At 42.0% G+C, this 111,705-nt stretch overlaps 2 protein-coding genes across 6 annotated transcripts; one reads left to right on the forward strand and one right to left on the reverse strand.

Moving 5' to 3' along the window:
• Window positions 1–1,001: 1,001 nt before the first annotated feature.
• STK4 (serine/threonine kinase 4) lies at window positions 1,002–88,628 on the forward strand. Of its 4 annotated transcripts, none has more exons than XM_077873311.1 (11): window positions 1,002–1,151; window positions 6,424–6,504; window positions 12,116–12,244; window positions 15,047–15,161; window positions 20,623–20,787; window positions 24,684–24,851; window positions 25,747–25,884; window positions 28,734–28,862; window positions 29,632–29,818; window positions 48,800–48,957; window positions 84,646–88,628. In XM_077873311.1, exons 1-11 carry the CDS (start codon window positions 1,117–1,119, stop codon window positions 84,802–84,804), a joined length of 1,464 nt encoding a protein of 487 aa, XP_077729437.1. In that variant the 5' UTR covers window positions 1,002–1,116; the 3' UTR covers window positions 84,805–88,628. The 4 variants fall into 4 exon arrangements, with proteins under 4 accessions (XP_077729437.1, XP_077729438.1, XP_077729439.1 ...); XM_077873312.1 differs by lacking the exon at window positions 1,002–1,151 and adding an exon at window positions 10,825–10,905 and having other exon boundaries at window positions 6,423–6,504; XM_077873313.1 differs by lacking the exon at window positions 1,002–1,151 and adding an exon at window positions 10,825–10,887.
• A 7,194-nt stretch (window positions 88,629–95,822) lies between these two features.
• Window positions 95,823–103,773, reverse strand: KCNS1 (potassium voltage-gated channel modifier subfamily S member 1). 2 transcript variants are annotated; one of them, XR_013365389.1, is made up of 3 exons: window positions 102,748–103,773; window positions 98,518–100,133; window positions 95,823–98,408 (listed from the first exon to the last, which is right to left on the reverse strand). XR_013365389.1 is itself a non-coding variant. In XM_077873310.1 (2 exons), exons 1-2 carry the CDS (start codon window positions 103,771–103,773, stop codon window positions 99,663–99,665), a joined length of 1,497 nt encoding a protein of 498 aa, XP_077729436.1. In that variant the 3' UTR covers window positions 95,823–99,662. The 2 variants fall into 2 exon arrangements, 1 of the variants encoding a protein (XP_077729436.1); XM_077873310.1 differs by having other exon boundaries at window positions 95,823–100,133.
• Window positions 103,774–111,705: the final 7,932 nt, after the last annotated feature.

Here is a 111,705-nt window from a genome sequence, read left to right on the forward strand (position 1 = left end):
CATACATGGGTGGCCCTGAAAAGTGGATGCTCAGGCGTTAATTTCATGGATGACAACCTTCGGGAAAAGCAGGACAATTAAAAACAGTGATGTTTTCTCATGTAACTTACCCCATGGGTAATTGGGTGGAATATGCTTTTGGCAACTGAGGGTTTACAGATTGCCATAGCTGGAACTAGAGCTCTTGAGCGGAGAGGAGACCCTGACCCTCACGCCCCAACAGAGGGTACACATCAATGGTTGTCCAGTTTGGTCAGACTCAGTGCAGGCTTTGCACTGGGTCTGACCTGTATCTAAATCTCCAAATCGGTATTTTTAGGAAGGGACTTTTAAAAAAGAGAGCAATAATAGTATTCACCTCACAGGGTTATTAGGAGTATTAAATGAATTAATTCTAGTAAACCACCGAGAACGTGGTAAGCACTGTGCGTCAAATACATTAAAAAAAAAAAAATTGGGTGCAACGTTACAGGGTTCGTATGAGGATGATTAAATGAGACAGGTAAGCTGGCACCTGGCAAGCACTTAATCACGATTATCTTTAGGTCCGCAAACGGACTCAAAGGTGACAGGCCGTTAAGAAAAGAAGCTGAGCAATTTGCAGCCCGATGTTCCGTGACATCCAGGGGCGGCCCGGCCTCCGTCTGGGACGAGAATGCAACCGGCTGGAGCGGCAGGAACCCACCGATACCTCCAGGAGTCCCTGGAGCAGCGCTTCCCAGGAATCGCGTAGGACTCGGCGGGTTAGGAATCGCCGGCGCTTCGCAGGAAGCCTCAGTATCTCCGAGGAACGAGGGTCGGCCCGAGTCCGAGTGTCCCGGGCGAGCAGAGTCGCCCCAAGGCGCGGCCGCGGACGGAGCCCAGCCCGGGGAAGGACGCTCGGGGTTCCGGGTCCGCGCGCCGCGCGCCACGTGACTCACGCTCCGCACCACGTGGTCCGGGCCAGCGCCCGGCCGCCCCGCCCCCGCCCCGCCCCGCCCCGCCCCGCTCGCGCACCGCGCGCCGCTTCCGGTGGGGGCGGAAAGCGGAAGTGTGGGAGGGTCTGCGGGGCGGGCTCGGGGAGGTCCCGGGGGAGGATGGAGCAGTGAGCGGGTCTGGGCGGCTGCCGGCAGCGCCATGGAGACGGTGCAGCTGAGGAACCCGCCGCGCCGGTGAGGGGCCGGCTGAGAGCAGGGGGTGGGGGACCGGGAAAGGCGGGAACTGGCGGAGGGGAGGCACCGGGTGCGCCCCCGGAGACAGGGACCAGCCGGGCTAGGCGATCCTGGCACCTGCTGAGTGGGAGGGGGTCCAGCAGAGGCGAGCACGCGCCCAGGGTGATAAACGTGGGGCTGGCTGGGGAGAGAGAGCACTTGCTGTGGGCGGGGGGGGGATCCTGGCGGGAGGGGGCACTGCTGAAGGGAGCAGCTGTTGAGGGACGTGGGGACGAGTTAGGGAGAGCACCTGCCGAGGGCGGGGGCGGCTCGGGGGGAGGCCGTCCTAGGACCCATTCATTGGGGTAGGGGCGATGCTGTAGCAGGAGGAGAACCTAGAGGGGTCCAAAGTGTGGGTCAGGTACGAGCAGAGAAAGGCTGGGAGGACTTTCTAAGGGAAGGGGTCCCACTTGCGGGATGCGGTGGGGAGAATCTGTGGAGGGGGAAAGCTTTGCGCCTAAGGCTGAAGGCACACCGAGAAAGGGCGAAGGTGCAGCAAGGGAGGGCTTCGTGCAGGAGAGCATTTAGAGCGTCTTCTGGGTAGGGTCTGCACTCTGGGAGGAGTGTGACATCTTTTATTCCTGATGGCCCGTGCCTTCCTAGTTTTCCTTACATCCTCAGCTTTCCGAACCTGACATTAAGAGGTGGATTAGGAAGTAAGAGGATATTTTCAAGAAGGGCAAATAGAGGCCCAGAAGAGTTGAGATACAGTCCTAGGTGTTTCCTTCTTTGCCGTAGGTCTGGGTCATGACCTGACCAGACTGGGCCCTTTTCAGGCCTCTATTGTTTTGTATCAGCTCCAGATCCCGCTGCTACCTGGAATTGTTTTAAGTCGAGATCAGGGATGTGGCTGGTCCTAGAAAGTGTGAACTCTTGCGTTGTTGGTTTTGGCTGTCTCATTGATTTGCTCTGGGGACACTGGGGTCTGGTGTCACTTTGCCACATCTGGAGAAAAAGAGGGAGAGAGCAGAGATCAGGAGAGTCATGCTTCTTTGCGGTGCAGTGTAGTTAGCTTCTATTTCACAGAGATCTCTGACTTCCTGCAGCAGAATGAGCACTAAACTAGGAAGTGTTCAGTGTGTGGGAGTGTGGGGCAAAGGAGAGGTGCCTGGGCTGCACACTTGGGGTTTAGTTGAAGTACACAAATATTGCAGAAGGCAAATAGCTGGTTGAGATGGACTCATAATTCACCCTACTGTAGCGTGCTGAACGGAAATGATAATGATTCTTACATATACAGCACTTAGCTGGGTGCCGGGGACCGTTCTCAGTGCTTTCCGTGTCTCCTGGTGAACCACACGTAATTGACCTATAAAAATGGTAATTTTGTGTGGTTCACTTCATTATAACTCTTTCAGTCTTCACAACAATCCTACAAGGTGGTTATCTCCAGATCTCTATTTTACAGGTGATAAAACAGAGGCACAGAGAGTTTTAAGTGATTTGTGGAAGATTCCACAGTTAGTTAAGTGGCAGAGCTGGGGTTTTAAACCAGGCGGTCTGGTTCAAAGTCCATGCTCGTAACTGCTCCCTCTGATGCTGCCCTGGAAGTACCCCTGTTCCACAGGGCCCGTGTATGTTAGCAAGTGCCAGAGCACCATAGTGATCCAGCTATAAATGTACACTGGTGATGTTTCTTTCTGAAATGCATTCGGTTTAATTGAAAAGAGAATTAAGAATCTTGAGTTTTGTTTCTATGTTTGCCTTGTGTTATATAATCTTGGGCAAAAGAGTACACGTTTTTGTTTTTGGGCATGCTCATTCCTGGATCTTTTGGATTTTAAGAAATTTATTAAATGAGAAAGAGAAGGGCATTGCAGGGCTGAATTCTTGAATGACTGGTGCTTTCCTGCTCATCATTACTAGTGAAGTACCTAATCTGCAGCAGATTAACTTTATTAGTTGCATTAGATGGCTGTCTCTTTACTGTGTCTTCACATGGTCTTCTTTCTATACCTCTATGCGTCCTTATCTCCTATAAGGACACCAGTCATATTGAATTAGGGCCCACCCATATGACCTATTTTACCTTAATTATCTCTTTAAAGTCCCTGTCTCTAAATAAAGTCACATTCTGAGGTCCTGGGGCTTAGGACTTGAACAGAGGAATTTAGGGAGGGGCACAAATTTTCATTTATTATCATTTTTAAAAAATCATCAATTTATCTTACACATTTGTTGTACCCATAGCAAATTCTGAATGGAAAGTGGGATAGGTATACATAAATAAAATGAACCTTATAAGAGTCCTAAGATGGAGAAAGAGGCTTCAGAGTGAGCCAAACCTGTGAGTAACTACTTCATAAATACCCTTGTTTATGTTTGGAGAGATATGGTGGCTTTTCAGAGATTCAGTTGGCATGTGTTTCCAGCAAGGGATAGCAATCTCAATGCAAGAAATGCTCTTTGTGTTCATGAGCTTGACGTTTGTGTGACTGAATGATGGGAGATTAAAGCTGATGGTTTATGTAGGAGATTAAGATTTTTAAAAGCGAGCTGGAGTTAGATAATGATAGTATGGTGGAGGATGTAGAGTGCAATTCTGGGATGCTTGGCTGGCCATGTGGCCATCTGACTTAGGAGAGGAGCATCTGCTGGTGTTTGGTCCACAGACGATGTGTTGGCCAGGCCTGTTCTTTTATGAGTGAGCAGTGAAACTACCTAGGACCTGGGGAAGTCCCAGCTGAAAGCTGACTCATCAGTGAGGCTGTTTTGTGCTTCTTCCATGAAGACTTATGGTATAAAATATCATTAAGAGTAACTTATCAAAAGATTTTCCATAGAAATCTTAATTATTGATAATCTGGTAATCCTTTTTAGGGGGTAATTCTGTTCTTCGGAAACTGACAAGGATTGCCAATAAAAGTTTGGGGTTCTGATCAGTACCTTCATTGATCCATTTAGGAGATATTTATTAGCCACCTCTGGGTTATTAGGCAGAGAGATAAAGATCTATTAAGCCCTGATCAAAAACAAACAAAAAACTCAAGTAGATTGTTTTAGAGAAGTCTCTGAGCAGGTATATACAGTTTGTCTGTCAGAGGATTATCAGGGGCTTGCAGCTGTTTTTCTTATGCCTGGGGCAGTTTCCTTTGTTATGTTGTGGTCTCAGAGTAATTGAAATAGTGAGTTTTGCTTTTTATAAACCACAAAGTCAACACTTCAAAAGAACACATTTCATCTTCCTTTATATAAGCTGTTTAATTATACTTGAGAAATGAGGTATTGTCCATTGTTTATACAATTATGAATTCAGTACTTCACACACACACACAAAATCTCCCTGGTTCATGCGATGTTCTTTCTGAGGTCTGAGTTCACTTCTGAAGTTTAAGAGGAGTTTCACTTCAGCCCTTTTTGTTTTGAAGCTAGTTTTTATGATGTCATTGGAATTTAATGTTTAGGACCTTTTGATTTTCAAAGGTCACTGTGGTCATTTTGTTAATTTTCAAGTTGTGGCAATTACTGACTTGGAGCATTTCACCATTTCTCTCGTGTGTAATCTTTGACATTTATAGAATCATGCGAGATTGTCCTTCAGGGATCAGTGTTTATGGGTGGATACACTCAGTGTGTTCAGGGATTTCTGTCTTTTCTTCTGGTTTTGTTATTTCCTCCAGGAAGGTACACATTTGTGTGTGTGTGTGTGTGTGTGTGTGTGTATGTGTGTAATTCAAGTCTTTTCTTGTAAAAACTGGTATTGTCCAGCTAGTTTAAACCTTTTCTCTACAAAGAAATTTCCAGTGCTATTACTTCCATAATTTCACCATTTCCTGAGCTCTCTTTTCTTTGTTGTCCTTTGTAGTTTCAGGAAACCATTGTGTAGAAGATATACACATACACACACATAAATATTCCTTGGTAAGCTCCTTTAAGCCCATTAATAAATTTCAGATGTCTCAGAGTTTTAAAAAAATTGTTAATTTATAACTTCTCATGTTTGTTATTTACTATGTCTAGCATAGTCAGAAAAGTCTGAATTATCTGGAAATTATAGGCAGCCATGTATCTTTGATTTTGGGGACTTGTTGGAAGTACACAGCTGCTCATGGGAGAGTCTCTTTCTGAGTCTTTTGAAATTCCTAGCTGCATAGTTCTTTTTCACGTTTGATCATGTCTAAGTGTATACCTTCCACTTTTTGTTTCTGTGATACCAATAGAATCCCTATGTTTTGACCCAATTACCAAAATCTTGCTTAGAGAGAGCAAGAGTCTCTGTCTTCCACTTTCTGTTTCTGTGATACCAATAGAATCCCATTTAAAATTGGCACCATAAAAAAAAAAAAAGAAAAGAAAAAAAAGAATCCCTATGTTTTGACCCAATTACCAAAATCTTGCTTAGAGCAAGAGTCTCTGTCTTCCTTGGCCTCCAGTCTGAGACCATGTTTTATTTTATTTTTATTTTTGTTTTTTTTTTTTTTTAATTTTTATTTATTTATGATAGTCATACAGAGAGAGAGAGAGAGGCAGAGACAGGCAGAGGGAGAAGCAGGCTCCATGCACCGGGAGCCTGACGTGGGACTCGATCCCGGGTCTCCAGGATCGCGCCCTGGGCCAAAGGCAGGCGCCAAACCGCTGCGCCACCCAGGGATCCCTGAGACCATGTTTTAATTCGTAGTTAACCTTACATTAAACATCTCTTCTGAAGAGATAATTATGCTATTTTAATTCATGGAATCTCAAGATTTAAATGGATTTCAAAGGTTCTGTCAAAGCTTGAATCGACTCTGTAGCATTTAAGCCAAATGATGATTCATATTCTGTTTAAGTTCTCCAGTGATGGGGAACTAGGGACTTCTTAAGGCAGTCAAAACCATTTGAGAACAACTTTTGTTAGAAAATTTCTTATATCTGTTGAACTGTAGTATGATGCTTGGTAGTTCTTTACCCTCTCGTCCTGATTATGTTTACCAGAGAGACCCAGGACAGGTGAATACTGCCATAGACAGCCTTTCAGCATCCCTTAAGACTCTTAGCTTGGGGCACCTGTTTGGTTCAGTCGGAAGTGTGTGGGACTCTTGATCTCAGGGTCATGAGTTCAAGCCCCACAATAGGTATAGAGATTACTTAAATAAATAAAGCTTTTAAAAAAGTCTGTTAGCTTGCCTTTGTTGTTGTTTACTAGTAGAAGCTTTATAGAGTAATTCCTAAGATGCTAATTGTAATATAATGCATTTTGTGGTCTAGTTGCTAGCAAGCAAAAAGTATTTTGTTTTTATTTCTTCATTCCCAGGCAGCTGAAAAAGTTGGATGAAGATAGTTTAACTAAACAACCAGAAGAAGTATTTGATGTCTTAGAGAAACTTGGAGAAGGGTAAGTACAGAAAATACAGGTAGACTGGTAGGTCCCAATATTTTTCTTCCTCCAACACCAGAAGGAGCTGAACCTTTCTTATGCCAATAATTCACAAACCTAAGGAGGAGGAATGTTACATATGACACTGCTCTGGGTAGGGGGGGTGGGTAAATGTATATAGCTTGAAATGCCCTCTCCCTTTTTCCTCCAGTTACTATTATAGACAGATTTAGTGATGCCTCTTCAACACCAAGGGCATCTATTGGTTTCTCTTTTATAGAATCCATAATTTACATGATTTTACGTAACAGCATTGACTAGTCTACACTTCATTTAAAATTTTTATTAATCATTTTTATTTGCTGTTCAGAGTTTCTGGTGCATTCGTAATAATTATTGTTTCAATAAAATGGAATTCAGCTTTTTAGTTAATGTAGCTTTGTGAAGTATAGTAAGTAAATCAAGGACTGTCACTACCTTCACAACTTCCAGGAGGTTGACAATTCCAGGTTGGGAACCAGCGGACTACTTGAAATCCAAATTTGTGAATAAGTGTATAAAATACTGCTGAAATGGTATTTAGTAACAGTGGTTTTTTGTGTATTCTTCAGTGATAGTTTCTGCATAAATAAGCAGGTGTGTGTGTGTGTGTGTGTGTCTACATGTTCAGCCTCTCAAGAGTACTTATAGTTCAAGAGAAGACCTGAAATACTTACTTTTTAAAATGTCTATTGTTTAAGTGTTGTGTGTCCTTGGAATCAAGTCTTATATGTCATTAAATTATTTTGGGGTTTAGTGTTATGTATGTCTAATATAGGTCAGCAATGTTAAACCTGATCCTGGATTACATGGCATAGGTTTTGTTTTCATGGATTGCCTCCTTGTAAAAAACATTAGTCATCTTTTTATAAGTTGGAAAAATACTCTTTGGAATGAAGACATCAACCAGAGAAGGGAAGTAAAAGAGGCCACCAGCTGTGCTGTTAGAAGACAAGTACAAAATGAATGCGAAGACTGCAAGCTGACTTGGCATCCTTAAAGGTATGGGAAAGTGATAGACCTTCCACATCTCTTGCCTGTCCTTTTCAGCTGTAGCTTGGTCTCCTTGCTAGTTTCCTCAATGAAGTGAGTCTAATGCCCTTCATCTCACAGTGTTTACAGGTTGAATAAGATAAAGCATGGTAGGCATAATTAAATGGGTAACTAACTTGTTTCTTTTCTTTTTTTTTTTTAACTAGTTTCTTTCGTTTTTGATAGAAGTGTGTTACAGTAGTATGGGCATAAACTCTGAGGTTATACCTGTGTTAAAACCCTTGCTCTACTGTTTATTAGTTACAATAAATGAGTGAGCTTGAGCAAATTACTTAATATTTTGAAGCTTCATAAACCACAGCTAAAAAGCAGAGATATTAGTATACCCGTCATTTGGGTTATGTCCAGCATTACCCAAAATACAAGATAATAGGGGTAAAGTACTGAGTATAGTACCTGTCACATAGTAAGTGCTCAATAAATGGCAGCTATGCTTATTTTGTTGTTAAGTCTACCCACTGAAGCATATTTCAGACTATATCATATCAAATTACAGTTAAATCTTAAATCCTCAGTATATTTAGGCATTCCTAGAGGGAGCCATGTTTGAGTTGATTGGGTTTGGGGAACACCAAAAGAAAACTACAGACAGAAAATATCTCAGTAATATATTCTGATAATATAGGAAGGGGCAACTAAGCTAATTATGATTGTTTTTAATTGTCTTTTAGATCTGTGCGTGGCTTCATCAAGAAACTTGGAATTTCCTTACAAAGATAAAACCAGCAAGAAAATCGAAATAAAGCTTCAGATCTTTCTCCTTGTTTTATCCATAGTGTTCTTTTAAGTGTTACCATAGATGCTTGGATTTCTGTCATCGTGACTGAATGAACCTGAACAAGCTTCATCGAACTAACAGAATCCTGGAGGAAGACCTTAACTCCATTTAACTGTTGAAATACAAACTGCCATGCCATCCTTTAATTGTTCTGGAAAATGAGTAGATTGTGAACACTCACTGACTTGTGCCTTATGAAATGAGCTCTGCCTGATGGACTGTGTTAGAGTCCCTGGAACCCACAGTTGTTCTGTATATGGAGGAAGTCCTGTGGATCTGTGGCAGAGTAGATCCAACACTCCAGACCAGGACAAGTGACCCACCATGCTTGGAAAGTATTTTGAATAAGAACTTAGCACCTTTTTCCTTCTATTATACTTAAAGTTTTACACCTTGACTCATTCAAGTTTTTGTCATAGGATAACAAAAACATCTTGCTCCTCATTTTATAGCTAGTGAGTGGTATTGTTAAGACTTATATCTAATTAATTTGGCTTCAGATACTACATTGTTTCTGTTTTTCCAAATTGATCCTTGCTTTGTATGGCTCATGTAGAACCCCTACTTCCCATGATTTTTGTTCTCTACTGGTCAAAATTCATTGAGTCACTGTAGTTTTTATTATGTAGGGAATCAGGTCTTACAGGACTTGCCTAAAAGCAACAATTACTGAAGCCTTCTAAGTTCTCTTCAGGTTACTGTAAGTGCGATATGTGGAATCATGAATCTTACTTGTTCATATAAGCTATTGGAGTATTCTTTGCTCTCAAGATAGTATAGGAAGGTGTGGGAAGTGTTCTGGTCAGGACTGCTGAGTATGTGCAGAGACCTCTCTTTCCATTTCAAATAGATAAAACTAAGGAGTGAAAATTAAATTTTTAGATAAAAGCACACATGACCAGCTATGGACCAGGGATGGAAAAGCTATGTAATAGTAAGAGGAGAGTAAAGCTTGCCCTGTCCTTGTCAGAAGATGGTAGGTGTGCTTCCTACATGAAGTTGTGGGATGGATGAGGCTCCCCATCTATGAACTAAAGGTGAAATAAATTTGCCTGATCACTGTTAGAAAATCTCATTGGCCTGTGGCCTGGGAAAAAAGTGGAGGTACTGGTTTGACAATAGGAACTGGGCCTTGACTGCATTCAGGTTTGGGATTTAGAGAGGCAAAAATCCCCCAACTCCTAACACAAAACCAACTTCAAGTTGTAGCATCTAGCTAACTGGATGAGAGAACCATGAAACCATCAAGATACATGAAATGCTCGTGGCAGTTAGCACTGTGTAGAGGAAAATCATTTGAGATAAAAGAAAACCCAATCAAGGAATATACTGCTATGGAATAATGAGCAGAACAAATGGGAGAATTCACATCTAAGGAAATAGAAACAATGAAGCAATCTCAGAAGGGATTTAACATGTTTGTTGATGATTTTCAAAAAGATACAAGGAGGGAATAACATCCTTAAGAACACCGGGTGATGAACAGGAGCAGATAGTTACAGGAAAAATTAAAGTTGGGAATCTTGGCAATGATTGAAGTTCTGGAAGCCCAAGAAGTTGGAAAAACAGTGAACTAGACAAGCTGAAAGAATTTGTGAATTGAGAGATAGAAATGAAACTGATCACAAAATGCAGGACAGAGAAATAACTGTTAGAAATCAGGTCAGCATGTATTGAGGAGCTGCAATATAAGTCTAATAGGAATTCTAGAGGAGATAATAGAAGAGATAGGAAATAGATAATGCTGAGAATATCCAGACTTGAAGAAAAACCTGTGCCCTCAAATGGAAGAAGCTTATGAAGTGCCAAATGAATCAACTCCTAGTTATTTTATAGTAAAATTGTAGAATGTTGAAGGATAAGGAGGAAATCTTGAGTGCTACCGGAAGAGAGATTACCTATGAAAGGTGATAATCCGATGATAGCCAACTTCTTAGCAACTAATAGAAACTGGAAAACTGTAGAAAGGGTGCTGAGGGAAAGCTAATGTCCAAGAACTCTATCCAGCAGAACTGATTCCAATGAGAATGTGAAATACGGACATTTTCATACATATAGGACCTAGTGTTATCAAGAATAACTTTATAGAATAACAGAATACCCAACAAGCAATGGCTGACCAAGAAGGGCATTTTATAAGGGCAACTAAGTAATAATAAAGCTGGGGTTGATGAATGATGAACTGGCTTGATAATGGTTTAGCATTTTTGTAATTATCTTAAGATGGCTGCATTAGTTTCACCCATCATGCCTTACAAAATGGTAACCAAAGTAGGAAAGGAAGTGGCAGGTAAAAATGGGCCTTCTTGTGCATTTCTCATCAGGGAAGAAAGCCTCTCACAGAATCCCTTCAGAATTCCCCTCAAATTTCATTGACCAGAGCTAGGTCCTATGCTTACTACTAGTTCAGTCACCAGCAGAAGGAATAGGAATGCTGACTATCTGGACTGCCGTATTTTATCCCCTAGGAACAAGCCTTGGCTGTCCCAGTGAATCAGAATTTTATCTTCATAAGGAAGAAGGGGCAGCAGGCAGGTATTCCATACACGGTCAGTGGTTGCCTTTCTCTGGGAAAAAAAATTATGTAACTTTTAAGGATCATTATACTAGTTTTGCCAACATAAGGGGGTCTGATGGGATGGAAATTTTAAAATGTGTTTTGCATATTTTTTTTTTTTTTAGTTTTATCTTACTTTCACTTTGAAATGTTCTGGAGCATCATTTTGGCAGCTAGAGCTCTCAGCTACTTTAATACATCAGGTGGTGCTGTTCTGTTGTTTTTTCGCCAAGACAGTGTGAAGAAATAGGTGGGTTTGGGAAGAAGGAAAGACTCAATTGTGTTTTCACTGACAGCCATCAAGGTTTCCAGTGAAAATGTAATCAGTGTGGGGTGATGATATTTGACCATAACAACTGTCTTGTAGTTTGAGTTGTCATTTTACAGGTGAGAACATTTAGGTATGAGAAGGTTAATATGTTTGCAAATGATGGCCAATATGTCATGAGGGTAGGGTGCAAATCCTTGGTCTTTCTATTCTAAGTCTCATGTTCTTTTGGGCCCCAAACTGAATGGACAGATAGCTTTGTATTTATTTTGATGATAAGTTCCTAAGGGAAGATGGAATAAAAGGCTTTGTGTGTACTGTGTTCACATGATACTAACATTTGAAGGGACTTATATTTTGAATTAGTTTCCATAATGTTTTAAGTATTATTGCAATTAAGGAGCAAGGATGGAAGGACCTTGTGGTACTGGAGTGAACACAAGAATACATAGATCTCCATTTCTGCATTCTAGTCTGGGTAGATATGGGGAGAACATAAGCTTTGTATTCAGACACATCAGGATTTACATCCTGGCCTGGCCACTTATTTTTCACCTCTGAAATTGGACAAGTCCTGTAACCTCTGAGTCTTTACACATTTTTCTATGAAATAGGGTTAATGACTTCTTCTGTTTATTTTTTGTAAGGATGAATTAGGATGATGCACAGTTTCTAGCAGACATCAGGCAGGCAATGCATGATAGTTACTATAATAGTGATTATTTTAATTGAATACCTTCAGTCAAGATTAAATGTGAAATTAACAGTTTTTTCCCCAAAGTACTTTAGCTATTTCAGTTTTACAGTTATAAATAATATAGGTGTATTAGGCACTTAGGGATATAAATTAGAACCATGAGTTGCCTTTGTTTTACCACTTTTTATCTCTGGACTCGCGTTGCCTTTATAAATGTTCTCTTTCCCCCAATCACAGGTCCTATGGCAGTGTGTACAAAGCTATTCACAAAGAGACTGGTCAGATTGTTGCAATTAAGCAAGTTCCAGTGGAATCAGACCTACAGGAGATAATCAAAGAAATCTCTATCATGCAGCAATGTGACAGGTAAAGGCATGTGGTGTTACTTTGGACAGAACATGGTTTTGGATTAGCTGTGATTATTTGGAGTTTAACACGTACAGATGTATTTACTTAGAGATTTTGCGGAAGAGAAAGTTTAGGTGGAATCACTATGCATGTTCTTTTCAGAAACAAATCTGATAAAAAAAATGTGTGTTTTAGTAGCTAAATTTTTATAGCTTCTGTTTCTGCATAGATTTTTTTTGTTTTGTTTTTGCAGTAAGCTCCCTATTTCAAAACTAGGAAGAGGAGCCAGAGAGGCAGAAGGTGGTGGGGCTGGCTTTTTTTTTTTTTTTTTTTTTTTTCTCCGTCTGATAATGATCTCTTTTACTTCCTATTGAGAAAACATTTCTGTAGAGATAGCTAAGAAGAGATAATCAAAATACTTTTAGCTGTAGAAACATTAGAATATCAGATAGATCCATAAAAAAGAGCATTTTTAAAATGTATTGCTGTTCCTTCACATTTAAAAAAGAATTCTTCAAGCTCAGAGTAGTTAAGAATTTTATTTTTGAGGAACTAAGATTTGTCAAATGCTTTAAGCAGGAAGTCAGGCCACCAGGCAGCCGCAGAAAGGCACGTGATCTCTTCTGAAATTCAGTCACAACATGAATTGGTTGCAGTGATGGAGCTGGCTTCCCACTACTGTTTAAATTTAAGAGATATACAAACTTAGGGGCAATGCCAGCTCTAGAGAGTGGAAAGGAGAATGAGAGTGTCTTGCTCCAGAGGCTGCATCCATCCTCCCAAAGCTCTTGTGGTCAGCAGAAAGCTTAGGATCTCCAATTTGTAAAGTTTCAGCATTGGGGCAGGTGAGGCTGCCTATGAGGAAATTTGCCCAGGAGCCCTTAGATCTCACAGGCTTGTGAATGCAGTTACTTCTCTTCTTCTCCCTCCCTTCCTTTCTTTTATTCTTACACTTTTATGGTTATTCTCTACTAGATGAAATGTATTTCTTGACTGGATGGACCATAGTTTGGTAGAAGTTTTCCTTTCCCACCTCTATGAGATACATACAGTATAGAAGCTCTTTCCAGTTGGCACATTGAACTTTGCCACTCCTTTTTAAAGATTGATTTTGAGAGAAAGAGAGAATATGTGAGAGCTGGAGAGAAGGGCAGGGGGAGAAGGGGAGAGAATCTCAAGCAGACTCCCCATGAGCGCAGAGCCTGACTCAGGGCTTGATCCCACCACCCCAAGATCGTGACCTGAGCCAAAATCCAGAGTCAGATGCTTAACTAAGTCACCCAGGCGCCCCAAGGGACTTTGACTCTTCTGTTAGGTTACACAAGAGCTATGTTTCAAACAGAGTATGCAAATATGTCTAATTAAAGAAGAGTTATTTCGAAGAGCCTACTCTGCTAAGCATGGTAAGGAGTACAGAGAAGTACGGGGCAGAGTTCTTGTTCTCTGGGAGTTTAGAGACAAATTGGGTAGACCAGGCCTATATATGTATGGGAAAATCTAGCCGATGATACAAGATACATAGAAGACATTCCAACAGTAAATAGCTGAGATTACTTCCTTGTAAAGGCAGTAAATACTATAGGAATTTAAGGGAGGGAGAGCAGATGTGGGAACCTGTACCTCAGAGGCTTAACTCATCCATGTCTTCATTAATCGTGTGTATTTCCTGCTGTCCTTGTCATTGGCATGTTTCCCAAGAGTGAGGGACATTTGAAATTCTGAGCATTGATGAAACCGGGTACATTTTAGCATCTTTGGTAATAATGCAACATTATTTAGCCTTGATAACAATCTAATTAAAGCTAGTAGCTCTCAGTGGGCAGATTATTTCATTTTAATAGGATATTTGACTTTTCTCTGAAATCTCATTTGGTATCTCTCTTCAAGCTTGAGACCCAAAATTCCAGGTCTGATACTGATATTTTTTCTTTTTAAATTTTTTTTAAAATATTATTTTTTGAAAGAGAGAGAGATCAAATGGGCACACATGAGCAGTGGGGAGGAGCAGAGGGAGAGGTAGACAAGCAGACTCCCTGCTGAGCAGGGAGCCCGACATGGGGCTTGATCCCAGGGTCCTGAGATCATGACCGGACCAGAAATCAAGAGCTGGATGCTCAATGAACTGAGGCACCTAGGCTCCCCTTGAATATTTTTTCTTTATGATAGACTATAGTGTGATTTTTTTTTCTTATTATAAAATACATGTGACTTTTTGGAAAAATGTAAATAAAAAGAAAAGAAAATTACTTTTCCCTTTGGAGAGAGAATCATTTTAAATACTACTTGGTATATGTATCCTTCCATATCTCTTTTTGGAATTTCACTGTGCTTACTATTATGTAACTCTTTTCTTTTCTTTTCTTTTCTTTTCTTTTCTTTTCTCTTTTTTCTTTTTTGTTTTTTATAAGCAGGCTATCTTATGTCATCAAATATTCTTCTATAATATTTTCCATGGATTTGTGGTTATTCCATTATATGGCTATATCATTATTTTTTAAACTCCCTATTGTTGGACATTTAGATAGTATCTAAGTTTTTATTGTTATAAACAGTACTATGATGATAACTATTTATTTTTGAATAGCTATAGTTCTCTTCCTGGGAGGAACTGTAGACCTAGAAATGCAGGTTAAAGTACCCATACATTTTTTCACTTTGGTTATTTATTATTTAGAAAACGATAATTACTTCATATTTACATTTTTATCAAGAGGGCATCTATTTTAACCTTAAATATGAATAATTGATCTTTTAAGCAGAGAAACTAATTTTCATGTATAGAAGGCTGTTCACTTATTTCTGTTGTCACTCTCTCTTTAGCCCTCACGTAGTCAAATATTATGGCAGTTATTTTAAGAACACAGACTTGTGGATTGTTATGGAGTACTGTGGGGCTGGTTCCGTGTCTGATATCATTCGATTACGGAATAAAACGGTAAGTTTACCTTCTAGAACAATGCAGCTGAGCTAGTCTCTGGCCTTATATTCCTGGGCATTCTCCTACTGCCGTACCAAGAAAGATGACTGTTGAATTTCCTCTTTTCCATGATTCTTTCCCCCTTTATTTCTGGTGCCTCCTAAAAGTGGTGTTTTTGACATCAGCCCAATGCAGTGATATTTAGCATGTTTTGCTTATTTCATAGTGGGAAAGAAAATAGTGACTATCAAACCTTGGTGAAGCAATGAGTTTTAAATGTTTAAATTTAGATTTGGTTTTCTTCTCCTACCCAGCATGATTATAGATTTACAATGTCTGTATTCTATTAATTAGAGAATAATCTCTGTGAAAGATTATTTGCCCTTACTGTGATCACTAGAATAAAAGCTAGGAGTCGAGGGCTTTAATTCAGATTTAGTTGTTTATACAGTAAATATTTCTAGAACATTGTTCTAAACCCTAGGGATACAGTAGTAAAGAAGACAACAACCCTGTTCTTGTGCTTATACATTTTCTAGTAGGGCAACCAAAAAGCCAATTGATGGTAACTAGAAAAGAAATACCAGATAGTGAGAATTTCTTTGAAGGAACAGGACTGGTGGGGAGTGTTCAGTGAGCTACTTGAGAGTGGATGATGGAGAAAGGCCACTCAGGGAGGTGGCATTTAAAGTAAAACTTGAATGACAAGATGGAGCTAGACTTCTAAAAGAACATTCTAGGTAGGGGAATAAGTGCAAAGATCCTGAGGCTAGAACAGGTTTGGCACATAAAGAAGGCTGCTGTGAGGAAAGAGGAGAGGGTTGGGGGAACCTGTAGGAGATGATGTGAGATAGGTGAGCAGACCTGGATCCTGTTGGTATTGTTGGCCACAGTAATGAGTTTGACTTTCATTCCAACTACAACAAGAAGCTGTTGCTGCTGTGGCTTCTGTGTGGACTGTGAATGGATAAAAGTAGAAGCCAGAGACAACTTAGCCTTTAGTTAGTTAGTTAGTTTTGTTTTAATAAGAAAAACAGGAATAATACCTATATTAAGCATTTGCAGAATTGTGAAAATTAAATATGTGAAAGTACTTTGGATATTGTGAGGCACTATATAAATTATAAGGTTAAGAATATTTTAAAACTCAAGTCGTATCCTCAAAAAATTAAAAATAAAACTACCCTAAGATCCAGTAATCATACTACTGGGTATTTTCCCAAAGAATACAAAAACTAATTCGAAGGGATATATGCACCCCTGTGTGTATTGCAGCATTATTTACAGCAGCCAAATCATGAAAGCAGCCCAATGTCCATTGGAAGATGAACGGATAGAGAAGATGTGAGGTGTATCCTTATATGTGTATATATATTTATAAATATCATTCAACCAATCATTCAACCAAATTTCAATCAAAAGAATGAAATTTTGCCATTTGCCACAACATGGATGGATCTAAAGAGTATAGTACTAAACAAACTAAGCCAGTCAGAGAAAGACAAGTGTTGTATGATTTTACTCACATGTGGAATTTAAGAAACAAACAAGCAAACAAACAGAAAAAATAGACAAACCAAAAAATGGACTCTTAACACTAGAGAACGAAACAGATGGTCACCAGAAGGGAGGTGGATGGGGGATGGGTGAAATAGGTGAAGGGGAGTAAGTGCGCACTTATCATGGTGAGCACTGAGTAATATATGGAATTGTTGAATCCCTATGTTACAGACCTGAAACTAATATAACAGTGTATGTTAACTATACTGGAATTCAAATAATAATAATTTACAAAAACAATAAAAATAAAACTCAGTTGTAACTTTGGGTTATCTATATGACCATATCCTTTTCTTAATTTATATTATTCAGAATTAGTAATTTTTTCTAATCAAATAGCAAATTCTTTAGCTAGGAATTATGTCCTACCATAAGATATATTTAAAGAAGTCCCAAATCTTGAGTAATTTATTGAATTAAAAATTGGGCTCCAGAGAGAGCTCAGTTGGTTGAGCATCTGACTCTTAATTACAGCTCAGATCTTGATCTCAGGGTTGTGAGTTCAAGCCCTGCATTGTGCTCCATGCTGAGCATGGAACTTACTTAAAAAAAAATTTGGTTCCAGGCCTTCTGTGCAGCATTAAGTTATTGTTTCAGGTATTTTGAAACCATCCAAAATGAATTTTGATGGTGCATGTTTTAATATTAGTTTATTGTATTTATGTAATTTTAAGCTATTAAGTGCTAATCTTTAATTATTACACATTATTTTGTAAAATGTTTTAATTCTGTTTTGTGCAGTATGACAGTCAATAGCTATGTGTGGTTATTAAGGACTTTAAATGTGGCTAGTCTGAATTGTGATGTGCTATAAGTATAAAATATCAGATTTTGAAGAGTTACTGCAAAAAGAAAAACAAAAACTTTACATTTTTAATATATTGATCACATGTTGAAATGGTAATATTTTGGACAAATTGATTAAAATATATTATTGAAATTAATTTTGGGGTGCCTGGGTGGCTCAGTTGGAGGAGCATGTAACTCTTGATCTTGGGGCTATGAGATTGAGCCCCATGTTGGATTTGGAGATTACTAAAAATTAATTAATTTAAATTAATTTTGCTTTTATTTATTTTTATTTTTTTTAAATTTTGCTTTTTATTTTTTATTATTTATTTATTTATTTTTTTACAGACAATATAGTTTTTTTTTAAAGATTTATTTATTTGTGATAGAGAGAGAGAGAGAGAGGCAGAGACACAGGAGGAGGGAGAAGCAGGCTCCATGCCGGGAGCCCGACATGGGACTTGATCCCGGGACCCCAGGATCACGCCCTGGGCCAAAGGCAGGCTCCAAACCGCTGAGCCCAGGGATCCCTAAATTTTGCTGTTTTTTTTTTTTTTTAAAGATTTTTATTTATTTATTTGAAAGAGCTTGAGCAGAGGGGGGCAGAGATAGAAGCAAACTTCTTACTGAGCAGGAAGCCCAATGCAGGGCTCAATCCCAGGACCTGACCCAATCCTGACTTGAGCCAAAGGCAGACACTCAACTGGCTGAGCCACCTAGGCACCCCAATTTTGCTTGTTTTTCTAATGTGGCTACTAGAAAAGTAAAGGTTGTATTTGTGGTTCACATTATATTAATATTGGGCACTGCTCCCTTAACTGATTTGCTTAACTGGTTAGAATAAGGCGTAATAAGTCACATGAACTTTGTTCTGTTCCACTGCAGAAGGTACTCAAACTCTAGCTTGCAACCTTATCAGTAGTGTTTGCTTGGACTACAATAAGAGCTCTATAGTTTGTTAGCACAAATTACTTGTTTGTGCTTCAGCTTCGTTTTCTATAAAATGGTGATGATAATAGTACCTATTTGATATGATTTTTGTAAAGATTTAACAAAATTACAAAAACAGTGCTTACAATACAATAAATGCTATTTTTAATGTTATTAGCAGAGTGCCTAGCTCATAATTGATGCTTGTTAACTATTTGTTCATTGACTGGTAACATAGTAGTTATTAAGCCGTGTGTATTCTTATATGACTTACATCATCTGATTTCCATGACATTCTTGAAGAAAGGTGATAGTCCTATTTTATAGTTTGGGAAACCGAGGCCAAGAGAAGTTTGATAACTTGCTTAGGTCATACAGCTAGAATGTAGAGCCAAGGGTAAAAACTAGGTCTTTCTCATCCCGATTCCCATGGTTTTTTTTGCACCACAGCCTACTGTCTTCTAAATATGAGTTGTTTGTCAAAAGGGAGACAGTTTGCTGATGGATTTCATTTGGTTAGCACTAGAGTTAGGTCTGCCCCAAATCACCATGGAACTGAGCAGATATTCTGTGTTGATCAGCATTCTTGCTTTCATTTATTCATCATTATTCAAATATTTTTTCAGGACTTGTTATGTCCTGGGTGGCTTTCTTGGTGCTAGGGATACAATAGTAAACAAACCAAAGACATTTTATTTTTTATTTATTTATTTTTAATAAGTCTGAAGACTTACATTTTTTTTTTAAGATTTTATTTATTTATTCATGATAGACCCAGAGAGAGAGAGAGAGGCAGAGGCAGAGACACAGGCAGAGGGAGAAGTAGGCTCCATGAAGGGAGCCTGACATGGGACTTTATCCCTGGTCTCCCGGATCACTCCCTGGGCTGAAGGTGATGCTAAACCGCTGAGCCACCTGGGCTGCCCAAGACTTACATATTTGTAAGGAGGAAGGAAAGAGAACAAGAGAGCAAGGAAGGAAAAGAGAGCAAGAAGGAAAGAGAAGGAAGAGAGAGCAAGAAGGAAAGAGAGCAAGAGAGAGCACAGGTGCACTCATGAGTGGGGGACGGGCAGAGGGAGAGACTCTTCAAGCAGACTCCCTACTGAGCATGGAACCTGATGTGGGGCTCAATTTCATGACCCTGAGATAATGACCTGAGCCGAATCCCAGAGTTAGAAGCCCTTAACCACCTGAGCCCCCCAGGAGCCCCCAAAGACTTTTTAAAATGGGGTTATGTTCCTAATAGGGAAGATATCACATGTAGGTATACAAATGTGTAAATCAGATGAGGATATAATACTGCATTTACCAACAAGGTAGGATCAATGAATAGAGAATGATCTAGGAACGGAGGGAACTGGGGAAGGCCTCTCTGACTTTCTGCATGAAGAGTATTGTGTAGGCAGAAAGAACATGAGATGAAAAGGTCCAGAACTGGAAGTGTGCTTTGAGTGTTTGAGGAACAACAAGGAAGGCTGGAACAGCATGAGCAAGATAGAAAGTAGTAGAGGATGAAGGTAGCTGGGAACTAGATCATGTAAGACTTTGATGAGGACTGGCTTTAATTTTGAGTGGCTCAGGAAGCCATTGGAAAATTTTGAGCATACCTGGCTTTCATTTTGGCTCATTATGGCTCACTGCCATGTGGAAAAGACATTGTCAAGGGTCAAGGGCAGAAGCAGTTAGGAAGACCAGTTAGGAAATTATTTGGATAGTTTAGGCAGGGCATGCTGGTGGCTTGGACCATGGTGATTAGTGATTACAGAGGATATATATGGATATATTTTGAACATAGGGAAGAACCAAAGATGACCTCCAGGTTTTCAGCCAGGGCAATTCAAACTGCCTTTCCCTGAGAAGAATGTGGGAAGAATAAGTAGGTTGGGCGAGTGGTAAGTAGATGAGTAGGGTAACAGTAGAAATAAAAAATTTGATTTTGACATGTTATGCTTACATGATGCTTGTTAGGTATTCAGTTGAAGATGTTGTGGTCAGGTACATGAATCTGATGTTTGGGGAGAGATGGGATAGGAGATGTAACTTTAGTAGGGGTTAATGGAGTGATGGTGTAAGCTGTCAAATGCTGTCACAGGTTGAATACGATCTTATATTCTAGGAAGGGCACTTGGATCTAATTTTTGCCTTTTTTGAATGTAAAATGATATAAACTGATAGAATTTTAATTTTCCATTCTCTTTAGTTAACAGAAGATGAGATAGCTACAATATTACAATCAACACTTAAGGGACTGGAATACCTTCATTTTATGAGAAAAATACATCGGGATATCAAGGCAGGAAATATTTTGCTAAATACAGAAGGACATGCAAAACTTGCAGATTTTGGGGTAGCAGGTCAACTTACAGTAAGTAAAAATGTTACTTCTGGTAACTTTCAGCTCTATCCTGAGAAGGAATTGTTTTCATTTAGTAATTTTTTAAAATAAAATACGCAATTTCATTGTATTCATAAAAAGGTTATAGAAGGTGCCACTAAGTTGCGAAAGAGGTAGTAGGTTATTTTAGGTCCTTTCCTGGCATTTAGGTCCCGTGACTGAACTTTGATAAAAATAAAAGCTGAAACAAGAAATGATAGAGTAGAAGTTTAAATTTACAAAATGAAGAAAAATTCAATCCAAACTGCTTTCCTTGCAGAATAAGATGTAACACCATCTCAACGCGGTAGCAGTTGGCATTTACTTTACTGAAAACACTCTCCTTGTCCGGTTCCAGGATAGTCTTTTGAGTCTCCTCCCACCTCACCAGGGCATGGCATTGAAAAAAACCACGTTTCAAAACAGGAAATGTAGAATTATTTGGTTTTGAAAAATATCTAAGTATATATGATATAGAAGTAGAAAAATAGAAACAGTTCTGGTGGACAGGTAGTACTAAAATTCATAACAATATAATATATCAAACAGTTTTCTTGGGCAGTAGAAAAAATATTTTTTTGTTTGTTTAGAGTTGGTATCAGGTAGAGTTTTTTGGTTTTTGTTTTTAAATCTGCCTAGATTATATTAGGGAGTTTAATAGGTATTGCAATGGCACAAAAATTGCTTTGCTGTTTAAAAAAGAAAATCAGAAACTTATTCCATATTGTAATTTCTGACCTTTCAAAAGATTTTGTTGTTAACACATAAAGTGCTTCTAGGGAACAGTTTATGCTCCCAACTGTAATATATGAATGTGTCCATTTTGGAGGGGCCTGGCTGGCTCAGTTAATAGAGCATGTGACCCTTGATCTCAGGGTCATGAGTTAAAGCCCCATATTGGGTGTGGAGCCTACTTAAATAAATAAAATAATTAATTTAAAAAAAAGGATGTATTCATTTTCTCTCATATTTGCCAATGCTGAATGAGCAATAAGTTGTATTTTTAAATCATTTTTGAAACAATATTTTTACATTTGATTATTGGCCATTTATAATTCTTCTTTTGGAACTTAACTGTTCATCTTAATTTTCCTAATTGTGTTGGACCTTCTAAAAAATCTGCTGAAAAAGGTAAATCAAAACTTAAAAATGTTATATTAAAATTATTAATCCTATGTTATATATGTTGAAACATCTTTTTGTAGTTTGCTAGTTATCTTTTTACTTTCATTATGATTTTTCTTTAAACACCAAAGTTTCCAAATTTTATATAGGGAAATCCACCTCCCTTTCATGTTATGGTTTCTGCCTTTGATGTCACCTTTAAAGTCTTTTTTTGCTCTAACATTATATAGCTGTTCATCTATACTTTCTTTTAGTACTTTCTAGGTTTTGTGCTTTGTATTTAAATTTTCAACCTATTTGAACTTTTTTTGGTGAAAAGTATAAGTTAGGAAATTAAGTATAGAGTTTTACAAATGACTAGCCTGATGCCCAGTTGCTTTTCTGTCCTTTGCTTGGTAATTTGGAGTAACATTTTAATTATATCTTCAAGTTATATATGTGTGTGTTTATGTATATGTATAAATACAGACATACATAGCCATAGTCTGTTCTGAACTTAATATTTTCCCTTGTTATGCTATGCATTAGTATAACTTTGTAATACAGATCAGGCTGGGTTAGTATCCACTCATTAATCTTAGTTTTCAAAAAATTTCTAGGTATCCAAAATACTCTTTTCTAAATGATGAGTATTTCAAGGATATAATCCTCAAAAACAACTTGAGTACCACCATTTGAAAACTGCAAATTTAAGTTTCAGAGCAAAGGAAATGACTAAGCACTAAGGTAGTTCCTGTGCTAGTTTTTTACATAGAATCAACAAAGTGAGATCAATTTAAAAATATCACCTGTCATTTGTTCCTGACTGGCATAGCCTAACTGAAGCCACAGGCATTTCAGAAGGAACAGGAATGATGATGATGGGGACTCCTACTGCATATTTAGTTCTGTTTAAAATCGTCCTCTTCCTAAAATACAGGAGCTCTGGAAAGGTTCTCTTTCATTAAGGCCACACCATTCTGGGGAAGTAGGCAAATAGTTATTTGCCTATGTGTGCTAGATTCATATTTTTTAAGCCTCAAACTAAGACTTTATATATACATTTTATAAAATTGATGTATATAATAAAAAGAAAAATTATATGTATACATAAACACATACACATGATTTTTCTTTTTTAATTTTTTGATAGCACTTTCTGTATCTCCATGTAAACCATCAGAGTGTTGTAGAAATAATGGGATGGAAAGTAAAAGTCCTTTGTGATTCTACCTTCTAGGTGTAACTATTGTTAATAGTTCAGTGTGTATTGAGATTTTTCTTTTGCTAGCCATATAACAACAGTATTTATTATTATTGGTTACTGATTTGTCATATAATGTATGCAACATGATTATATATTATATATAATTTTGCCATCTAATTTTCCTTTTATAATATGTCTTATACATTTTTTCCACGCCTCCTTTTTAAAGAAATATGGTGGATGGGGCGTCTGGGTGTCTCAGTGGGCCTGACTCTTGATTTCAGCTCACGTCATGATCTCAGGGTTTTGGGATTGAGCCAGCACTCAATGCTCAGCAGAGAGCATTCTTCCCTCTGCCCCTGCCACCTCCCCGGCCCCCCCCACTCACATGCACTCTCTCTCTCTCAAATAAATAAATACATCTTTTAAATATATTTATTTGAGAGAGAGAAAGTGAATGAGGGTGGGGGAGGTTGGGAGGGACAGAGAGAGAAGGAAAAAAGCAAATTCCTTGCCAAGTGGGGAGCTGGACCTGGGGTTCAATCCCCGGAGCCTGAGATCATGACCTGAGCCGAAATCAAGACCTGTTCACTTACCACCTGAGCCACTCATGCGCCCTTAAATAAATCTTAAAAAAAAAAATACGAGGGATCCCTGGGTGGTGCAGCGGTTTAGCGCCTGCCTTTGGCCCAGGGCATGATCCTGGAGACCCGGGATCAAATCCCACGTCGGGCTCCTGGTGCATGGAGCCTGCTTCTCCCTCTGCCTGTGTCTCTGCCTTTCTCTCTCTCTCTCTGTGACTATCATAAATAAATAAAAATTAAAAAAAAATACGGTGGATATTTATTGGGTTTCATTTACCCCCTTTTAGATGGTCATTTGGGTTATTTACTTTTTATTTTTCCCACCTCTCCTACAAATATTTTTCTAACACTTGTGTGTATATCTTAGGTACCTGTATATAGGATACATTTCTGGAAAAAGATTCAGATCAAAGGATATGGATATTTAAGTTGACAAATATTGCCAAATTGCCCAGAAAAACTTGTACTGATTTATACTCTAGTAATGCTATTTTAGTGCTTGACTTTCTTTTTTTTTTTTTTTAAGATTTTATTTATTTATTCATGAGAGAGACACTGAGAGAGAGAGAGGCAGAGACACAGGCAGAGGGAGAAACAGGCTCCATGCAGGAAGCCTGACATGGGACTCGATCCCGGGTCTCCAGGATCACACCCTGGGCTGAGGGTGGCACTAAACCGCTGAGCCACCTGGGCTGCCCAGTGCTTGACTTTCTGTACTGTTACCAACACTAGTTATTATTAATCTTTGAAAGTTTTGTCAACTTCATTTTAGTGTTTGTTATTTTTGTGGGTTTTTTAATGTGTGTGTTTTAAGAATTCAAAGTCTTCTATGTTTCTAGGTCATTTGAATTTTTTTTGTGACCTGCTCGATCATGCCTTGAGTATGGTTTTTATATATATTCCAAGTACAAGATGTTTCTTATTGTTCAAAAAGTCTCCTTTCCTCGATAGTTTTAAAGCTTAACGTTAATCTCTACCCTTCTCTGTTTTAGGATACCATGGCCAAACGGAATACAGTGATAGGGACACCATTTTGGATGGCTCCAGAAGTGATTCAGGAAATTGGATACAACTGTGTGGCAGACATCTGGTCATTGGGAATAACTGCCATAGAAATGGCTGAGGGAAAGCCCCCATATGCCGATATCCATCCAATGAGGGTAAGGACACCAGCAGGGTGATTAGCTACTGGTCATCATTAGAAAGTGACTTACTTACTTACTTGGTTTAGATACCTAACAGTAAATGAATGAGTTGTATATAATTGATAACTGTCAGTATAGACTCCACTAGTTGTAATCAATGATCAACTCAAGTACTCATGTGTTCAAAGATAAGTTCCCTCTTTTTTGAGGGGGAGGAGTGGGGAAGGGTGAGAGGATTTACTGGTAGATTTAAAGAATATAAACTGCTTATTATAGAGGTTTTTTTTTTTTTTTTTTTTTTTTTTAAATTCTGGCTCTTCTTTTATTGGAAACTCAGTAAATAGTAGTTTTAATTTTTTAAAATAGTTAGAATTTAACTCCAATGTGGTGTTCCGGTATTTTGGCTTTTTTTTGTTTTTTCAAATACATTAAATTGGCTTGGCCTGGAGGTTAATGAATCCCTTGTAATTTGTGGGACTTCCAGGTTTATGATCTCCTTGCAGTTACTGCTCATATCCTGTGGTGATGATGACCTTTATGGGGGAGGGAACTTTGACAACTGTGGGGCTGAGATTACTGTCAGGATATTGATGCTCTCTCAGCTCTTGCCTTTTCACTTTGAAAGCCAGCGTACAGTGGTTAGCAACAACCAAAAAAACCTTGCTAGATATCGTGAGGTTGAGGCGACAAGAATACATATGAAAGAGGGAGAGAGAGCGAGCTATATCAACTTCTCTAATTGTCATACTTCCCACTTTGAGACACTTAGACTTTTGTTGGTGTTGGATGGGCTTATCAGTGGATAAGAGGAAAATTTTTTTTTTCAATTTCAGAGGTATCTCTAGTCATATTTTTATTAGTACACCACTTTTACCAAGAAAACCAATTTTTTTTTTTTTTTTTTAACTAGGCCATCTTTATGATTCCCACCAACCCTCCCCCTACATTTCGAAAGCCAGAACTATGGTCCGATAACTTCATGGATTTTGTGAAGCAATGCCTTGTAAAGAGCCCTGAGCAGAGAGCCACAGCCACTCAACTCCTACAGGTATGAGTCTCCCCACGATGCTGCCTCCCTCTGTTTCATTCACGTACTGGCCAAAAGATGTCAACTCACCTGCTTGGAGATGGTAAAGAAGTATAAGACATTCTCTGCCTCTGGGGAGCTTTGAATCTAACAGAGTAGGAGAGAATGTTAAATCATTGAACAAGACAGTAGTGCAAGAAAATGGAGGGCTCTGTGGGGGTCAGAGACTGGGAACTGACATTTAGTAAGCACCTGCTGTGTGCTGGGTGCCATATAATCATCATAGAGGCCCTGTGAGGGATGGGTATTATTTCAGTTTCATAGGTGAAAAAAATGGAAGCTTAGAAAGGTTAACTTATTTAAAGTCATTCAGCTGAGAAGCAACAGAGCTGCAACTAGAGCCTAGGTCTTCTAGGTTCCAAAGCAGGAGTGCCCACTAATCTACCCTGTTCTGATGAGGAACTGAGATTAATGGTAGGTGCCCTTGTAGGTCCAGATGAGAGGAGGCCACTTAGGGCTGGCGGTACTGAGACTGCTCTCCTGGAGCAGGTCACCTCGGAGCGTGGGCCTGGAAGGATGGGAACAGTTTGCAGGACAGCTGCTCAGTGATTAGGAGATTGGATTCAGGAATCACACTGCCCAGATTTGAATCCTGGCTCCCTGTTTACTAGCTTTGTGACCTGGGGCAAATAATATAACCTCTCTGTTGCTTTAGTTTTCTTATCTGTAAAATGGAGACAAAGTTTATCTGCCTCTTATATGGTGAAGATTAAGTGGCATAATGTGTATAACTTTGAATGCTGTTTTACCCATATTAAAAGTAGTATGATGTGGATTTGACAAATATCTATGGTTGTTTTGGGCTAGGCCAATGGTTTTCAGCTGTGTCAGACCCAGTATTTCTCCTCTTCCCCCTTTTTTAACCAATATGTATATTTAATACTTCTACTCCTGTTCTGGATTGAAATTCATAAATCATGAAATCTGTTTATGTTCATAATTTAAAAAGAGCTAGTATAATGTATATGATATAATGGAGACATAAAGATTTATAATTAAATATTTGTCAGTATAGCAATAGGCTCTAGCTTGACTGAACCTGCAGATATAATGAGATAGTTATATACCTGGACCTAGAACCATAAGTGAGTTTATTTTATTTTTTTAATGATTTTATTTATTTATTCATGAGAGACACAGAGATAGAGGCAGAGACATAGGCAGAGGGAGAAGCAGGCTCCCTGTGGGGAGCTCTATGCAGGACTGGATCCCAGGCCTCTGGGATCATGACCTGAGCTAAAGGCAGACACTCAACCACTGAGCCACCCAGGCGTCCCCCATAAATGAGTTTAGATTTAGAAGCAGTAAGAACAGAAATCATTCTATTCAAGCTATATAGGACAATGAATGGGTAGATGCTAGCATAAAAATGATGTTAAATAATAACAGACCAGGCTTATTTGTATCTGATAAGAAGAGGGAAATAGTCATAGATTTTTCCAAATGAAGAGAAGAGAGAACAAGGAAATATGATATTCTTCCAAATGAGCTGGCTCTTATTTCTAAGTGTATTGGCACATTCTTTTCCTGCCAGGATGGGGTATTGGTGGTTTTATGGAAATCTTTTTTGCAGCCCCAGCACATGCTGAGGCATTCTCTCAGTTTGAGTACTTACAAACATTTAGAGACCATATCCTCTGGTGGGTGCTGGGCGATAGAGAACGAGTTTCAAAGAGAAACACTGGGGACAACACAGAATAAGTTGAGAAGACAACAGGAAACCCCTCAAAAAGAATTTCCATATGTTGGGAGCCCGGGTGGCTCAGCGGTTTAGCTTAGCGCCACCTTTGTCTCAGGGCATGATCCTGGAGACCCGGGATCGAGTCCCACGTCGGGCTCCCTGCATGGAGCCTGCTTCTACCTCTGCCTCTGTCTCTGCTTCTCTCTCTCTCTCTCTGTGTGTGTCTCTCATGAATAAATAAATGAAATCTCAAAAAAAAAAAAAAAAAAGGAATTTCCATAGGTAACTTTCACAGCATGGATTCCTTGTACAACAAGCAAGATAAGAAAATTGTAAGGTAGTGCTAATATTAATAATATTCAAGCCTTTTTTTTATAAGTGAAATTCCACAGTATCCTTGTGTTTCAAGTATCTTTGCTGATTGATATTTGAGTTTACATCTGTTAGATATTAGTGACCAGTTTTAGTATTTCTGTAGTAACTATGCTTTTGTGTTAAAATCCCTTTTTATCTAACTTTGTCAGAAATGCTGTGTAGTACATTGTATGGAAGGAATAAACGGGATGAATAAATTGTTCACTGATATTTAAACAATGTCTTTATGACATTTAAGCCCCCTCCAAAATCATCCCCTAAATTACCGGACTTTTTGCTTGTCTCTTGAAAAACATTTTTGGTATTATTTACTAAAGTATACATATACTCTGAGACATTTGAAAGGTGTGCACAAAGTGCCCCAGTTCGTTGTTGTGCAGGACTCTTCCACACTTGGAAGGAGTGCTGGTGTCCCTGCTTTTCCTCACACACCATTGGTGTTCTCCAAACATGGTGACAAGCTCCCAACATGTTTAGAAAACTTCCTCTAGGGGGTGGTACCACTCTGTTGAAAATCTCTAGATTTGGCAGACAGAAACAGAGACTTTGCAGCCAGGCTGAAAAAGATGGGCAAAGCCTGAATGTGCAGTCAGAGTGATAGAGTGAGTGTGGTTTCACAGCTATTACCCAAAATAGAGAAAGATGAGATTTGTTGATTAAGCAGCTATTATCCAGTACCTACTGTGTGCTGGGTACTGTGTATGCACTGGTGCCCTATAAACCATTGCCAGTGTTGTCTACTTTCTCTTTTAAGCACCCGTTTGTCAAAAGTGCCAAGGGAGTGTCAATACTGCGGGACTTAATTAACGAGGCCATGGATGTGAAGCTGAAACGCCAGGAAGCCCAGCAGCGGGAGGTGGACCAGGATGATGAAGAGAACTCCGTGAGTGGCAGGCAGTGCTGTGGGCCTCAGGCATGAATGCATGTTATTTTATGATTGCCGGGTCAGTTGAGATGAGTAGGGGCTAACAAGTCCGCCTGGAGCTGAAGACACTTCCTGAATGACTATGTCCTGTCCTGGCCACTGGTAATGTCTTGCTGAGGCTGGCCTTCTTATAGCGCTTCCTAAGACACTTTCAAATTTTACTGTTTTGCCCCATATCATTTTCTCAATTTAATTTATTTTTTTCTTCAATTTTTTTATTCGGAAAAACGAATGCTCGGATCGGAGATTTGTTTTTTTGTGTGCCCTTTTGGAGAATCAAGGATCCATACTAAAATGTAGATTTTACACTCATGGACTCCCTCACAAGCCTGAGATTCCAAGGGTGTGCACCTCAGCTTCTTAGATCTACGTTGTAAACCCCCCTTTTTTTTAGAAAAAAAATTATTTATAATCTCCCCACCCAATGTGGGGCTCAAACTCACTGCCCTGAGATCAAGAGTTGAGGGCTCCTTTGATTGAGCCAGCCGGATGCCCCTCTGTTATAAAACTTTGAAGAGGATATAGGAGGGGGAGAGGGGGAGGATGTTTCTGGCTCTTGCTTGCCTGACTTTGTGGTCTTCTTTGGTTAAGTAGGTTCTAAGACCCTCAGTTCTGTGGGTCTAGAATCCCAATCAGCGTCAAATCCAGAAATGCTTGCCCCGAGATGAATAATAATTCAAAACCTTTCAATCCAGTTAGCCCTGATTTGAGGTTTGTCCTCTCACAGGAGGAGGATGAGATGGACTCTGGCACAATGGTTCGAGCAGCAGGTGATGAGATGGGCACCGTCCGGGTAGCCAGCACCACAAGTGATGGGGCCAGCACTATGATTGAGCACGGGGACACATTGCCATCACAGCTGGGCACCATGGTGATCAACACAGAGGATGAGGAAGAGGAAGGGACCATGAAAAGTAAGGCTCTGGTTAAATATACTCCCTTCTCAGACAACCCCTGCAAATTCCAGAGAAAACAAGCTCTCATGGTCCACATGGACTCAGGCTGGAGTCACTTTCTGATTGTGCAGGGGTGGGTGCAGGAGGGGAGAGCTGGCCTGAGGCATCAGAGGCAAGAAAGCATCAGCAATGAGGAAGGTCTTTCTTTTGAGTTGGAATAGCCACCTCTCATCGAATGTTGTCATTTTCTCCTTTTCTTTGATCTGTGGAGGCAAATATATTTGTATTGTTTTGATACATAGTTCAAAATGGGATGTGATTCTGAGCTATTTACTATTGGTATCTTCAGTCGATTTCTGTTTTCTGTGGATCTAACCCAGGTTTACCAATACTCAGTCTGTAGTCAGGATGACTGTACAGCTTTGAAAATCCTATCAAGTCCCTTCTAGTTGAAATCTTATCCCACTCTCCTTTTTGGCCTGTGGCCTTGTCCTGACACTGGTGCTTGGCTCTCAGGGTGCTGTCTGCCACTCTGCTCCTCTGTTGCTTCCCTTCCCTTAATCTCTGTATCACAGAGGAAAGGAATTGGGGATACAAATGGTACTAATTGAGCTCTGGATGCACATTTTAGTCTGAGCTTTGCATAGGCTTAAGTCATTATGATCTTTTTATAATCTGTCCATCCCCCCCCCTTTTTAAAGTTTAAAAGTCCTTCCTTTAAACAGGGACTGTCAAACTATGGTTCACAGGGCAAATCCAGCCCACTACCTGCTTTTGGCAATAAAGTTTTATTGGAACATAGCCATATCCATTCATTTACATACTGTCTTTGACTGCTTTTGTACCACAGAGGCGGAGTGACCAGTTGTGACAGAGACTGTATGGCCCCCAAAGCCTGAAATGGGGCCATTCACTGCTTTTCTCTGGTTCTTTATAGACAGAAAAAGTTTTGTGACCCCTGCTCTAGACCCTTTGCTTTGTGATTAATTCATTTCATGAATTTTTCTTCAATGCTGTATTCAAGTACTTTGCTAGATGCTGAAAAAACAGTCCTTGCACCCAAGGAATTCGTTGTCTTGTGTGGGGGACAGACCACTAATTAATGACACGTCAGTGTATGAAACAAGTTCTAAAATAGAGCTAATCCAGGGGCTTGGTAAAGCAGAATGAGAGTATTCAGTCTGGATTAGGGATTACTGAAGAATTTCTGAAGGAGAAGGCAGGAAGGTTGGCAGGGAGTAGGGTGGGTGGAGGTGTTCCACAGAGGGAGCAGTGTAACACAGAGTCCTATAGGCAAGAGAAGGGTAGATCAGCACAGGGGAGCCATAGCCCATTTATCGTGACTGGAGCAAGCCAGTCTAGGCTGTGGGCCCCAGGCAGCCCACTCTGCTTTTCACCTTTCAGGTCTATGTGTTTATAATCAAGTCTTTGTTTATGAAGAGAAAAGGTTTTCTATTTTTCTTTTTTCTCTTTTGGGGCCAAGACTCATTATCTGTGTTAGGATTCTGGTCAGAGGGGTACAGGTGGTGAAAGAGTAATAGTGCTGTTGATGGATGTGTAAATTGGTATAACTTTTCTGGAATGTAGTATGCATCAGGAGTTTAAAAAGTTCAGACCTTTGATCCAGTACATTCCACTTCTAGGAATCAGGTCCAAGAAAATAATTGAAGATAGAGAAATTATATTTAAGAATTTTTCCAGATATGTTACTTATAATTGTAAAAAAAAAATTGGATTAATTTAAATGTTTAATAGATGATTGGTCAAATAAATTATGATACATCCATAAGGGGGACTAATTATACAATACAAAAATATTAAAAATCCTGTTTTGGGACAATACTTTGTGAGTTAGGAAAATACTTATGATATGTTGTAAAGTGAGAAAAGAAGGAAGCAGAATTATAGCATTCCCCAGTTTTACAAAAGTAAAAAGATAAATTAACATATGTTAATGTGTACTTAGGAGAAAGACTGTAAAAAAGTATTGCAACAGCTGGGGGTAAATAAATCAGTTATTAAAAGTAAATATAATTGGTAATAGGATCATTAGTATGTTAAATTTTATTTATTTTCTAAAGTTATTAGAAAAGTTATTATTTTCTAAAGTTATTATTTTTAAAGTTAAAGTTATTTTCAGTAAAGAAGTCTGACCAAAAATACTGCTGGTGTCATTGTGTGTCCTATAAACTAGGGCTTCGAACTTTGGATTACTTTAAGAACTTTTTTTTGCCCCCTCCCTCTTTCTTCTTCTCACTTTTTATGGCCTTAAAAATGAATATTTATAAGAGTTTATAAAAACATTGTCACCTTGCTAGTCCCTTTAAATTCTAACCTCATTCAGTGTTCTTAGGTGTGTTTCATCCCCTGCACTTGAGATCAGAACACCCTAGATATACATTTGGTGTTATGTAAATTGTCAAGTGAATGCTATGTACTAAATTTAGCTTGTCTTTTCCTTTCTTCCTTTCCTTTCCTTTCCTTTCCTTTCCTTTCCTTTCCTTTCCTTTCCTTTCCTTTCCTTTCCTTTCCTTTCCTTCTTTCCTTTTTTCTTTTTTCTTTTTTCTTTTTTCTCTCTTCTCTTCTCTTCTTTTTCTTTTTCTTTTTCTTTTTTTTTCTTTTTCTTTTTCTTTTTCTTTCTTTTTCTTTTCTTTTTCTTTTCAGTAGCCAGTGTGATTTGTTAGGAAAGTTTGTTTCATAGTTGGGAGCTGCTGACCTCTAGTCTTTTCACGAACTCTGGTGCTTTATCTTCTTCTACTTGTCTTAAGGGCTTTAATCATACAGATGATTATAATCGCTTATAGTGTAAGGAGGCTGGCCCAATAACATGTGTGGTGCATGCACATGTTACGGAAAATCTGCCCTTTTTTTATTTAAAGAATTAATTTTATTCCAAATGTAATTTTCCAAATGTATTTAAAGTGCTAATTAATTCAGTGGGTTGTTTGTTCAGTTTCTGAGCTTGGATGGCTTAGCATGTCTAATGAGAAACATGCCTCTTTTTTATAGTCATGATGGAAAACTGTTTAAAAACCGCAGCAATCACATCTGAGTGACATTAAATAAACTCAGTTCATCATTAATCTGCTACAGGTCTTTTAATTCAGTTTTTAGGCCACAGGTTTGACAGATTTGCCACTTACTTTGAGATCTTTACCATTTATGGTTTTAGGAGTTAAACTTCTTGTCATGAGAAATTAAAACATACATAATTGCACAAATTAATACCATGAATGACCCCAGTGTCCTGTCACCCAGTTTCAAACCTGATTAATTCACTACCCATCATATTTCAGCCTCCTCAAAGAAAATAAATTCAGTTAATTTAAAGTAAATCTCAGATATCATTCCATTTCTTTAGAATTAGTTTTAAACATTTAAAGGAAAGTATCTGACCAGGCTTGGCTCAGATCTAGCAATTTGTGTTGTTTTGGAGAAGTCACTTTCCTTGTACGGGCCTCCTCGTGCCTTAATCAGTAAAATTAAAGAATTATGAAACTTATGTACTTTCATTGTCCTTTATGGTTCAAATAGTCCACACCTTTATAAAGGTTGTATAACATGACTAATATTGAACTGAAGACATACCACTATAGACAGGTCAAGATGATTGAATGAGATGAAGCACTGGAGGCCTGTTTTTGAGCATGTGCCTGTATGGTTCTTATAATAATAGTAATAATTTACGTAGATACTCTGTTTTCTGATTATTTTCACTTAATAAGGGTATGCATTTTCCATGTCGCTGCAAAGTCCCTGTTTTCATTTTTCATACTTAACTTTTTTTAAATCATTTACCTGTTGCTGGACATTTTGGTTGTTCCTAATTTTTCACTGTTATAAATAACTCTGCAGGGAACATCTTGCATATAAATGTTCCTTCTTTTTAGTATTCCTAGGATAAGTTTTCAGAAGTATTTGAATAGTTTCATGTGTATTTGTCCTATTGTGAGACTGCCATACTGTGTCCTCTGAAGTTTATACCACTTCACATTCCACAAGACTAATAGCAGCTATCAGGACACTTGATTTCTTCCTTTATATCCATTTTTCCTTTTTATTTCCCATGTTTTAAATCTCTGTGCCACTTTCTGGGTGTTTTCTCTAGATTTATTTTCTAACTCTGTCATTCTTTTTTTTAGCCACATCGAATCAGTGGTTTGACCCAGACAAGTTTATTTCCATGGATAAATTTTTTTGCTTCCTAGAAGTTTTGTTTTGTTTTGTTTTTTAGATTTCATGTATTTATGTGGAAGAGAGCAAACATAAGCAGGGGAGGGGCAGAGGGAGAGGAGAGAGAATCCTTAGCAGGCTTCATGCTCAGTTTAGTGCAGAGCTCAATGTGGGGCTCAATCCCACAACCTCGAGATCGTGACCCCAGCCAAAACCAAGAGTTGGACACTTAACTGACTGAGGACCTAGGTCCTTGTATGCCTTGTAGGTATTTTTTAGATCAATCTGTTATCTTGAGTTGTTGGATCTAATTTCTGCTGTTTATTGTGTCTGCTATCTCTTATACTGTGAGATTTTTTTTTATACTTTGTGATTTTTGTTTGTGTGGTTATATTCAGTGGGAAGTATCTTCTTTGGAAGTTTCTAATGTTCCTTGAGTTGCATAGGTATCCCAGCAAGGCCCTAAGGGGTATTTCATTCCAGTGGAATCTTTAGATTATTTCTCATTTCTATAGTGTGCTTGTGATACAGCCAAGGAAATTACCTTCCTAGAAGTTGATTCTTTCCACTCCTCACATGGGCAGAAGCCATTCCTAAGCCATGTCCTTGAGCTTGTGGTTAGAGTTTGTCATGGCTTCTATCTTTGTGCTGGGGGTTGCGTTCTAGCTTCCTTTTTATAGATATGTCTTGGCTCCTGTCAGTATCCTGGTTCCTGTTCCCTCATCAGGTTTAAAACTAGTCTCTATGTTTTAGTTTTCCCAGCGGGCCATTCACTTCAGTGCTGTGTGTTCCTTTGTTGCTTTTTCCATTTGCAGAGTTTCCTATTCTAGTTTTGAGGACCATAATATTTCTGTTTTGTTAAGTCTTGGATTTTTGTGTGTTTAGAGCAGGAGTGGGGACATTTAGTGCTTCAGCTCATTCAGCCATTTTGACCTGTCTATAGTGATGGTATGCCTGTACTTTCCCTACCAGGGAAAACTTTATAGAGAGGTTGTTATTTGCTCATGGTCACATGGCTAGTAAATGCCAGTGCTGATAAGCTGAACAAGTTCAGAGTGTATGCTCCTTTTATTACACGGAACTTCCAGTTTGTTTTGGAAGCCGCCCACCCTTACATTAATGGGCATTAGATCTAATGTGCAACAAAACTCATAATTAAGTCACATATTGGCTTCTGAGGAGATCCCAGAGATATACTTTTTTTTAGAACCAATCATGTATTATATATGATTTGTTTATTATACTCAGGAGACTAGGCATTATAACTGTTAATAATAATCATTAATGATTAGGCCCTTAATATATATCAGGCATTGTGCTTAATCCTTTGTGAACATTTCATATATTAATCATGAACCACCTCCCATTTTATTGCAGCAGAAACAAAATTGCAAAAAGATTAAGTAACTTGCTTGTGATCACATAGTGAGTAATAGGAGAGCCAAGGCTTGAAGCCAGATATGTTTGATTTCAAAGCTTATTATGTTCTATTCCACTTCAGCAGAGCCTCTTTATTAAGTTTTTGAGGCTCATGTTACAGATTATATGTTGGTGAGCCTCAGCCTGCAATAATGTACCCCACCTTGCTGGTTGTTTGGATACTCTACAATTCCCCAGGAGTCCAGAAGAGAAGGACAAATGGTTCTCAAAAGGGTCCTGCTCCGATGATGGGCTTAATGGTGTGTTCCATCTGAGGGAGTTTCAGTTGTGTATATCTGAATATACAATAAAGAATCCAGTTGTAGCTGGGGGAGGGGATCCGAGTGGGAGTGAGATCTGGCCATTTTACAAAGAGACCTCAGGAACATCTGTTAAGAACCGTGAAAAACCATGATAAAATATCAGTATGGGGATTTGGGAAGATTTCTTCTATTTGTGTACATAAGTGTGTTTTTTTTTTTTTTTTTTTTGGTAAAGGCTATAGAAGAACGCTGCTAGAAGATCTGAAGTGACAGGAGAGGTTCTAGGTCCATGTCAGGATTGTTGTGCCTTTTCTGGACCAGTAGAGGGAGCTCTGTGACAGATCATGGTTAGAACGGTGTCCCCATCCACATTCACAAATCCCCTTTCTGTGGTAGGCTTTATTCTCCATCAAGACTGTCGTTTATTTATTTTAAAATCTATTTTAAGTAAGCGCAGCAACACTAGGACAGTGTCTTTATTTGATTTAGGTAGGAAATTGGGTACCTCATACTTGGCAAAATTCAAATAAGACGGAAGTCTGCCAAAATGTCTCAAAATAGTTTAAACTTTTTCTCTCTCTTCCCGGATTTCTCAGTAGACCTTCACCAGAACTGACGCTTTCTTTCTGCAGCACGGCACCATGGATGTAATTTTGCAACCATCATGAGCTAAAATGACTAACCAAGGAATTAAATAAAATGTTAAAACTTAAAATTCTGGTGTGGTGGTGACTTGGGGGATGTTATTTGCATATCAAAGTAAATATTAACAATGGCAGCTTACAGTTTTGTTGCCTCTTTAGTTTTCACTAATCTGTTTCCACACTACCCAGAAGTCCGTCTTACTTCTTTCTTTTGATCCTTATATATTTTTCTTTCTTACCAAGGCCTCCGGTACAGTGTTGAAGGGTAGAGGTGGTAGTGGGCATTCTTGTTTGAAAGGCTTGAGTCCATGACATCAATCTTTCAGTCTCCCAGTGGCCCAAGTTCTGACTCAAGCCTTTCAAATTAGACTCTGTGAAAAGGGAGTGAGTGGGTGGTTTCTGTTTAAAACTAACATATCATTCAGAAACTTCCCATTTTTATTCTAGAGCAATGGCCACATTAATCTCTTGGAAATAGGATTTTAAAGCGAGTGGCATACTTATGTTAAGACAACTCAAGAGCATGGTTTGGGCAAATTCCTGTGATAGTATTATGTGGTGAAAACACTGTGCATTTGTAGTTCCCCAGAAGTTCCTAAGTCTCATGAAGGCCCTAATTGTTGCCATAAGTTTCCTCATGTCAAAACCAAAGCCCAAGCTCTTGTTGAAATGACTTTATTTCAGCACCGTCCATCAGATACTAATTTCGGAGTTGCAGAAGATGGAAATTCTTGACTCAAAGCCTAGTTTCTTTACACTTGCAGTTGTCTAGAGGGGATTGTTTAAACATTGCTTCCCTCGTGTGTTCCCTATCTCATTCTCCCTGGCCCCAATGATAGCATTTTGCAAGGGTGGTAAATAAGACATAAAGTACTGCAGGTATTTTAACATTTATTTTACCACAATAGCCTTACTATACAATTTCTGATCCCCTCAGGGTGTTTAAAACTATTGTTGGACAATATTACGCATCTGTATGTGTTTTTGCCACTTTCTGCAGTGTCTGAGAGTGTTGCATGCATTGGCACCAAAGCTAAAACTTTAAAACGTTTCGTTTTGTTAGAAATGTATCTCTTAATAAAGGTAAGAGAAAGAAAAGGGGACTGTGGAAAGAACATTAATCTTTGGATTCAGTCTTTGCTTTGAAACTTGCTCAGAATCTTACATACTTCATTCTGCCTCAGCAGGTTACTTCCCTCTTCTTTGAGCCTTTTTCCATAGTCTGAAAAAATGCGGCATAAAAGTTCCTACTTCATAGTACTGTTAAGATGATATAAAATAATAAATAAAATACTAAGTCTGTAAATGCTTAAAAATGGTAAGTAATATACATTTATGAGTCTCCTGATGAATGACAGTGGCTTTTTAATTGGACCAAGGCTGCTTTTCTCATCCTCATTCCTTTTCTCTTGCTTGCTATGTTTTTATGTTTCATTCTTGGTATTAATGGTGTTTTGTAAACACCACCTCTTTGCCTGTGCAACTGGCATGAAAATGATTGATCTAAAGGAAGGTTATTTTGTCAGTTTCCGTAATGTTTTAAAAATGTGTGTAGTGAAAGAAAGAGAGTGACTGTGTGTGTGTTTCACATTCCTTGGCAATAAGATACAGGTGCATTGAGAATCTGTTAAATAGCTCAAAATACACGATGGCAGATTTTAAAGAGGCTAGGCTTTGGATTTACCTGAGCCTTCCTTTGTTAAGTTTCAAACTGTTATCTTAATACTGTGGAATTTATTACTGACTCGATTTTTTTTTCTCTCCCCAAAAGATAGTTGTGGTTCACCATGCACTTATCATAAGCTTTCTCCTGGGTGGGATTTGCACTAAAAGAGCAGACTCTTGGTCCTTAGTCTTTTCTCACAATTGCACAAATAAGTCAAGGTCATCCTGAATTGAGACTAAATCCTAATTGTTTGTGCAGTTTTTCTAATTGTGTCCAGATGTTGGGCTCAATTTTATCTTTGGAAACCATTAACATTCTTGATTCTTTTGGGATGAGCCAAAAAGCACAGACACATGGTGCCTGAAAATTCATTTGAAACACCCTGCCAGACCACATATTAGGATATGAAAGTACCAGATCTCAGTGTGACTTGGGTGAAGGGCTCAAGGTCTATATTTTTGGGAAGATAAAGGTGCTCCGTTATAGTTAAATTGGTAAAAGGAGAGCCAAGAATAGCCATGTGGGAAGTGTATTTTCTAAGAGAGAGCAGTAGCATGAAAGTAATGAAGAACAGGGGAAAGTGAGTCCTAAAAGATATGCTTTGGCTCTAATGCCTAAGAGGCAGATAAATCAGTTCTGACTGATTAGGGGAATGTATTTCTCTGGTGCTCTAAGCTGTTCTGACCTGCCTACTCTTGTTCAGCAAAGGAATGGAGATGTATTTTGATCAACTTAAATGGCTCGATATAGAAAAAGTAGGTGCTTCTCTTAAATGTTCATGCTGTAAGAAACATCAACTTGGAATCTATTTATTAACATAAATATCTAATGCCAGCCAAAAAGTATTTATTAGGTAGTCACTTATGTCGTTACTGTGTAATGTACAAAAGCCAAATGAGGCATTGTTGCTGACCAGGAATTTATAGGTTTAAAGGGGAAGGATGACATTTGTCATTGCCATTACCTAATATTTATGGAGAGCCTGCTGTACTGTAACTATTCTTTGTCATTCCTTGTATGCCTGGGACGTTACTCTGCATGATTCAGATTATGATATTTGATGTTGACATAACTTAGTTGAGAATATAGGACCTCTATGTATTGAAGGTGGTATAATACTAGGCCAAATGCTGGGCAAGTGGTACAGACAAGTATTAAAGGTTTTGTGAGAAGGAAAACAAAGGACTTAGATGCGCAGCCTGAGTGAGGCTATTTTAGCAAGTGCAAAGTCAGAAATGTAAATATATATATTGAATATTCATTTTGGCTGAGGTGGGTTTTGACCAGACATTGAAGGACTTTGAATGCCACAGAAAGAAGTTTGAACCTGATTCAGCAGGTAGTAAATAGGGTAATATAAAGATATTTTGATCAGAGAAGTAATAGAACAAGATGATTTTTTAGGAGAGTCAGTGGGATGATGTGGAGTTTGAAAAGGCCAGAAAAGAGAAGACCAGTTAGGAAATGTTTGTAATAACCAAGGTATGGATCATTCTTACTTGTCAACCTTCTGTATCTTTTTAAATGTGCTACCTCTATTGCTCTAGTTAGTAATCTTTTGAAATTTGAATTTAGATCTCTTTGAATAGATATGTGGCAGCTCACTAGACTTAAGGAAGTAAGGACCACTGCCCAGAAGTCACGTTGATTTACATAGAGGCAATTGCCAAAATTAGTTAACTAGGAGAGTTATTCCGGTTGGCCTCCAGGGAATCATATAACTGATGATTCCAGCGGTTCTTAGTGGTTTCAAAGAGCCTTCAGAGGAATATTTATGAGCAGACATAGAAACTTGGATAATAACTTGTGTAATAAAATGAGTTACTACGTGGAAAGCACTTAAGTGCCCAGTAACAAAAACAAAAACAAAAATCACACAAAAACAAAGTTTAATAAAGGTTAGATTAAAAATCAAAACGAACAATCCTCTGATAAGGCATATTATTCCAAGCCAGAAGAAAACATTTGAGGGATTACTCGAAAAAAAAACTTATTTTTTTCCTCACAAATATTTGTATATGAAACAGAAAAAAATGCAGACTCTACTTCTCTAATTTTAAACAAAATTAATTACTATTAAGGTAGAAAAGAGTTATTATTGTGGAAATTAAGGACAGAGTAGTGACCATTATGCTTTACGTATTGTCAGTCTTATAAAAATGAATATGAACATGAAAGGACATAAAGTTCAATGTCAACCGGGTGGTCACTCCAAAGGCAAAGGTGGCTTCAGTCTTTGGTCAAGCTCTGTCCCAGTTAGGACTACCCTGGCATTGTGTCATACCTTGTATGAATCCAAAAATCAAAGTAGATTGTAGAGGACAGGGGTCTTTCTTCTTTTTTAAAAATTGAATTATTGATCTATAACTCACATATCATGTAGTTGATTCTTTTAAAGTATACAGTTCAGTGGATTTTAGTATACTTACTGAGTTGTGCACCCATCACCACAATGTAGTTTTTAAAGATGTATTTTTTTAATTGAGATGCGATTCACAAAAGAGAGCTATAATTTACATATCATAAAAAATCACCATTTTAATGATCCAGTCCTGTGAGGTTTTAGTGTATTAACAAAGTTGTGCAACCATAGCCACTGTTGAATTTCAGACATTTTCTTCATGCCCCCGCCAAAACCCACAATCCTGTTAGCAGTCTCTTCTTATGACCTCCTCTGCCCCTCTTCCCAGGCAGCCATTCATCTGCTTTCTATCTCTATGGGTTTGCCTATTCTGGACATTTTATGTAAATGAACTCCTACAAAATGTGGCCTTTGTGTTTGGCATCTTCCACTTAATGTTTTCAAGGTTGATCCATGTTGTGGCATCTGTCAGCACTTTATTCCTTTTTATGGCTGAATAATCCCATTGTATGGATGATACTCTATATTGTTGATGCTCTGATTTTAGAGAATTCTGGTCATCAGCAGAAGAAACTCCATACTCATTAGCAGTGACTTGACATCCCACCCGTTCACCCCACGGGCCTAGGTGGCTGGCTACTAATCTACTTCCTGTCTCTACAGATTTGCCTGTCCTGAATTCGTGTAGAGTCATGGAATAGTGGTCTTTTGTGAGTGGCTCTTTTCACTTAGCATAATACTTTTTGGGTTCATCCTGTGTTGTAGCCCATGTGAGTACTTCAGTCCTTTTCATTGTGGAATAATATTCTCTTGTATGGTTATACCATATTTTATTTACCCATTCTCCAGCTGATAGACATTGGGTTATTGGGTCCTTCTGTTTTTAGCATTTTCCAAAGAAAAATGAATATGGGAATTAACTCCTGGTCTGTGAGCTTAGACAGATTGTCCATTGAGCTTACCATGTGCTGCTTACAAAGAAAAATGAGTCAGTCATAGTATAGGAATTCATGCACTTCCTGTGTCAGATAAAAGAATCAGAGCAAAGGACAGCTGTTTGGAAAATTAGACTATTCTGCTCTGTCCAGTCCCCCCATAGCTTCAGGTTTTTGGCATTATCAGTCAGCTGAGCGTCTTTATTTCCTGGGATACGTCTGAAAAAATACCCTGGCTCACATTGAAACAGAAAGCCCACCAGCCATCTGAAGCCCTGGGGACAGCATTGCCTTTAATCAGCTTGGACTGATTCTGTTATGCTTCTCAGTACTGACAGGCTATTGTCCAACACACTTGATCATCTAGCTCAGGAGGGCTAAAGAAAAGTTCAAAGATAAGGTTACTGGGAAAATTCCATTCCCCTACTCATTCTACACTCAATGGCAGTTCTGACATGTCAAGAGTTTTCTTTTTTCTTTTTTTTTTAAAGAGTTTTCATTTTGATGTCAGAAAATTTGCAATATAAGATTTGCAGCTCACCAAACCTAAAATCTGATGATCAGGGTTCAGTCCTGTCCTTGTTAATAATGAACTACATAATTTTAGGCAAATTTCTCATCTGTAAGGTGGGAATAATAACACATACCTCTAAAGATTTGAGGATTAAGTGAAATGGTACATCGTCTAGTACTTGGTGCCTAATAAGTGCAGGTCTTCCTCCCTCCTACTTCATTTACATGTTATTCATGAAGTTTGGTTAGGAACATCATGCAAAAGTACCGAGTAAACAGCCTGAAACTTAGAAGGTATTCTATAAACCTTAGTTAAATTTGAACCTGAGTTCTCAAAGAATAGAACTTTTTGTAGATAGAGAGTGGTGTGTGTGTGTGTGTGTGTGGGAGGAGACACAACAGACACCATCTGGTTAGTTTTTACTTTGTAACAAACCACTTCTAATTTAGTGGCCTGGCTGTGCAGCTGTGGTGGTATAGTGGTGAATATAGCTTATTTCCCAAGCTTGATGCCAGCTGCTGTGATGGTGGCCATGGCTGGTTGACTCATGAAGACCTCTGTTGACTGGAGCTCACATGGTATTTGCCATTCAGCGGGCTCAGGTTTATTTACATGGTAGTAGGATGCACAAGCAGGTAGTAGGATGCACAAGCAGGAAGGAGGGGCAGAGGGACAAGCAGACTCCCTGCTGAGCAGGGAGCCAGACGCAGGACTCCATCCCTGGATCATGGAATCATGACCTGAGTCAAAGGCAGACGCCTAATCGACTGGCCACGATTGGGCCATGTTCCAAAAAGGAACATGGGAAAAAGCGGCAGGTGCCCCTTATTTAGAATAATTATCATCTATAAAATCAGAGTGAGAACAGGTGCTGTAATTTAATTACTGTGCCAAAATGTTGGTCACAGTAGGGGTGCTGACTGCTCCATATAAACTTAATCCAAGAAGCCCTCTAACACATAAAGAGTTTTGTGATACAGGCAGCTAATTTCTGGAATCACTCAGGAATCTCAAATACACCTTTTTTTTTTTTAATGTATGCTGATTCTTGCCAGTTGAGTTTTGGCTTCCCCTACCAGCTCATTCATTCATATCTTCAGCTTTAGTTATATAAAACATTTTTATAACCAGCATTTCTAGATAATATCTTTATTATTTATTATTCCCTGCTCCTTCCCTCCCTCCAAAATAACCCCACTAACAACAACAAAACTCAAAGAGTCAGAGACAGTCTTGTCACAAGTATTTTATTAAGTCCCATTTTTTGCTTTGGTCTGGTCTTTGATTTATGCCCATACACATCTCAATTATGGCATATTTGATTTATTTATTTACTAAATATTTTATTTATTTATTTATTTATTTATTTATTTATTTATTTATTTATTTATTTATTTAATTTTTATTTGTTTATGATAGTCACACAGAGAGAGAGAGAGAGAGGCAGAGACACAGGCAGAGGGAGAAGCAGGCTCCATGCACCGGGAGCCCGACGTGGGATTTGATCCCGGGTCTCCAGGATCGCACCCTGGGCCAAAGGCAGGCGCCAAACCGCTGCGCCACCCAGGGATCCCCTAAAGATTTTTTTAAAAGATTTTATTTATTATTCATGAGAGACACACAGAGAGAGGCAGAGACATAGGCAGAGGGAGAAGCAGGCTCCATGCAGGACTCCATCCTGGGTCTCAAGGATCACGCCCTGGGCCGAAGGCAGGCGCTAAACCGCTGAGCCACCCCGGGATCCCCTACTAAAGATTTTATTTACTTATTCAAAAGAGAACATGGGTGAGCGAGGGGAGGAGCAGAGAGACAAGCAGGCTCTGTGCTGAGCATGGAAGTCCAATGTGGGGCTCAATGTAGGCTTGAACCCAGGATCCTGAGATTGTGACCTGAGCTGAAACTAAAAGTCAGACACTCAACTGACTGAGCCATGCAGGCACCCCTGAGCCATATTTTAGATCAGAGGTTATCAAGTGTCATGATCCCTCTGGAGATAAGAACTGTTTTTCAGTGGTTATTGGTAACTGAGCACAAATATGTTTTCATAAGCTACTGCCAACTCATAGAATTGTGAAATTTTCAGAGCTGCAAAGGAACATGAGAAGTATTGATCCAGTGGCCTCTTTTTGTAGATTGGAATCTATGGCTTTCCCAGGATTTTATAGTCAGACCTAAATCTAGATCTTTGAACTCCAGGATAGGGATTTTTTTAGTGCTGTCTCCAAAATCAACTTTAGCCTTACTGTAATCTCATACATGTGGCCATTTAATCACTTGACTATAATTATGTTTTTTATACATGTGTGAATTTTACTTCCAGTTCTGTCTGAATGTGGGATTGGACCAAAGTTATCTTATTACAAAATTCTCTAGGTTTTGGAGCTTTGGTCTTTAATAAACGTCAGGTATAATCAAGTCCCTGGTATTAATATAAATAGATGAAAGCAAAGATGTTTTAGATAGTTTCTTACTTGTAACCCTTCACTTTTGAAAGAGACAAATAATAGTTGGTAATTTACCTTCAAAAGTATTAGAAAGTTTCAGCTGACCTGGGAAGGGCTGTCGTCATCAAATAAGAGAAAAAAAACTCAAATTTAAAGAAAACTTGTGTTTCATTTTCTCTTCTAAACAGTGATAGAAATTCCTATTTTATTTTATTTTTTAAAGATTTATTTATTCATGAGAGACAGAGAGAGAGAGAGAGGCAGAGACACAGTCAGAGGGAGAAGCAGGCTCCTCACAGGGAGCCCGATGTGGGACTCGATCCTGAGATTCCAGGATCACACCCTGAGCTGAAGGCAGGCGCTAAACCGTTGAGCCACCCAGGGATCCACCAGTGATAGAAATTAGACAAATGATTATACTCTAGCCTAACAAACCTAAACATATGGTTTAGAATTAGACCATAGAAAGGCTATTATCTTTAATGTTTCATCCCTGGTGTAGAGACTTGAATTTCTAAGATACACCTGTATTGCAACTGAAAGGAGCAAATGAAGCATCAGAGCAATATAGAGTACAATTACACAATTTTTATCGTTGGATGTGATGCTTTAAAAAAATGATATCTTTGTGGTTTTTGTAACAATCCCACAGGAGAACATATTTTAAATTATCTGTTATTTCTGTCCAGAGTTGCCATTTTTATTGAACTCAATTAAGTCATTTCTCTGTGCATATATAAAGATGAATGGGTAAACAAACATAAAATGATAGAAATAATGAGAAGTTGGTGTGGAATGTGTGTAGCTTACTCTCAAACATTGTGTCTTTTCTAAGAAAGAAGATAATCTGTGTATATTTCTTAAAAAAGAAGATACCCTTTTGTTACGATAATAATAGTTTTCAAGTGGTACAGTCTCTTTTGACAGTACCTCCCTCTCCCAAACCCCTTCACTGTTTGATTATTACTCCTAGCTTAATGAGTAATCTTTTTATTCCGTGAGATCTTTTTGGTGCTGAAAGTGCCCCCACAATTTACCAGTGGGAGCCCCTCAAGGTGGCTTCTATTTCCTGGTGATATGTTCCCATTAGTTTTTGAGTACTTGCTTGCTTTTTATGGCACAAATGTTCCAGGCCCACTCTTAGACTTGGAGTTAGCTATTTCCCTTAAGAAGCTTTAGTTCCTCTGAGTGGGGAATGGGATTTGCAAACCAAGATCTGAGCACCAGGTGTGCTCATTGATAATGAGGTGTTACTGCTTTAAGACTTTAATGAAAGAAGGTTGGAATTTTTTTTCTAAGTATGAGCTCACATTCATACCTCCAGTTCAAATACAACACACCAGGATTCTTTGTACCTTCCCTATTTCATACTTTGATGTTTAGCTCTTGCCACGTCCCCTTTTAGAACTTGTACTGTTTTGCACTCCTAGTTCAGCAATGTATGAGTATGCTTGTGTTCCCACAGCCTTACCAACAGCTTTTGAATTCTTGTCCTTTTGAAATATAAGAAATCACATCTCTAAATGGTTTTGATTTGAGTTTCTCTTACTGTGTGTGAACCTACGCATTTTTTTTCATGTTTAAGGACTAATTGAATAACTTTCTGTGTATATGGTTGAACAACACAGATTTGAACTCTGTGGGCCCATTTATGTGCAGGTTTTTTCAATAAATATAGTATAGTACTGTAAGTGTATTTTCTTTTCCTTATGATTTTTTTTTTGAGAGAGAGATTTACTCATTTATTTGAGAGAGTGAGCAAGTGAGAGAGAGACAGCACGAGCAAGGGGAGAGGGAGAAGCAGACTCCCCACTGAGCAGGAAGCCAGATGCGGGGCTCTATCCCAGGACTCCGGGATCATGATCTGAACCAAAGGCAGGCACTTAACCAACTGGGCCACCCAGGGGCCCCTCCTTATGATTTTCTTAATAACTTTTTCTTTTCTCTAGCTTCCATTATTATAAGAATGCAGCATATAATATTTATACAAAATGTATGTTCATTGACTGTTTATGTTCTCAGTAAGGCTTCAGATCAACAGCAGGCTATTAATAGTTAAGTTTTGGAGGAGTCCAAACTTATACATGATTTTTCAGCTGCATGGGAGTCAGTGCCCTAACCCCTGCTTTGTTCAAGGGTCAACCATACTATCCTTTCAAGGCTTTAGCCCATTTTTCTACCTTTTTTGGGTCTTCTTTTGGTAGATTTTAGGAAATGTGTGTGTGTGTGTGGGGGGGAACTTACCTGCCTCATACCAAGAACAACTCATACATTTTTTTAAAGAGCTTTCTTTAAAAAAATTTATGGTACACGTTGCAAATATTTTCTTCCAGTTCTCCATTTGTCTTTTGTCTTGGCTTATATGTGTACTTACTAATTTTAAAAAATGTATGGGGTTTTCTTCACACAAAAGGTTTTTATTTATCCATGTTTCATTGCATCTGTTTTTTTTTTTTCATAGTCAGAAACCACACCCAGGCCTCAAGTGTATCCATACCAGTTTTCTTGTAGTATTTATAGTTCCCGTCCTTGTAGTAAAAGCTCTCACCCATGTGGAGTTTTCCTGGTTTAAAATGTGAGGTGTAGATCCAATTCAGTCCTTTTCCAAATAACTAGTTATTTGGAAAGCCTTTGGGCTCACTATTTTGCTTCAAGACTTTCTGCTCTGTTCAGCTGGTTGGTCGACATGTCTAGCCACGAGATTCCATATGAAAGAACACTGTATACTGTATGTGGTAACAGTCGGTAGTACCACCACCCTCGTGTGATTCCAGGAGGCTCGCTAAATGCTCTTTCTGTGTAGGACCATGTGTAGGCTTGCTGAGGGTTTTTCTGGTCCAGGGGGAGGGGACTGATCAAGAGGACTTGTCAGCAAATCCCAAACAGCTCTACTTAATACAGGTTTTATTTTGTTGTAGTTCCTTCAGAACTAGATGATAAAATAATACCATAAATTTAACTTAAAAATTAAATCAAACAATCATGAAAAGCATTTAACATCACACCTAGAATAAACAGAACAACACACACTTAGCACATAATTATTGGCTGGTCTTAGCAAACACTGTGTTTAATCACTAATAAGTCAGGAGGCAACAGTGAAATAGGCTTTTGGCAGCATCTGCAAGTGGGCAAATCTGGGATTGGCTGCTTTGAACTTGGCAGTGGTCAAAGTGATATGACAAACGTCTGAGAGGCAGTCAGGGTGCTGGCTTGAAGCTGGACCAGGCAGACATCAGCAGATAAGAGTACGTGGAACAAGAATGTCTGGAGAGAAACATGTGCTGGTCTCTATATTCTAGTTCCCTTTCCATCCACTTGTTAGGGCTTTGAACCTTCTGGTCTTTTTTCCTGGTTATTGGGGAAAAAGGGCGATATAAACCCACATGTTCATGGAAAGCAATGGGAAAAACTTCCATACTTCCCAGTATTAAAATACTAATCAGAAGCAGAAACCACTTGGACATGTGAAGTAGGTATGTTCAGCTAGCTAGGCTGTAAGTCATGCCAGGTAAAACTATTCTTTTTGCCACCACTAACCAGTAACTTCTGTAGTTTGCTCCCTTTGGCAGCTGCTACTAGTAACTGCTGAATCTTTCCTCAGGTATGTTTAGGGTCCAGCCTAAGTACCCCCTACCCATCTTCCCTAACCACCCCAGCTTACAAGATCTCCCCATGAGATCTTGAGATCTACTATGAGAGACAAGTCCTGTTAACATTTTGGTATTTTTCTTTCATTTTTTTTCCTCCTGTGTATATGATTTTATAGAGTTGAGATCATGTTCTGTATATAATATTGTATCCTATCTTCAATTTTTAGCATTATTGTAAGCCATTTGTAAATAGGGTTTTTTTTTTTTACAAAAAAAAAAGATTTTATGTATTTATTCATGAGAGACACACAGAGAGAGGCAGAGACATAGGCAGAGGGAGAAGCAGGCTCCATGCAGGGAGCCCGATGTGGAACTTGATCCCCAGACCTGGATCACACCCTGATCCAAAAGCAGACACTTAACCACTGAGCCACCCAATTGCCCCTGTGAATAGGGTTTTAAAAATTACATAATATTTCCTGGAGTGGATGGAATATGATTTACTTATATTTGCTTTTTTGTGCATATCTTTCTAGTCCAGTTGGATCAAGAGAATCTCAAAGGGAAGTCACTCTACTGTCTTATCCCCCTTCCCTATTCCATTAGCTATAGAAAATGTTATCTACGTAGGTGATAAGTAGCTGTGCTTGCTTTTCTGTTTTCAGTCTAAATATCATGGGAACTTTTTGCTATAGGAGACCCCAAAAGTACTACTTGCAGCTTACTCAGAATTGTTATATCACCCCAGAAAAACGGTGCCTGGGGAAATATTTGCATGTATTTAAGGGGACCCATAAATCTTTTGAAATTCTGTGAGAAGCAGGTGGTGTGAGCATTTTTTCATTTTCCTGTGGTTTTCACTAAATTCTCCTGGAAGTCCTTATCTAGTAAAAAGCCACTGACACAGAGCCTGAAGCCCATCTGTATTCATTAAACTCTGAAATCAAAGATACTATTTTTTGCCTTTTATTGTTCTTGGTTTTCAGGAAGGGATGAGACCATGCAGCCTGCAAAACCATCTTTCCTTGAATATTTTGAACAAAAAGAAAAAGAAAACCAGATCCACAGCTTTGGCCAGAGTGTCCCTGGCCCCCTGAGGAACTCCTCGGATTGGAAAGTACCGCAGGATGGAGACTATGAGTTCGTAAGTAGTGCTCGAAGTGAACTGTTGTGTCTTCTGGGGACGGTTTTTTGCCATATTGCACATCCACTTTTGTCACTTCACCAAAAGTGCCAGAGCGTTTTCTTGTACGGTGCAAGCCTCTGGCCTTCCCGGCAGCAGCCCCCCGGGCTGAGGGCCTCATGGGTTTGAGACTGCATTTTGACCGACGTTTGAGCAGTTCTGGGACTCCTGATTAGTGGCATCTTCTTAGCTTTAAAAATCCTTTGTTAACTTGCCATTTTTCTTTTTGTTGAGTTTGGCATTGTTAACAGTAAAAGAAATGCCGAGTGAGGATGCACTGTTTTGCGTAGTTTATTTGGGATTGTGACTTTAAGAGTGAGACTGGAGAGCAGCTCATGCTGATTTGTAGCATCTTTGCTGTTTTGCTAACCATTATCCTAATTTTAGGCCCTCGGAGAGGATCACTCTGAATTTTGCCTAAGGATGAATATTAAATTGTTCCAAAGTGTCTAATGAAAAACTGGGTGTGTTTTTCCTTCTCTGCAATGGAACATTCTCCCTTAACCACAGACACTTGGTAATGTTCACAGAGATTTAATGAGTAGAAGCAATAAAAAAAATTGGGGGGAAAAGTAAGCTAAGGAGTCTGCATTCCTTTTCTGAATATTTTTAGGAAAGAATGTTCTCTTTAGGGATTTTTTCACTTTTATACTTTCAAATTCTGTCATGGTTCTGTTGTTGTTTATAAAAGACCTGAGATTGGGCATCATAATTGGATTCTGGGAGGCCTTTCTATCTTGGCTTTCCATTCTCCTGTTCACTGGCCTCAAGGTGATGACATCCTTCTTACATAACATAATGTCTACTATTGTACAGTAGCAGGAATGTTGGAGTTGATAGTATTGGTGATAGAGATCGTTTGAGGACCACAATAACTCACTTGAGGCTGTTTGACAGATAAGTCCCTGAAGCCATGTTACAGCCCAGCAGCCTTTGCTTTATCAGGTGTGCATTCATTTGTTACTATCAGCTATTTTTTCACTCCATTATTAGTTTACTCATGAGATTTGAATTATTTTTGCTATTCTGTGATGCCCACAGAGTTGTCTTGAGCGTATTTGTCAGGACTGCTTTTCTCAGTTTTGTGAGTCTCTAGGCAAAGATGAAACAGCTTCTGGATAGCAGATGAAACAGCTTCTGGATAGCAGATATCATCATGATAGAAAGCTGCAGAGTCCTCAGATCTGGATTCCTAGCTGCAGTTTTCTTTCTTTCTTTCTTTCTTTCTTTCTTTCTTTCTTTCTTTCTTTCTTTCTTTCTTTCTTTCTTTCTTTCTTTTTAGATTTTATTTATTTATTTGTTTATTTATTCATTTTTAAATTTTTTTTATTTTCTTGAATTTATTTATTTATTTATTTATTTATTTATTTATTTATTTATGAGAGACACACAGAAAGAGAGAGGCAAGAGACACAAGCAGGCTCCATGTAGGGAGCCCAACATGGGACTCGATCTTGGTCTCCAGGATCACACCCTGGGCTGAAGGTGGTATTAAACCGCTGAGCCACCCGGGCTGCCTCCCGCCCTTTTTTTTTTTTTTTTTTAATGTTATAGAAGCAAATGATCTTGAATGTCCTGTCATTCTAATCATTGTTTTCAGTTCGGTAATTCCGGTGTTAGAAGATTTCACTTCTTTCTGCCATAGTTTCCCTAGACTAGCATCACTGGCAGAGAACGTGTTTCAGCGGGCAAGCTGCTTTTGCAGAGGGGCTTTAGTAGGTCTTTAAGAGAGCATGCTTTTCATTCTGGACAGAGGGAGTGGCCATGAGTACCATGAGTAGGTGAGCCCATTGCCCAGCCTGGATGGTGCCTGGCCCAGGAGGAGGTCCTGAGACCATCCTCTACACCAGAGCTTAGAAGCTAACAGCATGCAGCATGTAGACCTTCTTGTGTGCCCTATACAGTGTTTACAAATCTTTCTATAGCTGCCTGTGTTTAAAAATTGAAAGCTTTTATATAAAATGTTGGCTCTCTGCCTTCTTTTGAAAACTTGGAAGACCCAGCCATAATAAACCTACATGGTTGGAGGACAATTGTCTGGAGCTGAGCAACAGCTGCTCTCTTGAGGTCCAGTTCTTCTCAGTGTTTAGCTTACTTCATTCATTTGTATTAACTGACCTGTCTGGCATTTAGGGTCATTCAACACTGGGATTCTTGCTGTAAATCCTTTGGATGTGTCTATGTTCACATTGGGCCTGAACCAATCCCATCCTGCCATATAAAATTTTATTCTATTTTTACTGTCAAAATATCAACAGAATTAACTTATAATTTCTCTTTTAAGAGAATTGCAAACTAAGCAATGTAGAAAGTGTAGGTGGGGTATAGATGAGCTGCTATTCCAAAAAATACCAAAGATCAAATGAAAACGATTTTTTAAAAGATTTTATTCATTTTTTTGAGACAAGGAGAGAGAGCACAAGCATGAGGAGTGGGAGAAGCAGGCTCTCTGCTGAGCAGAGAGAGCCCACTGTGGGGCTCAATCCCAGGACCCTGGGATCATGATCTGAGTCCAAGCCAGACGCTTAACTGACCGAGCCACCCAGGGGCCCCAGGTGATTTTAATGTGTTCACACGTACTTTGATTACGTGTTTACATTTGTGCTGCTGTCTTCCTTGTCACTCTCCTCCAGCCATGACAGGCTTCATTCTCTCCTGACACATGCCCACCACATCCTGCTTTGGAGCCTTTGTAGGTGCTGCTTCTCTTCATTCAGATCTTTTTTTTTTTTAAGATTTTATTTATTTATTCGTGAGAGACAGAGAGAGAGAGAGAGAAGCAGAGACACAGGCAGAGGGAGAAGCAGGCCCCATGCAGGGAACCTGACGTGGAACTCGATCCCGGATCTCCAGGATCACGCCCCGGGCTGAAGGCAGTGCTAAACCACTGGGCCACCCGGGCTGCCCTCTTCATTCAGATCTTAGCTGAATGTCCCCTCTTCTGTAAGGTCCTCTCTCACACTATCTCTTTACTGTGGCTTTTTTCCCTTTAACTAGCCATTATTACCTGAATAGATAGGTTACCTGACCTAATGTCTATTTTCCTCACCACCATAAGCTCCAGGGCAGCGCGGCCTCATTGTCGTGTTCACCCCTCCTGGCATTCCACCCCCTTAGACTAAAAGATTGCAGTATGTTTCTGGGGGATTCATGAGCCAAGCTGGATTTAAGTTTACAGCCTTTTGTGGCTTTATGAATGCCAAATTCAGGGTCTGAATTCTCCTAGAATTGATATTCATTGCATGCAGTCTGTTTTTAGACTATCAAATACCAACTTTAGCAAATATTGCATTTTCACACATCTTTTATTTATACTTTTATCACAATATATATTAAACGTTAAAGGAAACCTTTGTTAAAGCTTTTCCAACGTGGCAAATAAAGTAATTCAATTTTAGAAATGCAAAAGTACTCAATTTCAGATGAAAAATATGATGGTTTTTGTCAGTATTAAATGCTATCATTCCTGACGAAATGGCTTCCTATTTGCCATTTTGGGTAAAAAGTTCATTTCAAAGTGGCAATTGCCTTCATAGGAAGAAAGGAGAATATCTTTTTCATAATTAAAACCTCTTAAATGTATTAAATTTCATAACTAAATTCTGTTAAATGCCTATTAGGAAATCAGAGAGTCTCTAAGAGATTGCTAAGGGAGACATGTTAGCTAGTCTGACACAAAGCCTTCTACAAGCTCAGTGAAATTATTCTGAGTATTTTTTTCACTCAACAGTTTGGCTCTTTCTTTGCCAAATGTCACTTACAAAAGGACATTTTTCTTTTTTTATGTGTTTCTTTGGTACCTCCAATAGGAGTACGGAAGACACAAAAGGAGAATAAAAAGGAAGCTAAAAAAATCATGCAGTGCTAATAAAATACTAATACATCCTTATCTCTGAATTTCTATAGTACCTAATAGGAAAGAAAGAAGAAACATATCAAAATATGCTATATCCTAAAAATCATTTAGATCAGAATTTCACAAGGTAGAATCACATGTAACGGAGGTTAGAACACAGATTACTCAGTGCTGACCCCAGAGACTCTGATGCAGTGAGTCTGGGGTGGGGCCTGACAGTCTGCATTTCCAACAAGTTTCCAGGTGATGCTGACACTGCTGGTCTGGGGATGACACTTTAAGAAACTGAGGCTGTTCTTTCAAATGCTTGATTTGGGGTAAAGGTAAGAGCTATCCAGCAAGAATTATAGCATTAAAAATCCTTTTCATTTGTGGCTAAAGCCTTAGTCTTCTCTCAAAAATGGACATTTCAGTTAGATTAAAAAAACAAGAGTTCCCACAATTAACAAGGTTGATAAAACAGAATATAGGAACACTTTTCAAGTATTCATGACACTTTGAAAACATATGTGAAATATTTGCAAAATTTGACTATGTTTTAAAGTGCTCAGAAATCTCATACAGAAATCACACAGGCCATGTTCACTGACTAAAACACAAGAAAAGTAGAAATTAACAATAAAGTAGATAAAACCATTTTGTTCCACTTGGAAATTTAAAGAGTATATCTCCAAGTATTTGTTTTTAAGATAAAGTAGAAGTTGTAAACTATTTAGAAATGAATTACAAGTACTGTACAGAATTTAGATCTCTGTAAATTAAACCAATGGGATGCAGCAAAGAAGGTACTGAGAGGGAGATTTATAGCCTTAAATGTATTTTCTTTTTAGAATACAAGAAAGATTGTAAATAAGACAAAATAGGATAAAGATAAACACAGAATTCAGTGAATTAAAAAACAACAAAATTAATTAGTATAATTAAACGTTGGTTCTGGGAAAGGACCTGACATTTGTCAGAGTAATCAAATTGAAAAGGAAGAAGGTCCCAAAAAACTGAGAACAAAGGGAAGGGAGTGTTTCTTAAAGACAAAAGAATATTAGAGTGGTAAGAGAATATTTATGATTTGACATCCCTACACTTGAAAACCTAGATCCATAGATGTTGAAACATTATGCCACTGTTACTTCCTATATGGAAATGTAAAGTATCCAAGGTGTTTTTGAACAAGAACAGTGAGGTTGGTCTTTTACCACCAGATGTGAAAATGTACAAAACCAGAGCAATGAAAGCATGGTGATAATTGGCACAAGAATAGAACACAGATTAGTGTATAGAGAACAGAGTCGAGAAACATACTTGTGTATAATAGGAATTTGTAATAGCAGTAAAATGCAAACTAATACAAACCATGATACCATTTATGTAAATTTTCTAATAACCACAAAACATGCTACATATTTCTGTATATATGCACACACATGCAAATGCAGAAATAAAATACAGTATATGAAATTATTTGGTGAGTCATTACCTTTGAGGAAAACTTCAGTTTTAACTGTTTTTACAGCAAGACTAATGTATTAGTTGCTTAAACTTTAAAAAAAATACAATGTCTTAAAAAATTCTATGAAAAAAATAAAATAAAAATTCTATGTAGATTTTCCTGGTTTTAGTCTAAATAGAGTTAGCCAGAACTTCTGCAGAACTAAATGATCTAGTACTTTCCAATCTTAATAACTGCAAGTATTATTGATTATTAGCTCCTGGTATATTAGCTTTTGGAGTAAGTTACCTATTTATTCAAATGAAGTTCTTTCCAGATTTCTTTTTTTTTTTAATTTCCAGATTTCTTATGACTCATTCTGTAAACAGAATTGATAGTAGCTGGCCTCCACATCAACTCAATCTCTATTCATTGAAATCTTCTGTATATATTTTGTGTAAATAGGCAAGATTGCAGGATCTTGACAGCCAGGACTTGATTTAACTCATCTTTGTGTTCCTAACACCTAACAATTGCCTCGCTTAAAGTTACCACACCAATTTTGATTAAATGCTGACACAGTCTCTGAATTAATTCAACAAATAGTTGAGGCTGAGAAAGTTGATAGTGTAGCAAAAAAGGTAATCAAATAACTTTGATACATTTGTGCTAACAATAGCTTACATTCATTGAGCACTTACTATGTGCCAGGCATTGGACTAAGTCTTTTATATGTATTAGCTCAATCCTTATAACCATCCACGAGACAGATAATGTTGCTGCCATTTTATGGATAAGCAAACTGAGGCCCAAAGGTAGTAAATAATGGAGTATAGTTGTATAGACAGTAAGTAGCACAGCAGGGATTTGAACCAAAGCAGTTTGGTTCCAGAGCCCATCCTCTTAACCACCTTCTCTAGGCTAATCTGGTCAATTGTTTGCAAAGTACATATAAAAATTGCTGTACAAGCCCAGAAGAGGGAGCCAGAATCCCAGCAGGACCTCCAGGGAACATCCAGAAGATTCCTTTGAAGGGTATTTTGAAAGGCAATAGGAATTCTCTAGAGCTAGAGGAGGGAAAGGGACTTCTAGGCAGAGACAGGGCAGCGTGTGTGTGTGTGTGTGTGTGTGTGTGTGCGCGCGCGCGTGCGCATGTAGGCCTTGAAGAATGTGGGATGCCAGGAAGCACTGAGAGATTGTATTCGGGGCCCAGAGAGTGTGTGTATGAGCAGAGAGGCGATAGACTGAAGGCCAGCTCTTCGATAAAATCGTGCCCAGTGTGCCCTTCTTTTTGGGAAGTATTTAGTACCCTTTTAGAGTTTTCCTTAGAGTACTGGAGAAATTAAAAATAGACTCCTAATGCAGCCCAAAGGCTAAGCTAATACCTCTCTGAAGTTGTGTGATAATGGGGCCATCAGGATGTAAAACCATGGAATTGTCAATTCAAAATTAATTTGATAAAAGTAACAGAACCTGAACAAGATTGATTCCCTGCATTTCCTGGGTAGTTAAAGCCATTCAGCTGGCTCTTTGTGGTAGGGAAGGATAAATTTTAGTACTGAGGTTGCCCTGGGAGGGTGACAACTGCCTGTGATTTGATGAAACTTTATCTTAACCCTTCTTTCCTAGATCAGAGCTTCAGATAGGATTGTGAAGTAGAAATTTCTGTGGGTTTTTTATAAAGAAGCTTTATGAAGCTGTCAGGGCACAGTTGATCGCTCATTGTTTAAAAGGTTGTACATTTTACTTTTGATTATATACTTCAGAAATTAGGCATTTGGTGGGAGGTGGGAATTACTACTACTTTATTTGTAATTTTTTAAAAGATTTTATTTATTTATTCATGAGAGACATAGAGAGACAGAGAGAGGCAGAGAAAGGCAGAGGGAGAAACAGGCTCCACTCAGGGAGCCTGACACAGGACTCGATCCCAGGTGTCCAGGATCACACCCCAGGTGGAAGACAGCGCTAAACCGCTGAGCCACCCAGGCTGCCCGGTATTTGTAATTTTTTAAAAAAGATTTTATTTATTCATGAGAGAGACAGAGAGAGAGGCCGAGACACAGACAGAAGGAGAAGCAGGCTCCTTGCAGGGAACCTGATGTGGGACTCGATCCCAGGTCTCCAGGATCACACCCTGGGCCGAAGGTGGCGCTAAACTGCTGAGCCACCCCAGGCTGCCCTGTAATTTAAATCATGATTGATATGGTAGCAGGGATGCTTTGTTTATTCATTTTAAATTAATGATTCATCTTGATGTTTTCTGGGAACCCGAGGATCTACAACTTGAAACTTTATCTGCCATTTTATAGAAACAAAAGAAGTACTCCCCATTTTGTTTTTGAACGTATTGTCCTTTTGTTTTGAAATGAGTTTTAAAAGATTAGTGCACATCCTTAAATTTCCCAGCCTCCTTTGGCAGGATAGAACCAAATGTCTAAAAGTTTGAATTTTATCACTGGCAACAAACACTGTTGTGTCCCATGGAGTGACAAGCCTCACTTTGCTCATTTTTGAGAAAATAGCTTCCAAGCGCCCAAATCCAAGTAACCAATTTGCCATTCTTTCAAGTAAACATGGTGTTTACAGGATAAAAGCAGCTAGTTTAGGTCATAGCTTATTTACATGAGTCCTTTGCTTCAAGACAACCATCATATTTCAGTGCACAGCAGAGTGCTTTACGCCAACTTCCCGTTTCATCACAGAGAATAATAAAAAGGCATATAATCAAAGGTTGAACTTAAATAAAATTAATACTTTTTACTACTTCATCAAGGACATTCTTAAGGAAATTGTTTTTTGGTTGGTGGTTTGTTGGTTTGTTTTTCTACTTGGAGCCTGTGGTCACAAAAAATTTAATAGCTGCTAGTGCCATTTGGTACCCCTTAATTCATACAGAGAGGCTGGCACTTTCACTCACCGTTGCGTTGGTACTGTCCGTGCAAATGCCAACACACTAGGAAAGGCAAATAATGTCTCAATATTAGTAGGAAAATAGTTTGATCTCACAGGTTCCTTAAAAAGGCATGTAGGGTGGGCAGCCCGAGTGGCTCAGCGGTTTAGCACCACCTTCAGCCCAGGCATGATCCTGGGGACCTGGGATTGAGTCCCATGTCAGGCTCCCTGCATGGAGACTGCTTCTTCCTCTGCCTGTGTCTCTCCCCCCACTCTGTGTCTCTCATGAATCAATAAATAAAATCTTTATTTAAAAAAAAAAAGGCATGTAGGGTTTCCCAGGGGTCCGTAGGCCACTGTTGGAGAACAGTTGATCTATAAGCTTGCTCGGAGATTAAAATCAGTTTCTTTTGGCAAGGATATTTCATGGATGTCATGTGTACTTGCATCAGGAGGTCCGGAATACCTGGATGTATGCTCATCTCATTTTTTCTCTTGTATCAGACACTGAGGGCCATTGCTTAGATGCATTATTTTATTCAGCATTGCAAAGCGGTGACATTTGATCATTCCTTTGCCATTTACCAGCTGAAATATTTTTATAGTGAAGCGTTTCATTAATTTTGTAATCTCAGCTATAATTTATATAGGAAAAATAGCAATATGGGTTTAAAATATTTGGTTCATTTCAATCCTTGCAGTTATTATTTTTTTATATTCAGATTGTTCGATATCGATGTGAACCTGATGGTTTGTTCTTTTTTTTTAAGAAGTCTGGTTTAGTGACATATATATACTTCCCAGTAGTTTTTCTCATAGCTTCCTTTCTTTCTAGTATGATGAGATGTCCCAGGCTCATGTTGGACATTTCCTGCTCCACACCTGGAAATAGCACATTTTTAAAGCTTTATTGAGATGGTATTAGCAGAGAACATATGTAAGTTGAAGGTATACAGCATGATGATTTGATACATGTACATATTGTGAAATTACCACAATCAGGTTAGGTAACACATTTATTCCCACAGAGTTACGTGTGTGTGTGTGTGTGTGTGTGTGTGTATGGTGATAAGTTTAAAGATATATTCCCTTAACAGTTTTCAATTCTGTGATACAGTATTGTTAATTATGGTCACCATGCCATACATTAGATCACCAGAACTTATTCATCTTATCACTGGAAGTTTGTACTCTTTGACCAACATCTTTCCTTTTTTCCAGCCCTCCAGCCCTTAGCAATCACCATTCTATTTTTTTTTTTTTTTTTTTTTTTTTTTTTTTTTTGAGTTCATGGACACAGCCATTTTTTGAAGGAACTCTGCTTACTTTTAGTGGGAAATGATAGAGACCACAGTCTGGGTACAAAGTGTGCTCATTGCAGTTAGGTCATTTTCTTCTAGGCCTTCTCAATGGATAAAACCAGAGAGTATGTTTATTATAAACTCGTGAGTTCTTATGCTATTTCTAGTACAAGTACAATACTTGTATTTATAACTACATTGATTCTACATCTGTAATTCATTCCCTCATGCTAAATATCTCACTTCCCAGCAACAACAGCGTAACTGCTTATCTGCTTTATATCCCACAATACACATGCCATCCTCAGAATCACAATACCAACACTTCCACCAACAATAATTACTGAAAACAATTTAATACTTGTATTGCAGTTCTCTTGGTAGCCTTAGGCCATATCCCAGCTGAGATGCACAAATCACTATATGTTAGGGTCATTTGCAATAACTTCTGTGGATGTTGTTATGTCACAGACATAATAAGCAGATAGATTTGTTGTTTTGTTTTCTATTTGTAGATACTACTTCAGTTTATAATTATATAAACTATTCAGTTTCAAAGGTAAATCTACAGAACAGAGTTATTTGGACTTAGCTTCTATTCCTAAACCCTCTACTGTTTCCTCCATTTTTCTTGTTATATTTTGGTTATATATTTACAAATGCATGTATATTTATACTTCTGTTCTTAGATAAGTGGTAGTTCACACACTTTCAGCTACCTTTCTGTTTTCACTTAAGTATATAACCTAGAAGTTACCTTATAGCATTGTATAGAGATAGTCCTCATTCCTTTTCTCCTGATGCTTATATTCTGTTGTGCAGGTGAACCATAGTTTATTCAGCTAGTCCTCTGTCAATAGACATTTAAGTTGTTTGTAGTGATTTTAAAGTTGGTCACTTCATAAACCTATTTGTAAGCAGAGAATGAATCTTTCTGGGGATCCCTGGGTGGCTCAGCAGTTTGGCGCCTGCCTTTGGCCCAGGTCGCGATCCTGGAGTCCCGGGATCGAGTCCCACGTCAGGCTCCCGGCATGGAGCCTGCTTCTCCCTCCTCCTGTGTCTCTGCCTCTCTCTCTCTCTATGTCTATCATAAATAAATAAATAAATCTTTAAAAAAAAAAGAATCTTTCTATAACTGTCACTTTTGTAAGGTGCATGCTTTTCACCTTTCAGTTTTGAGAAGCAGATTACATACTTCAAGCCTTTATAGTTTTTTTCTTTTTTTTGTAGTTAGTTTTTTGTTTTTGTTTTGTTTTCTTATTTTATTAGTAACAAGTAGATTTATTCAGTGGTTTCTCTCTGCCACATTCTGGTGCTGTTTATATAAACTAATTAGACTCTAATGTAGTCATAACACCTATATAATGGAAGGTGAGTAATCAGTCTCCCAGCAAACACTTTTAGATGCTGGAGGTGTCAAAATGTTCTTGGGTTGATATTAACAAGTGTAGAGGTTCCTGGAGGACTGGGTTTCCTAATTGCTGTAATCAAAACCTGAAATTTCTTAAGTATGAATCTCATTACAACCAAAGCCAGATTTGGTTTAGTTCCTTTAATTTTGCTAAAAATTTGAAGTTAGAAAAAGTTCAGGATTATTTATTCTTCATCAGTTAGAAGGTTCCAAAGCCAAAAAAATATTTTGATGTAAATTAATTATTAATCTAGAAAGCTAGAGCTTGAAATTTTCAGCTTGCTTAAGATGAATGTAAATTGTTTTTCTTATTGCTGACTCCACAGCTATGACTTTTTTTTTTTACTTTTTTTTTTTTTTTTTTTAATTTATGATAGTCACAGAGAGAGAGAGAGAGAGAGAGAGAGGCAGAGCAGAGACACAGGCAGAGGGAGAAGCAGGCTCCATGCACCGGGAGCCCGACGTGGGATTCGATCCTGGGTCTCCAGGATCGTGCCCTGGGCCAAAGGCAGGCGCCAAACCGCTGCGCCACCCAGGGATCCCCACAGCTATGACTTTGAATTGTGATCTCATTCACCTAGATGTCTTTGTTCACTCTTCTTCCTTGAGCTTGAGAGATACTTTTCCAGTCATCTTTCTCACCTTCATCTCCCACTTTGTTCTCACACAGACTCTTAACACTTTAGTAATCTATTCCTGGGACATGCAGTGTTGAGAAGACAAGGAAATTTATGCCAATTTTCTCACCCCCATCTGAAGAAAGGATCCCTTTTAGAATTTTGAAAGTCGTATTTGCTCATGTAATCTCGTGCCTTTGGAGGAAAAAACATGATGTGGCATTTTTCTTCTCATTCCCTCTCCCAGCATGAGCACATTTACTTAAAAATCTTGATGCTCCACCACTTAAATGAAATACAGCAGAATCGAGCATCTTTGGTCTCTCATGATGTGTTTACTCCCAGCAGCAGTAATTCTGAATGGCAGGCGCATCTCTTTTTCCCCCGTCTTCACCTTACTGTTGGAGTTGGACGCTGTTGTGACTGAGATTTTGAGGTGACACTGTAGGGCAGAAGAGGTATGGAGAAGAGGATTCAGACAGGAGGAACGGTAGTAATTTATTGAAATGCTCATAAAGGTGTATTGGGTGTATACAGCTCATTGGATGTATTGGTCGTTCTGTACATCCAAGTGTTTAGACAGGAAAATGTTATAATTCACATTTGTTTAGGAGATCTTACAAAGTTGCAGTTGGGCCTGTTTGTGGGAACATCTCTGATGCCTCCGTGAACCTGTACCTACGTGCTTTCTGCTTTGGTTGAGGCAGTAATGGCTGGTAGTGAAGATCACTGCAGTCAGACTTGTAGGGTTCCAGTCTGGACTGCAGCACTTCCTGGGTATAGTTTTGGGCTTGTTTCTTCTCTTCTTTGTGCCTCAGTTCCCTCATCTGCAACATGGAGGTATTACTGGCACCCATCGGATGGATTTTGTGTGCATATGAGAATTAAATGTGGTAATGTACATAAAGTGCCTTCAACGTAAAGCACCTGATAAATGTTAACTTCCTCCTCCTTCCCTACCTTCTCCCTGCCTTTCTTAAAACATTGTCTATAAATGCAGACAGGAGTAAATTGCAGTAGACTCCTTTTCCTCATGACTTGACACTGATTTCTGTTTCAAAACCAGAAATACATTCCCCCAAGAAACGTGCTCCCAAAGAGACCGATGTGAACCTGCCCTTAACTATGACCTCTTGGTCACGGCTGTCATTTTTAGAGCTTCTCATGCTTGCTTGCTGTCCTTTACATCTCTATTCCATATAGTTTTTCTGTGTCCCCACCCCTCACTTCATAAATTGTTAAGGTACTGATAGTTTTCAAATTTCACTGCTCAGACCGCTTCGGTTGCAGCACTCACTTGTTGCCAATAGATGCCACCCTCTGACTTCTCGTGTGTGCGGCCTCTGGTTTGGAGCTCCCTTATGGTACAGAGAGGTGGCCGCTGCAGAAAAATGAGTGATAAAACTAGCTCATCATCCTGGAAGCTGGACATTGTGTGAAGCAAGTAAGGGGAACATTCACACATTCCAGAAGGTGGGTGAATGGCCCTCGCTTCAGCTGGGATGGTGGATGGGTCACTCCTTTGTTGAGTTTTCAGATTTGTGGTCTGTAAAACGCATAATACCACCTGTACTGGTTTTTGCACGGGGTTACAGGAAGGGTCAAATGAAATGGAGTTTGGAGTCATTTGAACCAAGTAGAATTAGAACTGTGGTAGAGGGCAGCCCAGGTGGCTCAGCAGTTTAGTGCTGCCTTCAGCCCAGGGTGTGGTCCTAGAGACCTGGGATCGAGTCCCACGTCAGGTTCCTGTATGGAATGGAGCCTGCTTCTCCCTCTGCCTGTGTCTCTGCCACTCCCCCCATCTCTAATGAATAAATAAATTAAATCTTAAAAAGAACTTTGGTAGAATTCTAGCAGAGAATTAGCAGACTGTTGATGTCTGGGTTCACATTATATTTATTACTGATCTTATTAGTATTTCACTTTTTATTTTATTTAGTAAAAATACATATGTGTGTGTGTGTGTGTGTGTGTGCGCATGTGTGTGCGTGTGAGTGTCTTTGAACAGTAACAAATAATCCAAACACAGGAAAAGACCAAGGGAGTAGGTAAGCCCAGACTTGTGGTCGGCCTTTGTTTGCCGATAACAGGAACATTCTCATCACTTTAGGTCAATATAACATTTAATATAGTTAAAGATGCATTCATACTTTCTCTTTAGTTTGGTGATGCTTACAGTGTTCCTGTGAAGGAGGAAGGTGAGATTTCTTCAGCCTTTCATATTTTGAGGATCTGAAGTCCAGAGACCTTAAAACACAACTTTCCTACTTAATGCCAGAATGAGGTGAGAACCCAGATCCCCAGGTTGCTTCGAATCTGTTAATCCTTGAGTGCTTTCTTACATGAAAAACAAAACAAAACAAGACAAACCATGGGCTCTAGGCACATGCTAGGTAGTTAGTTATTGTTCCAAAGCAGTAAAAGAATCATCTTTCAGATAATGTGTGATGGGGATTATAGTGACAAAGGAAGAATGGTCTCAGCTTCAGTGTGTATTACTGGAATTTTGTGACATTAGAGGAATAGATTTGTGACCGACTCAAATGGTGTTTTTCTTGCTTATTCAGAAATACTGCAGATTGACAAGCTTTGCGTTTCATTAATTATTTATATAAATAATTCTCCTTGTTGGAACAATTTAATTTTTACTTTCTTCTGCTTTTACTATTTACTTTGTAACTATGGGTTGTACAGTAATTATGCTGTAGTTCAGGAAATGTCATGCTAACCAAAAAGGCATTATCATTTTCAGAAAACTTTCAGTTGGACCAACTAGAACCTCTGTGAAAACAAAGGTATCTATTGTGGAGGAGAGGAGTCTTAGTGGCTCTGGCAAACATTCGATATTTTCTCTGAGGGTCATATCTGTGTCATGGCCTGCCTGTCGTCTCATTCAGGCACTTAGTCCCCACTTTCTTCTCTCATATTCTTCATCTATTCAATATTAGTTTTTCTGTAAATTTACTATTTTTTTTAACCTTAGTGGTAGATACTGAATATTTGTAGTCATCTTCATGTTGGTTGCTCATCATCTTTGTCCTCTCATCCTCTTTAACTTATTACTATTATTATTGCTATTGTGATAATAATACTTAACATAAGATCTACCTTCTTGGCAAACATTTGGGTGTAACCTGCAGAGTTGTTAACTACAGGCACAATGCATTAGAGTAGATCCCTAGGACAATCATCCTGTCTGCCTGAGGCTCTGTGCCCTTTGACTAATACCTTATTGTTTCCTCTTTGTCTTGTCATACTTTAAATTTTATTGGCAGGGACACTTGCTCTCTTAAGTTTATAGAATTTGAGGAGAAAATGATGAAAGTAGCAGTTATTGAATGCATGTGGTATGGTCAGTTCTTGTAAACATTCCCCCCTGCCCTTTGCCCCTCACAGAATCCTTGGACAGTTGATTATATTCCCATGCACTTGACAGTGAGGCTCAGAGACTCTAGATGAATAAGTGACAGCATTAGGCATTAGGTTTTTTTTTTAATCCAGATTTTCTGATGACAAGACCATTGTTTTTCTCAGCATAATACAACTTATGTGAGAAGTGTTGTGTATGCGCTGGTGGTGAGCATTTGTCTAACTCAGAGGCTCCATATATTTTCTTTCTCTGACATACCCAGAACTAGCCATGGCACACAGGTGCTCAGAACGTGTTGATTTCATGCTCTTTGAAATCATTGCACATTCTTTGAAAAGGTTTCCAAATCTTTTCATAATGCTTTTTTGCAAAAGCCATTCATCTGTGTGTATAGGAGCATGTTAATTAGCTTATAAATTGGATTGATGTGCAGTCTAAATTTTTTGCTTCTTCAATAAGGTGTTGGTAGAAAATGTTGACAGCAGCTGCAGTGTTGGGAATCCCCTCTGTCAGAGTTGGATAAAGCATGAAAGGCATTTAGCAAAGTGCCTGGCAGTCCTCCTTTATTATTCATATGTTGGTTCCTTTCAGAGCAACAATTTAGATGTAGCTAAAGGGAGCTCTGCATTGAGAATCAGATCTCAGCTCTGACCATAACTAGCTTTGTATCCTTAAGCGAGCCACCTAATCTTTTTGGGGCTCTTGTTTCTTCATCTGCTAAATAAAGGTGAGTTAAAAGTCTTCAAGAGCCTTCAAACTCTCTTTGTTTGCTAGTCTTTAAAATGGAGATAATACATACCTGGCATGGGGGTTATTTGAGCCCTAAAGAGAGAGCCTCTGTAAAGCATATAAAAGATGCTCAGTCTACACAGGGGTTTTCCTTTTAAAATGCAGGGAGATGCCCTGGAGACCAGAGTAAGCATAGGAGCCAGTATTATAGACTGACCAAGAACCAAGTAGACCTGGATTCGGTCCTGGCTTCACTGTTTATGAGATATGTAACCCTAGGCAAGTCACTTAACCTATAAGGGAGATACTAATCATATTTACGTCAGGTTTATTGAGAAGATTAAATTAGAAAGTGCTCTTAAAGTGCTTAGCAGAGTACCTGACACATAGCAGGCATTTAGTAAATCTTATTTACACGTGTAATAGTTACATGGGAGAGATGAACCACCGGGGGGAAAGTTAAGATAATGATGTGGGCTGCCCAAAGCAGAAAGGGGGGAGTCAGGCCCCCAGCTTATTTCATGGTTTTGTTGAGGGTCCTACTGTAGTGGCTCCCATTTCTGGTCAAATGTCTGCTTTGAAGTGTGTATTTCATACCTAAAATGAGCCTAATTCTGTTGTGACTTTCTTAGTCACGTGGTTTAAATATCAAACACACTGATTCAAACAGGCCTTTTGTCTGTTCTCTGATCAGATTGCTTCCCTTCTGTGCCTGCCTGGAAGCTGTAAGACCTGGAAAGTTCCCACATTGATGTTCTTTCTTTTTTTTTCTTTTAAGATTTTATTCATTTATTTGAGAGGGAGAGGGAGAGAGAGCAGCAGAGGGAGAGGAAGAGGCAGACTCCCCACTGAACACAGAGCCCGCCATGGGCTTGATCACAGAACCTTGAGATCATGACTTGAACTGAAGGCAGACATATCACCCAGGTGCCCCAATGTTCTTTTTCAAAACAGTTTTAATCCCAGTGGTGCCATTGTTAATATAAAATAGCTTGCGCGAGGGAGAGAGAGAGAGAGAGAGAGAGAGACGGAATCATTGAAAAAGAGAGACCCACAGAGAGACACAGAGAGCTGTACCTGGGAGCTCACACCTGGGAGTGCTCCTGTTTGAAATGATGGTTTCTGTTGCACATCACATGATGTAGGAGCAGAAGGTGGCCAGCTGCTGGAAGGGGCAAACTCAGATCCCCTTTACTCCACCAGTCCCTTCCATGTGCTCTTTATTTAGGAAAATCCTATTAAATATTTAATACTATTCCAGGATTTTGTAACCTTTAGACATGGATGTATCTTTTTATTAATCTTATCTATATTCTTTTTTGTAACTAAACTTTTTAGATTTGAGATAATTATAGGTTTACATACAGTTATAAGAAATAATATGTAGAGGTCCTTTGTACTCTGAGTTTCCGCACTGATGACATCTTACAGAATTATAGTGCACTACCACAACCAGGATATGGACATTAATACATCAAGATAAAGAACACTTCCATCACCGTAAGGAGCACTCCCGTTGGCTTTGATAGGCACACCCTCCACACCCCATTTCCTAACTCTTGGCAACTAATCTCTTCTCCATTTGATGTGTCTCTTTTGGAGTTTAAAAAATCTTCAGGGAGTGATGTTTCAAATGAAGTCAGGAAATTTGATGTCCTCTTCTGGGGGCTCTCATTCCCCCAGATACTGCAGGACCAAGCACAGAGTCATCCTCACACATTGTGAAGAGATGTACTTATTCCAGATCCCCGTAGATGTTTTCCACTTTTAAAGTGCTGTTGTAATGATAAACTAACCACTCTAGGATTAGTTTAAACTGGTTTCTGGCAGGAGTCCAGACCTTGTGATAAAATGCCATATGCCACCTGTCTCCTTATCTGTGGCAATTCTCTGTGCCTGCTTGGCTGATGAAGGCAGCCGCTACCCAGAGGTTTCCTGCTGCAGGAGTGTCTAGCAGTGGTCCCATGAATTCACATTTTGTGTGAGCATTTTCAGAAACGGTGCTTCAGCTCCTGGGGTGAGAGCATGAGGTGGGGATTTCTGTACCCTTATGGAAGAAGGTACGTGCTGTGCGTGTTCGCCCCATGCGCTCTTACCACCTCTCCTCCCATCTCAGTTTCATTCCCGTGGAAGAGGAAGACCTCACAGAAGGCCTAGTCTTCGCTCCCTGACTGCTGCCTTCCCTTCTCTGCACTCTGGGCATGGGCCTGTTGAACAAGGCTGTGTGACTTGTAGCCCCGAGGGAGCTCAGTATGAGATCGTAGCCGCTGCTGTGTGATAGGGTCCTTCACAGGAAGGGGATCCTCCCCGGCTGCTCCCAGAATAGTCCCTGGCAGCAGTACCCATCCCCTGGCTGTGGATCACACGTCGAGTCCTGGGCAGGTGGGGGGCCTGTGGGAGCGAGAGCCAATTTGGCGGGGGCACATATGTGTTTACAGTTTGAATTAGTGAGATGGGTAGGAGTGTTCCAGTTCACCACAGAACATACCACTTCCTGTTTGCTGTTCCATAACTGGCCTTTTGAGCTTACTTTTATTTCCTGTGCCATCCCCTAAAAACTTTGGCTTTTGTGACCTCTGATTTAACAAGTCCCCAAATCATGGACGTTTAAAGATTTTTTAAATTTTTATTTATTCCTGAGATACACAGAGAAAGAGGCAGAGACATAGGCAGAGGGAGAAGTAGGCTCCCTGCAGGGAGTCAGATGTAGGACTCGATCCCAGGACCCCAGGATCATGCCCTGAGCCAAAGTCAGATGCTTAACCGACTGAGCTACCCAGGTGCCCAAATCATGAACATTTAGGTGGCCTCCAGCTTTTTAATATTAAAAGTTGTTTTAATAAACATCTTTGCCTTATATACATGGCCTTAGAATTAATTCCTGCAAGTAGAATGCTTGGGCCAAACTGTTTATAAATTTTAAATTATGATACATATTGTCAGATTTCCCTGTTGTTTTTGGTGTTTGAAGTGCCAGTTTGTGTTATTTATGTAATTATTAATGGAATTCTTATTTTCTTTTTTAATTTCAAAGTAAGGTTTCAGGCCTTTTAACATACATGGTAAAGATGTTTTCCCAGTTTTTATTTTATTTTATTTTTTCTTTCTCCAAATGTTTATTTAAGTACCGGTTAGTTAACATACAGTGTAATACTAGTTTCAAGTGTCAAATTTAGGGACTCATCACTTCCGTACAGCATCTAGTGTTCATCACAAGTGCCCTCCTTAATCCCTGTCACCTATTTCCCCCATCTCCCACCCACCACCTCCCTAACCCTCAGTTTGTTCTCTATGGTTAAGTCTATTTCTTGGTTTGCCTCTCTTCCCCCCCCCCCGCCCCCCATGTTCATTTGTTTTGTTTCTTAAATTCCACATATGAGTGAAATCATATGGTATTTATCTTACTCTGACTTATTTTGCTTAGTATAGTGTACTTTAGCTCCATCCACATGGCTACAAATGGCAAGATTTCAGGTTTTTTGATGGCTGTGTACTATTCCATTGTATATGTGTGTGTGTGTGTATAGTGTGTGTGTGTCTGTGTATATATACGCACACACATTCCACCTCTTCTTCACTCATCAGTTGATGGACACTTGGGGCTTTTTCCATAACTTGGCTATTGTTGATAATGCTGCTATAAACTTTGGGGTGCATGTAAAAAAAATCTGGATTTTCCCAGTTCTTAAAAACTTCGTGGTATCTAACTCTTCAGATATTTAAATTTTTTGTGTATTTTGATTTAGCAGCTTTTCCTTTGTGGCTTCTGGAATTTTATGCCATGTTTGGAAGTTTCTCACATCCTAAGATTATAAAAATGTTAATCCTTACTTTGTTTTAGAATGTGTACTTTTTTTCTTTTTCACTATTTATTGTCTGGAATCTGTGTGGATGTAAAGGATAAGGTAGCAGTCCACTTTTATGTTTTTCTAATCAGCTAGCCAATTTTCCTAACAACCAACAATTTTTAATATACATGGGGAATTGGGAGTTACCAAATCTTGATGGCTTCTAGTATCTAAAAGTGGCTGTTTTTATAGATAGAAATTTTCCATTTAAAACTCTGAGTTTCAGTTAAAACCTCTAGAAAGGAGCTGTGAACAGACCAAGAATATTGGTCTTGGCATTCACTTTAATGCATCTGAAATAGGCTGATTTTACAGAATTTGATCCAGAGTACTTCTATGTCTTGATGTTCTTTTGCCAAGCAAAATTGATTATTTCTAACCACAAGGGCTTCAGTGTTGGACTGAGAAAAGAGTCAGGGGGTCCTCCTGAACTGGTTGTAGGTTATATAATTTGGCATCAAGTATAATGCTTAAGTTTCTTTCTATTCTCTAGCCTCCAATGGTCAATGCCTCTTGTTGCTGAGGAGTGTTTTGGAGGGAAGGGCAAATTCAGATCCTGTTTTTTCAAGTCCTACTAATTGTATCTTTCAAATGCTTTTTTTTTTTTTTTTCCCCTTGGCAGTTTGATGACTAGATATCAGAAGTCTTTCTTTGGCAGATAGTCCTAGCTTTCTCTTCTTGTACTGTGGAGTTTAGCTGTGGCTTGGATTTGTTGGGCTGGTATATTTCCCCCTACAGTGATGGGTTGCTCTGTCACATAGATTCTCCTTACAGCTTTCATTAGAGGTGCTTTCAGTAGTTTAAAAATTTATTTTACTATCTATCTGGGCAGATTGCTCTTTTGTAATCCTATTCTCCTAAATTATTGTAATTTCTTTTAAAGTAGATTTTATCATTGATGCTTGTTTTTAGGTTCAGATTGCAGGCAGGGAGGCAGATTCTGTGATTGTGGTTGACAGGCAGTATACAGAGTTTTTGAAACCACCAGCGTCATTAGGCACCATATCCCATCTTTTGCACCTGTTATGTCACCCAGCTAACGCTGTTTCCATACCTGTCAAAAATGGATGAAAATCACACCTGTCTCTACTGTGGGACTGTTGTGAATATCATGCGAGATGATGTGCACAAAGCTCTTAGGACAGTACCTGGCCCACAGGAAGCACATGGTAAATGTTATTTTTCATCTTCTTTTGTAGTATTGCTTTGCCCTCTTGAGATGGCGATGCTCTTTTTCCCCCCCTTAGTGTAAAAAGAATACATGCCTATTACAGCAAGTTTAGAAATTAAAGAAAAGCTCAGGAAAGAAAATTTCTCCTGTAGTTCTGTGACCCCTAACAAGAATCAGTTTACATTTTAACAGAGCTGCTTCTGGGTTTTTATACTTGTATATTGTTTTTCACAGCTGAGATTATACTGTATGGTAATATGGCATCTTGCTTTTTTTCTCAACATATCTTAAACTTTTCCACTTATCATTGAAAACATTTATAAAATTATCACTTTTTTATGACACTTTTGATGATAATCTCCCACATTGTATTCTTTTGATTGACTTAATTTTTCTCTTTTTATTTGGCGTTTGATATTTGGAACTTCTTTGATTGGAATTAGGTTGCGTTTAGGTGATTCTGCTTTACAAAGCCCGGTTTCTTGTTGTCAGTGACAGGTTTAGGAGGCTTTGTGTTCGCATTTGTCATTTTGTCTGTTGAGTGTGTGATTTCAGGAAGCATTTGAAACAGGAGACCCTGTCCCCTCAGACTCTTTCCTTTCTGTTTTGGAGTATCTCCATACTTGTTGGCTTTTTAATCTTTTTTTGGTGAGTTTCTTTTCATAATCCTGCACTGGAGGAAAGATAAATGGAGACCATCATTAGTACTGGGGTCTCCAAATCTACAGTGCTGTAGATGGATGGATGGATGCCCCAGAGGTAGCCAGGATAAACACCAGTTGCATGTTAATAGATCTTTACTGGGTAATCATACTGAGCAGTTTCTGGTAAGAAGACTATCCTAAATTGTTCTTGACAAGGTATACTATTTTTCTTTCAAGTTTCTTATTTTTCCTGTAAAGCTGGATTTAAAGTATGTTAAGGCTGAATTCATTTGTACTTGGGAATATAATGAGATCTTGTACTTCTTATTTTCAGAAAACCAGCCAAGAATAGCAGTCTAAAAAAGAAGTATGTATCCAGCATTGCCAGGGAAACCTGCTGTTTAGATATGCTTTCTGAGAAACCACATGGCAAATGAATGTCGTCTTTGTCTCAGGTCACAGCAGCCTGGTTCTGCTGGTGAATCACGCTGGCTGATTTGAGCTTAGTTTTAAAGTCAGTTATTGAAATGGCCCTGAAAGCAAGGTGGTTTGTGACCCCAGGTGGCTGCATAAATGGTATCAGCTGGTGTGAGCTTGACACTGTTTTTCCTTTCTTTTGTTTGGCTTGAGACCGCTTGATTTGTGGCTGCTTGGCAGCTTGGTCCTTTAAAGTTCGTTCTTCATGGCTGCTTGTTCTCTGCTGTTAAAATACAGGAGGATTTTTATCTCAATCACATGGTGAGCAGAGTGCAGACCGTGCATTTTGCAAGTTTGGTAGTGGTAGGATGATCAGTGAAAAGAAAGAATTTAGATTTAGGTGGCTGAGTGGAAGATCAGAAATGGATCCTAAGACCTGCATGTAGTGTCTTGGCACCAAGGTCCTGAGGTCCATTCCCTGTGGCTTCACTAGAAGCACAGGTGTCTTGAAGCCATTGTCTCTCAGTAAGCTGTTCCAGCACTGTCTCAGTCAGAGAATGATGGGTTGTCAGAGCCAAAAGGGTCCTTACAGAGTACGTGTGCCAGCTCCTGCTGCATCTCCAACAAGAGGCACTGTCCAACGTTTTCTTGACCAGGTCTGGTCATTTCTGAGAAGAAGGAATTCCACAGTGGAGAAGTAGTCCACCTCCAAAGCTCTGCTTGAAGATCTGTGTTTTTTTATTTTGCGCCAAAATTTGTCTCGGGATCTTCTACCCATGTGTTTATTTTGATTATTTCTCACAGAGACTTTTACAATCAGTTGGGATTATCGGACTTTTCCATTTTACAGGTAGACAAAGCAAGAATAACCACTTGGTATTATGGTGACTTGAGTCCTTGCCAGTCTTCATGCTAAATCATTGTTACCAAGGCAAGCAAAGAAATCTTGGGTATTCTCTGTATTCAGTTTTGCTTTGATGGTAGCTTTGTGCTTTATTCTCTCTATAATTCAGACCTTGAGGGGAAAAGCATGTGACCAATAGTAGATAGTGGATGATATTCCATTAAGAATATCATCTAAGGTCTGACAGAACCAGATTCAGTTTTGGTCTTTGCCCCTTGCTGACTGTGTAATGTCAAATTATGGAATTCTGCAAACCTCAAATTCCCCAACTATAGAACAGATTAATAATTATAGTTGTAGATTTATTTAAGATCAAATGAGATTATGAGAAGAGTGCTTAATGTAGTGACTAGCTAATAATAGTATTTTTTCAAACACTGGCTTAATTATTGTTACGGTTATTATTACTATTGTCATTGACAACAAAGCCCTTAAATCCTGCATTCCACACCAGGCAGTACCAGCAGGGCTTCTGCTGGCCCCTCTTGACAAGGCATACTATTTGTCCTACCTTTCTTTATGCTTTCTTGGTTCATTGGGAAGACCAGTGTTCTAATTCTAAGGAAGGGAGGTGGGTATGCAAACAATTATCTCTGGCCCCTGGAAGTTTCCCCATTCTTTCCTAGGAGGAAGTTCTGGGAAGTATCTCCGTGGTTGCGTTGGGGTCAGAACCTCAAGTTCTGGGAATGAATGTGTTTGTCCTGCTTGTAGGGCAGCATCTTTGCACAGTAATTCATGGTTGCGTGTATTTGCAAAGATTGTTTCATCTTCTGTGGCTCTTTCATCTCAGTGTACCCGGTGAACAGTTCAGCTCCTCCCACTTTGTCCTTGTGGTCCAGATTTCTTAGTCTGTGGTCTTTATGGTTTTATTCTAGATAAATCTAGTCACTTTTTCCCCCCTAGAAACCCTGATTTCATCTAAGTTTTTTCATTCTTTGGCAAAGTTTTGGATATTAAAATTTGTAGTATCTGTAATTCCAACTTGCTTTTTATTCCCAATATTTGTTTTTTCTTCCTTTTTAAGATTTTATTTATTTATTCATGAGAGACACAGAAAGAAAGAGGCAGAAACATAGGCAGAGGGAGAAAGAAGCAGGCTCGATGCAGGGAGCCCAATGTGGGACTCGATCCCAGGACTCCAGGATCACGCCCTGAGCGGAAGGCAGTCGTGCTTAACCACTGAGCCAGCCATGCGTCCCTCTTCTCCTTTTTTAAAAATTAATTTTAGCAGAGATTTTCTCCTTTTTTGTAGTCATTTGAAAGAACCACCATATTTGGTTTAATTGTCTGTGCTGTTGGGCATTGGCTTTATGTTCTTTATCTTCTTTCTGTGAGTTTATTCTGGATGTTTTTCCTTCTTTAGTTGGACAGTTAAGTTTGTCAGTCGTTAATCATCTGTCTCTTCTAGTATATGCATGTAAGGCTATAAAATTCCCTCTAAGTATTACTTTAAACACGTTCCACAGTTTTTGATATGTAGTTTTTTTTTGTTTTGTAAAGTCAGGATTATTGAGGCTTCATTTACATACCATAAAATTTGCCCCCTTTGTAGTGGACCATTTTATGAGTTTTGATAAATACAATTGTATAGACACCACCATAAAGAAGATCTAGAACATTTACATCACCCTGAAAGTTTCCTCATGCTCGGTTTTTGTCCTGATTGTCTCCTTTCTTACAGTGCCAAATGAATGGAATCACGCAGAATACTGCCTTCTGTGTTTGGGCTGTCAATTTAGCATACTGTTGTGAGGTTCATCTATGTTACTGTATATGGACTGGTTCCTTTTGATTACTGTGGAGTTTTCATTGTGTGGATAAACCACAATTTGTCTATTCCCCAGTAATACAGTTTTCAGTGGGAGCAAGTCGGGAGTATTTTAATTCTGCACTTGGGCTGTTAAATACTCAAAACTATTCTGCATTTGAGGTTGTCTGGGCATTTTTTACATTTAAATTTTTATTTGGGGTTTGGCATTTTGGAAGTTTTTCCATTAGTGGGCAAGCCTGCGCTCATGTGTACTCATTGCCGCCCTTCCCCCTGTAGCAGTCTGGGGCCAGTCAGGCGACAGAAGCCACAAAGTAAGTTAACCAAGGGCAGTTTAATACAAGGAATGATTGCTTATGATGAAAGAGTAATTCTAAGGTCTAGGGAAACTTTGTGTGGTTCCCTAGGGCTCAGGGAGCATGCCCAAGGGAAACTTACGAAGAAAAAGTTTATATATATCTTATTAATCATGGTATATTACCACACACATCATGGTTCTCCCCCTTCATGATCATTCTAGATTGAAATTTTTGGTCAGACCTGAGGTTGGAGGCAGTTTCTTTCTTCATGGTGCTTGCTTATTATAGAAAAATTTAGTATAAAATTTTAGATTAAGTTTCATACCAGAAAACCTTAGTGTTATTTTGTTGTTTTTTAAAAGCTAAGTGTTTTTAACTCTGAGCTTAAATGAGCTAATACTGGGAATATGGTGATCATCCTTTTTGAACCAAAAAACTAGGACACATGGTCTTTACAAAGAGTTTTTTCTGGTTTGTGAATTTATACACATGTGAAAAGTATTACCATGGCGTACATTAAAGCACATTTGATTATCCATTCCCAATTAAATACTTGTTGAAAAGAATAAAGGGCCATCTCAAAATACCAAGAACGTATACATATTAATGCTTTTATAGAATAAGGAATAAAGCCATCTTTTGTAGACAGTCGTAAATCAGAAAAATACAAATTTTTATTTAGTAGTTACGTGGTTTTGCCAGAATTGAAAGTGTCGTGTGTGCACGCGCATGCACACACACACAAACACACACACACACATCCCTACCCCTCTAACCTTATTTATATTTCTGATACTGCAGGGGGTTCAGGTCTCCAAGACTTGATGGCCATTACAGAAGGATTGTGACATGCTTTGCAGATAGAACTAGTCTGCCTTTGTTGTAGAATTCTTTTTTTCTTGAGGGATATTGAGAGAATATTTCTTTTTGGATATTTAGGTTGTAAATCTCTGACACTTCATTACATGGGAGTACTCGGCAGTAGGGCTTACAGAGTTTTATATACTTTCCAGAAATTGAGCACTGTTCACTTACAAGTCTTCCTGCATCAGAAAGCCCAAAATGTAAAAATTCAGGCCTGCAAGTAGCTTCCTCAGAGAGCTTTGGTGCATTCTCAACCATTTTTCCATAAACGTTTTGTTCTTTTGGTGTATTTAAATTGGATCTTTTTTAGTCTGAGATACCTTTTAAGACTGCCTGTATTAAATGAAGTGAGATCAATTTGTATTTTAGCTTTCATTTTGCTTGGGATTCTTTGGGCTTCTTTCATTTGGCAAGATGAGAGAAGAAGGCTTGGCCTTTTTGTTATCTTGGAAATTTCCAGCCCAAGGAAGTATACAGAGGCACAGCTTGCAGGGAGTCTTAGGTGACCAGCTAGCTCTTTTCCTGAATTATTAAGCTACATTAATAATTGGCACAGTTTGTGTTTTAGGTTTTCATACCTTTTGAAAGATTAATATCCTCACAAGAATGATGATAGGTTGGATGTCTCCCATTACTGCTTTCAGATATCAGGAGCATCACATTCTGCTCTGTTCTTATACTCCACCTCCTTTAGACATTTACCATTATTCTAGATTAGGTGTTTAGTAACCTCCTGAAAGTTTTCCTCTCACACTTTAGTTTCCTTCAGTGTGAAATTTATAAACTAATGTAGAGCTGCTCTTAAAATAGAATTTTTCTTAAAGAGTATTATCAACAACAAAGACCAGAGTGAATTTTTATGTCCATTTTCCCTTGTAGCTTTTTATTTATTTATTTATTTATTTATTTATTTATTTATTTATTTATTTATTTATTTATGGCTTTATTTTAATCATGACACTGGATGTGCTATTCATTTTGATTTTGGCATGCATGGGTCAGTTTGGAGTGATTGACATAGCCTTATTTAACAAACTTATATTATACTTTTAGGTTTATTTATTGATTACATATTTCCAAAGCTTCTTGAGGGAACCGAATAAAAAGTCAGTTATAATTTTCAAATAAAGATTAGGGATATGTTTCTTTATTAAATATTTATTGAGAACTCTTTTCTGCTGGCCTGACTCTCTGAAAATATATTAGATGTAGTTTGTGCTCTTAAATAGCTCCCACTTTAGGGAAAGGAAAAGGTAGTTGGGAAGAGGGAAGAGTTAGAGCTTGGACTGGATTGGAAGGTTAAATGGGCATTCCCTTAACTGAAGACAGGATTATATTCAGCGGACACATCGAGGTGTGAAAAAATACAGTGCCTGAAGGAATTCTGAGTAGCTATTAGTAATATGAGATATGAACTCATAAATGTTTTTGTTTACTTAACCTAATTTTATCAATCCTCTGTATTTCAAATGCAATAGATATTTGAAACAAGATTTGCATGTCATTTAAAAATATTCGACAATTCAGACTTTGTCCTAAATTAGAATGAGTGCTCCTTCTTTGCACTATAAATGCATATGTTTTTAAAAAAGGCAAGGCCTTTCTCTCAGAGACTGACCATGAGGATTCTTTCTTGCTTCCTTGACACAAGGTTGGCTAAGGCTTTGCCATTAGACATACTACAGCACATAGCTTAACTCCACCGTTTACTTACTGAGCAAATTCCTGTATTTCTCTAAGTCTCAGTTTCCACATCGCTAAAAGGGGATACTACTACTTATTTTGTGGACTGTTCTGAAAATTACAGAAATAATGCATGTAAAGTGCTGAGTACATAGCACTCAATTAAAGCAGCCCTGATTACTGTTAGCAATCATGAGTCACTTAATAACACCATAGACTGTAGCTTGTTTTCAGGATTTGCCGACCTCACTTTGCTCCACGTCTAGTGTACAGGGATCCTGCTGTATGCTTTCTGCCCCCCGCACACACACACACCTTTACTCACCCCCACCTCTATCATCCCTGCTCCTGCCCCAGCCAGGCCTGGTACATGTGTCTGACACTGAACAGGTACTCCCTACATCTTTATAATTAAATATATAATGGTAGGGAGCAGCAATGCAGTGCCTCTTAAGAGCCATTATTCTTCGGTATTTGAGATATGAAAGCTCCTTATGAGTTCTTGCTGTGGAAAGCCAGAGGCATGATGATAGGGGAGAAAAGCTGGGGTTGGTCAAAACTTACTGTTATAAAACTCTCAGAACAAAAACAACAACAAAAGCAGGAGCATTGTGATTTTCAGGGTAAGTTGTGAAAGTTCATGGCAGAACAGAATTGGAGTAAATCTAAGCATGCAAAAGTACTACCTCAGAAATTAATTTTGTCATGTAAATTGAAGGATGATTTTTGATGAATCACAAAAACATAATATGCAAATATAAACCTTATGAACTTTGTATTATAGTGAAACCCCATTATTAAAAAAAAAACTTTTGCTTTTTGTTCTTTTGTTTATACCATATATTAGAGTGCATCCTGCACACCCACAAACACGCACATGTGCCCTGCACTGCGCCCTGTGGGCGGGAGGCTCCCTGTGCGGCCATCAGGTTGTTTGAAGCTAGTCTCCTGAGCCATGTCAAAGCTTGTGTCATTACATCAGGGGCCTGTGTGGAGTCAGATTTCTTTGTTTTACCCAGGCTTAAGGTCTGCGCTTCATTCCAGTCCTTCTGGTAAATATCTTAAATACATGCAGCCATGTTTTCTTTGGTTGGAATTCTGGTGAACAGTTCCGTGGATTGAGAACGTGGAAGTTCTGATAACAATTCCATGGGTTGATTCCATGAAAGTAATCATAAACTCAAAGTGGGATCGAAATAAGCATTAATACTAGGTTTTTGCATTAGAAAGATTTTACAAGGGGCTGATGCAAGCATGATTTGGCATGACCATAATTTGAATCAGAGGAAATTTCCCACAAGATTCATTTAAACAGCAAGATCTTTTGAAATTGAGTGGCCTAGTACTTACTTCACCTGCAAGAGTTGATATATGATTGTCAGCTTGCTTGCTTCTCTGCTTGGCTACCTTCTCACTCATCTGCTGAGAGATTACCGCATCACCTGAGCATCTGACTAACTCCCCTCTCCCTGGTCTAGAATCCACATGGCTAGATAGAGACAGATTCACATCAGTGGAACTAAAGCAACACCTTAGATGCTTTTGACTGACCTTAGTACATTTTCCCTATTGCACTTTCGCTGACCTTCTAGTGGCTGGTGTTGAAGTTATGGAATGACATTTTGGTGGCATTGTTCAGCTCTCTCAAGCTTCCCCGTCGTCTTGCTAAATTCCAAAGGTGTGTTCTTTCCTCATTCTGGGCGACTATAAAAACATCACCTGTGACAGGGCATCAGCCTGACTCACCTGTCTAGAATGGATGATGTGTTTGAGAGACTGGTTGTAATAATGGATGCAGAATTATGAATGCGCAAGTATAGTGTGTACAGATTTGAGGCTTGTCCTTAAAAGCTTTGTCAAGTCTCTCTGATGGTTTTTGGGGGACATTGCATAACGCTACTAGTGCAATAGACTTCTGAGGTGAGTTTCTAGCAACAGAGGAGCAGAACTTTGAACCCTGTACCTTGGCTATGGGCCAGACCCGTTTGTTCATTGTGGGCCTTGTGTTTAGTGCATCTTGACTCCGCTCATGCATGATAGGCTAATTGTCACTCTAATGCCCATGAGTTACTTCTTGTAATGAAACTTCAGCTGGATCTTCCCACTTGTTCTCCAGGCTGCTTGAACTTAATGTAATTCGGAATTTCAGAGTTATCGTGGCTATTTGAGAAGAAACCAGTTCCCATTAGCCTTCTGTACTCATATATTCATAATGCTGGGAATCCATAATGCTGGGAATCTGAGGATTGTGCTGTGGTCTGGCCCAGAGGAAACAAGCCAGATTCATCTGATTTTGGGTTTCTCACACAGAGTTCACCAGAGGCCCCTCTGTATTTGTGGTATGTGTCCTATACCATATTGTGAGCCCATCAGGCTCAGTTCCTACAGCAGCAGCTGTATTACTTAAACATTATATTAACATTTATGTTACTTAAACATTTTCCCAAAAAGAATTTAAGGTGGTAGCTCCCACTGAACCACGTTCATTTTGGTGTGCACCAGACACTATGTTATAGACTTTACCAGCACCTCTGGATGTCACAACTTCCCCTGTTGGATAAATCCTGTTGTCCTCCATTGAAAAATGAGGAAAGTGAGGCACATATTAGGTGACTTGCCCAAGGGAAGAGCCCCCAAGAGCAGAGCTACAGTGGGACCCAGGTCCATGTGACTCAGAGCCAGCGCTCTTGCCTAAAACCTTGCTGCTTCTCCAACATATACTGCCTTTTACATTCATGTTGCCCAGTGGAGCTCCTGGCCCAGGCAAGTGGCTGGGAAAGTTGGTTGATTCCATCTGAATACTGTTTGGTAGCCTTGAATTGGGTCACTGCCCCTCAGCTGCAGTGCCTGGCACATAGTAGGCCCTTGTGCAGGTTTACTTGAGGAAAGACAACAAAGTAGACAGTACCATCCCCATTTTACAGATGAGGAAACCTGATCACAGAGAGGTCAGGTGACTTGCCTGAAGTCACCATTATTGCCCGCAGTGGCACTTTTGAATGCGAGGGCCATCTGATATATGTAATACCAGCCAAATTCGTGATTCTTCCCATCTTCCTGTGTTTATCACTAACACAGGCCTGTTTCCAGAAACCCTTGGGGATGGGGGTTACAGTCTTTTCCAGTTCCTTGCTGTATCACTTTGGGCAAGTTACTTTCTCACTCTTATCATTGTTTACTTCACTTGTAAAGGGAGGACAGGAATAATATCTACCTTCCAGATGAGTTGATTTTTGCAGACACCTGCTTCACTCAGTGCCAGACGCATGGCACACACGCCAGTAATGAACGTCTTGCCTCCGTGTCTAAGTATAGCATCTCATAGTGAGACAGCATTGTATCCGGCTGAAGTTCAGGCTGAAAAAGTGCCCACTTTCCAGAGACCACAGCCTTGCAGAGAAATCTCACCTGCACTGCACATACATTGTTGCCTTTGCTTGCTCAGACATTGGACAGACATCAGACAGGGCGAAAGGTAACAGTGAGTGGAGTCGAGGCGAGGCGTGTGTTAGATAGTAGTGAATGCCTACAGCCACACAGCACCTGTACTGTCAGATTCAGAGCCCATCCTTGTCCATATACTCAAGACTGATGTGTTGATTAGCATCCAAGTGGTTGGAGGATTCTAAATAACCATGGTTAAGAGGCTTATTTTAGTTTCTCCTCCCTTCTGTGACCTCTCCCGGGAAGAGAGCAAAAAAATCCCTGTGCTTGGTCTGTTCTCTTCAGCATAACCCAACTTCATTAAGGATTAGCCTGTGACTCTGGTCTTGGCATGTTGTCTCATCCAGAAGGATCATGTCTTCTTTTGATCATCTCATTCTTTCCAGAGCAATAGTTCTTTTTTATTGGAATAAAAAATTAAAATGGACATGCCCGTCAGAGATGACTAAGCCATGGTTGGCGACTTGCTTCTTATCATCCAGTATCAAACACAGAAGTGGGAATCAAGGGAGCAGAGACTTCCTTCAATTTCAAAAGAATGTTGAGAGGAATAGAAGCCCTCTGAGGGCAGAACTCACTCCCTGTTCCACCCTGGGTCCCCACAGCACCTTGCCTGGAGCCCTGTTGCATATGGTGGCGCTCGGGAAGCTAGAAGTATCAGTGGCTTCCATTGTTATTTGACTGGAAACAAAGGGCAATTTATTCATTCCTTCAACCAGTATGATTTGCAGTATAGTGAACAAGACCAAGTAACCTCCCTCATAGAACTTTCGTCCCAGTAAAAGACACAAGTAAAAGAAGGAAATAAATGAGGGGCTGAGATAGAGAACTCGACGTGTCAGGGAGGCAACCTTTTGAGGGAAGATGCTCAGGGAAGGCTTGCTCAATTCTCTGAGGAGTTGCCCTCTGAGCTAAGGCCTAAAACATAAGGAAGAAAGGGGGACGAGCCATCCAGGCAGAGGATCAGTAACTGTGTAGCCCTTGAGACCAGAAAAAGTGTGGCTTGTCTGAGAATTTGAAGTTAACGGTGGCTAGAAAGTGTGAGCAGAGGGGAGAGTGGTGGGTGATGACGTCCAAGGGGACAGTGGGGCTAGAGATGGGGGGCCTTTGTAGCCCTGGTGTGCTATTGGATACCTGTAGTGCTGGTGTGCACTTTGATTCCAAGTGCAACAGGAAACATGAGGGGGGGGGAGTGATCTAGTTAATTTCTGTATTTTTACTTATGCTTGTGGCTATGAAATGCAGGTGGCCTGGATTGAGTTAGATAGAGATGAGATTGAAGGACGGGATATGGGCAGGGACCGCTGAGGGGAGGGAAGGGTCAGGGATGATTTTGTGCACCTGGCAGGAGGGTGCTATCACTCCCAAGATGGGGAAGACCGGGTTTAGGGGTGAGGGTGGGCTGGGACTTGAGAGTTTTGTTTTGGTTGGATTAAGGTGCCGGATTTCCCTGAGCCGATCTGGGACTGAAATATAAAGTAGGATCTGCCCTGGATGTGGGAACCTGGAGTTGCGAGGAGAATGCTGGTCTAGAGATGTCCCTATGGGTGTCACAGTATAGAGAGGATGTGTAAATGCTAGGGGACTGTCCTGCAGCTGCTGTCAGCAGCTCGAGCTCCACTGGGGGAGTGTTTGCTCCTCTAAGATGCTGGCTGCAGCAGAACTGGAGAACCACAGTTACTCTACTGTGAGATACCCACCTGAAATTTATTTATGCCACCAAGGACCAGGAAGGTGAGATGCTACTTTTGGCGCCACAAAACCATTCTGTGAGCTTGTTTTCAGAAAAATCCATATCTGGGGTGTGACTGAGGCATTAGCGGTGACTGGCTGGCTGTGTTTTAATGGGTCAGGTGTAACTTAAGCCCAAGGCCTGAGGGCAAGGAAATCAGTGTGAAGGTGGTGGAGAGCAAGCAAGGGTGCCTGGTGCCTCCAGATTAGATCAAGGGCAGAAGGACTGCAGAGAAATTGGAAACCTAGAAGCCTTGACCGGAGACAGGCAGCAATTACTTTGTGAGGGTTTTGCTGTGAGAAAAACAAGAACGAGGATGTAGAAGCAGTCTCATCAGACTTGAGGAATGACACGAAACACTCGAGTAGCTTGAATGATGGTGATTGAGTCGCTCACAACTGTGAACTTTAAACCGGTGATGCTGGTGCTCATGATCTGTGGGTCCTCCAGAGAGAAACACTGAGTCTAACAAGACTTGAGGTCATCTCGGCAGCCTTCTCTTCCAAGTGGGGAAACAGAGGCCTAGGGGGCAGGGTGGTTTGTCTGAAGCCAGGACCACTTCCCCAACTTTGATGTCTTCATCCCACAGTTGATGTTTCATCCTGATGGATGATGAAGAGCAAGTCCCCCAATTCCCACCTCCCCTTCCTCTACTGTGCTTTTTCTTCCCTGTCCCCTGTCACCCTCTCACGGAAGAGCAATCCTCTGGTTTACGGTGTTCATTCTCAGGTCTCTGTCTCGCCTCACTGAAATGTAAGCTTCACAAAGGCAGTGATTTGGGGTTTTGGGTTTTTTCACTGAAGTATCCTGTGTGCCCTGGACAGTGTCTGGCCCCTGGTAGTTGTTCAGTGAATATTGGATGGATGGATGGATGGATGGATGGATGGATGGATGGATGAAAAGTATTTTTGTTTGACTATAAATAAATTAATGGATGCTGTGGGAAAATGCCAACCCTAAGGCATTGTTAGCCCAAAATAGAGTAGCATATTTTCTTTTTTACTTGTTTGATTCTGGCTTAGATCAGGGGTTACAGGAACAATTTGTTTATGGGAAATTAATTACAGACTTTTCAAAATATTAATAATAACTAGTGTTAATAACAGCAAGAGTAGCAGTTATTAATAACTGTGGTGATAACTGTAATTTATGGAATGTTTACTGTCCGTGAAAGGCATGCCATTCTGTGCTACAGACGTCATACCCATTAACTCATCTGATCCTCATGAGAGCCCAAGAATGGTGGAACTGGGGTCTCATCTCCTGAGGAGGACACTGAGGCTCAGAGGTGTAGTCACTTGTCTAGGGTTGAACAGCCACTATGGATGAACGATCTGGAATCCTAAAGATTAATACCCCAACTACCAGTAACACTTGGTATTAGGTTTGGGGCAGTTTCTTTTTGGAGAAGAAACTGAAAAGGCCAAAAATAAGGCAAGCATTGCTCTTTGGAGAGTCCCGGGACCCAGAACACCCTCCAGCTGGTCTGAAACCACAGGCTGGAAACGAGATGTGGTTTTACCAACGCAGCTTTCCAGCATCCCCCCACTCTAGGCTCTACATTCTCACATCACAAAGAGCCTTTCGTCTTGAACTGTTACGCTTTTCAGACCACCTCCCTGAAGCAGGCCAAGGCAAATTCCTGTGGCGACAGGTACTAAACCATTCCTGGGGAGGCCACTGTAGCCCCTCACACTTGGTCACACCCCACCCTGGAAAGGAAGGGTGGACAGAAAGAGACTCCTTCACCTCCTTCATACACCACTTCCCTGTGGGGGCCTCAGGAAGGGGCTGAGGGACATGGTGATTCCATAAATCTCTCTGAAGACTTGAGTAAGCCTTTGAGTTCTTGGAACACTGCACCTATTAAACTGGTTATAAGCTCACGGAATTAATCACCACCCATTGTGGATAATGTGGGCTTTCATTCCCACCCGTGCCAGCCAGAACTGGGTTTGCTTGGATTCAGTGATACTCCATACATACAGCAGTGAAACCACATGCTCCACAGCTGCAGACACAGGTTGAACATGAATAACACTTCTGGGCTCTGGTAAAGAGAGAGGGTTGTAACATACACTGCATTCTTAAGCACCAGGCACTGTGCCAGTATCTTTACAGACATGATATCATTTAATTCTAATAATAAGCATGATGAGGCATGGCTGTCCCATTTCTGAAGGTGAGGATGGGTGAGAGATAGGTGACTTGCCTGAGTCTCAGAGCATTGCAAGAGGCAGAGCCATGTTTTAACTACAGATTAAGTTGGTTCTCAAACCTGGGCTTTGCTACTCTGCTCTTCTGTGGTACCAGGTAAGAGCATGAACTTTGGAGCTTCACTGCCTGGAATTGAATATTGATTTTGCCACTTACTAACCACGAGACACTGGGCAAGTTACTTTACCACCCTCTTCCTTGGCTCGTTTATCTGTAACATGGGGATAATAATAATATATGCAAATCATAGGGTTGTTACAAGAATTAAATGAACAGACGTATGTAGAGCACTGAGTGGCACATAGAAAGCACTATGTTAGCACTAGCATTCGCTACTAGTTTATATATCATGTCCTCTTGTACCCTCTGGATGACGGACCCTTAATCTCAGAGGTTTCTAACTATCCCTCCCACGGCTTGCATCTCTATTCTCCAGACACTTGTGTAGGTAATCCATATGAAGCACTTCAAGAAGTGGCTGGTGTATGATTCCCGATAAATGTTAATGATGATCAGTGTGGCAGTGCCCAAGACACTGGGGGTAGAGGTGCGTGGAGAGGGGTAGCATCTGATCCTTAGTGAGCAGCCACTCTCCCTGGTACAGTATGTAGACAGAGACACAGTCACCATCCAGAGGCTCATCTTATGGGGGGGACAAGAACTAGGGCAAAGATTATTTTGTGTACACCAAGTGGCTGTTATTTTAATGTCCTAACAATGCATCAATATGCAATTCATTGAAAAGTTAGAGAGATGAAAGTATTACTAGTTAAGTTCTTGGTTATGGCTGAGTAAATTGAAGAGATTAAAAAAAAAAAAAGAAGAAGAAGAAGAAGAGGAAGAAGAAGAGATTAGCACTTAGAACTTGTCCAGGGATAAATTGTCTCCAGAGAGTTTGGGGCACACTGTGAATGAATTATCACTCTCTGGCTACGGCCACCCCAGACTGGGTCCGAGCACAGAGCCTTCCCTTCTGGGTGCCCGGACAGGCTGGGCTTCCTGGCTCTGCGCTGACCTGGGCTTTGTCATGACCGTACTTTCCCCTTCTTCTAGCTTAAAAGTTGGACGGTGGAGGACCTTCAGAAGAGGCTCCTGGCCCTTGACCCCATGATGGAGCAAGAGATTGAAGAGATCCGGCAAAAGTACCAGTCCAAGAGGCAGCCGATCCTGGACGCCATCGAGGCTAAGAAGCGGCGGCAGCAGAACTTTTGAGGGAGGCCCGGCCAGGAGGCCCGCCCGCACAGCAGGCCTCCGGTGAACCCGGGCTGCTCGCCACTCGGCTTGTTGGCCGACACGTCTGCCCCGTTGTTTCCCCACAGCACCTTCACCTTCGCGAACTCAGGACGTGCGCCAGTGGGAAGGGCTGCCTGCCATCAGTGTGCCGCCTCGTGTATGGATTTAAATTGGTCAGTTATGTTTTTCAAAGGATTCGTATCGGCGCTTTTAAACTCAGAGTTTTAAACCCCAGGAACCAGAGACTCTAGGATGAGTGATAGCTGGGAAAGTGTTAAATGTTGTTTGTCTTTCTTCTCCCAATAGCTTTCAAAGGTTCTTTCTGGAAGACTTTTTAAAAATATATAAATATGCACATATATATAAATTATAACTGGATTCCCCACTGAGTGTGGTGGCATCTCTGTACAGGTACAGTTTTAAACAGTTGGCCTCTTTTCTGTAAGATTATGGTACTGTGGGACACGAGGGCAGGGGCACCGGGAGGCTCTTGGGGTCACTCAGCTCCCAAGAACCAACCTCACTCTTTTGCAGGGCTGCACTTAAAAATTTGGTTTGGGCCAGTTCTTTCCCATGGATTCAGCCTTGTGTGGGTCATCTCTGGCTTCTGGAGCTATGGACCATGTCCGAGGAAAAGCCTTGAGAGTTTGTGTATACTTCTCAAGTCCCAGGAGAAGTCTGGTATCCTCTTTGCAAACTGCCCCTTGTGGCTTCAATGCCTTTCACCCATCTGCACTCTCCCAACCGCCTGCAGTCACAGCACAGATACTGCCCAGTGCCTTAAGAGGAGACATGACCCAGTGTGGGGATGGGCCTGCCAGGACCTCTCCACAAACACGGGGCTGTGTGCAGTCCGCAGAAGGAGAAATGTTTTCAGAGTTCTCATTGTTCATGTGAAGATCGCACAGGGGCATTTTGCTCCACATTCCTTACAGACGGGGTAGAGGGCATAGCTTTTGTGATCATTTTCCAGTATGTGACTATTTTCTTTTTTTATTTTACTGCTGAGGGGTCTGGAAAGGACACAAATATCAGACTAAGATCTGTTCTCCAGGAGGCTCCATCCAGCCCCGCAGAATGTCAGAGCTGGAAGGGACCACAGGCATCATCAGGCCTGACCAAGCCTCAGAGAGGGGAAGTGACAGAGTGTCAAAATCACAAAGCAAATTGAAGCAAGAGCTGGGACTGGACCAGAACTCCTCACTCCTGGGCCGCTGATCCAAGCATTCCCTTCCCCGAGGGGAGAAAGCTCTGCCATTTGGGTTAAGTAGTCCCAGGGCACCCTACCAAGGGAAACTTGCTCTTGCCTGGTCTCCTCAGTGGAGACCCCCTAGGGAAGCCAGGTTCAGGTTTGGCTGGTCCACGAGCTCTGCAGCCTTGGCCGGACAGCAGACCACACCACGCGGGCAACCTAGGGCCGCAGGCAGATCAGAGGGCTGAACCATCCTTCTGTGGCACTGGCTCATGGCCACATGTCATGTAGTCCACAGCAAATAGAAGACAGGAAAGGCAGATGTCTGCTTATTTTTTAATAATAAAGATCTGTAAGGATAATGTAATTTGACTCCATAAGGATAGTGTAATTTGACTCCATAATTGCTTTTGCTTCCCAAACCTGGGAATCAATGGAGTGGCAGGGAACGTCCCTCTTCTCTGGCCAGATTCTGTTCTTTGCAATAAAAGCAAGTTTTAAAAAGTGTAAGAGGCAGTGGTTGGTCTGCAGGGTTTGGCCAGTTAGGCAGTTATGTGGCAGATAGAACAGAAGACAGTTGGAAGATCCCACTGGAATAACCAATGGCAGCTAGCAGGTGTCGACCACTGAGTATATGCCAGGCACTGAGCTAGGTGGGCTTTTTATATATGTCAGATCCAAACTTCACAAGAACTTCTAAGTTAAGTATTTTATCTCCATTTCATAGATGAAGAAATCAGTTGAGAGAGCGAAAGACCATGTATTTCCCAAGGCAATACAGCTAGTAAGTGACAGAGTCAGGACTCATAGCATCACCACATGGGACCAAGTATTTACTGACTTAAAAGGAAGACCACAAGTCTTTAAAATGAAGGGACCACCTTTTCTTGCACAGAATAAATAACTCCAGCTGGCATTTTTAGGTTGGGAAACGTCCGAGTTAGTAATCAAGTGTGACAGCCAAGTGAGTGTCACCAACCTCAGCATGGAGCGTGCTTTCCACCACACCATATACTGTGCTCGCGAACAGGCCTGCCTCAACCTCTTTCATTATAGAGAGGACTTTGCACTTGGCCAGACAGGAGGGGAATTGCCCATTTCTTCCTTCCTAAGCTAGATCCAAGTAAAAGAAGGTTTCGGTTTTTCCCCATAAATATTCTTGGGTCCTGAATCTTGATCTGGAGTTTATTTTGTTCTAGCAAAGGACACTGCTCACCAGTCTAGCTAGACAAAGCCCTCAGGCCAAAAGTCAATTTCTTTGGACCAGGTCCATTTCCTGACAAGGTGCATTTGTTTCTTGGTGACAGAAAGGCAGCGGGGCAAGTCCTAGTTGTTTTCCCCTTGAATGCTAACTCCAGCATAGGTCAGCGTGCTTTCTTTGAGCCCTGAGTGTTGGCATCTGTGACTTAAGCTCCTAGGGAATGCTGTTCCCCTCATCTGTTCTCTCTTTTTAAGAAATAATGACCCACACCTAATTGTATCTTTAAAAAAAAAAATCTCAAATTCTCTAAGAATATCTTGATTGCTTCCTCATCAGTAATTTTGAAGCAGATTTCCCTTGCTTTTTCCTTTGTCCCTTCTCCCAGCCACCAACTGGATGGATAGATGGATGAATGAATGTTTGGCTGGCTGGCTGGCTAGCTACCTAGACCAATAGTCAGAAGCAACTTAAGAGCTGTAGCCTTAACCCCTTGAGACTACTGTGTATTCTGATCCAGGAAACCTTTAGCACCTGCCAAATGCCAGAGGTTTATTACACCATTCAAATTTCAGTAGCTCTTACCAATTTCAGGAATGAGAGAGGAGACATCATTATAGCTCCTACAGATATTAAAGGACTATGGAAAATGTCTTGAACAACTATGCTAATAAATTCAACAATTTAAATAAAATGGACAAATTCCCTTTAAGATACAAAACACCAAAGCTCATTCAGTAGATAATCTGAATAGCGCTGTATCTATTAAAACTTAATAGTTCTGGGAGATATAGGTATTATTGTCCTCATTTTACAGATAAGGAAACTGAGGCTCAGAGGGATAAAGTCTGTTGCTCAAGGCCATGCAACTAAAATATGGTGGAGCTCGGATTCAAATGCAGGTCTTCTGATTCTTATTCCAGTGCCCTTTCCAGCATACCACGTTGCCTCTAAGAATTGGAGCTCCTCAGCCTCCCATCCCATCCTTTCTTACACACTGTGTATTTCCATCAGGATTGTATTCATTGTATTTGGATTCTGTTCTTTTTTGTTTCTAGAGGAAAAAAAAAAAAATCTCTTCCACCAGCTTTCACTCGAACCAACTTGGAAAAAGCTTAAATGCTGTTGCTGATGTACAACTTAAAAATGTGAAGTTTGTAGCTTTAACTTTTTGTAATAAAAACTAATAACACTGGCTTAAGTGCTGACTTGAAATGCTATTTTATAAAGTTTGGATGTAAATAATCAATCGAGGTCAGCAGTTTGTATATGTAGGAGACATAGCTTCCTCCCTGCACCCCCCATTTTTTTAAAATTTGAGGTGCTTCCTGTGTGTTTTTATGTTAGAATTGTTCTCCCTCCTTCCTACACGTGGTCACCTTTGTTTTAAATAAACTGTCCTTTGGAACCCAAGACTTTCTTCTTTTTAAAAATGAGATCCTCCCTCTATAGCCTGGATAATCATGTTGTGAAGCTCTGTGATGCTGACTTTGTGGTGTGTTGATTCTAGAATCCAAAGCCGGGGAAGAAAGGGATAGGATAGGGAGAAAACTTTTGCTGATGCCTCCTGTGTGCCAGGTACTGAGCTGGTTGTCAGGGATATAAAGATGAACCAGACATGGTTCTTGCAGACCAGGTGGGGAGCTGGTCAAGCACCTTTGGGAGAAGGAAGTCCATGGGCCATGGACACAGGAGGAGGAGTGACCATCAACCCTGCTGGCATGTCCCACAAAGCTTTGCTGGAGGAGGGAATACATCCTGAACTTAAAAATGAGTGCAGGAGGGCCAGGTCTGGAGAGGGCAAGAAGTGACAGCATGAGCAGCCTATTGCAGAGGGTCCAGTGTGAGAGTGGCCATCTTGGTGTCCTTCATCCCTGTCTCTTGTTGCATGAAGCTGGGCCACCTGCGGCCCAGCATTCAGAGGAAAGCTGCCCTCATAGGGCCCATCCTTATCCAGAAATACTTCCCTCACCTGACCCTGGGTTCTCTTAAAGTTTACCCCAGAACAGAGAAGGAATAAAATTACACCAAACAGCATAAGGCTCTTGAGTCAAGTTGCCCTTTGGGGTTTAATACAATAGTCCCACAGTCTGTGTGCCCAACTGTCATGCCACTCTGTCATCCTTTCTGGGTGTGGGGGTTTGTTTCTTGTTGCCTGATTGACTCACCGCACTCCCTGAAATAGTCTGCGTGTCTTCCTTTCCTGTTACCAGCGCTGATGACGGGTGTTCCCTGTTGCTCAGATTGAGAACCTGAGGCCAAAAGGAGGGAAGGGGAGGTGAAGTAAACTCACATCTACCAAGCACTTCCTACGTGAGACTCGGGGCAGAGCCTTTTAGATGGTCTTACCTTTTCGCACAGACTCTGAGGTCTCTAGTACTGCACCCTTTCTGTAGATATGTGATTCTAATAGTATGCGGTACTGCCCACTGGGTAGTGTTCTGGAAATGTGGCAGAGTGGTTTTGTGGTAACCATGAGCGCAGGTTTAATGGGCAGAGGCAGGGATGCTAGATGTCCTGCCGTGCATTCTGGGACAGTCCTGCACCTGCTCAGCACCATAGACAAACCCCACTGGACATTTACGTTGGTGAGAAACTTGTTTATTAACACCTGATGCTAGACCAAACCTCATTTACATCTAAACACAAAATACTCTGTACAAGTAAGGTTTTACTGTTAATTTTCCAAGAATGAACCATGCAGAATAGAGACATTCATGGTTTTGCTTCATTTGGAGCTTTCCCGAGAGTTGCCAACTATCCACAGCAGCGGCACAGGCAATATTTGAGTCACTGGTGCAAGACAACACACAGATCAGTTTAGATTTATAGCTGTCACATTCACAGCAAGCGTGTGTCACATGTAATGAATAAACGATCATTTCAGAGAAGGATGAAGTGCCACAAAGAAAACAGTAGTGAGACTGTGAGCAATATGTGCACATGTGCATGTGTGTGAGTATATGTGTGCACACACATGCATGCACACATGCGCAGGGAGAGGCAGCTTTATGGGGTGATCCAGGCAGGTCTCTGAAGAGATGGCTTTGAAGTGAGACCTGAATGACATGAAGGAGCCAGCCAGGCGGAACACGTGGATGGTATACATTCCAAGCTGAAGGCACAGCAAGAACAAAGGCCCTGAGCCAGGCACAGAGATTGGATCTGTTGGAAGGATGGCCTCCATGCCTGGAACACAGCACACAAAGGAGAGGGTAGGTGGCAGTGAGATCAGAGAGGTGAGTGAGGATGAGCGTGCGGAGCCTTGTGGTCTATGGGAGGAGGTCTGGGTGTCATTCATGATGAGACAGAAGCAGAGGGAAGCCACCCCACCGTGCCATGTCAGGTGTATTCACTCTCAGCCAGCATGCAGCCTTACAGTGTGGCGAAGACTCAAGTTTTGGCCATGTTGAATCTGGACTCAAACCCAGACTTTTGAGCCTGCTATTCATGCTGAGACCCCAACTGTGGCCTCAAATTCAAGAGTGAATCTGGTTTATGATCTGTACGCATATAGGCCACTTCCTTTCCTCTGCTCACAGTTGCTTTACCATTCCCAAAGAAAACCAGAGCGCTGCTGGATTTCTCTTTCCTTCCTATGCATTTCTAATTTTCCTCCTAGGATTTATTATGCCAGGCATTTTCACACGTTACCTCACTTGACCTTGGCATCAACACTCTGAGGTGCAGGTGTTATTATATCAAGACAAGTGAAGAAATGGGCTCAGAGAGGCAAAGAAACCCAACCAAGATCACACAACTTGTAGGTAGCAGAGATTCAAGTGCAAGTCCATCAGGCCTCAGGGCCCATAGGCTTTCCCGTATCCCACATGGTATCGCTCATGTTCTCCCATCCTATTCAAATAATTGGAGTAATCCCCTGCCCGAGAATGAAGGCAACACAGGGAATATAGGGCCAAGAAGGCAATAAGGGAAGAGACCTGATGACCTCAGTCAAACCTCTGGATCCACCTGAACTTGAGCCATTGTGTTGTGTTTCTGTCACTTGTAACTGAAGGATTCCTTACCCATCCAAGAATGTAGGACAAGATGCAGGTGGGGGAGGGCTTTGTATACCAGTCTGAGTGGAGGAGGATGGAGGTCAACGCCAAAACATGCTCCATGGAGATCAAAGGTCCAATCCAGAGTCCAGCACCTGGTAAGTGGCAGGGCCAATGTTGGAATCCAGACCTGACTCCCTAACCAAGGTGTGAGCAGTTCCTGCCCTTGAACTCATGAATTTCCTGAAGGTTCTGAACCCACTCTGTTTGAACAGGTTAATCACCAATCTACATCTCCCCTCATCCTCTTGTTTTCCAGCAGACAAGATTCTGGAAGACACTGTCCTTTTCATCTCAAAAGGTCCTACCTAAAAAAAAAAGCTACCTTATAAGGTTAGCTTCTCCACTTACTAAATTTCCTGGAGAATTCTTTCCACACTCAGGCTCAGGGCCCGGCTGTCCTGGAATGTGAGATCTGGTAGTCATCAAGGATCATCCCAGCTAGCACCTGAGGGCCATGTCCAGAGTGGGAGGAGAAATTCATAACAGGACCCACATTTCAAAGCCACTGCCTTCGGTGGCACTTGGGGAGTTCAGTTTGCCAACCAGAGCGGGACCAGCGGGATCAGGTGCCTGGTGAGTACAGCCTCATATTTGGAGGCTTGAGCTTGAATCCCTGAACATTGAATCCTTCTGAACATCCCACTTTGGGTCATGGTTTCCTCAGTTGTCCAAAAATGATCACTCTATTTCATTGTTGCTTTGTGAGAAGTATATGAGATAATGGGTGTGAAATCATGCTGTAAACTGTGGAGCGCCACGGGTTTGTGAGGGTGGTTATTATTGTTAGTTAATAGGTTACCTTCACTCTTGGGAGACCCAAGAAGTACTTCAGGAGGCCATCAGATCCCCTCTGACCCCCTTCTCCAATGTGAACACTCAGCCCTTACTTAAGCGAAAAAGCTCTTCTCTTCACAGAGAGACTCAGGTGTGACCTTGGACCTCCCTGGATCTCCATTTTCTGATCTATAATGTGAGGCGGGGGAGGAGAAGATCTTAAATTGGATCCTCCCTGAGGAACATTATGTCTCACTTAACAGGGAAATCCACACCCCAAGGTCATTGCAAGCAGAGAGAAGCTACCACAGACATCACATCCCAGAGCTGCCAACGACATGAGCTGTCCTGTGTAGCCTCCAGATCCAGGGCCCCAGTTACTCCTGAGCACCTCTGGACGTCATCTGTCCATTTTATAGAAAATGAAACAGACCCAAGAGAGCGAGACTGCAAGGGGATGACTATGGGATCTGCCCAATACTCCCTAACTCTTCTAGAAATTACTCGATTCCCACACCAGCTGGGAGTTCACATGGTGGCTACCATGTTCTCACAGACCCAACCGTCTGCCACAGTGGAGTGATCCAGCAACCCCATCCAGGACAGGCCAGTCCGCTCCTCTGATGCATTTTTCAATTTGGAATTGGGAAGGTCTCTGGCGGAGGCACCACAAGATACGGAGCTAGGAGATGTCTGCCATGTAATCCAGAGTCTGTCTCTCTCATTCCTGGTGTCTGTTGTTGCTGAAGCCAAGCCACTAGCTACCATTCCCGCTGCGTGGCTTTAGAATAGATATTTGTTGGTTTTGCCCACCCAGGATCCCTTTCCCTCATTTTAACTAAAGCATCCCACTTTTTCTTCAGGAAACTACACCTCCACCATCTGTGTTCTGGAGAGACCATCTGCAAGATGGTCTTCCTCCATCATCCTCCAGCCATGGGGTGGGCATGTGACCAAACTCATACAGTTAGACTCAGTTCTCTGGGAGTTTTTAGCTAGAGTGTTGTCACTTAGGCATTTTAATTGCAGGACCCCCTAACAGGATGATTCATGGGCTCTAAGTACCTCAATCTCCATATTGCCCTCATTCCTATCTTCCTCAAAGCCTGCTTGTTTAATCTGACTTTGATCCAATCTGGTGTCTATCCAATGCAGCCATTTTTTGCTTAAGATTTTCGGAGTTGGATTCTCTTGATTGCAACCAAAGACTTCTAACTCAAAGAGAAATTGGAAGTAGAATGGAGTTCTCCAAATCCTCCAGGAAGTGGGGGGTATTAAAAGTGGCCTTTCCTGGGGCAAAACAGTGAGGTTGCTCCTGGTGCCCAGCCCTGGAGAGCAGTCCATGGGATACAGCAGCAGAGGGCTGTTTCCTGTATTGCGTGGTATCATTTGACCTCCTGTCACAGTTCAATTTTAAGGAGATGAGGAATGCCCAGGCTGTGGGATAGAGGTGGATGTAGGGAAAAGTCAACAAAGCAAGCTCAAATAGGTGTGTGTGTGTGTGTGTGTGTGTGTGTGTGTGTGTGTGTGTGTTGGGGGCAGGGAGAGAATGAAATGTAGAGCAATTCTATGACCACAGTGAAAGAACCTCATGACTTACTGCAGGGCTGAGATCTCCAAACACCAAAGTTGGCAACTGATGATGTAGGTGGCTGACTTGACCACCCTGCTACACTTTTATGTATGGCTTCTGACCCCTGGACCGGCCATACAAGAAGATGTGGGAGGAACCCAAGGTGGTCTCAAACACTGGCTAGAAGCAGTCTCCACCTTCCTTATAGAGGAAGCTTCCAAGTTCCTGCTTGCTCTAGCCACCCCTCAGGGCTGCATAGCTGGATGGTGGGGATGAGTTTTGGCTTGGAGGGTGAAGAACAGACTGAGTAGGAAAGAATCTTGGACCGTTACAGAACTACAAAAACTATTCATTGGTACCATTAGAAATCTAGGGAATACTTGTGGGAATGAAGTTTTGTGGTGCTTGATGAAGGAAAGGGAAATGTAATGTTGGGCCAGATTGATCTCAATATGGATGTGTGGATCAGGATTCTGCATTCTCTGTGCTAGCTCCAGGAGCTGGCTGGGTTCTGACCATTGATGGATTGGCTAAAGCAAACTTGGACCAAATGCTGGCCCACATGAAATGAAAAAGGCCCCAAATCCCTTGGCATCATATAGAGGAAGGGACTCAAAGATTTCCAAAGACAGGAATGCTGGATTGGATTTATTTGGCGCCTCCTTCCCATAAATATCTCTATGGCCCTTGTTGAACCCAGAACACTTCACCTTTGCTGTGAGGAAAGTCTACATCAGGAGTGCTTGGTGAAGAGTTCCCTGATCTCTAAGGGAAGGAAGAATGCAGAGGTGTGGGAGGCCAGGTGTTGGCCTTTAAGTGCCTCAGAAATTAAGTGAAAGTGGTCATCAAAATATTCAGCAGGTTCTGGATGAGGCAGGATCTCTGCTGGAGGGCCCTGAGAAGGTAAAGCTGACCACCAATATTACTTAATTTGTATAACCAATAAAACATAATAAACAAAACAAAGCAAAGCAAAACAAAAACTGATCATCACCTAACACCTAGCCTTGATTTCATTTACCGGATGAAGGATACACTACTTGCTCTTAGGGAAGGTCTCTGCTATACTCTCACACCAGTGTAATGTGAACATTTCTCTTGTCTTCTCCAAAAGGGCCGTGGCCATTTACTGGGGTAACTGGGTGCTGAAGAAAGGGAAACACCCAAACCATTCAGGGACGATTTGGATGAAGAACTTTGAGCTAATACCAATTTCTTGGGTCTTGAGAGTACCACCATAGGTCCATCAACCATGTGAAAAATAATATTTTGAACTTTGTCTATGTGACTGGAGGGCTAGATCTCCAATATCTGAGTGATAGTTGGAAAAGATCCCCACATTGGCTCCCTGACCCAGGGAGGCCCTTGTAATATAAAAGGCCAATAGAGGGGAGCCCCGGTGGCGCAGCAGTTTGGCGCTGCCTGCAGCATGGGGTGTGATCCTGGAGACCCGGCATCGAGTCCCACGTCAGGTTCCCTGCATGGAGGCTGCTTCTCCCTCTGCCTGTGTCTTTCTGCCTCTCTCTCTCTCTCTCTCTGTCTATGAATAAATAAATAAAATCTTTAAAAAAATAAAATAAAAGGCCAATAGAATCCAAGTGAACAACTGTTTCGAAATAGAAAACTCAAAGCAGTACCGCACCTTTGGGGAGGCTGCAGAGACAACCCTCCACCAAAGACCCTGGAGGGTGATGACTCCCATCAGAACACCATTACTTCCCGTTTGGCTGGTGCAAAAGTAGATGTGTCTTGGAAAATGGCAGTGGACTATTTTAATCAAGTGGCAATTCAATTTCAGTCGCTTGGTTAGATACACTTTCCTCAGTATAATTCCTGGAGCTCATATGCATCTATTGGATTCCTTTTCTATTCCAAGAAACAGAAATCACTGGAAGCATTTTGCCATTAGTTGGAAGGGATAACGGTTTTTCTTTACTATTCAACTCAGAGATACCTTAGTTCGCCAGCTCTGCACCAGAAAGACTTTGATTGTCCTAATCCCCAAGATACCAAATTGATCCACTACACTGATTAAATCACATTAATAGGGCCTGGAGAGCACAAAGTGTGCTTTAGGTTATATATATGATAGGTTCCTTATGTTAGAAACGTTTTTTTTTAAACTGTGTGTCTGGGAAGAAAGAGTGAGCATATTGTGCGCTGGGCGGCCAAGGGTCAGAATGCAGTGATACCTGCTAGTTTGCCAAAAAAATGTCCTCCTTTATTTTGGTGATGTCACATGGCCTTTCTTCCATCCCATGTGGTCTGTTGCAGATGTTAATCCAGGTGCCCTGCCCTCCATCTCTACCAAGGGAGAGGCATGTGACACAAGCTGGGCAAATCAACCTCTCAGCTGGGACTGGAGCTGAGGGGAGTTGGAGGGGAGCATTTGGCTGGGAGTGTCCTCAACGGAAGATTCATGAGTCCCACCACTGATGGCCCTAGAGCTCCCCTCATCCCTGCATATCCTGAGGCCTGCTCAATTAGGTTTTCCTTTGACTGGATGAACTTCGCTGATACCCTTCTGTAGTGGGCTGAATGGTGGCCCCACAGATACATCCACATCCTAATCTCTGTAAATGCTACCTTATTCATTAAAAGGATCTTTTTGCAGATGTGATTAGCTTAAGAGTCTTGAGATAAGAAAGCACGGATTAGCTGGGTGAGCCCTAGTGACATCACACAAGTCTTTATGAGAGAGTAGCACTGGGCAATTGGCACATATAGAGGACAAAGTGACATCATAACAGGGGCAGAGAATGTTCTTGCCATAAGCCAAGAACACCAGCAGCCACCAGAAGCTAGAAGAGGCAAGAAGATTCACCTCTGGAGCCTCTGGAGGGAGTGTGGCCCTGCTGACACCTTGACTTTGGATTTCTGGCCTCCAGAACTCGTCAGAGAAGAAATTTCTATTGTTTTAAGCCATCAGGTTAAATAGCACTTCATTATGGCAGCTACAGGAAACTAATACACCTTCCAATAAATTTTTTTTGTAAGATAGGTTTTCTTAATATTTAAAAAAGATTTACTCACTTTAGAGAGAAAGAATGAGAGGGAAAGTGCAGGGAAGGGTAGAGGGAGAGGGAGAGGGAGAGAAACCTCAGGAGACTCCTCGCTGAGCTGGAACCCAGCACAGGGCTTGATCTCTTGATCCTGAGCCAAAACCATGGTTGACGCTCAGCCTGCTGTGCACCCAGGGGTCTCAGATAGTTTCTATTGCTTGTAAGCAAATAACCTTAATGGTAACTTGTTCATCATTGCAGTTACCTGTAATGAATTATTATTTTCGACCAAGTTAGTTCCAGCTGGATTCCTGTCACTGGCAACCTGTGCCAAACCCAAGACTGGAACCAGAGAATCTGGATTCTGAGTCACATCCCCCCCCCCCCCGCCATTCACCCTGAAAGCACGCCAGGCAGCCAGCTCCAGTACAGGCAGAAGCAGGTCTCTGGACCCAACCTCTTTATTTGCATAATGGTTTTGACACATGGGAGTGGAAGCGAGTTGTCGCTTTTCTGCCAGGACAACACATAACCTGGTGATGGATGCAGGCCAGACGATTCTCCCCCTGAGCTTTCCCTGCACTAGCTTTGGGGGCCTTGTCTGTGGGGTCAGAAAGTCTGGAAGCTATCTGGCACCTTGGGATGTTCAGCAGTTCGGCAAGGGTGGTGCATGCAGCCCTCCCCTCTCTGTGCCCCGGCCTAGGCAGAGCTGGGCCTAGATGTTACAAGGGGAGCATGCGAGAGGGCCGGTGTGTACTTGGGGAGTCACAAGCAGCACTCCCAGCTCAGCTCTGCCTCTGCTCCATCCTGAGACTCGGATTCCATCCACACGTGGGGGTCTACACAATGCATGCACCCATGCTGTGCCCCCTGCTTGGAAACACTTCCTGGAACCACTGCCTAATTAACTGTGCATCTGTGTGACCATAGGTTAAAATGTCACCCTCAAGAAAGCCTCCTCTGACCCCCTTAATGGTCCCTGCTACATTATGTGCTTCTAGTTCCCTGTACTTAGCCGAACTGTTACATGTTTCTGTGGCCATTGGATTAAAATCCATCTCCCTCACTAGTCTGTAAGCTTCACGAATACAGAGACATATATTTTGTTCCCCATTATACCTTGTGAACCCAGCAGTCAATGACTCAGAGCCCAGGTATGTCAAGTAAATCTGAGAAGTGGTAGAACTACCACAGTAGTGTTCTGTGTGTGTCTCTGTGTGTGTGTCGGGGGCACATTATGGGGCAGTGACAGTGTGTACCTCATACAAAAGCATTCAAATTAAAAAAATACATACTAAGGGGTACCTGGCTGGCTCAGTCAGTAGAGCATGTGACTCCTGATCTCACGGTTTTTGAGTCTGAGCCCATGTTGGGTGTAGAGATAACTTTAAAAAAATACACACTTATATATACACAAAGAAGAGAGAAATGAAAATGAAGCTAAATGAAACATGTCTACAGGCTACACATGAAGCCCCAGCTTGTGAGTCTTCCAAAAGATAGTTGTTGAACAAATGAGTGAAGAACCTACAAGGAAATCACTGTAAAAGCCTCATAATGTAAGCAGAATGGCGGGGGAGAACCAGGAGAATCTTCTGCTCACTCTTGTCTACAGCCTCTCAAGGGCAAGACCTCTCTGCTGGTCATTTCCTCTGCCTGCCCAGCACTCGGCACGCAGTACGCTGGACGAATTGGTGGATCCATTAGTAGGTATCACTAAATACCTTCTCCTCCCAAGTCTCGGTTCAACCAGATGATGTCTTCCATGTTGAAGCTCAGCCTGGTGGGACAGACAGAGCCGTAGCCAGGCAAGGACAGTACAGTAACAGGTGTTCTAGGAACAGTGTGTGAATAAGGCTAGGGGAATCCTTCCCTCCCAAATTTCTCACCAAGTAGAGGATTGAGCAGGTGAGTGTGAGAGATGTGCCCCCAGCAAGGATGAGATGGCTGGAGCTGGTGGAAGGGGGCAGAGGTCCCCAGCATCTGCCTGGATAGTAACTCAAGGTAGGGCTCGAGGTCTGCATGGTGGGAAGAGAATTGCCAAAGTCAGACGGGGGGAACCCAGGGGTCACAAGTGTCCATGCATAGCAACTCCCTGCTACCAACATTTCAGAACCGGGCTGGCTTTAAATCAGTAATTCCCTGCTACACATCTGGTTTCCATCTCCGTCTGGGGTGCAGACTGTGACCAGCTGACAGATGGGCCGAGATCTGGAGACAGGGCCAAGGGTGTGCCCACTTCACACGTCATGTCCTAGGATAGCTGGGTCTAGACCTCAGGCCACAGACCAGGGCCCCTTCAAAGTCTGCAGCTCAAGGAAGCTGCAGGACTACTGCTTAGCAAATCTTACACACCAGCTAAGGAGGCAGCTCCTCTCCTTCCTCCCAGACCTCATCTTTGAGAGCTGACTCTTGTTGGAAACTCCTGGAAAAGAACCACTGCTAAGGTACAGGACTCCTACATCGGAATCCCCTGACTGGTCCTTTCCCTAACTCTGATAGAGAGTTTGAACCCTATGGATGAACTCTGGAGATCCAGAGAACCCCCTCAAGCCACATGCAAACTTTGTGAGGGCAGAAGAGAGACAGCATGCAAGGAACACTGGTCTTGGCAGACCAACGAGCTTGGATTCCAAATTGGGCTCTACCCCCTCCAGTTGGGTGACATTTGGGCAAGTCCTGGCCCCACTCCGAGCCTCAGTTTTCTCCTCCTCTGACTCAGGGCCGAATGTGAAGGGCTGGAGGTGCTCAGGAACGGTTAGCATCCTTCTGACTTTCTCTTTGGCGCATGCCTGCTTCTTGGGTAGCCTGGAGGTCCATTTATGCAGTCCACTGGGTTGCTCATGGAATCTGGGCAACACTATCCTGGCCTGGACCTTTTGGAGGAACAGACGTAGCCCCTCAGTCTCATTCCTCAGGCCTGGGTGGATGATCCTGAGCAGTTCCGCCACCATGAACGCCGTAAGCAGGGAGGGATCTCTGCTGTTTCAGCTGACCGTAGGGGGTGTGGGAAGGGGGACACCAGGCCTTGACTTTAATAAACCTGAGAGTCTGGAGGTCCACTGGGGGCTTGGGCCTCCAGGTCTATAGACCTTCCCTCCTGGGAGGTCTCACGGGACGTCTCCAGAGACACCTCTGACACCCCATCGACACTGCTCAGCAAGTCCTCAAACTCCCGGGGGTCGCTGTTGCGCACGGCGGCCTCCAGAGCCTTCTGGCGGCGGTAGAAGTGAGAAAACTTGTTGAAGATGATGGTGATGGGGAGCGCCACCACCAGGATGCCCCCAAGGATGCAGCCCGAGGCTGCCAGCTTGCCAGCCACGGTCACAGGCACCACATCCCCATAGCCCACGGTGGTCATGCTCACCGTGCCCCACCACCAGCAGGCGGGGATGGTGTCAAAGCCCACGTCCTCCTCCTTCTCGGCTGTGTAGGCCACGCCAGAAAACACGGACACCCCCACCGCCAGATACAGCAGTAAGATGCCCACCTCACGGTAGCTGTGCTGGAAGAGAACGTAGGAAGCCAAGTCAGAGCTGGGTGGGCTCAAAGACCTGAAATCAAGCATATGTGGAAACTGAGGCCCAGAGACTGGAAGGGGCAGGTCCAAAGTCACAGAGCAAAGTAGAGCTGGCATCGAGACCCGGGTCCCTTGACTCCAAACTAAGATCTTTCGACCACAAGAGGCAGCCAACTCCCTGGGAGTGCACACAGGCCTACCTTCCATTGTCCAAAATCCCTGCTAAGCCACAGTGGTTTCTTCTAACGCAGGGGGATCTAGCAGCACCAGCCAGTTAGTAACAAGCTTGTGATTTTTACACAAGGGACAACCATAGTTTGTATTCCACAATGTAAAGGGTTCATTTAATGTACTTTTGTCTATCTCATTTCTGACAAGTACAAAAATAGATTCTGCCTCTCAGGAAAGCTCCCAGGATATATGTTCCCCAGACCAACCATGGACGCACTTGCCCATGTGTATAAGTATCTGCTCTGCCCCTGAGGCCAAGCAGTGGTTCTCAAATAGGGCAATCTGCCCTCCAGAGGATGTTTGGCAATGTTTTGGTTGTTTGGGTTTTTTTTAAGATTTTATTTATTTATTTATTCGAGAGAGACACAGAGAGGCAGAGACATAGGCAAAGGGAGAAGCAGGCTTCCTGTGGGGAGCCCGATGTGGGACTCCATCCCAGGACCCCAGGATCACAACCTGAGCCAAAGGCAAATGGTCAACCACTGAGCCACGCAGGTGTCCCTGTTTTTGTTTTTTTTTTTATATTTTATTTATTTATTTGAGAGAGAGCATGTACTCACATAAGTATGGAGGAGGGGCAGAGGAAGGGAGCCCAACCCTGGGCTCAATCCTAGGACCCTGGGATCATGACCTGAGCTAAAGGCAGAGGTTTAACCGACTGAGCCACCCAGGTGCTCCAACATATGGCAATGTCTTTAAACATTTTGGTTGTCACAACTGGGACAGGTGTGCTACTGGCATCTACTGGATAGAGACCAGAGATGCTGCTAAATATCCTATAATGCACAGGAGAGCCACCCTCCACCCACACACATAACAACAAAGTATTATCTCTCCCTAGATGTCAGCAGTGCTGAGGCCAAGACCCCCAGTCTGGAACTGTAGTTTCCTAGTCCCAAACTGTAATATGTGGAGGGATCATGTTGGGATCGTGTTTAAAAGGCAGAACTCAACTGAGTGGGTCTGGGATAGGGCCAGAAATTCTGAATTTCTAGCAAGCCTCCAGGTAATGAGAAAGCTGCTGCTGATCAGGGGCCTCCCTTTGAGCAGCCAGGAGTCTTCACCTGTGTCTTGGACACTGACAGCCTCAGTCAACACTCTTCTCCCTCCCTGCAGAAAAATCTGGTGGCATCAGGCCCTAGTTCCCTGCATGGCTGGAGGATCTTTGCTGGAGAGATCCTGAGTTGAGGGACGTGAATTCCTCGTACCTGCCCACTGGCCCAGGATTCTGCTCACATCACCCTGCTTGTACCCGGCATCCTGGCTGCCCTGCTACGAGGGCATAAAAAGGCTTTACAAAGCTATGGGTGGCAAGGGTCTCCTAGAGATACTTAGGAGGGCTGCGTGGAGCTTTAGGAGAAAGGGCAGGAGGTGCTGGGGTCAGGCAGAGCTGGGTTCTTCTCTGGGCTCTGCAACTTACTGAGGAACCTCCGACAAGTCCTGTCACCTCCCGGAGCCTTGTTTTGCAGTACAATCTGCAAAGTAGTGACAATAATCCTTGCCCCAGCTTGAACCCCTCACAGGCTCTATCCCCTATTACCTTGGGATAAAATCCAAAATCCTGGGCCAAGAGTGCATGATGGCCCTTCAGGACCCCGTCCCACTCGCGTCTTCAACTTCATCAACTGGCACCCCTCCTGCCAAGTCCCCTCCCAGTGTTCATCCTGTCCTCTCTCCAGGCCTTCATCCAAGCTGTTCACATTCCCTCCGTCCCCACGCCAGGCCAAGTTCACCCCTTCAAGGGTAAACTTGCCGGAGCAGTGATTCACCCCCGAGTGCAGGGCCTGGCACCAGAAGGGTGCTCTGGAAATTGCAACCAGGCTTTACAAAGCCAACTTTCTGACCGCGGGTGCTTCATCTACGGGAAGGGAATAAATAACCACATCTTCCTGAGGAAGTTGTCCTGAGAATGAAATCAATAATGGATGTAAAACTGGCACAGAATTAGCCCTCAGTAAAAGTGTTAGTTCTGGGGCTGCGGCTGGCCTTGGCCCGCGAAGGGTGACCGACAGTATCTGTGCCCGCCCCCGCCCCAGCCTGCCCATAATGCCAGACGTAAGGCTCAGCAAAGAAGCCAGTTAGCATCCCGCATAGACCAAAAGTAACCTTTGTCTTAGGTTCTTGGTTTTGTTGTTGTTGTTGTTGTTTTTAAAGAAAGAAAAGCAAAGCTCTGCCTCGGCTTTCAAGTGTCACCCCTGAGAAGGAGCCCTCCCAGGGCTGTTGGGAAGGTCAAACGGGATGTGCCGGTGCACCCGCCGTCTGGCACAAGGAAGGTCGCCTCTAAGTTCACCTGGCCACCCGCCCGGTGGCCACCGTCGCGTCCCCATTTCCGCGCCCCCCCCCCTCCATCCGGCCCCAGCGGCCTCACCTTGAGCGTGGCGCCCAGCGAGCGCAGCCCCGTGGAGTGGCGCGCCAGCTTGAGCACGCGGAAGATGCGCATCAGTCGGAACACCTGCACCACCTTGCCCAGGTCGCCGAGGTCCTCGCCGCCCGCGCCGCCCCGGTCGCCCAGCGCCACGCCGGCCAGCAGCGTGAGGTAGAAGGGCAGCACCGACACGATGTCAATGAGGTTGAGGGGGTGGCAGAAGAAGTTGCGGGTGCTGGGCGCCAGCAGGAGGCGCGACGACACCTCGAAGCTGAACCAGGCGATGCAGAAGTACTCGAGGTGCCGCAGCACCGGGTCGTCGCGCACGCCCTCCGCGCCGCGGCCCGCGGCCACCGCGGCCACGGCGGCCGCCGCCTCGCGGGGCTGGTACTCGGGCAGGCTGTGGATGCACATGGCGGCGATGGAGGCGAGCACCACGCCGATGGAGACGCAGCTGAAGAGCTTGCTGGGCAGCGAGTAGCCGGGGTTCTCCATGGTGAGCCACAGGCGGCGGCGCAGGCGGCCGCAGCGCGCGGCCCCGTAGCGCGCCAGCTCGCGCTGCACGTCGGAGATCTCGTCGGGGCACGGGTCCACGCTGCTCGGCGTGTCGCTGTCCTCGTCCCAGTCGCGCGGCCGCGCCACCCGCCGCTCCAGGTAGCGTGCGCGGCAGCAGGCGGCCAGCGCGCCCTCGCCCAGGCCCCAGTAGTCGGCCTCCTGGCCGAAGGCGAAGACGCACAGCTCGTCGAGCACGTGCAGGCGGCCGGTGCGGTAGAAGTGCAGCAGCCCCAGGAAGAAGCCCGGGTGCCGGTCGAAGTAGAACTCGCGCGCCGCCGCGTCGTAGTCGTCGCACAGCCGCCGCGCCTGCTCCTCCGACCCCGCCGCCTGCAGCCGGCCCAGCCGCGTGCCCGGGAAGCGCGCCAGGGCGCGTGCGCTCAGCCGCCGCCGCACGCCGCCCACGTTCACGCGCAGCGCCTCGCCGCTCCGCCGCCAGGGCGCACGCGCGCCGGGCTCCGGGGACTCGCTCACCATGGCCTGTGGGCCGACGCGGAGGGATGCTCAGCGGAGGGGGCGCGGCCGCGGGCGCGGGGGGTGGGGGGCGGCCCGGGGCCTGCCCCTCGCTCCCCGACCCGCCAAATCACAGAGCCTTCGCACCCCCGTTTCATTTGCACAAATTGGGGGCAATTATGAAAGGGACTGGCGGGAGAGGCTGACACCCCCCGAGGGGGGTGGGGGTGCTCAGCTAGGATATCACCCTTTCCTGTTTCATTTGCACAGAACAAACTGGGGGCAATTATGAAAGGGACTGGCGGGAGAGGCTGACACCCCCGACGGGGATGGGGAGTGCTCAGCTAGGATATCACCCTTTCCCAAACTTGGATTTTCTTTTTTTTTTTTTTTTTCAGTTTTTATTTATTTATTCATGAGAGGCACAGAGAGAGAGAGAGGCAGAGGCACAGGCAGAGGGAGAAGCAGGCTCCATGCAGGGAGCCCGACGTGAGACTCCATTCCCAGGTCTCCAGGGTCACGCCCTGGGCTGCAGGCAGGTGCTAAACCGCCGAGCCACCCAGGCTGCCCCCAAACTTGGATTTTCATATGCCAGGGCCTTCCAATGGGATCTTGGACATGCCGGCACTCTGAACCTCGGTTTCCTCCTCTGCAAAATGGGGGTAGTGATGCTGACCCTCCAGGGGTGTCAAAAGCATCGATACAAAGTAGTAGTTCTTAAAGTGTGTCCCCTGCACTGGCAGCATCAGTGCCACCTGGGAATTTGTCAAAGATGCCGATTCTCAGCTTGCTCTAGACCTACTGAAATTCTGGGGACGGAGCTCGGCAAAGGTGGAGGGTGACTCTGCTGCATGGTCAAGTTTGAGAGTCACTGGCTTAGACCATTTAAGGCATCTGCGGAGTCCGATGGGACATTGACTTTCTTCTGTGACCAGAGAGGCAACTCATGTCACCTCCCTGAACTTCTGTCAAGTGGAGATAAAAATAGCCACCTCCGAGTGTGGTTAAAAAGAATAAATGAACTATTGTATTTATGGGGCCTGGCTCTCAGAAAGGGTTCAGTAAATTATCCATCTGTTTCACTGTCTCCTGGAGTCAGCCAAACCTGGCGCTTATCTCCACCCTGGATGCACCTGGGGCCTTGAAGAAGATGCTTTTCTCCAGGTCCCCGTTTCCTACGCAGACAACAGCACCTACCCTCAAGGCAGGCTGGAGAACTAAAGTAGCTTGTGGAAAGTGCTTGGCCTTGTTGATACCAGAAAATGTCAGATCCCTCCCCTGCCCACGTCTCCAAGCTCTGCTGGAGCTGAGGGCTAGTGACTCACCTCCTGATCCTGGGTGAGCCCATCTGCACCATCCCATCAGTAATGCCTGCTTCCCAGGGTGATGGGGGATTCGGTGTACATCAAGCAGCTGGCCCCGTGCCTGGCAGGGAGTCAGTGAGGTGCCCTTCACTTACCTTGGGCTTGGAGTTAAGCTGGTCAGGATAAGGGTCGTGTCCTCAGCTCTGTCACTTCTGTGTCCTCAGGCCGGTCTCCTCCCACTCTGGGCTTTGGCTCTTTTATCTGTAGAAGAGGGAGAATAACACTTGGGGTGGAAGGTGCACACACTATGAGTGTGTGTGCAAAGCCCCTAGAACATGGTAAGGTGCTCAATAAATGCCAATCCTTTGCACTGTCTTCTGGTCAGACCTGGGTTCAAATTCTGAGTCTGTCTCTTACTGGTGGCCTTGAGAGGATCCATTCTGAGCTTCAGTTTCCCCATCTGTAAACTGGGGGCATCACGCTTTCCTCAAGAGGTTATGAGGATTAACTAAGGCAGCACGCTGGCCCCCGGTACATACTCCGTGTGCAGTAAACACCTGGGGTACGGGTGGGATGCAGCTCCGCTCCCACCTTCTCCTCCGCACTTAGTGTCAAAAGATGAAACGTCCAACCCGCTTGCATCATCCCTTAGCTGCATGACTGTGGGCAAATCCCTTTCTCTTTCTGAGACTCACCCTCTTGCTCTGTTAATTGGGATAATTAATTCCACAAACCTTCCCCAACAAGAATCTGAATCTCAGTAAGAAAGATTAAATGACTTGCTCAATGTTACCCAGCTAGTCCACAGCACAGTTAAGGTTGGAAACTAGGCTTTTCCATCCAAGGCTCTCTCCACACACTTATTTTGAACAACTACTAAGTACTAGTCACTTCCCAGGGCTCCACATACACTTCACTCAGTTTAATGCCTACACCAACCCTGCCAGGGAGGTTTTCTAATCCCATTTTACGGATGAACCAGCAGGACTGACCCTAGAACTCAGTCACCTCACAGTGCTCCCTCCTGGGTGGGCAGGTGGGTGGGGGGTGGTCTCACCAAGGGGGCATGAGCAGGAACCCACTCTGCAGCCCCCACCACTTCCTGGGCCACCACCCCCCCTCCCCGAGAGAGGTCCCTTACCTGTCAGGGCCCCTCCAGGGCTCGGGCCAGGCTCTCTGTCCCCTGTCCCCGAAGGCACTGAGGCTGCGGAGCTGCTGGCCAGCGGGCTCGTCTCTGCCCCTGCTGCCCCGCAGAGCCTCGCTGCTGCTGGAGGCCCCGCCGCCCCCTCCTTCCCTGTCTTCCTCTGTCCCCCGCAGCGGAGGCCACATCGATCGATCGCTGCTGCCAGGGAGGGAGGGAGACCGCAGGCTGCCGGAGGCTGTGATTTCTATTCCTGACTCCTCAATTGGGTGGGGGTGGTGTCTGGAGACTGGGCCCGAGAGCCAGGACATCCTCCCCAGTCAGGGACCAGTGGACGAGCGGTCGTTTAGGGGAAGGGGGTCCAGTGAGAGAAGGATTTTAGCCAGAGCATTGCTAACAAAGCAACAATAACGGCTGTAATAATACCTTCCTTAATTGCGTCCTTAGTATGTGCCAGGTACTTCACCTCAGGGGACTTATCCAAGTTATTCCTGCTGCAGACTTGATGGGGACAGATGAGGCTTAGTCACCTGCACAGGTCACTTAGCTTGGTGCTGTGGACTTGGGATTGCAACTCGTGCCTTCCAGGACTGCTGGTGGAGATCTGCATTAGGGAGCTGGAGGAGATGGCCTCATTTCCCGAGAGCCCCCTGGGCTGTGAAGCGTGAAGCAGATATTTCGCCCCCTCAGAAGATCTGTCTCCCCGCCTGGCCATGGGTCCCTGATTTCTGCCTTCCCAGTGCTTTGGGATGGTAAGGGACAACTGCATCAAAGAGTTTTTTCAAGGGTTTTATGTAATCTAGGGGGGACTGGATTACATCTGACTCTTGATCTCAGGGTTGTGAGTTCAAGTTCCATGTTGGGTATAGAGATTACTTAAAAATAAAATCTTTTAAAAAAAAGTTTACTTAATCCACAAGCATTTATTGAGTGCCTACTGTGTGTCAGACTGGATAGAATGTGCTGGAGACCAGGACCTGGATACAAGAAAGAATTCCTACTTCACAAATATTAATTTATTTAATTAATCATTAATCATTAATAATTGTATTTAAATAATCATTAATAGTGATAACAACCAGCATTTATTGAGACCTTGCCTTGGGCCTAGTATCCTATAGTCCTCACCTCATTTATTAATTCATGAGTTATAGAAATGGGGAAAGGGCCATTATGGACCTCTTAGGCTAAAGGGGGATCCATAACCTTTATGTGCCTTGGATGAGCTGTACCCCAAATTCTCCTTCAGTCCCTGGCCGGAAATGGCCATCTGAATCCATGAGGTTCTACCCTAAAGAGTAAGCTTGATGTTGCATAAAGTACAGACATTTTTGTTAATAAGTAGACTAGGTGTGGTGGGCCGTTTCTAGAGTGTGTCCCGGTGATGCCTGCCTCCTGGTATTCATGTCCTTGTGTAATCTCTTCCCCTTGAGCATGGGCAGGATTTACTGATGTGCCTCTAATGAGCAGACTATGGCAAAGGGGAGAGGATGTTGCTTCCAGGATTAGGTAACATAAGATGGACTTCCTGCTGGTTTTGTTGAAGCAAGTTGCCATGCTGGCAAGCCAAGGCCCTGAGGGCAACTTCTGGCCAACAGTGAGTTAGAAACTGAGGAGATCAGTCCTACAACCCTCACGGAACTGAAACTCTGCCAACAACCATATGAGTTCATCCCTAGCTGAACTTTATTTCAGCTTTGCGAACCCCTGAAGTAGGGACCCAACAAAGTTGTGCCTGGATTCTTGACCCACAGGAACTATGAAATAGTAAATGTGTGTTGTTTTAAGCCACTACATGCACAGTAAGTTGCTACACAATAATAGAGAATACATACACTGGGTTTGCATCCTGCCTTTACCACTAAGTTGCTGTGGGATCATGATTCAAGTGATGCCTCCTTGTGGATTCGTATGTGCCTCATCTGTAAAATGGGAACAACGCCTCCCTTTCAGAACTATGGTGAGAAGTAGCACAAGCTGTTCCCTCTCCATGAACAACTCTTTCTGCCGTTTCTTTACCCAGCATATCCGTTAAGATTCAATTTAGTTACAATAACACACAGTGAGCCGGTGGCCTGAATGGAGAGGAAGTGACTTTTTCCGGCAGTGTGGGCACAGCTGCCCAGGAATGGTGCCGAAAATCTTTCGGTGTCTTTTCCTCCTCTGCTGCTCTTGTGTGGCTCTCACCCCTGTAGCAGCGGAGGCTCGTGCGTTGCCCATGGCCCCGCAGATCCCTTTGCCACTTTTGTGTGCACTGGCTCCTGGGATGCTTTCTCTCCTGCCAGCGATGTGCATCTGTTTGTTTACAGGGAGAGCCTGAAGTGCCTGGGGATTTATGTCCTCCATCCAGGAGTCATTAACTGATGACTGAGGGGGTACAGAGATATCAATGCTCCAGCTCTCTTGCTCCATGGGACAACTCTGAAGAGTCACCTACTCTTATGTCTGGAACCCCCCCACCGTGGGACTTTGCTTGTTGTCACACCCCTACTGGCCTCCCCCTCTTTCTGGTATACTTCACTGCCAGACCCATTTTTCCAGATCATTTCCAAATCATCACCATCTTAGGAATCTTCATCTAAAGATTTGCTTCCAGGGTGTCGGACGGCTCAGGGGGTTGAGCATCTGCCTGCGGTTCAGGTCATGATCCTGGAACTCTGGGATCGAGCCAGAGTTGGGCTCTCCGCTCGGCCAGAAACCTGCTTCTCCCTCTCCCCCTGCCTGCCACTCTGCCTACTTGTGCTCTCTCTGTCAAATAGATAAATAAAATCTTTTTTAAAAAATTAAGATTTGATTCCAGGGAACCCACCCAAGATAATCCTCAAGGTCACCAGATAGCTGTTCTAGCTGCAGTATTCATGTTCCAGAAGAACTAAGTGCAAATGGATGATGGGCAAAAGACTGATCTGTCTCATCCATTAGGACAACAAGGGCTTCCTGAGAAACCGCCTCCCCCTTCACCCCCAGTAGACTTCCCCAAACTTCTGACTGGTCAGTCCTGGGTTGCATGGTCATCCCTAGCTGCAAGGGAAACACATTTTTTAAAAGATTAATTTTTACTTTTAAAAACTGGAGCATAATGGTCTTATAGTAAATCTTAAATTACAAATGAATTAAGTTTTTACAAGTGTATGTATCCATGTGACTGTCACCCAAGTCAAGATATAGACTGGCACCAGCATCCCAGTACCCTGGGGGGGTGGCTGGATGTTTCCAAGTAGGGACATTGCTGTTGGTATGGAAGAAGGGGAGAATGGATGACTAGCAGTGTCATGCTTGGCTCTTACTTAAATTCGATATCAAATATTCAATATTCAAATATCACCTCCTTCAGGAAATCTTCTCTGGTTTCCAGGCTGAGTTAGGTCTCCCCTGGCCTCCCATAGTTTCCTGGCTTTCTCCCTTAGAAGCACGTCATGAAATTCTGTAGCTGGGGCTTCATCTTGTCCTCCAGTGTCCTCACTTGTCCTCCAGTGCACAAGCTTTGTGATGATACCAAGTAGAGCCTATACTAAGCGCTCAGCAAACTGAGTGAGTGAGGGGAAAAAAAATAGATTAGAGGTTGAAGACTCAGGCTCCTGGACATAGGTGTCCAGCCTCCCAGGAGACTTTCCAGAAGGGTGGTGGAGACAGGCAGTGGAGATGGAGCTGGATGGGCTGGGCTTTGGTGGCTGAGGACAGAGTTGGCACTGCAAAGCCCGGTGCCCAGACCTGATGGAGCAGGTAGTCAGTTGGCCAATAAGCTGAGCAGGCAACTCCAGAAGAAACTGTGTAGATGCTGCCACCTGTAGCAGAGAAGCCATGGTCTATGACCTGCCACCTCCTGTTGCTCCAGGATCCTAGCTCAGGCCTCAGGGCCTCAGGGCCTCAGGACAACCATGGGGCCCTAAGCAGCCTTCTAACCCGCTCACCTGGGATCCTTGTCCTGAGGTCCCCTAATTTTCCTCCTAACGCCTTTCAGGAAAGAAACACAAGGCAATGCTCTGGGTTCCAGCTGCATGGAACTGAGGCTGGTCACTTAACCTTCTTGGCTCTTTCTGATCCCCATGTCTCAGGCGTGCAAACTCAGTCTTGAGAGCTGGAAGGAACTTTCGAAGATGAGGTGTAACTAGTGTAGCCAGTAAGGATGTCAGCTTTGGCACACCACTGCTTGGCATTGAATCCCAGCTCCACTACTTATCAGCTGTACAATCTTGGCCAAATCAACCTCATCATGCCTTAGTTTTCCTCATATGTGCAATGGGGTCAAATGACAAAGCCTACATAGTGAGGTTGTAAGGATGTAATGAGATTATATGTGTAAAGTAATTAAAGTGACAGCTGGACAGGATCAGTGCTTTCATTTCAGCTGTTGTTGACTTTATTAGTTGCTAAAGTGGAATACAGTATGGCTGAATCCTGGCTTCTTCACGTCTTAACCAAGAGTCTTGGGCAAGTCACTTATATCAAAAGTTCTTGTCAAATGGGAATAAGAATGCCCATCTCTCTCAGAGTTATAGGATGGATGAGTGAAATGATGTTTCAGAGTGTGAAGCACAGAACGGGCATTCACTAAAGAGTAGCAATCATCTGAATTCAACAAGCTCTCACTGCCATAAATCTATAACAAATGCCCACCCCACCCCCAATCTCACTGGCTTCCTATCACAAACATTTATTTTGCTCTTTCAAGTTAAAGGATTGGCAGCTCAATTTTAGGCCTGCCCCAGATATCCTTTATCCCAAGACCAGTGGCTTCTGGGCAAGCGCTTCTCATTGCAGAAGCTCCAAGAAGGCTGGTGCCTTGCCTTGAAACTGGCACACTGTCACTTGCACCCACATTTCATAAGTCCCAGGGCCAAGCCCTAAATCCCTGGGCAAGGGAATGTGTGCTCTCCCCCAGGGAAGCCATAATAACAGTGGGGAGGGAAGGGGTATCTCTGGGCAAACAGTACAATGTACCCTATTATCTGTGTCGACCACCTGAGTTTATAGATGGGAGACTAGCAGGGAGTCAGTGACTCACAGATTATTCTCCTGTCCCTCCTCAATTAGGGCTCAGCATGTATCCTTACAATTAGCACCTGCTGCTTTGAGTTCAACCACTTGAACCCCATGAGAAGGACTATGGCAGTGAATTCTTTCCATATTCCACCAGGGCAAACAGAATCCCTGAGTGGTGACTCGCCTGTGACCATACTGCCAGGTCAAGGGAACAAGGACAGAAGACCCAGGATTCCCAACTTAACCTGCTTGGTGGACTGCCCAGCCCCAGATTCTACTGGGACATGAGAGGAAACCCAGCATATAAAGCAGGGAGGAATCTGCCTGGATCCTGCCCCTCCCCAAAGCTGAGTCCTAGATGAATGGGACAGTCAGGAATCCAGCACTCTGGGTCCAGGAATGTCCCTTAGGATGGCTGTCATTCCCTCACTGACCCCTTCCCCGCCCTCTCAGGCCCTGACTACAGACTGCTCCTTGAGAAATCCAGGTGAATGAGGTATCACCCAATGGGAGACAGACTCTCCCATA

This window comes from Canis aureus, chromosome 26 (assembly GCF_053574225.1).
Source record: "Canis aureus isolate CA01 chromosome 26, VMU_Caureus_v.1.0, whole genome shotgun sequence".
NCBI classification, from domain to species: domain Eukaryota; kingdom Metazoa; phylum Chordata; class Mammalia; order Carnivora; family Canidae; genus Canis; species Canis aureus.

Excerpts from the sequence above, each read along its gene's own strand:
- KCNS1 (XM_077873310.1), bottom strand. The coding sequence starts at position 103,773 with ATGGTGAGCGAGTCCCCGGAGCCCGGCGCGCGTGCGCCCTGGCGGCGG. Across the intron at positions 100,134-102,747 it reads CGCTGGGCGCCACGCTCAAG|CACAGCTACCGTGAGGTGGG; the intron begins GTGAGGCCGCTG and ends GTTCTCTTCCAG.
- STK4 (XM_077873311.1), top strand. The coding sequence starts at position 1,117 with ATGGAGACGGTGCAGCTGAGGAACCCGCCGCGCCG. Across the intron at positions 6,505-12,115 it reads TTAGAGAAACTTGGAGAAGG|GTCCTATGGCAGTGTGTACA; the intron begins GTAAGTACAGAA and ends CCCCAATCACAG. Across the intron at positions 29,819-48,799 it reads AGAGGAAGGGACCATGAAAA|GAAGGGATGAGACCATGCAG; the intron begins GTAAGGCTCTGG and ends CTTGGTTTTCAG.